General features: G+C 38.8%; 3 protein-coding genes across 5 annotated transcripts; all 3 read left to right on the top strand.

Annotated features, from left to right (window-relative positions):
• Positions 1-950: 950 nt before the first annotated feature.
• On the top strand, positions 951-50,849 carry PPARD (peroxisome proliferator activated receptor delta). 3 transcript variants are annotated; one of them, XM_063297599.1, is made up of 8 exons: positions 951-1,034; positions 10,393-10,465; positions 33,438-33,677; positions 37,741-37,892; positions 39,573-39,711; positions 41,475-41,677; positions 45,550-46,000; positions 46,766-50,849. In XM_063297599.1, exons 3-8 carry the CDS (start codon positions 33,542-33,544, stop codon positions 47,011-47,013), a joined length of 1,329 nt encoding a protein of 442 aa, XP_063153669.1. In that variant the 5' UTR covers positions 951-1,034; positions 10,393-10,465; positions 33,438-33,541; the 3' UTR covers positions 47,014-50,849. The 3 variants fall into 3 exon arrangements, with proteins under 3 accessions (XP_063153669.1, XP_063153670.1, XP_063153668.1); XM_063297600.1 differs by lacking the exon at positions 951-1,034 and having other exon boundaries at positions 9,392-10,465; positions 33,438-33,613; XM_063297598.1 differs by lacking the exons at positions 951-1,034; positions 33,438-33,677; positions 37,741-37,892; ... (2 more) ...; positions 45,550-46,000; positions 46,766-50,849 and adding an exon at positions 21,653-24,736 and having other exon boundaries at positions 9,392-10,465.
• Positions 50,850-57,796: 6,947 nt separating this feature from the next.
• On the top strand, positions 57,797-78,696 carry LOC134493219 (probable E3 ubiquitin-protein ligase makorin-1). The gene is made up of 8 exons (XM_063297597.1): positions 57,797-57,947; positions 65,686-65,805; positions 67,732-68,054; positions 68,765-68,868; positions 70,637-70,842; positions 71,878-71,988; positions 77,173-77,317; positions 77,776-78,696. The coding sequence occupies exons 1-8, from the start codon at positions 57,871-57,873 to the stop codon at positions 77,929-77,931; spliced, it is 1,242 nt and encodes a 413-aa protein (XP_063153667.1). The 5' UTR covers positions 57,797-57,870; the 3' UTR covers positions 77,932-78,696.
• Positions 78,697-82,034: 3,338 nt separating this feature from the next.
• Positions 82,035-95,421, top strand: FANCE (FA complementation group E). The gene is made up of 11 exons (XM_063297596.1): positions 82,035-82,081; positions 84,020-84,253; positions 85,673-86,339; positions 88,112-88,156; positions 88,237-88,296; positions 88,488-88,631; positions 89,959-90,082; positions 92,092-92,167; positions 94,430-94,496; positions 94,834-94,959; positions 95,312-95,421. The coding sequence occupies exons 2-11, from the start codon at positions 84,030-84,032 to the stop codon at positions 95,414-95,416; spliced, it is 1,638 nt and encodes a 545-aa protein (XP_063153666.1). The 5' UTR covers positions 82,035-82,081; positions 84,020-84,029; the 3' UTR covers positions 95,417-95,421.
• Positions 95,422-121,896: the final 26,475 nt, after the last annotated feature.

The raw sequence follows: 121,896 nt of genomic DNA, 5'->3' as shown, positions 1-121,896 counted from the left end.
CAGTCATCTCTCTCAGCCCTAGGAAGGAGGCAATGGCAAACCACTTCCGAAAAACCATGCCAAGAGCTGCCAGGGACTTATCCAGGCAGTTACCAGGAGTCAACAATGATTCAAAGGCACAATAAAATAAAATAAAATAAAAATTGGATTACTATTAGTTCCAGCTAATGCATGGGAGCTGTCAATTAAAACATCTACAGGGGACCAGGGTGATGGAGGCTAAATTAAACCATAGTTTCAAAATAATTAAAAACACACACATTCACACAGCACAAGAAAAGTTTTTTCAGGAACAGCTGAAATTATCATTGGTACACGATGCTATTTGTTCATCTCTTAAATATAACGAGGTTTTTTTCTCTGAAATTCTAAATCTGGGTTTGGCTTTATCTTCCCAAATTCCTGCTGATGGGAATTGTAGTCAATTACATTTAGAGGACTTCAGTTTCGGGGTGCCAGTTATAAATTACGGTCTCTGCCCTGTGAGCAGCTGCAGATCTTGAAATGCCTACTTAAATTCCGAGATGCTTTTGCACTACTTTTAAAACAGCTGGCTCGTTGGCTACTGCGTGCTTCATCTGTCAGCACCAATTGTGCAGAACGGATTATGCTTCAGTAAAGAGCCTAGCGTCCCCTAACCCCGGTTGAGCAACCTCTCCGCCCTCAGACAGCCCTGTGACACGCACGCACAGGCTCAACAACGCGGCTCCGGTGAAAGAAGAACCCTCGACCCCGGAGGACCACCAGGGGGGGCCCAGAGCTGACTTGGTTGCGGGCAAGAGAAACAACGCGTCCTCGTAGGGGGCGGGAATAGGCTTGGGCTGTCGTCGTGGCGATATGCTAATACCGCCCTCAGGCTGCTGGCGAACCAATGGGGAGGAAGTGCGCGGTAGCGTCAGGCTCAGCATGCGTGACGTAGGGCGGAGTGAACCGCTGTTGCTGCTGTTGTCGGCCAGTGGGGCGGGGGAGGGTGTGAACGACAAAAGTTCTGCGGAGCGTGTGACCCAGGAGCGTGGGCGCCTCGCCGCCGGCAGGTGAGGTGCAGGTTCAGCTGGGCAGACGCGGCGTGAAGAGAGCCGCGGAGGAGGCGGTGCGCTCGGCCGCTCGGATTCGGCGTGGTGGGAGGCTGGGGTATCGCCGAGTGGCGTTTGAGGGCGCTTAGAAGGCCCAGAACCTCGTAGAAGTCCGTGGGCGCCGGCTGCGTCTAGCCCTTGCTGAACGGAGCAGCCTCTGTGGGGTCAGGTTTCGGGTCTGCTCTGGGGCACCGGGCACCCCTCCCTTCAGCCTTGAGAGGTCGCTGGCCTGATGCTCGCTGGCCCGTAAAACCGGTAAATGAGCGGCCGCTGTCTCCAGCCGCCTGCCCTCTCGCTCCGGGTGGTGCCGTGGTAAACGCCGGATCCGGGACGACCGCTGAAGGGAGCGAGCGAAGGCAGCGACTGCTCCTGCTTCTCAGGGCAGCGCGGTGGAGAGAAGAGCCGGCAAGGATGCCCTGAGCGTTTGGGCCGGAGAAGGCAGGCGTTCCTTTTTGCGGGGATAGAAAGCTTCCTTTGCTTTGCTGACTTTCGCCGTCTCTTGGCCTGGTGGTAAAGCGGACGGGACGCGGGCCTGCAGTGTTGCCTACAAAGAGCACCGGTTGACCCAGCCGCGCTGCCCTTTCAAAGGGTTCTGCCATCTAGCTAGGCATGGCAGGGATAAGGGCGGGAATGTAAGCAACCACCTGAGTCCTCGAGGTTCTCTGCGTGCTCCCTCAGGGCGGGACAAGAACAAGGTACTTTGTTGCCTCAGGTAGAAAGGTAGATGGTCCCAAGGTCAGTCGGTTATTTAGGCAGCTGAGGCAGAAACTACCATAAACATCTTCCACTCTCATTGATAATACAACGTGCAGTGCTCATAATAAATAAATAAATAACAAATTGCTGTCTTTTCAAAGCATTCATAATTGACTTTCTAAGGCAGCTGATGATCCCAGCCTTCCTGAAATTCCCAGAGAGAGAAAAGGACGAGTAAGCAGAAATGAGCATCACACTTGCTCTAATCTGGCATCATTGAGCCCAGTCCTTCCCAGTAAGTTGTGCAGAGCAAAGAGTATGAATGATATGCCACCTCTGCCCATATGGTTTTAGCACTTCAGGGAGGTAAGGCATGATTTTGACAGTCCACCCTCAAATTTGGAAGTGATTGGGCTGGGGGAAGAGTAGGAAACAAAAAGGTAAGGTGTAGATTTGCCTTTCTGCTTTCCCCATCTGACTCCATAAGAGAGAACACATGTTCAATTTTTAAAATGGATGCCATAATCTTCATATATATAGTCATATATATAATTACAACTAAAGTCAATTTTTTTTAAAGTTGTCCTACATCAAATTGGAAGGAACTGTTTGCTGACAAACATTCAGCTAGCAGCTATGGAGAAAACCCAAAGCACAACAGCTTTCAAAATCTGAAAATACATAATTGTGGATAACTGAAATGTTTTATTTTGTTTTAATCCTGATACAGTATTAATATTAATTAATGCCTCATATCTCAATGATGCTATAGAATTGAACTTTGAAGGATCTTTGTTATTACTTCTCCTTGCCCAAGTTCTGAAGATCAATGCACCATGTAAAAGTCTAATAAATATAATACATTTCTGATTATTAGTATCAGTTCTAAAGAATTCTTTTTTGATTTTATTGAAAATATATTTTAAAAGAATACTTGTTATTACACTTCGCAGTTTTTAAGTTGAGAATTATGATAAAGTTATCTTTGTGATTTTTTTTTAATGTCAAGTACAGTTGTTAAAAAAGTGATTAAGATTGTTAATAGCTGCTTTCTGAAGTTTTTTGTTAGTACAGGAAGATCATTTGGTCATGTCTTGACATCAGGTATTTCTAAATGTTGTTGAACTTCTAGGATTGTGTGAATTATCTAGGTATGGATGAAAGAAATCACTACAGTGGCTCTAGTGATGGGCATGTGTTTTCACCCATATGAAATGCATCTTCTTGTCATCTTCATCAAGAGAGTGCATTTATAGCTGTTGTTTTTGCTTGTGTATTTCTGTCCCAATTGGTTTGTGGTTGAAGTAGGTAAAACTGCAATTCCATAAACAATTATATGAGAGCAAGTCCCAATGAATGGAGCAGGCTCACCTCTGTGAAGATAGGCACAGAAAGCAATTATCTCAGACATGTTCCCAGCTGCCACTGCTGCTTAGCATTGCAATAGTTACATCTGAAATAATTGGAAGTTAGATCTGAAAACTATAGTTAGTTTTCCCTGTATAAAGGTTACTAACATAAGAATAATGAGAGATCTCTGGAAAAGATGGGTGTGGGTCAGGCTGGAAACAAAGAGATGCCAGATATAATTTGCTGGTTTATTGAAACTGTCAATGTTCATATGTACATCAGGACATCTGGAGGGCACTAGGTTGAAGAAAACTGGTATTGGAGCAAAATTTGCAAAGGAAGGAATATATTAAGTAAACACTTAGACATTGTGGTAGTGCTTCCTACTTCTTTTTCTTGGTTTATATATAAACCTCTTGTTTCCTTTCGATGCTAGCAGGGAAAACGGATATAACACAAATGGTCAAGTGCCAACCTAAAGAATAATGGGGTTCTAATAGTGTATGGGTTTTTTGGGGGGGTGCTTAGTAGGAATCTGGACTTGAAACTAAACAGAGTTGGGCTGGCTAGTTCTTGGATGAAAGATTACCAAGGAATAACAGGGCTGTTAGCCACATTGGACAGTAAAAAAAACAAAATGGAAGAAAGCAGTGGCAAACTACTTCCATAGAGTTGCTAAGAAAAATGCATCTTTGTGCCCATGTGGCCATCAGAACTAGAGCTTAACTTGAGGACATACTTATTTTCTGTTTTCTTGGAGTGCATTCCAGTGCTTGAAGTACCACCATAACAATCAAAAGCAATTACACTATTCTCTCACAACTATCCAGAATATCTGAATATCCAAAAATAAAATATGTAAGAATCAGTTGAGCAAGAGTGAGTTAGAGGACAAAGCTAAAGGGTCCTAACTTCTTTCCCAATAACAGCTGCAAGAAATAATTTCAGGAACTTTCCTCTGACTAAAAACCCAATGCTTCACTTTATTTATGTATTCAGATATTGATCAACAGGAATAAACTTGCAGTTTGTGTGCACAGGTGAATGTTCATCTTGTGTGTGACAATATGCAAAATAAAGTAGACCAATTTCAGGTCTATTTAAAATGTAGTTCATCTTAAATGCAAGAGATGCTGATATAAAAATATAAATAAGTTTTGGGTGAGATGGGAAACATTTGTCCTGTCAATTACCTAAATAAAATGTTATAATAATGCAGGGTAAAACTTGTTTCTCATGGGTTCCAAGCCTGAAATTTAACCCACATCATTTTTTCCAGTCTAGTAAATGACAAGCATCTGAAGATAAAGGTTTTTTCCTCTCTTGAATTTTGTCAGCATCTTAAGAGGTAGCATTGCCTACTAATTTCTAGATTACTTAGTTCAAATGAAAGCAGTTGCACAAGAATAAAGAGGATTATGAAGTTATAGAATGTAGGAAGTGACCATGGAAGCTCACTGGATGACTTTGGATCAGTATTTCTGTTTCAGCCCAATGTACCTCACAAGACTGTAGTTGCAGGGGGTAAAATAGGTCTTATACTGCACTTAGATGTAAGTGCATACCAAATAAAAACATTCCAAAAAACATATCCCAATTTTTAAAAAACGTAAATTCCAAATGTTTTCCCTAACCTATATGTGCAGTGTGTCTCATCTCTTTGCAGCTTCATCCACCTTCAGATATTAAAGTTACCCATCCCTTTAATGGATTGTTGACAAAATTTAGTTAAGAATGTTTAGGAATCACTGAACTATTCTTAGGAATGTCTCCAGAGCTTGCCATCAGGGAGATTGTACTCTCCTTTGAAAGCACTGTACAGCTCACAAGCTTTAGGAGACTAGACCAAGTGTTAATTATACTTGCTAATGTAGGAAAAAAAAATTTTTTTTTGCCCCTGTTGTGTTTCTGGTTACATTTGAAAAGGCTAGTTTGATCTGAAAAGCTCTGTATAACCTGGAACTAGAACAGCTTAAGGGAGACTGTATACTCTTGTTTAATATCAGTGTTTGTGAGCGTAAGTTGTTTAAATTTCAGCACTTAGTAGTAAAGGATGTAGTCTTGTTGGAGTGTGAGGTTTTTTTTTTAATCAGTAGTGGGGGAATGCCCATATTAAAATTTCCCCCTGTATATCTTAGTGCAGCCCAATAATAGTTTTCAACTAGCATGGTCTACTTAAATCTCTCTCTTATATTCCATCTTAATAGTATTACCAGCTATTAACCTGGGGAGCGTTTTACTTTTCCTCCCTTGTAGCTTTTTGTCTTACTCTCCATCACAATTTTCCATTTTGCTTATCTTGACTGAAAAAATGTCAAGAGAAACAGAATACTTACTTAAATATTCTGACATTTTTCTTGACTCTAATAAAGATATTTTTGTACTATAGCTTTTGGGTGATTTCCCCCCCCCCCCGATGAATAGGAATGGTTGGTGGCCTTATCTGGGCTGTTGTCTTATATCTGTTTAAAGGGTAGTAATACAACACACACACACACACACGTATTTCTTGTTGGTATTTATTTTTTCTAGTATAAATATATATAGGCCTTTTGTTATAGATGCCAATGATTTACCAATATCACCACTTTTCTGTCCTATTATATCAGGATTTTAGCAGGTTTCAAGTTATACTGGAAGTTCAAACTATGTGTCACTTTAAACGTTTCTCCCCCACCCCATCCTAAAGTGCAGAGTCTGGAAAGACGTGTGTCAATGTTTGTAAAGATGATTAATGTAAAGTCCTCCCATTTATTGGCTAGGAGCCAGTATGTTGTTGTTTTTAAGCAGTGTTAACTCGAAAGATCCATGTGACAAAGTGCTGAATATTGAGTTCTATGGAGCTGTGCAGTGATCTACATTCAGAAGGCAAACTGTGATTTGCAGTGTCCATGGGCCTGATGTATCATTTGTTGTGAACACCTTAAAGAAGCTGTACCTTTCTCTGGGCTTGGCTGGCCGCCCTTCACAGCTAATGCACCATCCTGGGAAAATACACATTTGGTTTTTTCTGATAGTACTACATATACCCTGAATAGATTTTGTCCATTAAATTCAGATCTTCGTGCAGCCCTGATGTTCAGCACAATAGAAACCATGACAGTTTGGCTAATCACACATTTGTAGCCCTGGGATATAGTCATAGGTTTTTCAGAATAGACTATTAGCTAATTTTGTCTCTGAGAACCCAGGAAATAACAGATTTGCTTGATTGAGTGTAGGTGGCCAGTGTGTAATTTACGTTAAATTAAAAGTTACTATATATTTGTACCTGAAGGTGCTTTATTCAGAGGTGGAGTAAATGTGGGAGGTTGAAATTATTCAATCTTGAGAGAAGTTGGAAGCTTCACAGTAATATGCTCCCTGTATGTTTTAACCCGTTTTGAGGGTGTGGGTGGGCAGAATAAAAAACACCCCTATTTATCTCCTCCAAACAATTATTTAATTATTCTACTACTGTTACAAAATGGAAAAAAATATTCAAGCTGTCATTAGTAACTAAGTAAGTCACACTAGGTTCACACATTGAGGTAATGTATAAGGTAATTTGTTTACTTTATAAACTATTGTTTTAATTCTTGACTTACGGCTTAATATTTGTTAAACCATTATGGCTTACTTTGAAATGTAGCAACTGTAACATTGCTACTGTAGTACTGGCTACAGTACTTGTATGCAAACAGAAGACACTGTGTATTGGGTTGGGTGACTGAATCAATCAGGCTGCATTTACCTGAGAGGAAGCCCATTTAAATTAAAAATCATTTTTGAATAAACATGTATAGGTTATCACAATCAGAGTTGCAATTCTGCATAATCTCACCTTGAAGTAAATTCTACTTTGTTCAGTATAAACTATATATGTTTAAGATTGCTCTGTAAATTTCACCCTTGGATTACCACATTAAAATACATCTTTTTACAGATCTTGAAATAAGATAGCTTATGCAAAGAAGGCAGGGATCTAAATAATTGTATGAAAGAGGAAATACGAAAATACTTTTCTGCAGATAATAAAGATTGTGGAGTCCTTGGTGCTCTCTGAGCCTTGTTGTTTTCTTGCAGATGTTTCATTGCCAGACTAGGCAACATCTTCAGTGCGAAGAGGGAGTGGGCCTTGCTCTCTGTTTATATATCGTGGTTTGTCTAGCTTGTGTTGGTGGAGGTGGTGTTCTCTCCTTGGGAGTTCCTTGATTGGGCTGTTGTTTGCTGCTTGGTTGATTGACTGGGTTAATAGTTCCTTGATTAAGGTATAATGTACTGTTTGGTTGTTCATCTGGTGTCAGTCCTAGAGTTATGCAAAGATTAACTCTAGGATTAACACCAGATGAACTATCAAACAGTACATTATACTGTAATCAAGGAACTATTAACCCAGTCAATCAACCAAGCAGCAAACAACAGCCCAATCAAAGAACTCCCAAGGAGAGAACAACACCCCTACCAACACAAGCTGGGCAAACTACGGTATATAAACAGAGAGCAAGGCCCACTCCCTTCTTGCACTGAAGATGTTGACTAGTCTGGCCATGAAACATCTGCAAGAAAACAACAAGGCTCAGAGCACCAAGGACTCCACAGTTCAACTCTGAGCTACAAATATTCACTTCGATTGATACAAAGATTGCTACACCAATTATGTTGGCTTTTTTCACATGCTTGGTAATGGTATAGGAACCCCTCTCTTAAGAGGATAGTTTCTTCTGAATAAGTTACATATGTAAGAATACAAAGCTGGTATCTACATTTATAAGGAAAGAATAACTCTAATATTTTTCTCTCCAGTTTAAGTAAGCAAATATAGCTTGCTTTTAAGTATGAAAAAACCTCAGTAACCAATGGACAGAACTAAAGTTTCCAGCCTAATACAAACATTAAAATCCAATTAAATTTGTAGCAAATATTTCTTTCATTCAGCAGCCCAATAAATCAAGTTTCGGACAGAGTTACACAAATATGTTTTACTGCTCTTCTACATGATTGCAAGGAAAAGGTTTATTGCATTGCCCAGAGTGGTATGCTTCACAGATGTGTATTTGACACTGGCAGAATCCTCTCCCTTTTATGTGCTGTGATTCTAGGATATGGGCAGGCTGATATGAATAAAAATGCTTCTTCAGGTATTATGTTGCAAGCTATTTGAAGCTTTAAAGCCTAAAGCACATGAAATACAGAAACATGTGGGCAACCAAGTACAGCTGGTGTAATATAAGATTGCATGATATCACTTCTATGCCCTCAGCAGTATAGGAACAGGTATATTCTCTACCAGCTGAAATTTCCAAATCAGTTTCTAGGATAATTTCAAATATATTGCATTATAATAATCCATTTAAGCATTGTTGGTACATAGATAGCTAAAACAAGATCTGCCTTCAGATAGGATTACAGCTGCCATACTAGTCTAAATTGGTAAGCAGAATTACTGGCTGCTACCTGAGCTTCCCATTAATGCAGAATCCAGGACAACTGCCAAGCTGTATATTTGGTCCTTCAGGGAGACTCTAAGATTAGTTATGAGCCTTCATATACAATAACCGATTTCTTTACCCACAGTACTTCAGTTTTGTGTAATTAAATCTGAATAACTTATTCTTCCTTATCTTTTTGTAAACTGCTGTCAGACTATAAGCGTTTCACAGATGGAGAAGAATGTTTTCCAATTGAAGTTTGATTTATATATTTTATCTCTGATTGTGAAACTATTTTTATTTTATTTAACTCTTATTTATTTCCTTCAGGAGCTCAGGGCAGTGTACAAAGCATTTCCTCCTTCCTTCGTGGCTGAAAGTAGACTAGAACCTGGGTCTCCCCATTGCCAGTCCAACATTTTGATCACTGCACCATACTGGCTCTTGGATTTATGTAATTGTTTTTAATGTAGTTGTGGTTTTAATTAAGTTTTTGAAAACTGTTTTTCATTTTGTACTTTTTTGTTAGCAAATTGGATTTTGTTTCTAGATAAGTAGGAGAGAAATGTGCAATAAATGTGTACACATCTGTTGTTTTCCCCCAACAAACTATTTAGAATATACTTCATTGCAAAATTCTAGTGGGTGGAGACAACATTTCCTTGAAAGCAAAAAAAGAGGGGTTCATCAGAATTTATGAGGTACCAGGTATAAAAGACATATTGAGTACTATCATCTTTAATTGTGTATCATTAACAGGAAAACTTTAATTAACAGGTGTTAATATTCACTATGGTAAGAAAAAGATTAATTTTTAAATAACATTTCCAACCTTAATTTTGGAAGTAAGTTGACTTTCTAACTGTTCTAGCAGTAAACCTTACAAATATTTGTAACTTGTTCTAAGGAAATATGACAAGTCCCTTCATTGTGTAGGATGCAAAAATTTTTACTTAAGTTTCCTCCATCTTAGGCCTGTTTCAGATGATATATTTGGAGAACATACAAACCTAGGCACCACAGTGTTGTAACTTTGTGTATTATACAGATATTGAAGTTGCGAGAATAGTATAGTTCAAGGCTTCTTGTACACGTGAAAGACTTGTTTGGTACCATTTATAAATTATTCTGCACAAATCAGTTACTAAGTATTTTAAAAGCTGGTTTTTAAAAATAGATGTCTTATTGCATAGACTGGAGCTGCAATCCCATGAACAGTTACCTGAGAATAAATTAGAGCTAACCAAGTAAATTTGAACAGGATTGATGACTGAAGGGTAAGAAAACTTCATAAGGTCGTAGTTATAGAACTATTAAGGATACCATGATGGTTTTTACATTTTCTACCAATCTTTTCAGTAAGGAGTCAACATCACTCAAAAGTAGAGATGTAATAAGGATTCTGTTAGTACTTTGCAGAGAGATGTTTGTTGCAGCAAATCTTGTGGCATCTTAAAAATTGGAATAAGCTCTGGCTGATTAAATCTAGTTTATCAAATTAAGCTGATACATAAGGTTCCTTTTAACACTGTTTCAGCTATGAATCTGAGTCCTGTATGAGTCCTGTACCTTTAAAAGGGCTTCGGCACTGCACTTAGGTTTTATGAAGCATCCCAGCATTCTTGTCCCACAATAAGTAAGCAGTTATGCAGTATGAATTTGATTTCATTTGCAACAGTGGAATATGCTGCAATGCAATCGAATAAAAATCCTTACCCTACAAATGTGTACTGGGAAACGCTCACTGAATACAGTAGCGTTTATGTCCTAGTAAGTGTATTTAAGATTGCAACAGCCGACTTGTTCTAGTTTTCCTAGTAACTGTTATGCATAGAGTGAAAATCTGTTTTGCTCTTTTGCAGTTTCCTTCCACTTGGGATATTCCATATGCTGATATGGTGATTTCAGAGTGGCTCTCATTACAGGTGAACAGAGGTAATAATCCCTTATTAAAGAATATAATTTACAGCAGTTTTTAAATTTCAGTTTGGAGCTTATGTGTATTTGCATATTGCAGAATAGATGGTTATTTTGAACATCCAAAGCAGTACGTGCAGATATTAATCTTGTAAAAGCCTGAGATACTAGCACTGGATATGCATTTAAAGTTTAATTGTGAATATTCTGATGGGTCAGTGAATGTGAATTTTTCTTTTCAATCTCAGAGCAGTGAATATCTGGAGTAGGAGTGTAACTTGAGTTCTTGGTAATATGCTAAAATCACTATTGATTTTTGGTGCTTCATCTCTGTTGCTTGGATCTTATTTCTGCAGGACTTCTTGTTTAAAAATAAGAATGATTAGGAGTCAAATGAGGTTTGTTAAGACTGTATGTCATGAACTTGATAGCATTTCATAGAAGACTAAATTAGCCCCTGAAATTATTCTGGGCTATAATCTTATAAATATAATGTGGTAAATACTATGCTGCAAGCAAACATTGAAATGTAATTTGCAAGTCTTGTTATAAGCTGTTCTTGAAAGACTTAAGTGACTGATACACAAAATCTTCACCATTAGATTGGCTGAGGTTATAATTTCTTCACAGAAAAATGAAAATATGTACTTCCCCGTCTTTATGAAATGTGTCAATGTATACTACTTCACTCCTGTTGTGTAATCTTTTTAAAAAGGACAGAGCAGAATATTGTAATGCTTTACCTATGTTGTCAGTTAATATAATATGAATGAATTGGTCAGTTAATTTAATATGGTCAGTGTAGCACATTCCTACACAACTAATTTCAGCAACTTAAAAGCAAAAGTGTAAAAATTAGTATCTGGGTAAAAGAGGCAGGTACTGTGTCCCCGAGAATTTTGTGCAGTGTTGTCTTAGTAATGCTGGTCTGGCAGGTTTTTTGGCCTGCTGACAGCATTAGTGCTGGTCAGTATAATTCTGTGGCATAGGAGGATTTGTTAGTTTGAATCAGTGTATGCGAAAGCAAATAGATATCCCAGTTAGCTGCATTAATAAGTCTGTTTTTATATATGGATTTCTGGTGATCAGCTACATGATATGTGGCTTGTTGACACAAATGCAGTTATATAATGTCCTTTTGTCATGATTTGAATTATTACTTTTATATAGGAAATCTCTTTGAAGCTAGAATTTTAAAAAGCAAATTATCCTGGACATCTATTCATAGTTATTTGTACTCTTTGCTAGTTATAAGGGTAATCTATTATTGTTTGCAACTAAATCACCATCATTGAATTGGAAACATAAGTGGATTTTGCTCTGTACTTGAACATGAGATTAAATTAATATATTACATTTGTTTCAAGAGTGTCAGGCTTGGATCAAATAGCCTTCCAACGTGAAATGTTCTTATATAATATTTTCATCTATGTGTTCTGAATAGTTATATACTGTATAAGATGCTTCAATAATGATATTGTGAAATTTGAGAGACTGCTAAAATCCGCTCCTATCTCTGTGCATACAGAAACATATTACCTTAAAAAAAATTAAAATCATGTTAAAGCAATCTCTAAGGTTTTAGAATTAAAATATACTATTTAAAGAGCTAGAGTCTGCTAGAACTGGTAGTACAATTGCCCTGTTGCATAATTAATACTTGTAGTGTTTTAAAGGTTTGGTTCCACTAGGCTTTGTTTTTACATTTGTAGGAAAATAAGTTAGTTGTCTCTGTGTGTTAACCAGAAGAAATCAAGCCCTGTAGTGGTGTCCTAGTCCTATCAATACTTTGGAAATTAAAAAGCATTCAAAATTCTATAATACATTTTTGGCAAATTATATTTAAGCACTTGATAATGGTTTGCTCTTAAAGGTAATTTTCTGGCATTCTTCTAATGTCAATGTAATATTATCAGTAGTGACATATAATATGGTAAGAAACATGAAAGATGATGCAAGTAATGTACTATCTGGTTCCTCTTATAGACTTCAGTTTAATGGAATACTGAAAACCAATATAACATTCCAAACTCTGCAGGAACATTTTTCCTACAGTGCAAAGGCAAAACATGCTTGAACTACTTGAGATGGCATCTACAAGTTTGTTTTAAAACAATTATTACCCATATCTATTTCTCTAAGCTATTTGAGGAAAGTCATTGGATAAAGAAATGTACAGAAGAATGTATGTATCACATCTAACAATTATTTTGTTAATGGCCACTGCCAGGATAGAAGTTAACACTGACCTTGCAACATTTTATTTTACAACTAATCTCACTGTTGTCCTGTCACAAAAAAGAGCAAAAAGGAACCAAATTGGATATGTATTTAAATTCCTGTATCAAGGGTAATATACCACACATCTACAGCATATTGTCAAAAAACGTATGTTACAATCAGTGTATTAGTTTTAGGACTACAAGATTCTTTTTCTTCTGATACAACAGATTAAACCTGCAATTTTTCTGGAAATTGTATCTACAACTATTTTCTAAAGGAGGGTCTCTTTAGGTAGGATCTGTGTATGCTGAAAGCAAAATTTTTCAGAGCTTAAGAAATGCGACACCTCTTCCCAACTGATGTTTTTGATGTCAACTGTTTTATTCAAAAGGAAGGAAGGAACACATCATTCAGTTCTTTGTTTGCTATCCTAATTCTAATCCTATTCTTTACTTTTATCTCTGGAATATTTTTCAAATGCCTAACAAAAAAATCTGCATGTTAAATACCCTTTTTCTTGTGAGAAAAGTTACTAATCATAGACCCATAGACCCGGAAAACACCATTTAGGCATTGAATCCAACTCTCTGTTCAATGCAGGAATCCAGATTGAAGCAATTGTGACAGATGGCTGTGCAGCCTTTGTTTGCATCCAGTGATGAGAAGCCCACTTCCTCTCTGCTCATTTGGCGCCATTGTCAAACAGCTCTTACTGTTTCCCCTCCTTGGGAGGGAGGTGGGGGGTGATAAAGTTTGATAAATAAATAAAATAAAATAAACAAATAAAAGACATTTTCCTAATGGTCAACAGGAATATCCTTTCCTGTAATGTAAAACTATTATACCATGTCCTGCACTCTGGATCCTAAAGAACAAGTCTTGGTGTTATTCTAGGTGAGATCTTATCTTGAAGATTGTTTTCAGATTCAATTTTCTCTTTTCTTCCTGTAGTACATGTATTAGTGTTTATAATGCTACAATTTTTTTTCTTTGAAAGTCTGCATGTCTTCCATGGAAGTCTGCAAGATGTATTCAGTTGTAGAACATTACCAAAACATCTAATATACTGATTGCATTTTGGGCAGAAAGGACAGGATAAAAATATTACAAATGTTTGGCTTCATTCACTCTTACTATAATACACCACTATAAGTATACATAGTAAACTCCAACATTAATTACAATTTTATATTTAGCATATAATCATCATCTTGTTTGTAGTTACTGAGATACACACTTCAGTAAACAGTGAGTCCTTTGTACTGGCAAAAGAGCGTACTGGGATAAATGACTAAGCAATTATCATTTTAATTTCAGATGGACAAATAGTATTATATGTCTATAGAAACACTGCCTTACAATCTTTTCTAGTTGGTTGGAAAATGGAATAAAATATTTATTTAGTAAACAAATCTATTTTAACATTGTATTTATAGACAATCTCATGGCAAAGGACTAATGCACACATCTTTTGATGACTGCTTCTCCCCATCACCCAACTTGGACATTGCTTTCTAATTCCATAGTGTTAACTGCTTTGTGTATATGTGTGTGTGCGTATGTATGCATGAATAGATAGATAGACCTGATTATGTTAAAGGTAAACTCTCTTTCAAGTTATGCTTGCTTTCTGGTAATTTTCATGGACATACCATATAGTTTTCTTTGCCTATAATTGTGGAATTCCCAAGCAATCTTCTGTCCAGGTGATAACTAGGACACTGTGTGCTTAGCTTCTGAAATCACTTAAGGTTGGTAGGTGCTGCTATCTGCTTATTACATATATTTTAAACTATGTCTAGAAAAGGACCTATCACAGTCTCCCTTTTATTTGTAGTCTTCCTTTGACGCCTTTAATCATGCATACTGAAGAAAGCAGGATGTATGGATTGGTGGTTTTTGTTTTTGTGTGTAATTAAGTGATGTGAGAGAGACAGATTAAAAATGTCTTTATCTAAATTCATTGTATATTTATGTATTGCCAGATCTTATACTTGACAGATTTAGATCTTAGTTTTCCTCCAGAAGCTCAAGGCAACATGCATTGCATTCCCTCTTCCAGTCTTCCCCAAACAAAAAAGAGGTAGGTTGAGCTAAGAGATAGTGACTAGCCGGAAGTCATATAGTAAATTTCTGCCAGAGTTGGATTTAAACCTGGGTCTTCCCAATCTAAGTTCAGTATCCTTTCCAGTACACTACATTGCTCCTTCCATTGAACTTTAAGCATAGTTTTTCATGGTGCAGTATTTATTTATTTTATTTATTTATCTAATTTATCCCCGCCCATCTCCTCCCGTCGGAGGCCTCTGGGCGGTTTACAACAAATGATTAAAACCATCAGAATAATAAAATACAATAAAAATACTATAAATAGAAATAAAGAATAAAGAATAAAAATCCAAGCGATGAAAGATCTAAAACAGTCCAAGTGTGGGAGAAGTGGTCTATAACAACCATCCCCATGTAACTCTATTCCCCTCTCCACCCCAAGCGAGGTGGCAGAACCAGGTCTTCAGACTCCGCCAAAAGGCCAGGAGCGATGTGGCCAATCTCACCTCCGGGGGCAGCATGTTCCACAGGGCGGGAGCTACTGCGGAGAAGGCCCGCTTCCTGGACCCCTCCAGATGAAATTCTTTTACAGACGGGGTCCGTAGCATGCCCTCTCTGCACGATCGGGTGGGACGGGTTGATGTAATGGGGAAGAGGCGGTCCCTGAGGTAACCTGGTCCCATGCCATGTAGGGCTTTAAAGGTAATAGCCAACACCTTGAATTGGACCCGGAAGCAAACTGGTATCCAATGCAGCTCGCGCAGCAGTGGTGTTACATGTGCCCTTCTGGGGGCACCAAAACAGCTCGCACAGCTGCATTCTGGACCAGCTGAAGCTTCCGGATACTTTTCAAGGGAAGCCCCATGTAGAGCACATTGCAATAGTCTATCTGAGAGATAACAAGGGCATGAGTGACTGTTCGAAGGGCCTCCTGGTCCAGGAAGGGGCGTAACTGGTGCACAGCATGTAGCTGCACAAAGGCTCTCCTGGCCATGGCTGCCACCTGCTCTTCGAGCAGGAGCCGTGAGTCCAGGAGGACCCCCAAGTTACGCACCGGGTCTGTCTGGGGTAGTGCAACCCCATCCAGAACCAGAGATGTTAATGTCCCGGATACAGAAGAACCATTAACCCACAGCCACTCAGTCTTACCAGGGTTCAGTTGAAGCCTGTTGTTCCCCATCCAGGTCCCCACAGCCCCCAGACACTCGGAGAGGGTGGTCACGGCATCACTTATTTCACCTGGGATGGAGATATACAATTGAGTATCATCAGCATACTGATGATACCTCATCCCATGGTAACGAATGATCTCACCCAGCAGTTTCATGTAGATGTTAAAAAGGAGAGGGGAGAGTACTGATTCCTATGGCACCCCACAAAGAAGGGGCCGCGGGGCCGATCTCTCCTCCCCTATCAACACCCACTGGGATCGGCCCTGGAGGAAGGAGGTGAACCAGCATAAGACTACGCCGCCCACCCCCAACTCCCTGAGCCTCCCGAAAAGGATACCATGGTCGATGGTATCAAAAGCCACTGAGAGATCAAGGAGAGCGAGGATGGATGCACTGCCTCCATCCCGCTCCCACCAGAGATCATCCATAAGTGCGACCAATGCCATTTCCGTCCCATAACCAGGCCTGAAACCTGACTGAAAGGGGTCTATTACAGGGTATGTGAATTGTTCACTATTTTGTTGACTCATCTTTGTTTGTTTTTGTACACTGAAAATGTTATTTTGGTTGCTAGACAGGATGGTGCTGATACGATTGGTGAAGGAGGTAAGAAATAATTGATTTGATCATTTAGTAGTAATTTGTAGAAGGGCAAAAGGTGTGATGGAATGTGTCTCTGAGGAGGTGCAATGGAGGTTGCAGGAGAGGAAGGAGAGGGTGCATTCCAGGGGGAGAAATGGTCTTACAGTTTGAAGGATCTTGGGCAGCCGTCCAAGAAGCTGAGACAGGGCTCACCCTAGATTGCCTGGAGTATTTCTCCCTAGCACCTTTTGGCTTTGCTCAGTTTGGCAAGATTCTGTACATGGTAGAAACAATAAAGAACTAGAGCTTAATTCCTGGCTCAGCATTGTTTCTTCGCCTCAACCTTGACAAAAGGCTTGCTAAAGATTTACTGGTGGAAGAGATGTGCTTTAAAAAAGAAGATGGAGCAAAGCAAGGAATAGCTACTGTAACAGTACAGACTGAGATACAGTGGATAAAGAAGGTGAGATTATTATAGGGATGGACAAAATTGTGCTGGTTTAGTGTTAGGTTGCTGTCTCCCAATTCAAATATCCTGAATGTTATAACAGCCATCTTTGACTTGTACTGGATATGTGTACTAATAAGCCTTTTACCATGAATATTTAGTTGGAAGAACTGGGGGAAGTAAATGTTTCAGTTTTTAGGCTATCCATACAACCTTAGGCAACACTTGGGGGACAGGGAAGAAAAATTGCATTAGTCTACCAGGCCTTTCATCTCTTGAACCAGGTGCCCTTTTTCTCATCCTTCCAAGTTAACCTTATTCCATTGAAAAAAAAACCTGGAAAATTGGTAAGACTGCTTCTGAGTGATCTCTCCAACTTTTTTTTTAATCGTATGGCATAGCAGTTAGATGTTCATGCTGCTTTTTCTTGCTGGAAAATCCTTGTGAGGTCCAGCAGCCAGATGTATAGACTATTTAGCCGTCATGTTGCCCAGGGTGCACCACAAGGAGGCTAGTCTACATTGCACTCTCCAACTGAAAAGCTGATAGTAATGAAAGTAATGGTCAACAGAAATGGTGGGAAACCATGGACTGATACTTTTTGAACATGGACTAAGTGCTATTTAAAGACTTACCATAATTCTGTCTCAGCAGGTGGTAGAATCTGGCTGACTGTGGGCTCATCCCCACAATTTACTTATCCTGGCTTAGAGATGGTTCACTTACTGGTTGTTCAGGACCTTTCCTCAAAGTGGAGTCTCCATCTCATTGCCAGCTTGCTGCTGAGGCAGGCTGAAGCCAAATCAAGGTGATCCAGCAGGAAAATTGTGTTTTCTGCTAGAAAAAGCAGTAAAACATTCTATGCCACATAGAGAGAACCTGACAAATATCAGAAAACTGCAGGGTGCCCTCTACACATTTTCATTCCACATTTTCCACTGTGGGTGTTGAGAAGAATGTGTGCCACTCATATGCCTTCCAAATTCCTTTGGTGCTCTGCCTTCATTCAGAGGCTGGCCCCAGGTTGGCCCTGGCCTTTCTCACTACTGGTGAGGTAGAGAATACATGTGAAAATCAGTGAAAATAATGGCAAGAGCAGCAGTAGCAGCAGGTTTGGCTTTGGGATAGGCAGGGAGAAGGATGGACAAACACCACTTTGGAGAACTGTAGTTGCAATAGCATGACATAGGCATCAGCTGATGTGGCCAATGCCCACTCTTCTGCAATAGCATTGGATTGGACTCTTATGCTTTTCCCTTTCTGGGGAAGCATCAGGTGCTGCAGGGGAGGGCATAACATGGTGCCAAGAGAGTAAGTGCTAGCTAGGCTGCAGGGAGGGAGAAGGATACTCAGGAGCCTATCACTTTAGGGGTAGAAAGGCTTTGGAAGCAAGATTTCCCAGCCCCAGTGAATCCCCTTCTATGTCCAGAAGATGTAGAGATAAGAAAGCAAAGTCAAAGATTGGCTCTTCTGGCTGGGAAAAAGCAGTGTGCACTATCCTCTCCTGCCGTAAATACTGTTTCTTCCTAGTCCAGATGAACCAGTTACTGTAAAGAAAATAACATTTTCTATGCAGGAAGCAATTTTATTAGCTTTGCTGGAGAATTGTGGTAGAAGTACCAATGTTGGGGTAGAAATATGGAAAGTGAAATATTTTCTTCTTGTCACAGGGATAGGAGGAAAGCAAATCCATAAGGATGTATGGATAAGCACCTTAATCTGGTTTTGGAAGCTAAAGAAGGTCAAAGCTAGTTAGGACATGGATGGAAGAATAAAACAACTTGGAAGAAAGCAATAGAAAATCACTTGTATTTTGTTATGTAGATCTGTCCATAGTCTCATCTGAAAAAAAAAACTCTTATTACCTAGATGATAATGAAGGGAAGCATCCAATGGAGTTTTTTGGGGTGGTCAAAAGTCTTGCATATTTGCTTCTATAAGAAGAAAGTGTAGATCCCTTGAGAGCCCACTGTGATTGATTTGCACAGCACTTTACAGGAAGTATCACTCATAGGACTGGCGATTTAAGTGTTGTGTTCAGGTTGATAGCTGAAATGTTGGCCTCTGATTCTCCAATTATAATAGATATTTTCTGAGTGGCATAGCCTAAATAGAGATAAGATCTCTGGAATGGTGAGACTTAATGCATCTATGTTTGACTCTTGCTTTTCCTGGCTAATAAAAGTGATTTGGAATTTTTTAACGTGTAGTTAGATTGGCTCTTTCTCCTTTAGGCAGGTTGAACTTTAAAATATATACAGGTAGTATACAGGTAGTCCTCGAGTTACGACAGTAATTGGGACCAGAATTTCCACCACTAACTGATGGAATCATAAAGTGCAATGTCACGTGATTGCATCGCTTAGTGACAGCAATCCTGGCACTCCCCATTGCCATCATTAACCAAATCCCACTGGTTGTTAGGTGAGGACCCACCCCAATCCAAGCCACTCCCAGTTTGGTCCCTCCCAGCCCTGAGCCTTGGTAAGGTAAGGAACTGCCTCCTCTTCAACTCCCCCTACCCTCTTCCCTTTGGCTGCCTTGCACTCTGCTACCTCTGCTGCCCTTGCCACCCTGTGCTCTGCTCACCCTGCTGGCCTGACAGCCCTGCTGCTCTCAGCTGACCTTTGCCATCTTCCTCCCGCTGCTGACGAGGCAGCTGTTGGCCATGCCAGCCCTTCTTCCCAAGGCTACTCTCACCATTCTCCAAATCGCACCACTCCAGGCCTCATGAGAAGGCCTTGCCCGCCATCCTCCAAATTGAGTGTGCTGTTCTCCCAGTGCTTCAAAAAGCCTTCAGAATGCTTCTGAGGCTTTCTGAAGCATTGCAAGAACAGCACATGCAATTTGGAGAATGGCAGGTGCTATTTGGAGAATGGTGCAGGTGGCCTTGGGAAGAAGGCCTGATGCAATCAGCAGCTGCCTCACAGAGGGCCAGGCCAGGGGTAGCTTGTCAGCAGCCGGAGGAATACAACAAAGGTCAGTTGGGTGCGGCAGGGCCTGTGGAGCACAGGGTGGTGGGGATGGATGGGGCTTTGCTCTCTGGTGCTGGGGTGGCCGGCCACAGTGCAGGGCTTGAGGCTGCACTCTGCAGCAGTGGCACTGGGGCTGAAGTAGAAGCCCAGAGTGTGGGCAGCCAGCTGAGACTGCTGAAGGCCCAGGGCCTCTACTTCACTCTTAGTGCTGCTGCCGCTGCCAAGGAGTGCCACTGTGCAGGGTGACCAGAAGGTCAGAGATGCAGGGGAGACAGATGGGTGGGAGAGTTGAAGCACACCCTGCAGTTGTAAGTGTGGGCAGGTTGCCAAGCACCCAAATTTTGATCACATGACTGTGGGGGCACTAAAATGGCTGTAACTTCAGGGACTGGGCGTAAGTACCATTCATTCAGCCCTGTTGTAATTTCAAATGGTCACTGAACAAATGGTTGTAACTCGAGGACTACCTGTAAAGCCTTTTAATATGCTAGCAATTTTCGGTGAATGCAGACAAAATTGCTACTGTGTAAAGCTGAATTGTTAATATAGCTAATAATTTTCTTCTGTGAGTTTTAGATAAATCAAGATGCTGAGGTATGATGGGAATTGTGCAGTCTTCAGGCTGCAAGTACTTAAAAATTAATAGGTAGAAATCTGAAAATAGAACTGACTCCTTGCGTGAAGAAGTAAACATTTCATGCACTAATAAACAAATCAATATTTTCATGCAGTAATAAAAAAGAAATATACTTGCTGATTGTGTTGGTGTTACAATCTTGTGGATTTAGCATTTCTTTAAAATGGTTTTTATTAAAAAGAATTATATGGACAGTGTTAATATATAATATTCATGTTAACATTTCTGTAAGTCAATACAATGCTTATGTAAACTCAGTTGTTGCCAAAATGTAGACTTTTTATATCGATTACTGTTTTATCAGAAATAGTATATCCAATAGTTTATTTTCAAGTTATCAGACTAGCATCAATGAAAAGAAGGATCATAACAAGATTTTTGTCTCCCAGTGAATTGCCCTGATTCTGCTGCCATATATACCAACTTGTGACCTCTACTGTAGTTAATGAAAGTTATTGTCACTAAAATGCAAAAGCATCCACAATTCAGTGTTAGCAGCACATGATATCCACTTAATTTGACAGACGTTTACTTGCTGATTCTGGAAAATACTAACTGCAGTTGTATTAGAACTTGAAATTGATTGGCCTCTTCCTAATGCAAGATGGTCTCACCATTATGATTTCTTGTCTCAAGATCTTCTAAATTAGATATGAATAATAATATGCTTGAGTGAAAAAAGCTTGTATTTCTTTGTGTTGGAGATCTTACCCCCAAATAAGAGTCTCACCTGATAAAATTGACTACAAAATGTAAAACAACCTTTCAGGAAACAAACTTAATTTTGTCCTTACACTTCCATTTTGTCTCTTAGCTTCCATCTTGCCTGTTCATAGTTGCTGAGCTTGAAAGTTCTGGCAAAAAAGGAGTAGAATGTTTGGCTGTCACCCTGTCCTAAAATGAAAAAGGGAATACCATATTCTGAGTGCTATAAGAAATAGAATACTGTTGTCCTGTAGTATCAAATTCCTGTCATCTGCAGTAAAATGGAAGTATTAGTGAGAAATTAATCCTATGATTTAAAAGCAGCAGGAGCACCTAAAAATACTTCCTCAAGTAAGTACTCCATACCCAGGCAATAGAGGCTTTGGAGATTCTTTTTGTGTTTTTCTCTCTCAGATGCTTTCGAAGATGTTGTCTTTGCTGCTGTTCCTGTGGAATGGATGGATGTTTGTTTCTGCTACCCAGAATGAGTCTACCATCCCTGTGAAACTGTGGGCTTGTTTTCCAAAAGGAGGAGTATCTGAAATAAAGTTGATATGCCGCATGCATGGACTATATGCCAACAGTTCCAACCCTGGAGTGTTCCAGAGCTTGTACATATTCCATGCTGCCTCAGACTCAGTCAGCTGCCATTGGAGAGACTTGGCTAATTGTACTGTCAAGGCCAGTGGAGAAATTGGACATTTTTGTTATGACATGCAAGCGGACAGTCCAAGTTTTCATATTCCTGTTTCATGCCGACCTTTGCCAACACATTTGGACTCTCACACAACTGGAAATAGTGTAACCCAGGACAATTCATGTGACATTGCCCTAATATCTGCTGCTTTATGGAAATTTGGTGCACCATTGCATCTGAGAACTGTTGTTGGAACCCAACATAATGAATTTCTTAAAAATAATTTGCAGCTATCCTTAATTTCACCTTCTGGAAAAAAAATCACCCAACTGATTGTTAATTGGGAATCACATGAGTGGGAATTAAAGGGGACAGACTTAATTAGACAGGGACCCCCAGATTGGGTGGTTCCAATTAAAGGAACACACTGTGATCAAAGAACATCCTCTATTAAGTTTAAATTCTATGGACATATTTCCATAACTGAAAAAATTAGTGAACAAGGTTTGTATCAGGTAGAACTGGGCTTTCAAAACAAAACAATTTTTCAATTTAACCCACTGATCACAGACCTTCTCTCACTCCACCGTATGAGAAATCCTATTATTGGATCTCATGTATTGAAATTAGATCAGCCTGAGCAAATTGTTAGGAACCCACAGACCTCCCTAAAGGAGGTACAGATTCATTTTGAAGGTTTGAATGTATCACAGAAAGTGCCCCAGTGTTCTCCCTTTCTTGATATTAGCCACAGAGGTTGGATGGAATGGGTTAAAATGTGGGAAGGAGTACACCATGGAGAACGAATGAAAAGGGAATTGTTAGATTGGCTTGGCCCCGTGGGGGCAGGAGTTTCTTTCATAGATGCAGCCAACATAGAAGTATTAGCTAATAAACTTTCATATTCCACAAAACAAATAGGGAAACTTACTGCCCCGTTAACTAAATCTTTCTTACAACTCACAAAACAACCACAAGCTATCAGTAAAGTGCTTCCACTCTGGGAAGAAATTTTAGAAAATGATAGCATTCTGATAGTCTCTGGGATTCAGTCTCTCCAAAATAATGTTTCATTGGCTTTAGCATGTGAACAGGCCCAGGTAATCACACAAAATGTAATCATGGGTATGATTCGAGAAGCTAAGGCAGGAAGAATTCCCATGGAGGTAAGCAATTTAATTAGACCAGAACTCTCACCAGGTGAAATTGCTTTAGAAGCTTGGTGGAGACTGCTAAACGCATCCTATGACTCAACTCAAAACATACTGCGGTTATTCTTAATAACTGTAGAAGCCACACAAATTATTCCTATCTATCCTATAGTGCCCCTGGGATTCCAGATTGACAGAGACTTGGTCATGTATTCCAGAGACTCTAATAAATGGGCACACTTGAGGGATGGTCAGTGGCAAACAGTTAATGTGCAGGGCTGTATAAAAAGAGAGAATTTAGGCTTTGTATGTGAGGATAACAGCTTAGAAGAACACCATGAATGTTTTTCTCCTCAGCTTGTAAATAACTCTCATTGTTCTTTTGATGTAGTTCAAGAAGAAATGTCTACTGTTGTGTATACTGGCAAGGGATGTATTTGTGTTAGAACTCCATGTGAGTTTATAATCATTAATAGTCTAGTCATCCAACCTATGCTGCCATATATTAATCGTTGCTTTTGTAATATTAGCATGATTGTAGGATGTGATTTCCAATTTCGTGTACCTGTTTGGACTGTGCAACATATGAAAGCTTATCCCTCTTTATATAAAGAAATATCTCCTATTTCACTTGGTCTTGGCCTTTCTACTCTTAAAAATCTGCTTTCTCACCCCTCTCTCAAACAAGAATTACTGAAACTCAGAGAGATGGGTGAAAATGCTGCTCTGGAGATTCACCACAACAACCAGGAAATTGCCCAGGTTGTAGCAAAAGTCACATCAGCTGGAGACCATGCCTGGTGGGAGGTGCTTCTGGGATGGTCACCAAGTTCAAATGGAGTACTAAATATTGCTCTACACCCTATTGTGATGATCTTAATCTTTCAAGTAGCACTGGTGATTTGCTTGTTGATATTGGTTGGATGGATGAAATGGCAAGCAAGTAGACTGTTTTATCTACAGAATCACATATTTTCTACCAAAGCAGAGGTTTGATGGAAATATTTACCAAGGGCATCTCCCATAAAAAGGGAGACATTGCTGTGTCATGTTCTTTTGATGACCATACTTACGTTCCTAGCTTTAGTTTGTTTATACATACTAAATGTTCAATTGCTAAATGTCTACCAATTATAGACAAGAATACTTGTTTGCAAGGATTGTGTGCTATCTTTTGATGATAAGGAAAAGTGAGTATCTTAACCTAGAGTGCCTGAATCTCTTGGATGCACAAAACCAAAAACCCGTTGTGTCCCAATGCAGTCGGGATTGCTATTTGCTGCTTTTTAATTGATAAAATCACTTGTGTGTGTGTGTGTGTAAATTTCTGTGACTGTTTTATTGCTAAACACCAATTCAATATTTAATATTCTTTTCTGAAAATAGATGGGGCATCTCCACTCTTCTGTTTGTCATGGAAAACCATGATACCCTTCTTGGTAGAGAGAGGGTTTTGCTGCCTGAAAACACCAAAACCCTGTATTCCATTTCTTTCTACTTCAGATGGTGCCCTAACACAGTCTGAAAAAATTGACTTAATCCTACCATTGACAGTCCTTCTTATGTATATATGTTATCTCTCCATGGACATTAATGACAGCTTTTAGCTCAATGCAGCTCATTCACTTTTAATATCTTCCTTCCTTCAGAGATATTTTGGCTGTGATTTTATCTATTACTGCCTTTAATAAAATACTTTTTTGTCCCACAGTGTCTACTCTGTTTTTAATTCAAGGGAATGCAGGAATACTATTGAATACTCATAAGTGATCAATATTTTGACCCTGATGATTAAAATTGATCAGCATTTTGCTCCTTTTGATTCATGACCAGGCACAATAAGAGAGGTAATGAACCCTTCAGCTTTCTTCGAGATTCACAACCTCACCATATTTTTGTGTTCCTATAAAGCTTTTGTCTAATGTTTTGAGGGTGGTAAGCAAACCTAAGGGGAAATCACTGCAATACTGATATTAATTCTTACTGGCTTTATGCCCAGATAAAGATTGGCTGACCTGGACAGTTATTTGGTTGCCCTGGCTAACTGTCCTCCTTGTTCATGATACTGTGATTAAGTTTAGTTCTAATGATTTTTTTAAATAAATGCATTCAAACTTGGTGTTTTAAAGTATTGGGTGTCTTAAAAACTTAAGATGAAAAACAGGTTTACAAATTTTTGATTAAAATAAAAACACTGTGTGGGTGTATGTCTAAGGCTATGATGGAATGGTTAGTAAAGGTACAGCTGAATTTTTCAGATAGTCATGCCAACAAAAATATGTGCATGTATTTCAGTATCTCACTGTTGAAATGGTAATCTAGTGATCATCTGGACACACTCTGGGCCTTCTCTGAATATATATCATATGATATATTTTAACAGTATAAATCCAGGTTGTATCATTAAATGCAGAAGTCCTAAAAAAGCAAAAGTGACCAGTTTTCTCTTCTGAAGAAAAAAAATCATTTTCAGATAAATGGCTTCTGTGTTATCTTACTTTATGCGTGTCTTGTCCCCACCTTCCATACTTGCTAAGACTGATTTATCCAGTAATTATCTATTCACTGTAGGGGCTTTCATTCTTTCACATAGTGCAGATTTGCATGTGATAAAGAAGCTTTGTTCTTAGCATGTAAGTTGAAATTCCATAACAGTGGCCAGTGTTTGGTGAATGTAATTGGTACCATTTATCAGTAACATGCTTCTTCCATTAAGATGTTGTTTTGTGATCTGATGTCCTTGGGAAGTTTTCCAGAGATTCTGGCTATCTCTAGCAGTAATGCATACATAGCAGCATTTCTTGTTTTGCAAGTCTGTTCAGCCAATGTATGGGTTGTCTGCCAATTAGATGTATTCTGTCATTGGATATGATCTAGGACAGCACTAAGACCATAGTGGCAACTGCTATCTTTATGAATAGGAAAATAATGTACTTTGTGGAAATTTTTTTCTCCTTTTTAGAAACCCAATTATGCAAAGCAGATACCTGTTGTTAACTTCTTTTAAAGTGAGTTCTGGGAATAGGTTGCTTATGTAAACACCATAGGTACAATGTACTACTTTACTTCTATTGGGATGAGTGAAAATGGGAATATATGTCCTAGAATTGTGCTTGTTCTCTGGAGCTTTAGAAACCTGACTCACTCCATGTGAGGATTTTGCCCTAGTTTGAAAGCAGTGTCAAACCCCTGTGATCTCACAACACTGATAGTGTTAAGAGCAAAACCTACTTAGTTCTGGTTCAGAGACAATATGTATGTATGTATGTTACTGTTTTGATTGCTTGATACATGCTGTATAAATTAATATTTTATTCTGAAGAGCTTTGAAACATGAACACCTCCCTCACCCCATCTCTTGAAGTCAAAACAATTATGACAATGTTTTTCTTCCACTACATGTTCTATAGAGCTTTAGTTGACTTACAAGGAAGTTACATTACAAAGAATTTGTGGATGCTTTACAGCCCCACTGACTCCATTCTGGGAAGCAGATAGTATTCTTGTCAAGTTCTCACTTGTTCATTTTTTCTGGGCTGTTGTATGCCCAGGAGGAGTTGCAAGGATCTGCAAAGAATTTACAAAAAATGCATCAATCCTGGCTGCATTCTCCCATTCCTGTCATTGCAGCAATACTATTAGAGCTGCTGCAAAATTGTTAATACGCTGTCCTTTCAGTTTTCCAATTCACAGTAAAATTTCCACAGAAATAGAAGGAATAGCACCTTTGCAGCTGGGTAGATTCCCTTGTATCAACCCAGTTTTTTTTCCCTGGAATTAAGAGGGCTAGGCAAATGCAAGCAACATGTACTAAAATGTATATGTGGGACAGAGTTTCTAATAATTTAGAATAGTGAGGATGAAGATTTCTGTTACTTCAGAAGTTGTGTAGCTCAGAATCAGGGCATTGACTGAAAATCTCTCTCTCTCTCTCTCTCTCTCTCTCTCTGCATTGTTAAGTCACTTGGAGAGAGCACTAATTAGTTCATGGTTTTGTCTATTCTCAACATTTCAAAGTTGATTTCAAACTACTTTTGAGGGATCAGGGAGCAAAAACAGTTTTGACACACCTGCTGCACTTTCAGGCTTTCATTCAGCTTTGTGTACCACGTAATGTCTTCTTTGACTTGTTTTTACGGTCTTTTGCAGCTGAACTAGACAACCTGAACATACATGTACTCACAAATAAAACTTTTGGGAATAATGTATCATACCATAATACAGTAGCTAAGCTTTTGAACTGTGAGACAGTATGTCCTTGGATGTAATCTAATGTGAAATGTAGGAATTCCTTTATCCTTCTGTTGCCTTCCATCTACATAAAGGCAGGGAAATGTTCTAGTCCTGAAGACTGCATAGGTTGCTGAGTTGGAAGTGAAATAAGTGCATGCATCTTTCTTAATACAATGCATTGCACATTGCGCATTGCACATGGTCATCACATCCATATGTCCCCTTCATCTTACAAATCTTGACAAAGGTTATTAGAAGGAAGGGAAAAGCCATAAGAATTCTCTCTCTCTACACACACACACACACACACAGTGTCTCTGTTTTTCTTCTCCATTAAATCAAGAATTTTGAGTCGGATTGCTTAATGGAGGGCAAGCCTAGACTCTGTGTCACCATTAATCTAAAGAGGGTTGCTAGGAGGAAGAAGAAAGCCATAAGGTTTTGTCTTTTCTCCTAGCTATTTTGTATACCCATTGCTGATTTTTTCCTGCAGCATAGAAATCATAATGTTGGCCTATTGTACAGAGCTGTAAGGAATCCTTAGATTGTGTATATGAAATGATTTGACTGCTTGATACATGCTGTATAAATTTTAAAAATTATGTGCAATAAAAATGAGATACATGAAAAACATGTTCTATCCACTGGATTAAATTCAGTAACAAAAGTATATTTTGGGGGGAAAGGAGAAGAAAAAAAAGATCCAGAATAGTGCAGGTCCCTGAACAGAAATATTTAATTAACAAATTACATTTTCTTAATGAGAAAGTTTCTGTTCAGGATTAGAGTGGCTAGAGGCAAGTGGACCTCCAGCCCCATGAAATACTATTTTTAAGATATTCACTGTCATCCTATTCATGTTTTTCCTTCTGGGTTCTTTGTGCCAGATCACTGTTCAGTTTTTTGAATTTCAGTGTTCACATTGTTCCTTATATCATCATTTATATGTTTTAGTGAACCAGGTTTCAGCCATAATTGTGGAAATCCACTGTGGTGGGCTATCTTCTCTGCTGGTCTTTAACAGACTACAGTTACTATAAATGCTGCTATAAATGATGATAGGAGGAACTTCTACTCAGCTGAAGAACAGCAATAGTCTGTGTGTCATAATGATGTCTATAACTCTATACAATAGAGATGAGCAGTCTGTACTCCTGATGATGCTGAACTCTATCTGTTGTTCTCCGTGGTGAATTCAAATTGTTCAACAATACGATACTGAATTTTTTAAAAAACACTTCTTGCTAAGGCAAGAAAGATGCACAATACCTTCCCTTTGACCAGTGGCTGCTGAACAAAGTTAAGCATTTATTGTACATACTCAGAGGTTTTTTTAAAGGTACACAGCTTATTGTTTATTTTTTTTAATAGCTGGATTCTAAAAAATTAGAGTGAGCTTCTTCATAAATGTTTTCATTTTTATTCTATGTTTATCAAATATTAAATATATATTATAATATAATATATAAATTTTCTAAATAAAATAAAATAAAGGTACTAGGCTAGAAATTGTAAGACTGTGAGTTCTAATCCTACCTTGGCAAGCCACTTCTGAAAATCTTGCCAAGAAAACTACAGGGACTAGTCCAGAAAGTTACTAGGAGTCAACACTGATTCAAAGGCATAAAAACAAACAAACAAACAAACATGTTCATTTTTGCTTCATCTGTTTTAGTTATTCAAGAAAATACACTATGCACTATAGATAGGGCAGCTGGATATGTACAATATATAGCCAAGGGATTCTTAAAAATTCAGCACTTCAGCTTACAGTATTCAGATGTTGTTTATCCTGGCTGGTACAGCTATTGAAAGTAGACCAAACACACGGGGGCAATTATTTAAGATAAGTACACCTGCAGTTTATTTTATTTTTTGCAATTGGCACATGAGATAATCATCCTGTTTAATATTATGTGTTCCTTTCTGCTTTAGTTTTTATATTTGTCAGAGATATTTAATGTGGGAGAGATGGGAAACTAAAAACCAGATAGTTGAAAGAGAATGTTCTCAGCTTTATTGCTCTTAAATTACATCTTGTTCTCTAATCATAATGTTGCTGCTATAGATAAAGTTTTCAAAAGCTTGAATGAGTTTCCCTGGAGCATTTTAACTATTGCCATCCCAATATTGTTAGCTGACAGTAGCAGAAACCTTCCCTAGCCTGCTGATTTTTTAAGTCAATTTTTTTTTTTAATTTCATGTCATATCTTTGGAGCCAACCACCAAAATGCCTTAAAGAACAATGTTCCTTTGTGTCTGTGCTGTTCTTTGCTTCAGTTGCTTTTTTTATTATTTACAATGGTTAACAGCCGCTTTCTTATGTGTTGTGTTAGCTTTACTTAAATTGATGGCTGGTCTTGCAGTTATCTGCTGAAATGGATAAAGCTTTTAAATGAGTGTTAATTTCACAGGAACAAACCCCTGTGCCATCTTGGGAAGTGAGAAGTGTTACCCCCACTCCCACAAAAGTTATATGATTATGGAATTCTGTGTTCCTTTGTGACAATAGTTACATGGATGCTGTATCCTGTTCCTGGTTAGAGGTAATTAATTTAGAAAATGTGAAATAGATACTGTAGATGTGGCCTGATAATTTCAGTAGGACCTTTCTTAGATTTAAATATAAGTCTGGCATATTTTACAACTTTGCCTTTATAATGGGATCATGTTTTAGGCACTGGGTCATACATGTAGTAGCATTGTGCTGTTTAGATTAATAGATTTCCCAAGCCTAATGTGGCCTGTTGAGTTGACTTAAAAAATCTAACGACCTGTGATCAGTTCTACAGTGGCAGTGATGCCCCCTTTCTTAGTAAAGGTTCACTAGTTGTCACTTGGACACCTGTCATGTTTTCTAAAGTTGCAGTGAGTGATTTTGAAGATTGGTCTGTTGTATAGACTGTGTTAGAGCTTCAGAATGGGATTGATTGTGTGCTGCTAGAATAGATTGCAGTTAGCAAGCTTCAATTTTATTTTGTGCTTGCTCAAAGGAATAGATTACTCATTGTAGAAGCTTTTTAAGGAATGTCCCAGAATCATATCAAGCTGTAGACATACAGTATGTAAATTCTTTCTGAAATATAAGCTTTAGTGCTTTGATAGAGTTTAAAGATGAAAATGGTCTAACAGGAGATTGAGTAATTATTGTACAGTACTGGTATTTTGGTATGTGTTTTTCTAAGCCTAGTTTCATCTCAACCCACCCAAACTTGCACTAAATGCTCTTCCTGAAGGTCTTGCATTCATTTAATGTAGGGTTTTTTTTTAAATCAAGCAATTGTTTCTAAACCATGATGAATAGTTTCTCTTTTATATGTGATATTTCTTGCAGTGCAAGTTTGTGGGAGAAAGCCAAAGATAACACTGTATGTGAATGGAGCCTTAGTAACCATTATGAGGCACCAAAGACAGCTCTGAATTTTTTTCTTTCTCTTTTTCCATTATAAAAGAAAATTAAGATAATTATCTAAGCCAAAAACTGCAGTGATAACTTTTTTGATCTCTAAAATAGATAATTCATAAAGCTGAAGAAAGAGAAATAGTAAGCTGGTATTTACATATCGTTTGTTCAGACAAAGTTATTTACATATCATTTGTTCAGATAAAAGCATTCATATATAGGTGTATGGAGTTAGATTCCTTAAGAGTTTTCTGTATGGTCCCAGTCTTGTTTGGACAGAGGGATTGTGTTAAACTAGGTGCTAAACTATGATTTGTATTAAACTTTTTAAAAAAAAAATTCCAGATATCTTAGTTTGTTTTTATTTCTTTTGCAACCAGAAGAAATTGGTGGAATACAAGAATGAAACAAAAATAATTCAGAATTCCAAATTCATATATAACAAGCCATTATTAAATAAGCCAGGAGTTTGGGGGATGAGATCACTTACAACATTAAAACAAAACCAAACAAAACTCACATCATGATTCAGCATTATGTACGAAATCTATTAGAAGTGTGCTCTTTTGGTATGCATTTGTAGCTTTTCTTTACCATATGATAGTTTCTCGTGCTACCATAATTTAGTTTGTTTATTTATTTAATAAAATAGGAGGAGGAAGGAGTATTAAGTATGTTCGTTGCCTTGAGTTATTTATAAAAAATAATTAAGGCGGGATAAAAATAAAATAAATAAATAATAAATAGTGGCTCTTACAGTCCTTACACTGTATGTTGTACATGACTCCTATTTTTTTCTTCTTGGGCTACTGGGTCTTTTGGTTTACTTAAGATGTTTTGGAGGGCTTTAGTTAGTTGGGTGCTACGGTGATGCTGTGTGGTTGTAATAGTCTGTTGGTTGTTTCTGAGATGTTTTTGATGTGTGGTAGTGTTATCCTCTTCATAGCTTGAGTTGGTTGTGCTGTAGAGGGTTGAGTGATCAGGCATTTTCTGATAAAGTTGCGTGGGTATCCATTTTGTTGGAAGATGTTTGGTGGTCTGTTTCCCTTTTCTGGCATTCTGGGCTGCTGCAGTGCACTTGTCTGAATAATGTTCTTATACAGCTCCTCTTATGGGAGGTAATGGAGCACTTGGTTACTATGGTTTGTTTTTCAATAGACAAAAGGTTTTTCGATAGATAAAAGGTTGTTTTTTCAATATTGTGAGGATAGACAATTTGATAGACAAACAACCTTATTGGAAAAAAAAAGGACTATAGCAGTCACTATGTAGGACACAGGCAGAAGACTAGCAGAGCACACCCATGAATACCAGCTAGCAGTCAGAAGACCCGATGAAAACTCCTTAATCTCACAACACATGGTCAGACTCACCTATAGTTTCAAATGAGAAACTGTGAGCATCCTAAACCAAGTCAAATCCAAAAATGCTAGGGAATTCCTGGAAGCTTCACATTCAGATAAATCAGCCGTCAATTGACACACAGAAATAAACCATATTTACACATAGTTCAAAAACGACAAAAAGCTAAGAAGGAAACAAAAAGACCAGAACACATCCTCTCCAGCAGCCAATACCCAGATAAGCAAGGATTAACACCAGGCAAACAATCAAGCAGAAAACAATACCCTAATCAAGGAACTCCCAAGAAGAAAATCCTAACCTGCCGACATTGGTAGGGCAAGCCACTGTATATAAACAGGGATTAAACCTCACACTCACTTGCACTGATGATGTTACCTAGTTGGGTAATGAAACGTTTGCAAGCAAACAATGAGAAAGCACCAAGAACTCCACAGTAGCAAGTATCTGTAGTTGTTGAGGTTGGAAATAATACCACTATGACAATTAGAATATTTGCTAGCCACATGTGTGATTATCTCTTTTAGATTGTATTTGTGGTCTGTGCTCGAGATTTATTCACATATTCTCCCTACCATCTATAGAAAGTTAAGATTAGTGGCAGATGCTAGCCTCCCCTTTAGTTTCTATTTATGGGGCATGTTTTTGTCAATGAGCGCAGTGCTGCACTGACAGTTTAAAAGTGTCTTACATAGTTTTCTGTTTTTCTTTTTTTATCAAATCAGTGTGGTCCACAGTCCTTTGAGTCTTCTTTGAGTTTGCCTTTTCTTTGTCTTAGTATTTGACATAGTTCAAAATGGGCCAGGTGGCATATTTGGGATTTTGAGAGTATATTTACAGGGGCTTTCACAAAATGGGTATAATTGAGAAATTTGCTTGTTTAGAAACAAGCAAATTTTAAATTTGAATTTGAATTATGAATTTGCTTTTGTCCTGATGGGCATAGTGATAAAAACACATATAAACATGTATCTCTAGATCCCTAGAAAGCTGTCTTTCACTCCAGCTTATCTTTGTTTTCTGGGCCCATATACATGCTTTCAAACAAACACCGTACCACAGATAGCTATCATATTTATTTTTAAAGAATCTATGGAACCTATTAAATCCCAGAGACTGGTAGAATAATCTTAGAGAATTTCCCCTTCCTTTTTTTTGTTTAATTTAAAGAATCTTTATAAAAATAGTTCGATAAAAGAATACATGGGATCATTAGTATCTATGGGCACAAGGTTTTCTACTTCTGATAGAATATGTTTGCCCAATTTGCATTGAGGATGGAGTTTATACTTTTTCATGCACAAATTATGCAAATTCCTATATACCTAGGGTAATTGGCCATGAAGTGCTAGCACAATTCTTTTTGTTTTTTATTTCTAACACCTTTCTGTGTTTTTCTTCTCCTTCCTGAAGGCTAGCAGGAACAACCTGATAAGGGCCCATTTCCAGACAGACGTGAATGATGCCAGAACTATGACAGGGGCTGCAGTCTTGGCACTGAAGGGAGGTGATCAGTTATGGAACAGTCAAAAGAGGAAGTACCTGAAGTCAGGGAAGAAGAGGAGGAAAAGGAAGAGACAGCGATGGCAGTAAGTGGAACCTCAGAGCCAAATGAAGGTCTAGGTAATTCGGCACCTTCTGTCAGGTATACAGGTAGGTTGGAGAAAGATATTAATGCCTTAGAGACACTTAAAGGAGCAATTGACTTATATGTTGAATACTTTTTTCCAATAATTTGTTCTTGGTGGGATGACATTTTCCTTATGATTGTAACAAATTTATTACAGACTGATCCTGCCTTTATATATTGATTCCCAGCTCTCAGATATGTCAAGAAACCTTCCTTTATTTTTGTCCTTAATGTTCCTATTAGGTTTTAATTCTGTCTTACTGAGTTTGGGCTTTTATATCAGTCTTCTTTCCTGTCCCTCTCTTCTTCCTTCTGCAGATTCAAAATTGGTTTATTTTTCTTAATTTACATAGTTTCTCATAACAAAAGTTATTTGGGTGGCTCACAAAACAGATATTTATTTATTTATTTATTTATTTGTTTATTTATTTAATCACATTTGTGTAGCTGCTCATCTCACATAGTGACTCTGGATGGCTTACATAGTAACAAGCAAAAACATAAAATTGTTAAAACAACCAATTTAAATTACAATCAAAACAAGATAAAAACAAAAAACGAAATGGCAGGAAAACATACAGAGGGTGCACTCCATTAATTCTCATATAATCATCTAACAGGCTCCACTCTACCATGGGATCCCCAAGCTAGTTGACAAAGTCATGTTTTAAGGACTTCCTGAAGGCCAGCAAGGTTGGGGCCAATCAAGTGATGTTCCATAGGGCGGGGGCTACGGCAGAAAAGGCTTTCTTCCTAGGTCCCACCCGACAACATTCCCTAGCCGACAGGGCCCGCAGCATGCCTCTCCTGCCGGACCTGATGGGACAGGTTGATGTATACTGTTAAAGATCAGCATAAGGTAATATAAACCATGAAATTAAAACACTTATAACAAGAAGTCTGGAATAATTTTATTTTAAAAATCTAGCTTTATAAAAAATTTTTAACATGCTAAAAATATGGTACAAGCTATTTCTTGACTGGGTTACCATTGCCAAAAACGCCTTTCACTAGCACTACTGGCTCCACTTCATGTGATATTTTTCTTAGATGTCTTACTAACATCTGTAAGTAGACACTTGTGAAAACACAATTTACCATCTTTCCAATAAACCATCTATTCCCCTGTAAAAATACTATATACACAGGAAGGTACTTCATTCCTCATAATGGTTGCACTCTGTAATCATTCTTCTTCAGTCTCTTACATCAACTTCTTGCTTTTTTTGGGGGTTGCTATTATTCTAGTAATTAATTAATATTTGTTAAACCTATCTGCAGAGGATGGCTGAAAGTTGGGGTCTGGAGGAGGCTCAGCCCTTATTCCCTTTGGCTTTGTTTTTCTTCTGCCCAGGTACCTGGGGCAGCTTCTGGTTATGGGATATGTAGTACCATTCACTACTACCACCCATCCTTCTGCAGGAAGAAAATGCTTTGACTAGGCTCATCCTCCTTAATCCTGGAAGTGAGAGGGAAGGCATTCTCACAGCTGAGCAAATTTGCCCATAAACTGGGCATAATAAAACTGATGAATATGGTAATAATAAGAATAGGAATAGTGGTAATTACAGTAGAGAAGATTCCTGAGAATACCGTGGATAGCCAAGAAAACAAAGAAATAGATACCATGGATAATGAAGAAAAGAAACCCTCATTCTCTCTTGCAACACTGACTGAAATCTTTCTAGCTTGATCACAGCTCACAAGCCATCTTAAAAAATAGACAGACAGATCAAGTCTGCTAACTAAATCAGTACAAATTAGTGGCATACATACCTTGTCATTTACCATTCATAGTCAAAAAGCAGTTGTTCTTATCCAATTGAAAGAATACTGCATGAAGTTCATGTTAATTGTTTGCACGTACTTAAAAAAAATTCTGCTGAGTTTACTATTCTGCTACATTAATACATACCAGTTCACATAAGGATATGAACATATATGGGTCAAAGACATATATAACACCAAGCTTTCAACAAAAGTTGAAAAGAATATGATAGAATAAATGTGATTTGGAAAAAAGTAAATTATTATTTTAGGCTCATTTCTGCCAGCCTTTGTTGCAAACCAATGTTCTAATTGCTGGACACAACGATGGGAATTTTTGCCTATGAAATAGTTGCTTTCAGGTTTTGCATCATAGTTTTTGCCAGATAGTAGAGTTTATAGAGAAATTTGCATTCAGATTAAATCGACTTATTTTATTATTTTTTTATGGGGGGGAGTGTCAACTAATTCAATAAGAGTCAAGAGGATAAAATATTTAATAGTTCTATTACAGAATAAAATTGATTTGGCCTGACCAAAAGGAAGATAATGAGCATTTCTAATGCCCAATCAGAAAGGAGACATTTGGCTTAGTTGCCATGGAAAAAACTTGCATCTGAATAGGTATTGTGAATTTACATAATTGTATCTTGATAAATACTGGATTTAACAAACTTTTCTGTGCAGTAACACTACTGAATTTTCTAAAGTGGAGTTATAGATATAGTATTTATTTGAAACATTTATATAGTTGTCCATCTTGTACCAAACTCTGGGTGGCTCGCAACCAAAAAATAAAACAACATCTGCAATAAAAAATATTAAAACTAAAAAACCTGGCACCACAGCTACACTTTCTCATGCAGCCCACAAGTTCATCTCACCAATCTCATCCTATCCTAGCACTTTGGGGGAAAAGCCAAGTCTTGAGTTCTTTTTGGAAGGTTCAAAGGGTGGGGGCCTACAAAACATCAGGGAGAAGGGTGTTCCATAGGGCAGGGGCTGCCATGGAAAAGACATGCTTCCTAGGACCCATAAGATGGCAACATTTAAGGGAAGGGACTAGGAGTGTGCCCACCCTATCCAATCTGGTAGGACAGGCAGATGTCCTTAGGGAGTGGTGGTCCTGCATATAACCTGGTCTCATGCCATATAGGGCTTTAAAGGTAAAGCCAGCACCTTGAATTGCACTTGGAAGGAAACTGTGAGCCAATGCAGCTCACGCAACAGTAGTGTAATATGGGCAAACCTAGGGGCACCCATCAGTGCATGCGCCATCACATTCTGGACCAGTTGTAACTTCTGGATGGTCTTCAAGGGCAGTACCATGCACAGCGCATTGCAGTAATCCAAACGGGAAATGACCAAGGCATGAGTGACCATGAGCAAGGCCTCCTGGTCCAGGAAAGGGCACAATTGGCACACAAGATGAATCTGTGCAAAGGCTCCCCTAGCCACGGCTGCAACCTGCGCCTTGAACAGGAACCATGAGTCTAGGAGGACCCCCAAATTGCACACCAGCTCAGTCAGGGGAAATGCCACTCTGTCCAGAGTCAAAGATGACATATCACCTGTGCCTGGGGGGCCAAAGCCACTCCGTCTTGCCAGGGTTGACTCGAAGCCAGTTTTTCCCCATCCATACCCTTACAGCCTCCAGGCAAGACGGAATTAGTCTTCATGCCTTTCCTATCCTAAACTTTAACAGAAAAGAAAAGAAAAATGGCAGGTTCTAAATAATACTTTAAACAATGAATTATGTAGGTAACTGAGTTTGTATCAGTTATACCAATGATACAAGATCAGTGCTATGGGCAGGCGTGAATATGCATGGGCAGGTGGGTGGGTGCTTCAGAGAGACATGAGGGTGGGGGGGTGGCTGCTATGGGTGGGCACAATTGCAGGTGGATGGGTACTGTGGGCATGTGGGTGGGCGCTATGAGAGGTGAGGGAGTACGAGATCCCCCTGCCACCTGGGGACTCTTGTGAGAAAAAGCGGCAGGAGCAACTTGAGACCTCCTGATGGCTTCCCCGTTGACTTTGCTTGTGGGAAGCTGGCAAATGGTGAAGGTTGCAAATGGTGATCATGTGACCGCAGGATGCTGCAACTGTCATAAGTGCAAGCCAGTTGCCAAGTGCCCCAATTGCAATCATGTGATCGTGGGGATGCTGCAACGGCTGCAAGCTGCTTGTTGTTTTTCAGAATCTGGCAATTACAAATGCAAGGTAGGGAAGCAATGCAAAAAGGCAAGTACTTTGTGCCTGATAGTACCTTATTGTGAAATTGCAGTGTAATACATTTTCCATTTTGTTTCCTGTCAGATCTTTCCCAGAGTTCTTCTCCTTCTCTGTTGGACCAACTCCAGATGGGCTGTGATGAGGCAAATTCAGGAAGTCTAAATGTGGAGTGCAGGGTCTGTGGTGACAAGGCATCAGGGTTTCATTATGGAGTACATGCATGTGAAGGCTGTAAGGTAAGGACAGCACAGAGATTAGGTACATCCTTAAAGTTATGAGAGGTAGACTATTCAGTGAAGGAATAGTAGAAGGAGAACAGATTTTTTTCTTATACTTGAGGTTCAAATGTATCTCTGTGACCATTAGAACAGAGGTTTAAAATAAGACTTATTCTGGCAGAGCAGAACAAAGCTTTGCTCTGCAAACCAGATGGGACATGTTAATGATATTGTCTTTGAATATGCAAGTGGTAGTTTATCCAAGATAATACAAGCTAAAGTTACGGCTTCTATGGAATTTGCCATTGAGATACACAGTATTTTGCGTAGCAAATACATTCTCCAGCTGTGCATCTTTTGTTCCTTTCATATACTTCCAGATTTGATTTTTATTGCACAGTTGCCTTGTCTTATCCATGCATATTTTAAGAGATCCCGTCAATCTTATCCTCAATTTGTAAGCCTCCATTTTGGCTAGAAACCAGGAGTCTGTGAGTTCTAGTCCCGCCTTAGGCATGAAAGCCGGCTGGGTGACCTTGGGCCAGTCCCTCTCTCTCAGCCTGAACTCACCTCACAGGGTTGTTGTTGTGGGGAAAATAGGAGGAGGAAGGAGTATTAGGTATGTTCGCTGCCTTGAGTTATTTATAAAAATAATAAAGGTGGGATATAAAATAAATAATTTTTCTCTGCTAAGAGGGGAAAAATGGAACTAGAAGTTGTGGAAGCCCCTTTTTGCTGCTGCTGTTTTTCAGTGGATCTCTCCTTCTCTCTCAGAACATAGATTTCTTTTAGAAGCTAGACCTGGCTGAAATGCTGCAGGGCACCTATGAACAAATTTTGCTGCTCATTGTGCCCAGGGCAAATGCTAATATTATCTCAGTGATGCCAAAAAAGGTGAGACAGCAAGGATGTTGAGAAGTTGGGATTTGTTGATTAAAGTCCACCTGGTGGTCACTTGTGAAACTGCATGCCTGCTTCTTTGTATTGTACAGTACATTAAACAAATAAATTTAAGGCTCCCTCCCCCACACTCCAGATCATTATTTTCTGTATGCATCTATTCACTTTAGAAGCCTTCTTTGTGATCTGTGTTTGAGGCATCTACTTATTGCTGAAATGATTGTCTTAAGATCTAAGATGATAGTAAACCTGGCACTTCTGAAAGGACATCTATCTATCTATCTATCTATCTATCTATCTATCTATCTATCTATCTATCTATCTATCTATCTATCTATCTATCTATCAGATTTTTATCACCGCCCATCTCCCCCCCCCAAAGGAGGGACTCTGGGCGGTACACAATAAAAACGTTAAAATTCAAAACAATTATAAATACAAAATACAATAAGAATAAAAATATGATAAAATCTAGATGGCTGAAAGTTCTCTATCAGTCCGTGAGTATAAGGGCCATTCCAGGATTGTTCTAGGGTGCTAGCCATCCCCAGGAATGGCTATTCCTCTTCCCGCTCCAGGCCTGCTGGCAAAACCAGGTTTTTAATTTTTTACGGAAGTCCAGGAGCAAGGGGGCCTGTCTCACCTCCAGGGGAAGGATGTTCCAGAGGGCAGGAGCTACTGCAGAGAAGGCCCGCTTCCAAGACCCAGCCAAATGGAGTTCTTTTACAGAACTTAATTACATTATCAGAATGAAACATCTTGTTTGTTTCCAACATTTGTCTTATTGCATACTAACAGGGCTTCTTTCGTCGAACGATCCGTATGAAGCTGGAGTATGAGAAATGTGAGCGGAACTGTAAAATTCAGAAGAAGAACAGAAACAAGTGCCAGTACTGCCGCTTTCAGAAATGCCTTTCTTTAGGCATGTCACACAATGGTGAGATCCCCCTCGTCTTGCTCTGGTTAGGGATGAAGCATATAGTTATAATTGGATCAGTGGAATTTATATATTTACTATAAGATACACATACACACACACACATATACATGCTGTGTGTGTGTGTGTGTGTGTGTATCAAGGGCTAGAAATATGAGGAATGCCTCACTTGGTACATCTTCTACTTTGAAAAAGAGATGTATTTAAAGCATTTATACCCTGCATACTGTTTTAAAATACTTAAAAATTTACAGTAGCTAATAAGTCAGTATCAAACAAAATGAGTAATAAAAGCTGCACCAAAAACATTAGAGCATAAAATAAAAATAGGGCCTGTACTTCTCAAAATATTAATTTCTGAAGAACTAAAGTCCATTTGCATTTCCAGAAGAAAAATAAAATTGGTTTCTGTATGAGATGTACATAAAATTATTCTAAATAATTTATTTGTATCACTTGGGTTCTTTTCTTAAAGCATATTGAGAGTATTCAGTGTGTCTCCATGTTTTGATGCCTGTGTTGCATAAAGAAATAAAAACTAAATAAAAAGGTCCTAGGGTTTTATATGAAGGCACACAGTGATTTTAATGCAGCCTTGCTGCAACTAAACAAAATTTGTATGGTCAGTGTTCAGTTGGACAGCTGTATGGGAATTCAGGGTATGCTGGCTCATGTTCAAGGAAAATATGACAAATTCTAAATTTAAAAAAACTAAAACTGAAACAAATCAACAGTAATAGCATATTGATAAAAGCAGTCCAAGCAACAGCTGAAGTCATCAAAGTCTTGCTAATATCCAAGAAAAGATTTAAAGGACAAGAAAAACACGAATGGGACTTTTCTGCTCCTTAAATTGAAACCTTAGGTGGCACTGCAGTAAAAGCTCTGGTTTTGACTCTGAAATAGTTAATATCCTACAATCACCTAGAAGATGTCCAAACTATTGATACTGAATTGAAGACACATGAACCAACATTTGATCATCTGACCCCCACTGGCATATAGGCTGACAGAAGGAAAAGTGATTCATTTGCTTTGGAGCAGTAGATGGTAGTTTTCCTCCTAAGCTTGCCTGTGTGTAGCAATATGTCTGAACTGCTGTGCCATAAACTTGAAAATGCCTACTAATTCAGCCTTTCAGTCAGCACAAAAGCACCCAACCAGAAGAATGGAAAGTTTCTTTCCACCAAAAAGACATGCCTTTGCTTGCCTGGAGAAGCCTGCTGACATAGGATATGCTACCTTGCACTCCTCATCAGCATTATACTTGGGGAGGTAATTATCGTGAACTGTGTCACCCTGCATGTGTTTACTTCTTTGTAGAATGCCCTTAGAAAGATATTACTGTATTTTTGGATTAAAATGAATCCATTTAAAATGAAGCTTTGTATGGGAGCCGGTGTAGGCGTAGTAACTTGAACAGTAGATTAGAACCAGATGCCCTAAGTTCAAATCCCCCAATGTTCATTTGTGACCTTGAGCTAATCACTATCTCTCAGCCTAATTTACCTCTCACAGCTGTTAGGGTGATAAAATAAGGGAAGAACATTGTGTATATTTTCCTGAACTCTTTGAAGAGAAGGTGGAATATAAAATGATTAAAAACAGATTTATATTTTTCTTTTTCTATAATGTTATGTTACAAACAAAAAATACTTTTAAAATATGATTAAATATTAATAAAAGTAATTATTCGCAACTTTTTTAGCTCAAGACTTTAGCTCAAGGCTATTAAACCCTCCTGCTTTGTTTTGCCTCTTCAGCTATTCGTTTTGGCCGCATGCCAGAAGCTGAAAAAAGGAAGTTAGTGGCAGGACTGACAGCTACTGAAATCAGCTGCCAGAACCAGCAGGTGGCTGATCTGAAAGTCTTTTCCAAGCACATCTACAATGCCTACCTGAAAAATTTCAACATGACCAAAAAGAAAGCACGAGGCATCTTAACTGGAAAAGCGAGTAGCACCCCAGTGAGTACCTCAGTTCCAGAGGTTTACATAGTGTACTAAGCAAGCCTTTCATTGTAGTTCAAGAGATTCAGTGCTGAACTGCCAAACAGACTTGCTTGCACTGACGGTCTTGAATCAGGAATTTAGTCTTGCTCATAAACAAACGCTGGTATGGTCAGGTATCAACTGAATTACATCACTGGAGCTTTTCAAAGTCATAAAGTCAAGTATTTTCCATTATACTTGGATTACTTTATAGATTTTACTTTGCATGGGATTCATTTCTGAATACAGGAAAAAGGTAATCCTTTATTTCCAATGAATAAATGTTTTCCATGGAAAGACATTCTTTTCTCAAAATAAATTAATGAATTACACCCATAGTTTAAAAAAGAGATTAAAACCATTATTATTTAAAAGATTTAGGCGAGATTTGTTTACTATATTTATAGATAGATGGCAGTAATTAAATGCATTGCTAGCAATTTACATTCCAGTAAAAAAAAGATATATATTAAAACTGCAGTTAAAACTTTCATCAGTACAAACAACCAACAAAAATAACCAAAATACAGCCATGATACCAACCCTAATTTAGTAGAAGCCACATTCAGTTTCCACAAAGAAACTTCACAGCCTTATGAAATATTCCAAGATACATGCTAATCAGACCTCTGGTGGCCGAGCACCACAGAAAAGCACTTCTGAGGACCCACTCCTTTTACCTTTGCCTGTGGGGAATCCTAAACATTCCCACCCAGGATGACTGTACAGGATAGACTGGTTCTACATGAAGAAGACAGCCCTGAATATACCTGAAAGCCAGATTTTCTTAAATTAAATCCAAAAGCCAGAAATATCAGATACCTGAAAGCCAGATTTTCTTAATTTAAACAGAAATTAAATCTTAGTATCATTATGCATATATAATTCCATATCTTCACATAGGAGAGAACAATGTGAAAAAATGAAGAGTAATGATATATTTCAGCCTAGTCTGACCAAGGTTACACTTACCTGAAGAATCTTGTTCCCAGTTTGAGTTTGTCCTTTAATTCTGCTTTATCATTATTGTCCCTAGTGAATTCAGTGGATGGTGGTCCCTTTTACCAGATTACTACAATATGCCAGCTGCAGCTTGCTCAAAACAGAGATAACTTTTTATGCTCTGGTGTTCTTTAGAAGTTACCTTAAGCTAGTCTGGAAATTGTAGTTGATTTACAATTAATTTAACTGAGCTGTAAAAGTCTGGATGACCACTAGATGAAGCAAAAATTTAATGCTTTGATGTCTCTTTGGTGCCATCTATTAGTCATTTGGATTTTTGTAGTCCAGATATAATAACCTTAAATTGCTAAAATGCTTGTCCTGCTTCTGGGAAGATGGACATACAAACAGTACTGCATGTCATGATTTTTATTTTCTAAGAAAGTTAAAGGGTTCAAAAGCATTCTTGGAAATAAAGATTATGTTGGAACTTTATTTTGCAATATGTTAACTTTTTTTATTCATTAAAAATGTTTTAAAAAATCAGATGACACAGGGATCCTGGTGGGCACTAAGGAAAGTGGGCACACTGTTGCCTCCAGAACCCCCTAAAATTAGGGGGCCCTATATACCTTCTTTGGGTTGGAGTTTCCTTCAATTCATAATTCCTTAGGCGTTGTTTCCTACCTTCCATTTCCTATATGGAAATCCATCTCTGGGCATATGTTTCTTGGGCTGCTGCAGCATTGTTGAAGAGCTAAGGTGGAAAGTGTACATTTTGGGAGGCATTACTCAAAATTGGTGGGTTTCTTGTCAAAATTTTAGGTTCTAGAAGGTTCCCTATTTAGTCTCACAGAGAAAGCCCAGAAATATGCATATTCACAGACGACTAGCAAAGGCCAGTGAGATAGCTGCTTCACTGGGTTTCACTAGATATTGTTTACCATTGTAGAGCAACCTGAAGTGAGCACTTTAAGGCTTCAGTTAAAACAAAGTTCCCCTTCAAGATTTTAAGTGGCCTTTTCGTTTATAAGTATTTCAGCTTCAGCTCTTGTAGGAAGATAGGGCTACCATTTTTCTCCCAGGCTTTAGTAGTGTCTCCAGATTTAAATAAAGCGAATGAAAGACTGTTTAATAACATTTAGCTGCTATTTTTCTGAATTCTGCATGGTATAATCCGCTTCTGTTTCAGATGACTGGAGATACTGTGGCACCAGCCTCAATGTCAATATTGTCATTTTAGTTTTTTTGTTTGTTTGTGATACACATTAAGTGTAACTTGAACAGTATTTCCATGAGTATCAACTCAGCCAACAATCTTTCTCTTCAATTGTGAATTTCATTATGACGGAATCCAAGTCTAGCTTTCCAGAGTGACTGTAATGTTAACATGGAATTGGGGAATAAGATTTAGTAGCCTGATTTACAAGAAAAGTTAAGCAGTATTGCAGTTTAACTTAACATGTCATCTGGAACTCAGACCATGGATCAGATTGTGGCTAAGGTGGAATGCCTTTACCACAGTCTGTAACTATGGCTTACTTTTAGCAGCTTACTGTAACTGTGTTCCAATATGTCGTTTGAATCTAGACTAATTGGTGGCTTGTGATAAGCAGTAATTACTCTTCCAGAGAAAAAAGGCAAGATGTAGGAGTGGTTGTAAAACAGAGTTGTTCCTACAACAGTATCTATGTTATTCCAAGCCTTTCCCCACACCCCTGTGATATAAATATTTTAAAATATTAGGAATAGAGGTAACCTTTCCCCACCATGTGGTTGTGAATCCAATCAGACCAAAATGCATCTGAAGTTTTTGTTGCTGCAGTTAATCTTTTTTTTAAGTGTTGCTTAGACAGTCACTGAAAAGTTAGCTGAGACATGGGCTGTGAAGGAGAGGAACAATAAACTTTTGCCAGGAGCAGCTTACTGTTTTGCCAGGGCACAGTCCATGGTAAATACTAAGCACTGTTTATTATGTCATATAATCTTGGCCATTGAATAGCCTGGGGCTAGGGCTAACATTCATCATTTATATTTGGTGATCTACCTAGTAAGGCAGAAATTGACGTGACTTAAAAGTGTCTTTGTAGCCGGTATGAAATGGCATGTTATATCAGTATATATGACACCCCAAATCACTCACCAGGAAAGCATCCCTTTTTACAAATAGTAACTAAACCTTATTTTTATCTCAAAGGGAGATTTTGTAAGCTCCCTGTCGAACAATGCCTCTGTCCTTGTGGTGTTGGTCAAGTGGAGGACATTATCCATTATATCCTCCACTGCCCCATTTACAACGAGATCAGGGCCAAATTATTAATGGCAGATGAACTCAAGGGCTCTGACCTTGAAAAACTGGTTTATCTTCTTGCAGACGTGTTCCCAACTGTTAGCAACCAAGTTGCTACTTTCGCTCTGTTCTCATTTAAACTCAGGAAGAAATATTTAAGTTCTTTGTTGTAGCTTTGGCTCTATCTTGTAACCTTTTTATATTTAATGCTTTTTTATTATTTTATTTTATAATTTCATTATTTTATTGTTTTATTGTTACTATATTTTATTGTATTTTATTACATTCTTATGTTATGACCTGTGGTTACAACAATAAACTTTATTTAAAACCTTATATTTGAGTTTTACTATAGTTATTGTATGGATGATTAAGGAACATTGGTAGAGAACTATTTCAGGAACAAATGGCAAAAAGAAAACATAAAATGGCAGTAGTATATCTTGAATTCACAATATTGTTGGTGAAATGTTTATGTGCATTGTATTCTGTTGATTTGCACAAAAGAGGGAGGCTTTAAATTATCATTAGCATAAACAATAAGCATTGTCTCTCTGTACCTCTGTGGCTACGTTTCTCATTACCAAATCCTAACTTTGTATGTTGTTCTTCATAGCCTTTTGTGATTCATGACATGGATACCCTATGGCAAGCTGAAAAGGGTCTGGTGTGGAAACAACTGATAAATGGGATGCCACCATACAAAGAGATTGGTGTTCATGTTTTTTACCGCTGCCAGTGTACATCAGTGGAAACCGTGCGGGAGCTCACTGAATTTGCCAAGAGCATTCCTAGCTTCATCAGCCTTTACCTTAATGATCAAGTAACTCTCTTGAAATATGGGGTACATGAAGCCATCTTTGCCATGCTTGCCTCTATCATGAATAAGGATGGACTCCTGGTGGCCAATGGGAATGGTTTTGTGACACGTGAGTTCTTGCGCAGCTTGCGCAAGCCCTTCAGTGAAATCATGGAGCCCAAATTTGAGTTTGCTGTGAAGTTCAATGCCCTGGAGCTAGATGACACTGACTTGTCTCTGTTTGTAGCTGCCATCATCCTGTGTGGAGGTGAGAGATTAGAAAAACATTGAGCAGATGGGAGAGGTAATTCATTTTTAGCAAGAGATCACATTCTGAAACTTCGTTGATGAGAAAAAAAATAGTAATACAGAACGGACAGCTAGACTGTGGGGAATTAATAATGGTCTGTGGGAAGAGCATTTAAAACCAGTTCTATCATCCATCACAAACAGTGCATGGATTAAATTCAAAGCACTTGATAAATCACTCCCCTGTCAGTTTATGTCACAATGTTTGGTAACAGTTTTACAGTGTATAGTTTTAATTACATAAGAAATCTATTGGTTACCTTTCAAAACTTTCCTGCTGTTAATATATTAATAAAATGAGAGTAATCTATGTGTGGATATAAAATCAGTTTAATATCAGTGATATTGAAATTAACAGCATAATAGTATGAGCAAAAAATAATATCAGACAATTTCATTTAATACTAAATTTATTTATTTATTTGTTAGATTTCCTCCAGAACTTCAAGGCATCATACATAGCACTTCCTCCTCAAGTTTTTCCCCACAATAATATCCCTGCAAAATTGGCTGAGCTGGCCCCAAATAGCCTCATATCAGTTAATGTTCCTCTATGAAAGAAACTCTCCAGATGTAAAAGCATGATACTGAGGAGCAGGCTAGCCTGACATTTATTTCTTAAGAAGTATTCCCAAGAAAATATGTAGAAATTATGAAAAAAAATTATAAATATTCACAAAGTCAAATGTTTTATAAATAATTTGGTGTATTTCTTTTCTTGTAGACCGCCCTGGCTTAATGAATGTTAAACAAGTAGAGAAGATACAAGACAATATTCTCCAAGCTCTTGAGTTCCACCTACAAGCTAATCATCCACATACTCAATACCTCTTTCCTAAGTTGCTGCAAAAAATGGCTGACTTGAGACAGTTAGTGACTGAGAATGCACAGCTGGTGCAGAAGATCAAAAAGACAGAGACAGAGACTTCTCTGCACCCTCTCTTGCAGGAAATCTACAAGGACATGTACTGAGGAGCTTATATTTATCAGAGATAGGTGAAAGCCATGGAATCCAGCAAATGCTTGTACATTAGCAAAGAAATCCCTGCGTCTTCCATTCCTTCTACTGGAATTGCATTGCCAGATGATTGCTGTATGCTGTACATAGGGGCTTACAGTAGAAATCATGGAATTTACCATATGGTATAGACCAGAGGGCTTCCGTTAACATACACTAAATGAAACTTAATTCATTGCTACAGTTCAGCTCTTGGAGCAGCTGATGTATTTACACACACCCTACAAATGTGCTTGAATTGTTCTAGTGGATAACGTGAATTGTGCCCAGATTATTAAAGCAAGCAGTACCTTAAATGACAGGTACAGAAATAGCACTTACATCATAATCCTGTTACATAATATTTTTATATTGCACTCTGAAATTTTGGCTGGCCCTAAGTATAAATTATAGAATGTTACAAAGAAACTATGTGGGTGTATAAATTTCCCAAAGAAACATCCAAGTGTTTCATGAGGAGCATGAATACTCCTTGTGGAGACTCTTTCATTGGAAAGGCCTTTCCTCTTCAACCTCAGTGCACAAAAATGGACATGTCTTCTGGCTGAAAGGCCTGTCCTCCACATGGGTTTCTACATGCTTTTACTCATTCTACACTGCAGTGTGTTGAAGCTCTTTATGAACATGTATAGTGCTTGCTTATTTACTGTAGAGAAGTGGGCTTTCCTCTCCCACTGTGTTCAGGTGCTCACCCAGTAATGAGCTGGATCTGAAAAAGGGTGAGGATGGGACTTTCTCTTAGATGATAGCTGCCAAGTGTACATTTGTGTCCATTTCAGCTAAGGTGGCTTTAATGTTCTCTAAATTTTGAGAAAAATCATCTGTTTCTGTTTTGGGGAGGGGAAAATACAGTATAAGGTGGATTTTAAAAGGCAGCAGATAGATTCCTGTGCAATCAGGGTGATTTAAGGATGTAAATGGAGGCAGGAGTAATTTATTTTGTCATTTTTAATGCAGCTTCTTATCCCTGTCCTTTCCAAGAGGAGGAATCCTAATATGTGGATTGCACCTGTGTTTCTCCCACAAGCACAAATGCATCATATGCTTTCCATAATCAATTAGGAAGAATCGTTTTATGTTAAAAAGTTTTCTATGTTCAGAAACATTTTAACCATTCTTTCTGAACAGGTCCTTGTCAGAGAGTCAAAACAATTTATTTAATATTTCCCTAGGATGTGGACTGGGTTACAATACATTTTTGGCTCCTTTTTCTTTCATGATGGGTCCTGCCTCATGCCATAGGTGTGCCAGACAGCTTTTGCTAATATAAATTATCAGCATAGATTTTCTTTAATATAGAAGAATCTCGTGTGTGAGGACTTTACTGTCATACTGATGTGCCATAATATGGAGTCATTATGCCTACACCAGGTTGATGTAATGTGGGGTTTGTTAGGCTTCTTTCCTTGGTAACTTCCAATGTATTGAAATAGATCAGCACAATGGTTGAATTTGGCCTTAAAAACATTGTCATGTAATTGTGGTAATGTTTTTCTTGCTACATTGTCAAGTGGATTGCTTGCTTTCAGAGAAGAAGAGGAGAAACTACTATAAAAACAACCGTGAATAGCAAAAATAATATATCGACACACGTATATGGCAACAGAATTTCAGATGTTGCAAATGTTGCTTAACCTTGCTGGTTGTGTTTCAGCTCAAATCCTGTAGATTTTCTGCTTGTTCTGCATAGTACTTTTTCATTCTAAATTTGGGTATAGAAATTGTCAAAGAGCTTTCAGTCTTAATTCATGACATTAATAGGTAAGAACATTTTCAAATGGGCTCTTTTTAAAGTACCACTCATGTTTTTGGAAACAAAGCAGTGTTTAGCAATAGCTTTATGTGGAGGAGGCCTCTGATTCACAGCAAGGGGTTAAAGGAATCATGTAGCAAGTGATAAGAAAGCTTCCACCTAATTTAGAGCAAGTATGCCATTTAGAGTAAGTATGGTACATTTGTCAAAAACCAGTTTGGTCTTGTGCAAATTAGCTTGCTGTGCTCTCCTTTATGCCCTTAGCTCTCTGAGAGGAAAATACTAAACTACTGGTCTTTCTTTCTGAGGCACAAATAGCAGAAGGAAAAGATATGACTTAGGCAACATGTACTCTTGCTTTAGCAGAATACCTTTTTTAGGCTAGAACAGGCTGCAAACTGTCCCTGCATCAGGCTACCATTCGGGGATGGGGCCTAACTTGGGAATAAGCATGTGCTTTAAATGAAGAAATCCCAGATTCTGTTTCCAGGTGGTATTGGGAAAGAGATGTATTTGATATCCTGGAAAACTACTGCCAGCAATCACTATAAACCAGTATTTCTCAACCTCTTTAAGAGTGTGGACTTAAAGTGGACTCTCAGAATTCCTCAGCCAGCCATCCACACATCTTAAAGTTGCAGAGGTTGAGAAACACTGCTATAAACAGTACTGAGATACAATTAGAGATAAGGCAGCTTCCTATCTTCCTACACTAGTTATACTGTTTAGCTGTCCTAGCCAATTAATATTCTATTATTATGACTCATAAGAGTCATATAATTTGGTAGATCCAGAGCCTGAGTATCTTTTAAAATAAGCAAATGCTTATTTAAAAATTATTTTCAAGCAAAAATAATTGGATGGAAATTTGAATAGGGCAGCCACGTTGCTCAAGTTTTATTATAATCTGGCTAATTTACTACCAACTTTTTAAAAGAGAACCAGAATGAACTTTGCAAGCTATAGATACTCTTGCAGTTAAACCACAAATTTCAGATAGACTCATGTTTAACAACTTGCCTGATAGACACATCTAGTCAGGATTTCCAAATAAGTTGTTGAAGCTAGTGAAAAATGGATCAGTAATTTTCTCCCCTTCTTGATGTTTGTGGTTGCAAGAAGTATCTTCCTTGTTAGAAATCCATTTTTTAAATATTGATCCTTCCTCTGGAACCCCCATAAAAATCCTGACAACCAGACATGTAAGAGACATGCAAAAAAAATATTTTGCTGGTGGTAAAGCTTTATGCTATTAAAGGGGCTGTGTACATGTCTATGCAGAAATAAATTCTTTGGGGATAGTTTTGCAGCCATAGTATTCCTCTTACCTCTTCTGCATCAAAAAATTGTTTTTTTCCATGAGTTCCAATCTCACACTGCCAATACTATAGCTGCAAATCCTGTGCTTTATTTTTCTACAGTCAGGCCCATAATAGTTAAGGAATTTTTGTGATCTTCATGCATAGGATAGTTCCATTAGCAGTTCTGACATGATAGCTACCATGTGTAACTAGCTGGAATGTTGTTTTTCTTGATAACTTAGGGGAAGTGAGGTACTTGTTCCTTCTTCCAACTCTGCACAGATACACAGTACTTGATTTTGCTGTGCCTCTATTTCCAGAATGAATATAAGTGGGAAATTCTACCTCTACCTTGCAGGAGTGGTGTCAAGTTAGTGGAATGTGTTTTATTATGAGAATTCATGTTGCAGGAGCCACAGGTGGGCAAATCACTGAAAATAATGGCTTGTGATTTTTATATCTCAGCATCTGCCTTAGACCTTCATTCTTAGTCACGATTACTGAAGGCTTCTTTGCCCAGCATCTTGCTGTTCCCCAGAAGATGCTGGACAAATATTTGCAGCACCAGTAGAGTCTGCACTCTTTTTTTTTTTTTGCTGAGGGTGTGATGTCAGAATAATGTAGCAATCCTCAAATTGAAATGTATATTTTTGCTAGAAGTTTAAATTTCAGGTGTTTTTAATAACAAATAGTGACTGACGTTAAAAAAAAATAGAAATAAATATTTAAGAAACTATTACAATGTAGCTCTTCTTTCACCTACTTTAAGTTCCCTGAGGACCTAGCTTTATTTTTCTGTTACACAAAAACACTGAACAATACCTTTCAGTCACAATGTATTATGCAATTTTTTTGAGTAATGATAATTTTTTAACTAAAATCTTTCTAGGACAAAAGGTATTTCTGGTCCTTAGGTTCTACGGTTTGTTTTACTCTGGATGTGATAATGGAGAATCTTTTTAAAAATTACTGTATTAAAACTGTACATCACATTGGGCAAAAGATCTCAAGTATTTTAGTATCACATGCTAGAAGCATACTGAAACACAAAAGCAAATTTAAGATGTTATTTTGGAAGTACAAGTGATTAACCAATTTTGTCTCTACCACTAATTTAGACTTTCAGATATAAAATTGATCACATATATTTATATTTTCCTATATGCAGATGTCATGAAATACCATTACTGTAGTTTCAGAATCTTGTTTATACACAAAGATCAGTTGTTCATATAAAGCAGCCTTCAGTAACCTGCAAGAGGCTGTCAGTGTGACCTGCTCTTAATCCAGACAACAACAAAGTAGGTTATACTTCTGAGAAAAGATATGTAGGATTTCACTGCATGATTCTACATAGGTGTGCAGGTTGTTCCATGTTGAAGGCTTTTAAAAAATAGGGCTTCATGCATTCAGTACACTATTACAGTATATACAGTAATACAGTAAAATACTTCTGTTGTTTTCATTTTAGTAAGACTAACTTGGCAGTTTATTATCTCACTGGTTAATGGAGCCTAACTGTTTAATCCACTTGTAGCTTAAGCAGTTGTTAGAGGTTGCCTCATGAGGTCCATCGCTGCCAGTGCTTGAAAACTTTTGTCACATAAGTTAAATTAATTTTTAAGAAGTTCCAGGACTCCTGTGTTGTTTAACTATGCTCATTTTGTAAAGAGAAAATGAACCTTGATATTTATTCAGGATTCACGCCTACAGTGCTTGTGTGTAATGGTTGCCTATCCCAAACACTCAGACTCACAAGAGGTTGCTTAAATGAAATATGATTTATTAGGGAAATTATGGCAGATACAGAGAAAGCTGAGAATGACTAAAAGTGCGCCAAATACAAACTAAAAACCCTCGGCTCCAAACGTAATCCCTCCCCCCTACCAGCCATAGCAACCACCCCCCTCCCAGGTGCTGGTAACCATTTTCCACACATCCTGGGAAAGCAACCTTGAACACATGAGATAACCCAAACACATTCCAACCCAGAGGCCAACAGATAACTCCCTGACGAGGAATCCTCCTCTCTCCCGAGATCAAACACGTATCAGGCAAATGACATGCGAAACGTTACGATGTATCAAGCACATTGAAACGGTGAACATGACATTGTGGCTGTTTCACATAATACCAAAAAGGCATTCATAATGTTGCTTCTGCATCTTCCCACATTGTATAATCTGACATTTAATGTTGATCTATTTGTATGAACCATGAATTGGAAATATGCATTGGTTCCATGGAAGATGTTCACAAGTTCTGAAAGAAACATGAGACATGTTTAGAGAAGCATGGGGAGAAAAAAGCAAGTGGACAGAGGCAATATTTTAGCCTACTGGTGAGCAGAGCAACCCATAATCCTGTTAAAATAAATTTTCATGCATATAATCCAAGCACATACTGCCTCAGTAGGGGATATAATTGTATCTGAATGAGAAATTTATTGGTAAACTGCATGGTTACTTTCCCACATTCCCACTCTCGATTTCATTATGAATGATTGAAAATAGTGCCTATAAAGTCTCTGAAAAATAATGCTAATAAGAGGAGGTAATGACATGACCAAATATTTCTATCTATTTCCATGTGTATTAACCTATTGGTGCAAATGCCTTTCATTATTTTTCAGTAGGCTGAGGAACAACAAGTAGTATGTGTAGTCTACTTTCTTTTTGCTCAGTTTAAGGACCAGCCTGATTGTCATCCAATGGGATAACTCAATCTGATTGACTGCCAATTTTTTCATTCTTCTGTTGGTTGGCTGGAGAAAGAACTGACTGGTTGATGCTGTTCCCTGTTTGTTCTCACCAGAGTCAGCAGAAGTGAAGGCCATCTGCAAGACTGGTTTGCAAATGCTCTGAAGTAATTTGAGAGTGGAAACAGTGCCAGGTGGAAATTCCTAATTATCCAGGATGTGTTCTCCTTTTGAAGATTATTGTTTTAATAATGAACCATTGAAGATATAAATAGTAATTACAGAAATGAATAAACACTACTGACTAGTTGCTGAAAATGGCATTTCTATAAGTTCTTACCTAGACAATGTCCTTGTGTTTATAAAGATATGATATTGAAAGCATTTCATAGATCTTGCTTCAGCAATCTTAACAACAGCTGAATAAAATCAGTATTATTCCCATAGCACAGACAGAGGTTGGAAGGATGCAGTTTGTGACCAGTTAGAGATGTGAATCTAAGTGACAAATATGCTATGAACTAACTCACACTCTCCCAGTTATATATGCATGCTTCTCCAAAATTAACATGCTTATCTTCTAGAGTTTCCAGGCATGTTCATAGCACGATAATGTATGAAGTATTCTGAGTACAAAAAAGTGCCTTAAGAATGCTATCTGTTATGATATGCAAGCTTTGAACAGGAGGTTTCTAATTCATGTTCTTAGCTGTGCCACAAGTATGCTGATAACTTTACATCACAAAGATAATTATAGATGAGGGTTCATATATTTTGAATCCTAGTGATTTGACTATTTTAAGTGTATGATTGCTGTGCTTTACCCTACCATCTTTTTAACGGTTTAACATCCTAAGTTCATTTATTTCTGGCAAGAAAGCACTGAATCCTTGTAATGTTTGATTATTTATAAATGTGCAAGCAGATGTATAATGGGAAGAGATTCCTAAAACAGCATCACTGCAGAATATACCTATAGGGAATGTTCTACATTTAGTTTCAAGTATTCATGCAAACTGCCTTTCTCCAAAAACATTCACTTCTTGCCAATCAAATCAGGCAAAACCAGAGAAACAGTTATTCATGCCAAACAAAATGACTTTGGGAAAACCTAAGGCAATTCTTCATTATTTCATACTCAATACCTTTAACATACTTTGGGTGGTTTTGAAAAACTGAAACATTGAAAATACAAAATATTGCTACTGCAGAATTACATAAATGAGAATAAAATTTCACATCCATAGTAAGGCAATCTCTTAACTGGAATCAATTTAAATGGCATGAAAAATGTGTCCAACATTTCAAGGTGCACCTGCTTGTAAGGGAGCCTGTGGTGTTACCTGATCTTTTTACTCCAGAAGACTCAGCAATTATACTAACGTCTGGAGACGGATTGAAATAATGTCAGAAAAATAGTATTTGTATCTACATTGGAATTTATGTAGACTCTTTAAGTAGTTCATGGTTCATTCAGAAGCTTTGCAGAGGACTTCCACTGTCTTCTAAAAGTTACTTGAAAACAAAAGGTACCATTCCAGAAAGAGATTGAATAAACTGTTTTAAGATGCTTCCAGATTAAAGATCTTTATTTTGCAAGCACCCAATAGAAATCTTCTGGAAGTACAAACCATATTGTCTTACATTTGTAATCTTCCTGTGTTTCCCCATTCTGTTCTCCACTTTCCTCTTTCCCATTCCCACCCTAGAGTTGTAGAGGAAAAGATGGCAATGCTGGATAATATCTCTTGAGTTATAGTGCTAAGGGGCATCTATCTAAAAGCTCTTGTATATTTTAATAAAACAAAATAGATATTTTGGAACATTTCAAAGACTCATTTATTCCAGCCTTTAATGGAAAGTGCTCTGCCAGTGGTATGAAGGCATTATCCTGAGTTGGAAGGCTGTATATGCCATAGAGAATTAGGCAATAAAGTCATAAATTGCAAAAAGGTTTTGAGTCCATCCTCAAATTATACAAAGTATCTGTGTTCAGTTCCATTTTTAATTCAGTTATACTATCAACTCTGACCATTGTGAGTTAAGATTAAAGATCACCACAATTTGTTTGTACTTTTCCTTCCAAGATACATTTTCAGTTATAAAATGAAAGCTTCATATGTCATGAGTACTCATGGCGAGCAGGAGGGGGCCCCTATCCAGGGTGGAAAACACATGCATAGTACTGAGGAATTAAGCAGCCATTCAAAGAGACACAGATCAGACCCGCCTTAACGTTTGGGGTTTACCTGTCTGGGTTTTTCCGACGCTGCTTCAGTTTGTTAGGATTCTGTTTATGTAGCAGTAATAAACACTAGAGAGCTACTCCTCGTCTCAGCATGGTTCCTGACTCTTAGGACATCATAGTTGATTAAAATAAGTCTCAGCCTATTAAGGTTTATGCCATAATTCTTTTTAAGTACCAAAGGAAACATATAAAACAGAGCTTTCCAAACTTCTCACATTGGTGACACACTAACACACTGCAGGTGCGGCTGCGTCACTGGAAGTCGTGGAATCAGCTGTTTTGACCCGATTATGCATACTGCGCATGCGCAGTACCTGTACGATCCCTTGACAGCGCGACACACCTACACATTGCAGCCGACACCCTAACAGGTCACGACACACAGTTTGGAAAGCTCTGATCTAAAATATTGATTTATTTTGTATTTAGCATCATTCTGTTTTATATGTTCAAAACAGTATACTGGGCTTTCTTGGTTCTTCATTTGTCTTCCTTTGCCAACCTTCCTGCTTTGCCAGCCTTCATAGACCTGCTCAACTCTGCTTTTCTTTCTATGAAACTCATGTTTTCAGAATTGAAGATTAGCTGTATTTTCTCTGTGATAGATTTAATCTAGTACTTAAAACACCTAGTTAATTAGAGGCCTTCAAACTGGGCTCAACTTCTAGTGATTACACAGACAAACTGCCTCATTCATCTTATATGTTCTTGTTTCCTTCTATGTTGTCTGCAGATGATGGCATATATCACATTAGATGTATTAGATAAATGCACAAGATTAAAGGTGCTTTCTCACTGTCTCCCTCTAATTGATATATGCCATCATCTGCCAGCAATGCCCTTCTATATTCTATGTAAGACAAATGGTGCAAACTTTGTGCAAAAGAATTAATAAACACAAATTTGACATCAGGACTCAGAACAAAGACAAAGTAATATTATAGCATTTCTACCTCCTAGGACACTGTTTCAGACCTTAAAGTTACCATTCTGGAAAAATGAGACTTTTAACAGCACCTTTGAGTGAGAGGTCACTGAACTTAAATACATCAAAAAGTTTCAGACAATCTCAAAAGGTCTCAACAAAATGAGGTTTTAACACATTACAACTGTTAACTGAGAAGGTACTTGTAATCTATCACACTTGTAACCTATATCTGCATAACCAACCTGTCTTCCCCTCCCTCTCTCCACCGCATTTCACCCCAATTTAAATCCTCTATCAGTCTAGCCGCTCCGTGCATCTGATGAACTGCTGCTCACAAAAGTTTATGCCTTTTAATAAAATTAGTCACAAAAGATGCTACCAGAATCCTTCTGACTTTTTGATACCATAAACTAACACAGCTCTCCTACAATGTGTGCTATTGTTATCACCATACCTTATTCTTCATTCATTCAATCATTCAATTTGAATGGCTGCCCACCTCAAATTCATGATTCTGGGTAGCTAACAATACTTAAAACAAGATAAAAACCACATAATATAATAAATAACATATATAGCAGCCCAGAAAAACCAACCAAACAACAACACAACCATGATATGGGCTCAACCACACATCCTGGGGCTTGATGACAAAACCAGATTTTCAAGGCCGTACAAAAGACCAGCAGGGTTGGGGTGAGCCTGATCTCTAGGGGAATATGTTCCAGAGGGCAGGTGCCACAACAGAAAAGTCTCTCTTCCAGGGTTCTGCCAGATGACACTCCCTGACAGACAGGATCTGGAGCATGCCTCTCCTGCTGATCTAACAGAACAGGAAGATACAATCATAGAGAGACAGTCCCACAAGCAACTTAGTCGTGAAGGGCTTTAAAGGCAACTACCAGCACCTTGATTGAATTCGGAAGCACAGTGGCAACCAGTGCAGCTCATCAGATCCAGGCTATAGACAGACATTTATGTGTCCGTGTTGAATTGAAATCTTTATGAGGACTAATATGGGTAACAAACACCTACACAACATAATGCCATTAGAAAAGAGACCCTCCAAAGTCTCAAAGACTTTGAAGCGGTGGTGAACTGCAAAACAGTTGGCAGATTCAACTTTTATGGACATTTACAGGTGTTTTGCCTCCATTCTCTGCCGTCTGAGTTTGTATTTGATCATATTGATCAAGCAGCGTGATTAACCATTCTTTGGATAAATAACAGTATGTTTTGGCTTTCTTGTTTGGCCAGACTCTTGTCTGTATGCTCTGCTTCCTCTCAGTACAATCCTGGTTGTATGTATACTAGTAGTCCCTTGGAAGTAACTATTTTTGAAAGAAATCCATTACCAATGTATTTTGTTTTGTCTAATCTGTACATAAAATAGTTACATAACGTTTTTGTTTGGAAACGAACTTGTTTGGGACCTATTTTATTGTAATTTGGTTTTCGGTTGGTAAAAGCTAGCCGTATATAGAACAAACTACTACCCTACTAAACTTCGTTTAAGTCAGGAGGATTTGAGAACATAAGTTCAGGATGGATGAGCCCCATTCTCAAATGCAATGTGTCCCCCATTTGTCCCCTCTGCAAAAACGTCTGGAGCAGCTGCTGAAGCATTTCGCTTCCTCTGTCAGCGAGGAAAGAGAACTACCTCCCCTGCTTGAATCTCTCTTGCACGTTGAAACGGCGCGAAAGAAACCTGTTCAAATAGAGGCAAGTCACTCCATTCGACCGCTTAATAAAAAGCGGGGTGTGTCCACTCTCCTTTCTCCAATGGGCTCTTCTTGCTAAACTCCTCCTCTGTCATAAAGTGCCTCTGGGAAGAGGGACAGGCCAAATAGATTTGGGAGTTTCTGTGTCTGCCTGGAAGTACGATGGAGTCTAGGTGGGCTGTAGGAGGAGGCGCTCGCCAGGCCAGCAAGAGACCCGGATCTAGTAGGACCCCATGCAGGTATGGCGTTTTTGGAGCGAGACCTTGAGCACCGTCTTTCCTCTCGGTTAGATCGCCTGGGGGGTGTCTCGTGCGACGCGCGCTCTGATAGTCGTGCTTGCAATTTTCCTAGTTGCTGTCGTCTAGCTTGGTGGGCACGCTGGCGGACGCGGGACAGGGTGAGGTTTAGGCGCTACTAAGTAGCTGGCTGGAGTACTTAAAGTGATTCAGTAACAGTATTACTGTGTTGGGCCCGGCTGCTGAGTGATTCCTTCCCAGTTGTAAGCCAACTTTCTTGCTTTTGTTTCTGCTTGCATCATTTCCCGCCGAGCGTCGCTCCTGGGGGATGCGCGCGCAATCTGCAGCTCGAGCGGGTTGCTACGATGGCCTGCCGATTCTGCCGCAGAGTCGCGGTGAGAAAGTGAATTTTTTGCTGCTTTCTTACGAACTCTGACTTGGAGTCATTTTCAGGGCGCGGCACTGAATCACGAACGGTAAAGACACGCCTTTGATTCCAGGAAGCACCCGCACAAAAATGGAGGGCCTCTTCCTGTTTTCTTTTTCCTTTCAAGTACAAGGATACAACTAAAGCCGCATTTAGGCTTAGCTAAAATTAGGCGGGAATCGTTCGTTTTTATCCCATGCTTATGGGAGCATAGGTTGGTGGCTGCTGTGTTAGTAACTTTCCAGTGTTAGTGGCCTCTTAGCCTTGGGAGAAATACCAAATAGGCTTGCCAGTTTTTACTCGCCCTGCATTCTGGAATAGCAGAAACAAAGAGCTGAAATTGCACTCAACTGCCAAACAACGCCCACTGCTCCTCCTTGCACTACCACGGATCAACATCCCTGCTGATCGGTAAATTTAGTTTCTAGGAAAAGGTAACCTCTTAAAAGGAAAGTATGTGCCCCTCTGCTGACAATAAAGTTGCTCTTATGAAACCATCCGTACCTTATGTGATGATTTCAGTTACAACTGCTTACCTTCAATACATACTGTTTTTAACATTAACTACAAACAAAATAATTGTCTACAGAATAGCTTTCCCCAATCTAGGCTGTCTCTAAAGGTGCTGGAGTTCAGCTCCCATAATTCCTAGCCAGAGTGGCGGGGGGGGGGACCACTACTCTTACTCATGTCAGGTATTGTAGTGAAATAATTGATTACTGCATGGTGACCATGTCTAGATTAAAGGTCTGCAATTTGGCTTTTGGTATCTTTGTGTGATGATCACCATATCCAGCATCTTTGCATAAAGAGCACCATTGTCATGAAATGTTTGGTATCCCCGTGTAAGTAACAGGATTTTATTTCCCTCCACTTTTTAAAAAAAAATTTCTTGCCTACATCACTGTTTCTTTCATTGCTCCTCTCCTGCACTATTTTTCTATGACAATACAGTAGCCAAGTTTGGGAGAGCCTTTTCAGCTTCACAGATCAAGTGGAAACATAGTTTTCCTCTGCTCTTGTTAATTTAATTTCTCAGCCTTTGACCCTGGAGGAACCCTTGAAATACGTTTCAGGCCTCGCGGAACCCCCACACATTCAGGCTCAAATAGAGGCCACAAGTTACAAAATTATTATATTTGTTTCATGTGTAGGCCTGTATATACGTGTTAACAGTGTTCTTAAACTAAAAATAAAGAACGAAACTTACCTCTTTAATGTGAAGTTGCCCAGATTTGAAATAATTTTTTAAAGTAAACTGTGATCTCCCAGGGAACCCCCAGTGACCTCTTACAGAACCCTAGGGATCCATGGAGCCCTGGTTGAAAAACCCTGCATTAGAAGGTAGAGAAGAGGTGGGGAACAATGAAGGCAATGGTCATGTAATAGGTTAAAGATCAGGAATAGTTTGATCCAGATGCTGCTTGCAAGCCATTGTTCCAGTTGGTTGAGACGCGTCCCTTCCCCAAAGCCCTGCTCTGAACCCAAAATGGCTCTGTCTACTGTTACTATTCAGCCAATAAAAGGGCATGGAAAAGGAGATTTGTAAACCACTTCGAATGTGTTGCAGAATGCTGGGAAAGCCTTTAGCCCAGGAGAGATCAGAAAAGACACACACCAGGCATTTCTATAAAAATAATTTATTTACAAAAAGCAAAACATATTTAAAGTACTTAGCTCTCATTGAGAGCTACCTAGCTTGGCTACAAAGAAAAAGAGGAAGTAAGAAACAAGTCGGGCAGGTTCCTCCCCCCAGGCGATTTGCATCAAGCAGGTGAAAGGAGACAATCAAATACAACCTCTTCACCCAGCCAAAATGATTAGGCACAATAGCAGTCTTAATCGTTAGTAGGAAAACATCAACACTCCCCTTTTTACACTATAGATTAAGATGCAAACCAATCTTCTCTGACAACTTTATATGTCTTTCCATTCACATTATTTTACCATTATCTCCCCTTTGGTTTAACAGAAAGCTACCATTCTTCCTGTGTTTTTCCAAACCTAGGTTGTTATAATTCCAAGGCTTTTTAATGTGAAATGGCTTTTCATGCAGGCTTCAGAATCAAGCCTTTGTTTTTCTGTTGATGTGAACAGCAGCAAATCATCAACATAAATGCACAGATACATACAGCCTTGTTTGTCCTTCTTCATATATACACAGGGATCTGCTTTTCCTTTTTCAAAACCAAAATTCTGCAGTTTTTCATCTACTTTTTGATTCCAGGATCTAGCAGCTTGTTTTAACCCATAGATTGACTTCTGCAGTTCACAGACTAGATTCTCCCCTTTTTCATAGCCAGGGGGTTGCTGCATGTATAATCTGTGATCTAAATCACCATAGAGAAATGCAGTCTGAATGTCATAGTGGTTAACTGACATTCCTTTTAGTGCAGCAACTTTTAACAGTAATCTAATTGATTCACCTTTAGTAACTGGTGCAAAAGTCTTGTCAAAGTCTAAATCTTTCCTTTGAGTGAACCCTTTTGCAACCAACCTTGCTTTATATTTTTGGATTTTGCCATCAGCATCCCTTTTCAGTTTGAAAACCCACCTACAACCCAGACAGCATTCATTGGGAGGTAGATTTACCAGTTTCCATGTTTTATTTTCTTTCAAGGATGCTAATTCCTGTTGCATGGCAGAATGCCAATTTTGTGCAATCTCAGGTGGTAAAGCATTCACTTGTTCTAAAGACTCAGGTTCTGTGAATATGTGAAAAGCCTTTACTGTTTCAGCCTGAAAACGTGATGGAGGAACGCCTTTATTACTCCTCTGAGATCTGCGAGGTAATACAGGGCTTAAATTGTGACTCCTATCACTTTCCTGAGAAGCATCTGTCTCATCAGACAGATCTTCAGTTTGCTTTTCTGGTTTAATGTCCTCATCAGGCAAAAGATCACCATCAGCAAGTCCTTGCTGTTCTCTTGTGGTGGTCAGATCAACTGGAGAGCTAGAATTTAATCTCCCCCAGTTTTGTTCAGCAAAAGCGCTTTTGCTAATTATTAATTTCTCTCCCATTATGAACCTGTAGCTCCTCTGGCTTTGTTCATAGCCAACAAAGATGGCTTTCTTTGTTGTGGGGCCTCCTTTCCTTCTCTGTTGTTTTGGAATATGAACCCATGCAGTGCTACCAAACACTCTAAGATGGTTTACCTTTGGTTTCACACCATAAAACAAATGGAATGGAGTGTCCTGAATCACAGAGTTATACAATCTGTTTTGTACATAACAAGCAGTCGATAAGGCCTCTGCCCAATAGTTAAAAGATAATTGTGAATCTTTAATCATGCATTCCATCGCATTTTGCAAGGTTCTGCCCTTTCTTTCAGCAACACCATTTTGCTGAGGGGTGTAAGGGTTAGAAAGAATTTGTTCTATCCCTTTTTCCACTAGGAACCTTCTGAATTTGTGAGAAAGGTATTCCTCTCCTCTATCACATTGGAGTGCAGATACAGGCCTAGGGAATTTTCCATTTGCCCATGTCACAAAACTTTTAAATTTCTCAAATGCCTCATCTTTATGTTTTAAGATGTAGATAAATGTGTATCTTGAGAAATCATCAATGATGGTCATTCAATACCTTGCTTGTCCAAGACTTGGAGCAAAAGGACCAATAATGTCAGAGTGTACAATTTCCAAAGGTCTAGTTGCAACTCTGTCACTGTGCTTACTCACAGGAGCTTTTAGTGTTTTGCATTCTTTGCAAACTACACAATCTAAGTATTTGTCACAGGGTTTTATCTTTAGGTCAGCACACAGCTGTGGCATTTGTGCTATATACTTGAAATTAGCATGACCAAATCTCCTGTGCATCAGGTGTACACATTGGTCATGATATGGCATGTTGCCAACTGCAGCCTTGCAGCTTGGCTTCCTTGCATTTTGCACAATGTACAAGGAGTCTTTTAACATACCAGTAGCACACAATTTCCCATTTTTTTGTATCTCACAACCATTTTTCTTAAATGTTATGATATACCCTGTTGCAGCCAATTGTGCCACAGATAAAAGGTTTGATTGTAAATTTGGCACATACAGCACACCTTTTACAGTTTCTCCTAAGCAGGATAAATACAAGTCACCTTGTCCCATAATTTTGGTCACAGACCCATCAGTTTAGACAGTGACACAAAAGATCTTTTACAATTACATAAATGACAACTGGCCCCAGAATCTAACACCCATACATCAGAATTACCCTTTTCAGCAACCTGTGCAATTTGGGTTGTCTGAAGAGCCTTCTTCTGTGTTGCCCTTGTGTTCTTCTTCTCTGTCTTTCTACTCTTGGGTCTCATGGCACAGTCTCTTTGCAAATGTCCAGCTGAACCACAAGTGAAGCATCGCTGGCTGGCTAGCGCTGTGGCCTCAGGTTCTTTTCCCTTCTTTTCCCTCATTTTCTGGTATTGCAGCTTTCCAGAAGAGATGGGGGGGATCTTTCCTCTCTTTTCTCCCATTCAGCGAGTAAGCGCTGTGTAACATACAATGGGGTGAGGTCTGCTTCAGGCATAGCCTCCAGGGTACAAATCAGTGTGTCCCACGTTGCATTCAGTGAGGACAGGAGGATATATGATTTTGTGAGAGGTGTAAATTCCATTCCTCTCTCCTGCAACTCAACAAACAGCTGCTGAATATAATGCAGGTGCTCAGGAAGGCTATCTCCTTCTGCAAGGTAGGCTCTGTACAGCTTTTTCGTCAGGGTAACTTTACTCCCTGCTGTTGCCTTTACATACAAGTCTCTCAAAGCGTCCCAGAGTTGCTTTGCAGACTGCATGCCTCGCACGTGGACTAGCTGATTGTCCTCAACTCCCAGGATAATGGTGGCTCTAGCCCGCTCATCCTGTCTCAGCCATTCAGCACTGGGATTTTGGGGGTTTTGTTCACCAATTGGCAGCCAAAGATTCTCTCTGCGAAGATACATCTCCATCTTCAGGGCCCAATTCAAATAGTTGGTCTCTGATAGGTGCTCCAGAGGCATCGCTGAGGGCTGGGAGGTAGCCATGGCTTCTTCCTTCTTTTGCAAGTCACCTCAGCTGGCTTCTTTGTTCTGTAGACCAGCAGTTGCTGGAAAATCTCCAGGTGGCTCCAAAGAAAATCTTCACAGGTCTTTGCTACCTGCCTTAAAATTGTGCATGAGGTGTGGAGCTGATCTCTCTGGGTTTTACTGGGCTGTTTACTGGGCACATAACCTGTTGGAGAATGCTGGGAAAGCCTTTAGCCCAGGAGAGATCAGAAAAGTCACACACCAGGCATTTCTATAAAAATAATTTATTTACAGAAAGCAAAACAAAAGCAAAACATATTTAAAGGACTTAGCTCTCATTGAGAGCTACCTAGCTTGGCTACATGTCGGCACAGAGAAAAAGAGGAAGTAAGAAACAAGTCCGGGCAGGTTCCTCCCCCCAGGCGATTTGCATCAAGCACGTGAAAGGAGACAATCAAATACAACCTCTTCACCCAGCCAAAATGATTAGGTACAATAGCAGTCTTAATCGTTAGTAGGAAAACATCAACGGAATGTTGTATAGACAAAAAGGTGGAATATAAATTTAATAACTAAATAGTATAAATTGAGAGCAATTAGGAAGATTTTTTGTCTAGCAAGGATAAAAAATGCATCTCGGATAGTTTCAGAGGTGACTCAGGCTGGTGGAATGGGAGTTTGAAATTGACTTAATTGCATGGTGGCCATGTCTAGAATAAAACAGTATTGACAATGGGATTAGGGCCCAAAGCTGTGCAGATGAAATCCTCAGGCTTCCTAGACTTCTCCTTTAGTTACCCATTTTTCCAGGTCTTCCCCCATTCAAATAATGTCAAGAAGTGGTGCATTTTCTTCCTACCTCTGATCCTCTACCAGAATGTCAGTGCTTGGAATCAAAGAATTGGAAGGAACCTGATTCTGCCATTTGGTTCATCTAATCCAGCCCTTCGTTCAGTGCAGGAAACAAGACATCCCTGGCAAATGTTTACCCAAGGTTTGAAGACATCACAGCCAAAGGAATCTCACATCTCACATCTCACTCAGTAAACAGTTTCACTGTTGAACTGCTCCTGCTGTTATTCAAGCATTCAAACAGAATCTGGCTTCCTGTAATTTAACACCATTCAGATGACAGAAAATAATTTGTGGATTTCTTGTGTGTGACACCCCTTTAGGTACTTGAATAGTGTTGCTCTTTATTTATAATTAAGCCTCTGGATGGGGTACAACAAAACCCTCAAACATATGTACATAATAAAAATAATAAAAACCTAGTACAACAACAGTGTTAATTATATATCCTAAGGCCAAATACTTTTTGGAACATCGTTGCTTTAGCCTGTCATTTCCATGGTTGTGTTGAGCTCTTAGTTTATCTGAGTATTAAAATGTATTTTTGATGCAGAAATTCTGGTTTTGAACCAGCCAATCCATGTATCATTTTTTAAAAGTATTACCTCCCTTTCATCATGGTTAACTAATTTTCTTTCAACTCACACTGAAGACCTAGAGTGAGCTGCTTTGCTCTATTAAATATAAATAGAGCAATCTCCTCTGAATTAATGCCTTTGTGAAATCATCTCTTAGCAATCAAAAGATGAGAACAGCTCTTCCTGCATAAGATTGATATTGCTGGCTATTCCTGTTATAATATATACCCCTTTCCTGGAACTATGAGCTTGAAAATGGCATGTTCCCATTTCATTTTTAAAATTCCAAATGTTGTAATGAAAGATGCTTCATAGGTCTACATCTGTGTAATGGATGTGCCTATTAAACTTTCTAGTCTCTCATATCATTCCATTTTTTTTCTGTTTTGCATTTTCTGTTTTCATTTAGCAAACCATTAACGATGATGAGAAAGGGTGTTTCTGGTAAGAATTGCAGATGACCCAAAATGGAATAAAGGGCCTTCTTAGACTTCATAATAGAAAATAGAGGGAAACAAGACTGAGGTGTGACCTGCAGCAAACTGGAAATTTGATGGCTATCTTCTCTACTTCTTAGTGAATGGGCCATATGTGAAGGATGCAAATGCATGCCTGGCTTAGGTAGAGTAAGAATTGATACCTGCCAGAGGTCTGGTCTAAAGGGGTGGCAAGGGGATAGGGATAATTTTCCATTAAACTGACATTACTAAATGCCACTCTTTATATAAAAGATTGTCCATCCTTGTGGGGCCTGATAAGTTCAAACTTAACCTAAGATGGAAATGCATGTAAGTTTAATACTGGTTGTACTATTTTTATTGAGATATTGTCATCTAGATGGCCCTATTAAGAATAGAATTCTGGTTCCTACTACACATTTCATTATTATTTTGCTTCTAGGAACTTTGCCCGTGGAGCCTGCAGATGGGGTCAGAACTGCCGATACTCCCATAATAGGAAATCTACCCAGATCTGCAGGTATTTCCAGAATGGATTCTGTGGCTATGGAGACCGTTGCAGGTAAATATTCTTAAAAATATATCATCCCTACATCCCTCATATCTACTAGATATGGAGGATTAGAAGTACAGTTGTGCACAGGGTGGAAAAAGTTTGCTTCAAACCTAGAACAAACCACCAGGTCTGGAAATTCTGCCAAATTCTTCTAGGTCACCCATAATTCACCAGGACTGAAATCTGATTCCTTTGGTTCCTGGTTTTGAACAAATCAAAACCTAGATGGAGAAAGTAGGGCAAGGCTGATGCATGTTACCCCTTTGTCCTTTCCCCATAGTAACTCGCAGCATGGCATATCCCCTAGCCCCCTTGATCTTCCCAGTACCTTCCCTCTGCCTCTTCAGGGGTCATATCTCTCCACCCCACCTTTTCCCTTGAACTTCCTAGAGCGTCACCTTCATTTATGTTCCAGAATACTCTCTCCATTCATTTCAAGCAACAAGAAAACTCAGAAGGCTTGGCCTATATTCCGCATCAGCCGACAGCTGCTTCTAGAATGGTCTTCTGCAGCGTGGTATCTTCTAGATGTTTGGATTACTGCTCCCACCAGGAGTTTCCAAGGAACTATTCTATAGTAATATTCCCCAATCTGGCCCTCAATAAATTCCCAAATATGTCCATTCTAGCTAGGAAATAAAAGATTTGCAAAGCCCTAGTATAATCTGCCTTAATGCCTGGCACATAGGGGACAGAAGGTGTAAGTGTCCATGAAGATATTGGAAATGTGTCTTGGTGCTGGTCTGCACCTAGAGGCAGAGAAAGATGGACTGTGAGAACTGTGATGCAAGTTCTGATGCAGCATCCCTTTTTTGGTTTTGCTCTTAGTGAGCTACTTCAATTTAGGTTTACTTTCCAGGATTTTGCAGTACTCTGTACTGGCTTGAATATTCCTCTGTTGGCTAATCCATGACATATTTAGAATTCTTTAAATGTTGCATAGCAGCAGGAAATTGCTGTCTAAGAAAGGTCTTAAATACTTTAAACTTTACTTTAGGAAATTTTGGGGTCAGGGGAGGAAGGTTTCATATTACTCCATATTGCGTATAGTGGTGTTGAAGGTATAATGGCTTGAAAGTGAAAATAGAAATGTCCAGCTTTCCCACTTAGGCAACACACTATGGGTTAGTAATCAGATTTTCTTCTGGCTTCTTGTATTAGGAGTTACTTGGCTGGATTCACATATCGTGCTAAGCCATGGTTTATTGAGCAAGCTATAGTGGCCTAGTTTGTAAATAATACTGAGCCATAAGCCATGGACACACACATCATATTATGCACAAACCATATCAGGCTTTTGTAGTCCTCTTTCAAAATCCATGTTAATGGTAGATGCTACAGTTTCAAAATGAAATGGTACACAGATAATTCCTGTTCTGATCACCTTGTGAATTACACAAACAAACAGCCTCTTTTAAGGACATTATAGTCTTACACATAGCTTGAGAATATCATTTGTCCCTCGTGCTGAATATCATGATTATCAGAAGGCACAAGTTAGATCCAGATTGTCCAATCCATACATGGAAACAGTATGAATTCACAGAAGGCACTAGGATCCAGTAGAGGTGGAAAGAGAAAGATCAGACAAGCCCCTTTCAAGTTTGTGTCTCTTGCCCCTCTCTCATCTCTCTTGCTGCTTTAGATTTCCTAGCACTCAGGACAACTTTGAGGAAGCACTGAGGTTACTTGGGGAAGGGGCATTAGGAAGGAATGTTTTCTGACCCCCTTCTCTAACAGGATTATAGTAAGCACCACTTGACAACCATTTTATACAGCTATAATGATTTCTCTCTTGTGGGTTATGAAAGTGCAATTGCATTTCCCTGAGGGTATGGGTATGACACTTCTAAAGTGCAAGGACAGATATGTTTGTTATGCTCTCAGTGAGATACTGCTATCACTCCATCTCACTGTTCAATATTTCATTAGCTACCAGCATATCTCAGAAGCCCCAGCCGTGAACAGGTGTGGTATAGCGTTTGTCTCCCATGGACTGGAAGGAAGTGGATTGTCACTGAACCGACGGGGGTCAGAGCCAGCCATCTTGCCAGAGGCTTCAGTCAGGAGCTGCGGAGGGTCTCGGCTTGAGTCTGAGCCAGCAGTCTTGAGCATGGGGCAGCTGCAAACAAACTTTGAAAGCATGAGCATGTCATTTGACGAGGAAGATGAAGACAAGGAAAAAGCCTTCACTCCTTGGGATCCATCAAACTCTGCTCTCAGCAAAGAATTTGTCCCTAGGGAGACCACTGCAGGTAGGTTTCCAGCAGAACTAATGGAATGAGGTTGTGTGTGTTTTATATTTTATTGGAGCATTCATAAAACACATGGAACTTCTACCACCTGAAGCATAGCACCCATGAGATGTTGCATTATCTTGGACTCATCATTTCAGGTGGTCTTTTGATTCTTTCTCCATTTTCCAGACCTTTATTATTTGGTAGCTAATGTACACTTTTCTCTGTCAAAGTATCTTTTTGTGCCAGGGCTGTTTTTCATTGTGTTCCATTTGAACCATGAAGGCACTTCATATCCATCCTTTGAGGATCTTCAAACAGCAACCAAGCTTATGGGAGCTACTTTCCTGAGTGGCTCTTGTGTTGCAAGAGTCCATTTAAGTGACCACATAATTGGGTCACTTTTTAACAGTTATTTAACGTGCATGTCTCTTGGCTTAAGTGAAAAGCTCTGTATTTTGCATTAAAATAAAGGGGTAGAGATCCTTTACAACCCACCCAGCTGAATGGCCATTTAGTCTTTCCACCACCATCACTGTTGGCAACTGAAAAAAGTTCTGTCACTGTTTCTTCTGATTTGTCCTTCCTGAGATACATACTGTTATTCTTTTTGAAGTTGGTAAGAATGCTGGGTGTGTGATTTTTGTGATTTAGACACATGTATAATATTATATAGGGTGGGGTGATGGGAAAATGTTTTTCTGGCTAGCTATGTTCCTTCTGCTTAGATTCTAGCTCCCAGGAACAGAAAATTGGTATCACATCCTTGAAATCAGAAAGTGAATCCACCAAGGAGACTGCTTCTGCTTCTCTCCTCTCAGAAGAGTCAAAGGTAGGTGGGAGAGATAAATAACAGAGAACAGTAGATGCTACCATCTAGAAGCATGCTCTGTTGTTTTAATATCCTAGGACAACAATTTTGTTGTATGCAATTGCATATGGAATATGCAGGCTGTTATATTTGGGGGTTAAATGAAGAGTTGTATTGTTCCCACGTTGAATCAAATTATCCATTCAGTCGTATCTGACCCTTGGTGATTCCATAAGTCAGCTCTCTCCATGATTTCCGATCTTGTACAGCTTCTTTCAGTTGCTTTATATTTTGGCCTCTGTCTGCTTTGATTACATCCAACCAGCGCGTTCTTTGGCGTCCTCGTCTTTTGCCACTGACCTTTCCAAGCATAACGTCTTTCTCCAACGATGTTTATCTCATGACATGACCCAAGTAACTAAGTCTAAGTTTTGTTATTTTTCCTTCTAGTGACATGACCGGTTTTATGCACTTCAACACTTCTTTATTTGTTATCTTTGCAGTCCAAGGGATGTGCAAGAGCCTCCTCCAACACCGTAGTTCAAACAAATCAATTTTCCTTCTATCCAACTTTTTCATCATCCAACTTTCACAGCCATATATAGTTATGGGGAACATGATAGTGCGGACTAGTGTACACTTAGTTGTCAAGCTGACATCCTTGTTTTTCCAAATTTGATTCATACTCATCATTGCTGTGCAACCCAGCATGATTAGGTGTTTAATTTCTTGGCTGCATGTCAGCCATGTACACTAGCCAAGTGTACATGCTGGTCCCAAGCCCGGACAAATGGGGAGGGTTAAGGAAAGACCTGGCAACCTACCTTGTAAAAAATTTTGCCAAGAAAATTCGATGTTCCCATGTACTGAGATCTTAAAGCATCTTTGAGAATTCAGACTAGTGTACACTCTGTTGATGGGGATGATGTCTCCAGAAATCACTGAACTGAACCTTCTTAGCCAGCATGGCCAATGGTTGGAGATGCTAGCAATTGTAATTCAACATCTACAGGGCCCAGCTTTGCTCTATGCACATCCTTGTTTCTCTCCTTCCATCTGCCTTTGCCTGCAAACAGGTTCTACAGGCTGTGAACTAGTTGGGTTAGGCAATCTTTGGAGAGAGAGAGAAATGGAATGGGTAAGGAACAGATGTGAGGAAGGGAGAAAGAGTGGTGAAATAGGAAACAAATAGGTAAATGAAAATCAAATTCCTGGGAGGCAAATGATGGTGATATAAAGAGAAAAAAACATGAATGTTGCGCAAAATATTTTTTATTTTATTATTTTATATTTCTTTGTGTTAAAATATGTTTATCAAAACAAAGCCTAATTATAGTGGACTTTCCTACCCTTCTATCTTTTGGTTGGAATTTCTGAGAATTGCAACTGAATACATCGAGGGGCAACAGTTTGGGGAAAGAAGTTCACCCAATGAAGGCTACTGTTCTCTTGTGCTTGATACTAAATCCCTGGGCATTTAAATGTTAGCAGCTAAGCATTTATATAAACTCTGCTTAATTTGTTTAGAGTAGCAGACTTTCTCTTCTGTGGGACAGGAAAAGCATACCAAGAGCTGCCAGTGAGACAAGGATGTGTATGATTGCATGAGTCTTGCCCCAGTCATCCTCCTACCACTCACAATTTTCCTTTTATCTAAAGCTCCAATAAATAGGTTATATAGGAACAAACTTCTAAATTTAAACTTGTGAAAGAGCAATATGCAGAAAGGATCTATCCAAGATCTGTCTTGTTTTATACTACTGTTAAACATTGTGATGATCTTTTTTAGGCAATTGGTAGTTCAGATGCAGCAACAGAAGCTGCAGTGGCACAGAGCAAGGATGTGGTATGTGGCATCTGCATGGACAAAGTCTCTCAGAAAACCTTGCCTGAGGAACGTCTGTTTGGCATTCTTCCCAACTGCACCCATGCCTATTGTGTGGGCTGCATCCGGAAGTGGCGGAAAAGCCGAGACTTTCACAATACAGTGATAAAGTAAGTTTTCCATGGCAATTTAAGGCCTCCTGCCTATATAAATGGAATCTTTATGCGGGTTAATATCCAACCTCTTTCCTGGCCAGTATTTGTGTAGAGAGACTTTGTACCCTCTAAGCTTGTACTTCCATTGTCTATCATGCTCGTGTGAGAAGCTTTTAATTTCCATACACTCTTTTTCCTACTGCACTGAGCTACTTGGAGGAAAAGAGGAATACACAGGAATTTTGAAAGGCCAGTTTTCAAGTGCAGTGTATCATTGCCCTCTACAGTGGCAAAACTAAAAAAACAACCAAGAACCAAGGCCTGGAAAGAAAAGGGTAAGCTTGATTCTGCAAGGCTTTCCTTAGGTTTTATGGGATGCAGTCCCATTTTCAAGAAGAGGAGCAAACCATCATACATAGCATAAGAATGATGTCAGATGTAGATCTATAATGCCCATGACGTGCATTTTCAGGTCAATAGGAAGGAATAGGGACAAAGTCACTCTGTTGGGGGAAATAATGGGAGCATACTCCACCCTGCCTGGATGGTTTGAGTTACATTGAGGGTCTTATGGCAGAAAGGCAGAATATAAACCATAAACAAATGTCCTAGGTCATAAACGTGTGTAATAAACATGCATAATGTTTGTCACACAAATCATTATTCTGAATGCATGGAAATAATGTCTAATACATGCCAGGAAGACTGAAATCTAATGATATGACAAATCAAACATGAGGGCAATACTTAAAAATAATCCTGTCCATTATACCCTCAGCAGGAGCTATAACTGCAATCGATATGACAAACCCTAATTTGTAAATCTATATGGGAGATAATGGACTTTTCATGAATTCTTGAAATTCTCATATTGTTAACCAACATCTGTTGCAATTTGCTTCTGCTTTACTGCTAAGGATATTAATGCAGATCAAAATTCTGAAGACACCTGATCTTGTTTAAAACCTCTGAGGCTTTTAGTACTTAAGGTTGGATCACATTGACAGATGAATTGTCTACTGTGTCTTATACAATGTATTCAACTTCCAGAGGTTGCCCAGAGTGCAGAGTCACTTCAACTTACTTTATTCCCAACAAATACTGGGTTTTTGATACAGAAGAAAAGGAAAAACTGATTGAGACTTTTAAGGCACGGACTAGGTAAGTAGCTGCCTTTCTGGTGAAAGTTATGTGATGATGCTTGAGGGTCAGGGAGTTAGTAGTTGGAGCCTGTGGTTGTGGTTTCAAGTTATTGTTGTTTGCCTTTTTATTTCAGCTGTCCTTACAGCCTTTCTTATGCTGCTTTGATGTTGTGTTAATTTTGTTTGTTGTTAGCCGCCTAGAGTAACTATGGTGAGATGAGCAGCCTCATGCATGCATGTATACATACATACAAATAAGTAGATTGCAGTCCTCCAGGTGAACCCAGAGCAAGAGCTGTGGGAAGACAACCAACAAGGAGGAGCTGAAAGAAATAGTTTATGGTCAAGTGTGTCATTTAAAAAGCCCAAGGAATTGTAACTTGCCTTAAATAAGGATTGGGATGGCATGTTGGCAGAATGCTGGGAAAGCCTTTAGCCCAGGAGAGATCAGAAAAGACACACACCAAGCATTTCTATAAAAATAATTTATTTACAGAAAGCAAAACATATTTAAAGGACTTAGCTCTCATTGAGAGCAAGCCTGGCTTGCTACATGCCGGCACAGAGAAAAAGAGGAAGTGAAACAAGTCCGGGCAGGTTCCTCCCCCCAGGCGATTGCCATCAAGCACCTGAAAGGAGACAATCAAATACAACCTCTTCACCCGGCCAAAATGATTAGGTACAATAGCAGTCTTAATCGATAGTAGGAAAACATCAACATGGCATTCCTCAAGTTTCCCTAAAATGATGGCCCCGCCCCCAAGATGGCGATGAAGCCGTAGCCTCCGTAATGGGCTCTTCCATTCATACCTTTTAAATCATAAGTATTACCACGGTCAACGTGGGAAAACGAAAAGTGACAGAACGCCGTCTGCAACACAACTGCCAGCCAAGCCATTAAAACAGCAGAAGCTTGATAGATTTATTACAAGCAAGCAAGTCTCCCCTGTAAGTAACATTTCCCCGCTTTATCTAACAGACAGATGCAACCCGCTTGAGTGGGATTTGCAGGCTGAGATCGAAAGCTAGCAACTTTTAGACCTTTCCTCGTCACTGATAGAGAATGCTTCCTCTCCACAGGCAGTTGCTGTTAGCTCAGCCACTGAATGATTTATACAGGAGGGAGACATGGATTCTAACCCTAAATCCCTGAAAGAACAAAATGCACTGGACTTTATAACTAGGCATAGCCTACTCACTGCACAGACTGTTTTTCAATTTTTGACTTGCTGACTACGATTAAGGATAAAGTTGACTCCCTAAAAGAATCCTTCATGAAATTTACTGAGGGTCAGCCTAACCATATTATTTACCCTACCAAATTAAATGACTGCTTTACATGCAGCCAACAGAGGAAAGGAAGAATTTACCTCCAAATCCATACCTTTGAGAGGGAGTGCCAGCGTGGGGAAGGAAAAGATAAGCAGCTCCACAGAGAAAGGAGTGAACAATGAAAAGTATTCATTGAGAAAATGTCTTTTACAAACTAATAAGATAACTTTGTAAATCTTAAACAACATAACAAACAGAGGCAGATGGGTATCAAAAAAAAAAGCGATTATTCAGTCCCGAAGTCAGCTTTTACGCTGTGAAAGGAAATCTGTGGACTTAAAAAAGGTAGAATGGCTTCCATCCAGAGGCAATTATAGTCCTGCTGGCATTTGGACAGTCTGTGGTACCCAGCATGCTCTTCAAAATGAAACCTTTTTTGAGTACATTTTCAATCTTTGCAGTTCGTGTTTTTCACTTTGAAGAAGTTAGATCACTTGTGGCTCAGCGCAGCCAAGAGGGTACTGGCGCTTTAAAATACGATAGTAAAACTCTCCCAGACAATTTCAAGGACTTTTCAGCAGCAGAGCCTCTGCCAAAGAAATGTTCAAACAACTAGCCCATCCTACAACTACACAGCTGGCAAACGATTCACTTGAAGAAAGCCTGATCAACTCCTTCAGTGCTCTGTCAGACTCAAGGCAGGCCGATATACTTCAGAGATTAGATGTTCTGAGAGAAGCCTTAATGACAACTTGTCAAGCAGCCAAGCCATTAATAAATTTTGCCCTACGAAATATTCAGGACGATAAGGACAATTTTAAGCAACAACGTGAAGGTAATCCTGAAAAAGAGCAATCTCTTGGCACTCCCACAACTGCTATAAAAAATCAAGAGTTACAAAATTCAAAGGCAGCGTCTGACTTGGTGGATCTCTCTGCTTTTAATTCATGTCCTAATAGCCCTCTGAATGTATTAGAAACTTCAAAATCAAAAATTCTTGTAGTTGCACAGGCTCATGCGACTGGGCCTCCTCATCTCCACCTCTCCAACAGTAGTACCTAAGTCTATACCCTCATTGAGGCAAATGGCCTTGGATTTTTTGCTTGACCTGTATTCTGCCACTCTGTTGATTATCAATGTCCCAAGCTGTTAGTTATAATGACTCCTGTCTACACCCTTTGTAACACATTTCACATATTGTTTATTTGGTTTTGTTGTTTATTCGTTTAGTCGCTTCCGACTCTTCGTGACTTCATGGACCAGCCCACGCCAGAGCTTCCTGTCGGTCGTCAACACCCCCAGCTCCCCCAGGGACCAGTCCGTCACCTCTAGAATATCATCCATCCATCTTGCCCTTGGTCGGCCCCTCTTCCTTTTGCCTTCCACTCTCCCTAGCATCAGCATCTTCTCCAGGGTGTCCCGTCTTCTCATTATGTGGCCAAAGTATTTCAGTTTTGCCTTTAATATCATTCCCTCAAGTGAGCAGTCTGGCTTTATTTCCTGGAGGATGGACTGGTTGGATCTTCTTGCAGTCCAAGGCACTCTCAGAATTTTCCTCCAACACCACAGTTCAAAAGCATCGATCTTCCTTCGCTCAGCCTTCCTTATGGTCCAGCTCTCGCAGCCATATGTTACTACAGGGAACACCATTGCTTTAACTATGCGGGCCTTTGTTGTCAGTGTGATGTCTCTGCTCTTAACTATTTTATCGAGATTTGTCATTGCTGCTCTTCCAAGGATTAAGCGTCTTCTGATTTCCTGACTGCAGTCAGCATCTGCAGTAATCTTTGCACCTAGGAATACAAAGTCTTTCACTGCTTCTACATTTTCTCCCTCTATTTGCCAGTTATCAATCAAGCTGGTTGCCATAATCTTGGTTTTTTTGAGGTTTAGCTGCAAACCAGCTTTTGCACTTTCTTCTTTCACCTTCATCATAAGGCTCCTCAGTTCCTCTTCACTTTCAGCCATCAAAGTGGTATCATCTGCATATCTGAGATTGTTAATGTTTCTTCCAGAGATTTTAACTCCAGCCTTGGATTCCTCAAGGCCAGCTTGTCGCATGATGTGTTCTGCATACAAGTTGAATAGGTAGGGTGAGAGTATACAGCCCTGCCGTACTCCTTTCCCAATCTTAAACCAGTCCGTTGTTCCGTGGTCTGTTCTTACTGTTGCTACTTGGTCGTTATACAGATTCTTCAGGAGGCAGACAAGATGACTTGGTATCCCCATACCACTAAGAACTTGCCACAATTTGTTATGGTCCACACAGTCAAAGGCTTTAGAATAGTCAATAAAACAGAAATAGATGTTTTTTCTGAAACTCCCTGGCTTTTTCCATTATCCAGCGGATATTGGCAATTTGGTCTCTAGTTCCTCTGCCTTTTCTAAACCCAGCTTGTACGTCTGGCAATTTGGTAGCCTGATGCTATTCTGTGCCTGGAAGTAGATGATAATAGATGTGGATTTTGAGTTGGGGCTGACAGAGGCAGCAAGAGTTTTAGTACCATTGGATCCAGGATGCCCACAGGGATTGGTGAAGTCACTGTGCTTTCTTTGTGGAATGTCGTTCTGTTACCCAGGTGTGCAGAGAAACAATCGTGTTCTGATTGCAAAGTGGATTATTAGCATCTGCTCTGGACTTGGAATCTGTGATATTACTTCTATGCAGATATCAGGTCAACGCTGCCATTCTTTGACATTGCACACAGAGAATACATTTTATAGAACTCATTGGGGTTGCATACAATTCACCTAAAGCAATATTGTCTTAGAGTCTAATATTCATCTTACTATATCTCTCTCTCTTCCTTTTTATTGTATACTATTTTACCTTATCTTTTATTCTTATTTTACCCTATCTTACTATATTTTATCTATTTTATCTCATTCTAGCCTATTTTATCCCATTATATTGTATCTTATTTTGTCTTACTGTATTTTACTGCAGTTGATGTTTTGATATGGTCAAATAGACTAATTAATAAAGTATAATCAATCAATCAACCCTAAAATGATGACTACCATAGAGGAGGCTTCATGTATGTGCATGCATGTAATGTTCCTGTCACTGTTAAAGGATACCCTATGGCAGTGACTCCAATTCTGCCTGTGTATTTTCCTGAGAACCAGTTTGGTCTAGTGATTAAAGTGCTGGACTAGGAGCAGGGAAATCTGAGTTTTATCCTTGCCCTAGTCACAAAAGGCAGTTGGATGACCTCAGGCCAGCCACTCCCTCTCAGCCCTTGGAAGAAGGCAATGGCTAACCATTTCTGAAAATGCCTAGAAAACTGCAGGGACTTGTCCATGTATTTTCCAGGAATCAGGTCTGGCTCAAAGGTGAAAACAAACCAATAACCTACTTTGCCACACAAAATTTATTTAACAACCTAGGACAAAGTTGTTCAGCTTCTAAAGTCTGTGATGTAATTGTTAAGTTGCTGGACTAGAATTGTGGAGACCCAGGATCAAATCCAGACTCAGCTGTGGAACCTCATTAGGTAACTTTGGGTCAATCACTATCACTTAGACTACTGTACCCCACAGGGTTGGTACGTGTATAAAATGGTAGGAGGAAGTGCTATGTAGAGCTTCTGAAGGAAAAGCAGGATATGAATAGATGTGTCATGCCTATATTTTCAATATTCCCAGCTAGCACACATTTGTAGGCAACCGGTGGAGGGAAGTAGAATTACAAATTTAATTCAGATTCCTGATCTCTTTGGCTTTCAACCTTTTGTTTGAATAATTGGGAAGAAGTTACTGATTAAAGGATTATTTTGTAATTACATTAAGAGGGTAACTCAATATTTAGCTGACATTAAGTTGCGGTATACCATTTTTGTACACCTGTCTACAAATTAAAAAAAACCTTTTTATTAATCGAGTGAGATGCCTGCTGCTCGTGTTCTAATAATTACTTTGCTTCTTCTAGCAAAATACATTGCAAATTCTTTGTCCGAGGCAATGGTCACTGTCCCTTTAAATCAGAATGCATCTACCGGCATGAACTTCCTGGTGGCCAGGTTCCCACTGCAAGGCTGAGACAGAGAACTGACCGGCGGAGGCGGCGACCCTTTGTAAGTAAAACTACTTCCTTATGCTTGAGATAAGGTGAATCATTTCAGCTGTTCACTGAACAAGATACCCATTTCAGAGCTGACTCCAGACAGTTCTGCTATGCCTCCCTCAGTCTGGTACTCTCTTATAATTCTCAGCCATGCTGGCTGGGAATTCTGGAAATTTCAAGGGCGTCATGTTGGACAGGGATGCAGCATGGAAGTACGTTATTTTGAGTTCCATAATGTTGCAACCAGTCTTGGACCAGCCTTTGTCATCCTATTTATAACAGTTTGTTTTCCTAAAAATTGCAGATAAAGTTAGTGCTACTTACTGGATAAACTTCATTGCCTTAACAGGTCTGCTAAAACCTGCCAGTGCTTTCAATCCAAATCCATTTTCTGGCAGACTGGTGGAGTGATTTTATGTCAATGTGTTATTTATTTATTTTTTTTCTGGCATGTTTCCCATATCACAGGTCTATAATCCATCTCCATCTGAGAGCTCTGAAGAGGATGATGATGATGATGATTTGTGCCTTGTCCAATGGGCTCTTACCTTTGCGCTGTTGCACAGAGATACAGACTTCGACTTTTCAGACTTTCTCTGGGATTCAAGTGATTCTTCTGACTAGATGATGATGTCCTCTTCAGAGGCCATGTGTACAGTGTCAAGTGTCCTTGGAGGATGGGTGAGGGATGAAAGGTGTCTTTATTGTAATAAGCTTAATGGCTTTTAGTTTTCTGTCAGATGTATTACAGTATTTTGACTGGAACCCATAAGCTGGGAGAACACAATGCAAGGACTCATTCTATATTGGGGAAGGCCTTCTAATCCACCAGGCAAGATATTGCTATCACCACTGTCAGCACATAATGTACATCTCACCAATTGCACTGCTGTGGCCCTATCCCTTCCTTGCCTTAATTGTTGCGTTTTCTGCATTCCCTCCCACCCTTACAGCTGATCACATATTGGATTTCCCAGTATGGCATCTATAACAACCTCTCAACAGAGCCTTTTGGGAGGATGCTGGGATCTTCCGCTACTGTGTGTATTCTGGAGAAGTTGAGTGATTACCTGTGCTCATGCTGCTGCTTATTTGTTTCCTCAGGAAAGCTGGTTGGCTGAGCAGTGCTATTTACAGTAGGCAGCACCTGCAACTCGCTGTTGTATAGCAGTGCTGCTGGGTGTCTATATAGTAGGCCTAATTTGGGGGGGGTATTGGGGGGGAAGTATAAGTCTTGAAATTTTAGTATTGGTGCAGTGATCAATTAGCAGTGGAGGCTTAGAACACTGTTGTTTAAACCCTTATGAGATGGGATCAGTAAGCCCCCATACATATTTTTTAATTCCAGAAATATCTGAAGAACATGAAATAAAAAGATAACCATGCAAACATTGTTCTTCCTAGTGATTTTTTATATCACATCAAATGCGGTCTACATCAAACACCTGTATTCAAGAAATACAAACAAAATATTCTGTCTTTTAATGTCCCCATTTTTTACTGTATTTTGTCTTTTTCCTCTTTTAATACTGAAATACACTGTGTTGAAGAGACTGACAAAAAGATAATATTAAACAGCTCTAAGGAGTAGAGCTTGGGCAAGCTCTGCAAATGATTTGGAAGAAGTGTACTACTCTGCTATTCATTAAAGTAGCCTGAGTTATGTTTTGGCTTCCATAGGGACTTGAAAAAATGTAGTTGCTTTAAGGATCTGATTCCTTAAAGTTAAGTAAAGTAACTCTTCAAGTAGCAGCATCAGGCTCATAATGAAAAGGAGAGAGGTTCCTGTGCTTGCATTAGGTCCAAAGCAGTTCTTCCAAGTCATTTTTGAAGCAAAGCTAGCACAATTTATTATGCCTGCCCCCCCGCCCCAAAGATTTGAGTGTGAAAATGCATTACTCAAGTAATATTCCCAAACATGCAGATTTCTGATTAAGGGGACTCCTATGGTCATTCTTACAAGCTATAGTATAGAAAAATCTTCACTAACAAAATACTCTTATCACTCATCTTTCCCTCTTAGAGTTTTTGGGCAGCTTCAAAGATTGTTCTCTAATTTAATTTCTTAAATTGGGGTTAGTATATTTCTTCCATTAGATATGCTTAATAGGTACTGCTGCTTTTAATCTTTCCTTAGACCAATATGGCTTTAAATTATATTCTTCTGAAATGGGATTTCCAGCCCTCAGTCTAGATTTTCACTATCCACAATTCCCAGCAGTATTATTAAATTTGCTCACTACTGACCTATAGTGCTTGATAGACTGCCCTCAAGGGATGCTGATGATGGAACAAAAATTTCCTTTATCCATATTGAGCTGCTTACTGCTTCAGTTTCGAAGGCAAAAAGGCTGTTTTGAAGCATACTGGTGCAGATGACGTCTTCAGATCTTAGGCCAAAAACATTGTTTCCTGGGATCACACTCTGACACTGCAGGGCAGCCATGCAATCAAATGAAGTACAGTACTCATCTCTGCATTCCATTGCAAATGTCACTTTTTTGACTGGTTAAAGAAGGATGCAAAGCACATAGCATGAAATTATGAAGCCATTGTATAGCTTGTTTGAGTATAATTAATGCTGGCCTTACAAATTAAAATTGTTTTATAATCAAAACTTCACAAAACTGTACTAAAATATGACTTCATCATTTGTGCAATAGACCACTATGGCTATGTGATATGTGAACCCAGCCATTCTAGTTTTGTCAGCCATACTGTTCATTGCTTAAACCCATCTCTGTTTTAAACTGTTACACAAGCAATATTATAAGACAAATCTTAATAACCAAATGGTTTACATAAAGGACTTCTGCACAAGTGGAAGGGTAAGGTTGCTTCTATTTCCTCACTTCACTTCTTCCTTTCCTTTCTGTCTGCCTCCCATTCTCAATGTCTTTGCAAAGTAAGGATGGCAAAATTAGTATTAGAAAAAGATCCTTATTTGCAGAATGTTATAATTGAATGCTTCAACTCCAAGTAATAGTGATTCAAATTCCAGAAATAATGCAAAAGCCTGAATAAAAAATACATATAACAAGACCTTTTAAAGCAGGCCATCTTAATTTTATTAGTTTAATAATAACAGTAGCCCGTTAGTAATAAGACAACCTGATGCACAAATGATATACTACAGTATTCAGTACTTACATTGACCATGTTTTTAAGCAGTCAAATGGAACAAAGGCCATGATTAGTGAGCATGTGCAAACAAGGACTGGAGTGCAAAACTGGAACAATCCCAGTGAAACCAGAATGTATGGTAAGCCGTGCGTACACATCTGTTTACATACACATTGCAGCTAAACATACGCACTGAAGCTAAAACAGTATTTTAAAACTGATTTTTTACAGTGTCAATTTTAAAAACCTGAGAAATGTTTTAAAACGAAATCTCTGCATGTATGACCCATTCTAACTCATTTCTAGCCAAAAGCTATTACAATTACAAAATACTGAAGAATTACAGGCATGCATATATTTTGTTTTTCAAAAGTCACAACTTTTAGATATGTGGACTTCAACTCCCAGAATTCCCCAGCCAGCATGTCCACGTTGCAGTTTCCACTGAAAAACATTGCTAACAACAAACTTTAGGGATCGTTGGGAGGGAACAGATACTTTGTTCATGATTGGTTTTCCACTTGGATATGAAGAATTTTATGCCCACATCATTTCGAAGATTTCGGTTTCAAAGTTCTCAACGCTCAAGCACGCCCTTTCTCTTTCATTTGCTCTAGAGCAGTGTTTCTCAACCTTAGCAACTTGAAGAGATACGGACTTCAACTCCCAGAATTCCCTACCCAGGAATTCCTTTTTAAAAAACTAGTCTCCCGATTTCCAATGGTTTCCTCTCGCGGAAGGCTCAAGTCCGGAGGTGGCTTTTACAGTACGGGAAGGAAGGCGCCCCTCCCATTTCAGGGCTCAATTCCACGCTGATCCTGCATGTTGGAGGCCTCTCAGATGCTTATTATGTTCAACTCCAAGGATCAGACGTCCTTCCTAGTTGATAGCCACGCCGTGCGTAAAACTTCCAAGGTAAAATTCAGACATGAGCTGCGAAAAGGAAGAGAGGCAGCACTTCTGTTTCTCAGTGAAAGCCCAACTCTGTGATTGAGTGATATCAGCAACTTTCCGCTTCCATCTCGGGGAAAACTAAGGTTGGAGTCGGAGTCTAGGGCTAAACGAAAGCAATAACATCTTGGATTCCCTTAACTAGTAGAATAGAATAGAAATAGAACAGAAGAATAGAAAGAATAGAATAGAACAATGCTTTAATTGCCGGTTTTATTGTACGACGTCCAGGGACCAGAGTCACTTCCTGCGGGATGGGCGGCTATACAATATAAATTTGACAAATAAATAAATTATGACCACATGCCACATGCCTTCGGAAAGGACAGTCCTGTTCCTCAGATACTGACTGATCTGGGAGGGTACACTGGGGAGAACTGAGGTTCACCTGCCAGCTCCTCAAAGGAGAAATAAAATAAACTACTTTATGTTAATGAGATATAATTAAATGGAAGAAAGCGACTGTTTCAGCAGCGGTAACAGAAAATGCGGAGCGGATCGGTCTTCATTGGTACTTTCTCAGACGGGTTTGGGAGAAGTGACGTATCAGGAACTCGGAAGTCTCTTCTCTGTATAAATTGGGGTGTACTCTACATTTTCCTATCTCTGAGGGCGCTGCCTCCCGTCAATCGTATTGCGGCAACTGGAGCGCGGGAAGGAAGAAGACAAGGGCTGAGGCGGTTGTGAGGCTGGGAGCGAGGTAACGGTGTGGCTGAGGTGGGTGAGGCGGCTCGGCAAATAAACGTTGCTGCTGCTGCTGCGGATAATGATAATAGTAGCCATCCTTTGACATATGGCCCGTGATAACGTTTTGCTTTTAAAATTTATTTTTCAATGCTTTTTAATTAATGTAGGGAAAACAGGAAATTACGGTTGACAGAGCAACATCGTATTAAAATGTTTACAGCTGGCTTCCTACTGTGATTCCACTCCACCCCCAATGTAAAAGTTTACTATGTGTAAAAGTAGAGAAATCCCACCCTCCCCCACAAGAGGGGAGGTGGAAGTCAAATACTGTAAAACCTTGAACGTGGGGATATGGCCTAATGTAACCTCTCTCTCTCTCTCTCTGAAAGCTTAAGGGAAGGAGGATTGTGAAAAACAATGTTTCTCCACCTTGACAACTTTAAGAGGTGTGGACTTCAACTCCCAGAATTCCCCAGCTGGCATGTCCACACCTCTTAAAGTTGCCAAGGTTGAGAAACTCTGGTGTAAACTATTCTGATAGATTTTATTTCTCTCAGGTGAACATTGCTTATTTCAAGCCAATGATGTCAGAACAGTAATAAGATTAGAAACTAAATGTAACAACATAAATATGCTAACATAATAAATAACATCCATAGCACAATCTGCATCCAGAAAAGACTAAGGCAGCTTCGGAAGCCCTGCTGAAACATCCAGGTGTTTATGGCTTTACAAAAGATGAGCAGAATTGAGGCCAGACTGATATAGGGAATATTGCTCCAGAGAACTGGGAGTGGCTGAGAAAGTCCAACCGTAGTATTCTTGGAGATGACCCTCTGCCCTGTAAGGGTTGGGACCAGAGGGAGCCTTTTCTTCCTGATCCCAAAAGTTGGGCAGAAACCACAGGGAGAAGGTAGTCCTGCAGATTTAACCTTTGGGGCAGAATAAACACACTTAATGTGAGTGTAATTCCCAGGATACTTTTTATCTTGCATGGAATTCCTATATACGTATCTAGAAAATATTTTTAAAACCTCAGTACATTTTGAATTATACTGTTATGCATTTGACTAGTACTAAATTCTAGAGATCTTCACAGTGTAAATTCTCCTTCCTGGGCCCTTTTGGAATATTCACATATAACACTGTTTCAGTTCAAAATATGATAGCTTTGCTGTATCTCATGTTACTATTGTATCAATTTTAAAACTGGTATGTTATTTCTGGAAAAACACATTTGATGCCATGGCATAATCCAAATCTCCAAACAGGGTTTTATAGAAGAACTAGATGGATGGTGGGATTTTTACATTGAATCAACAAGTGGATGATAACAATGAGTTTTTATCATTTTCTATCTTAAAAAATAAATGCCATTTGTTAGTTGCCACCATTTACATTTACAACATTTATTGGCATCTCAATTTGGACCAGCATGTTTTTGGCCTTGGAGGCATCTAAGTAATTTTATGGCCTCAATTACTTGTGACTTATGAATCAGTTGCTTATAGACAGTTAATTATGGATGATTACAATGAAATATGGTCATCTTTTATTGAAACTATTATGTAAAATTCCATACATATACATATACACATACATGCATAAGAAGCCCTTATATATACAGTTTATAGTTATTGCAGTTTTCCTCTTCTTGTTACATTTTTTTCTATTTTTGCTCTCTGTTCTGTTTTATTAAATAAATAAAAAGGTGATCCTACAGATATCCAAGTTCTGAGCCATACATTTTAAAACAAAATAAATGTGTAAAATTATATTCACTATCCTCAAGAACTGCTGTCAAAAGAGTTTTTTATCCAAAGTTTTATACACACACGCACATAATTATATGTATATGTTATAATTATATACACATATATTTATGTGTATCTGTGTGTGTGTATATGCATGTGTGTGTGTACGTATATACATATTTGAATTTGATCAACAGGTCTGTCGATATGGATAGCCCTGTGGTTTCTTTGCTACAGCGATTTGATCATTCTTCTCGACTTCTTCTCTGCACACTGATGTCTGGACATTGGGGGGCCATGGCTGCCTTCAGAACTCTTCAACGTTCACACTCTTTGGAAAAAGGAAGACAACATTTCAGTTGGCAGATCTTCACTGAGAAACTGTGTTCTCAAGAGCCAGTGCTTGAAGAGCCCAACAAGACTCTTACCATGTGAGTTAGCCACGTTTCTCATTAGAAAAATGAATCAAGAGCCCTAGAAAGAAACGTAATTCTTCTTTAAGAACAAGTGTGGATGAAGATTAGTATAGCAGTTCTATATCCCTTCCCATTCTTGTCTTTCTCCCTTTCTAAAGGAAAGAAGTTGTTTTATAATGTGGAATCCTAGAAAGATCAGGGTCCTACATTACTTATGTTAAAAGCTTTCATGGATAGAAGAGATGCCATGTTTCAAAGGATTACCTGAACATGAGCAAATGAGGCATAGTACCTTCTCTCTTTCTCTCTTTTCCTCATGTGCTTTTTTAGGTTTTAAAATGCATTTGGTGATTATTTTCGTTTCATATGTCAGAGTTATTTTGAGATTGTGATTGTGTGAAGTTATTTTTACTGACAATATAGTGGGCTCTGAGGACTGTTCTACACCAAATACAATTATTTCAAAATATGTTTTCTTATTTATTTTAATAGGCAATTTAGATTGTAGAAATGGTAAAGCAAGTCCTCTGTCTGTCAAAATCAAATGTAGGCTTGGTCTGTATGATTTATGCATCTACAAGGCATTTAACCAGTTCAGCAATAGATAACTTGTGGCACTTCAGATATTGCTGAATTATAACTTCCAGCACCCCCAGCCAATATGGCCAATGATGAAGGATGTCAGGAGTTGTAGTTTAATAGCAACATCTGGAGTGCAGTAGGGTGTCTCTACCTGTCAACAGCATAACATGGTGGAAAATGACTGTTCAACACAGGTATTATGACAGTAGTCCTATGTTTCCAAGGTTGGTGACAAGACCTAACAGTTGCTTAAAGCCTAGTTTCTCAACAGAGCCTCATTAGACAGATATATTGAAAGGAAAAGGGGTCAGGTTACAGAATCTTGGAGACTGGATATGTGTACTTTAGCACCTTATTTATCAATAACTATGTTAAGGCAGAGCCTGTCTGATTCCTCTGATCTTCTTTCTAACTGTTTCTTGGTGCAGGGGGGATGTTGCTCCATGTATGCCTGATGATAAAGAATATATTTATGACCTTCAACATTTTGCAAATCTCCACTCCCATTCCTAGATTCAGAGATAATTCCATTATAGCTGGTATAGTGGTTAAAGTTTTGGGCTGGAATCTTCACTCCATCTTGAAACTTATTAGGCATCTTACTACATAATCTATCATCCCCAACCTGTACCTCACAGGATAGATGTTAGGAGGATGAAATGAGAGGATATTTGATGTGCATTGCCTTGAGCTTCTAGAGGAAATAAGGGCTTTCTGTATAATAATAAAGTAAAAAGATTGCCTGTAGTGTTCTGTACAGTGAATTGCACTATGTTACATAATGAATATTTTAGTCTTATAATAATTGAAGAAATGTATTTTTGCTTTCCATCTTCTATATAATCATTTCAGGAAACCAGTATTGATGCTGCTTCCAGTGTTATGCCAAAGAAATCTCTTTTCCCTGTTGCTTATAGTACAATCTACAGTGCCAAAGGACTGCCTCAGCTGTCTACTTCAGGCATCTAGAAAAGATCCCAATCCAGATTTATGGGTGCAGAGATTAAGGGATTTACTACAAATGGGGTTGAAAGAGAGGAACTTTTTGACACCAGTCTTACTATCCAATGCATGCCAACAACAACTGAAAGGTCTGTGCCAGAAGATTACAGCCCATGGTAGCAGCAATCCTAATTTAGAAAGAAAACTAAACTGGTTTGTTAAACTGGACGATCCTTGCTTGGTGCCAGCTGGAAATACTTTTCACTCTGTATCCCAGATTAGGAAAAAGAGAAAAGCATCTGAAGAATCTCTGAATCTTGAAGAGGAGAACCAGAGGAAGAGGTCCCAACTGGAACTTAAATTGGATACAGAACTTTCTCAACCACAGTCTGAACTGCAAGATGTTGAAACAGCAAGCACTAAGAAAGAACTCATGCTGGACATTTTTGGAAATGAAGATGTTCACTGCCTAAGCAGCTTCAATCAATCTTCTTCCAAAGAAGATGAAGCAGAAAAGAAAATTATCAGCCAAAGTTCCAAGCATGGCACTGTAACAGAAGTTCCCGATCATATCAAAGTATGTAAACTCTTCTAGATTCTTATACTCCTTTGCTTTATTGATGAATCAAGAGTACAAATACGTAGAACTGGGGCTTCATTTCCAGTGAGGCTTTGCATTAATCTTTTCTGTTAATGACAACCCTGAGCAAGCCATATATCTTTAAGGAAGTGATAAGAAGCAAAAATGTCCTTTTTGCTTTAGTTTATGAAAATAGACAGGAGGATTAAAACGTATTTCATATTTTTAGGTGAGCAAACACTTTAGATATTTCTAAGTATGATAAATATGAACATCTATGGCTTGCCCCAAATTGCTTACAAGACCACCTTTTCCTGTACAGTCTACCCTATGCTCTTAGATCAAAAATATATATTTTTAGATCTTGTTACAGAAACATTAAAATCAACAAAATTGAATTAAAATCATAACTAACTATGCTTTTTCCATGGAGGGCTTAGATACATTTGCTGTTGAAAATGTGGCTGACCCCTTCACTGCAGTTCAGGAGTGGACTGACTTAAACAGGCCTTTCAGGGTTTTTAAGCTACTGGTTTTTAATGGTTTGTTTTGTTTTATTCTGTATGTATAGTATGTTTATAAGTTGCCTAGAGCAAAAAATAAAATAAAAATGTCAAAAAGTATTAAAAGCTGGAAGGATGTAAAATTCCATGACATAACAGGACAAAATACAGTAAATAATGTGTCTTAAGTTTATGTTGACACACAGTAGAAGGATTGTGAGGAGCTGTATTTGATGAACAAAAGTAGTCCAAAGAAGTTAGGATCCACATTAGGAATATTTTAAAAAAAAGTCAGAGAAAAACCTTTTTCGGTTTGAATTGGCAAAATTCAATCGCACACAAGCAAACAGAAATTAGACTGACTAGTCAAAGTAGGGAAAGAAAAAAGAGACTATAGTTGTTTATAGACTTAGGATATATTGCTTATAATTTATATAGAGATTTGTTATTATAATATCTTAATTCTTCAGTAATTACTAGTTTCTTAACAACAGCTTATTCTGCTTTTTCATGTTTACAATCACTAAATGCACCTCTTGTGGATCCTGACAACTGACATAATAAACAAGCTTAAAAAGTTGAAAACAGAACCAGAAGAATGAACAGAATGTGCTGCATAGTATTATATACATTTGGAGTTTCTCAGATGTCTAGGTTTTCAGGTATTCCATCTCAAATAGATGGGTTTTTCGCCAAAAAGTTGTAGGCTTTGCTTCATTAATAGGAAGTGCCAGAACAAAACGGAACATGGACATTTTGATATGTCATTTAGATGTAGGATAGGAAGATGAAAACATGGGAGGAAAAAAACAAATGTGAAGGAAATTGTCTTGCTTTCTTCCATGGGTCTGAAATAAAACTTTTAGCCGAGCTTCACTTAGGTCTTGACACAATTACTCCTTCATCCCTATTACATTTGCACATTGGTGGTAGCCATCCAAATGTGAAATAGATTCTGTGATGTTTGCAGGAATCTGATATATTTGTACAGATGTACAGTTTGAACCAGGAGTTCTTTCCTCTTTTTCAACTGCTTGCTTCTTATCCTAAAACTTCAGTAGAATATATTAAATCAGCATTACTTTTTAAACTTTTAAACTTGCATTAATAAAAACACCTTATTTTACAGTACTCTGAGGATGTAAATCCTCAGAGTACTGTAAAATAAGTACTTGATACTCTGGTATCAAGAGTGATTTTTAAAATGAGTACTTGATACTCTGGTATCAAGAGTGATTTATCTGATATTTTTTTTCTGTATTTTAGAACCATATATCAACACTTAAAGAATTGCTAGAGATGCAGTTTGATGTAAGTATTTGTTACTGCATTTTCTCTTCAAACAGATACTCTCTATTCTTTGCAATCTCTATAATTTTTTTTTCTTTCAGTATTCTGATGGGACTGCCCCTCCTGAACTACAGATTCTGAACGAATGCACTCCAAGTCAGGTTAGTAGGGTGAAAAATTGTGCTTTCCTTGAAGGTCCATAAAGGGGCTTCCAAGTAAGAACATTTGGTTAGACTTCAGGACTTCATTGAAACCAAGCGGCTAATCCTGAATCCCATTTGTAATTGATGCAAATATAGGTGATATTTGGCATTGGATTCCTTGAGCAATACCTTTGTCTCCTTTCCTTTAGCTGGAAGACTTATGTTCATTGCTCAAACTCTCAGAATGCCCAGAGAATGCGCTTCTACAGTTCTGCTGCTGGATAGTGGCCCTGTCACCTGAACTTGGCTACAGGAAGGCAGCAATCCTGGCTGGGAAGCTTTTCTTACCTCGGGTACGTATTGAGAATCGGAAACAGGTAAAGAAGAAAACTCTTTCCTTTGGCTAAAACATCAGTAATGCAGTTTATGTTTCTGTCTGGCATTTTCATGGTGAAAGCATCCAGAGCTCTTATAGTGAGAGTAACTCCTTGAATGCTCATTTACTTTGCCCTTCTGGCTTAAACAGTGATTATATACTTTGGCATGTTAGTGTTCATGTATTTGGATCTCATCCTAAATAGTCCTGATAAAAATTATTTGAAAATTCTGAATGAAAGCCAAAACAGACATTACATGGGATAAGTAAGAGTCTTCCCACTTAAAGAGATACTGTGGAAATAGGGAATAGAGAAATCTGGTGGTGGAAGAATAGGGAGAATTTAGAGCGAAGGAGAGGGAAAGATACAGTATTTTTAATCCAAATAGTTTTCAGTCCAAAATTATTTCCACCTGCTTCTTTGCATACATGGGAAAAGATATATGTATCAGTAGCTTCTAAAGCTGAGCAAAGAAAGGAATCTTAATTTTGAGTGGAAATTTTTTAAAGAAGAAAAATATGGAACAGTCCTTCCAGTGTTCCCTCCCTTTACAGCTGACTCCATCTATTTAGCTGCTTCTCAGTTAAGAAACAAAGAAAAATATCAGGAGAATATTATGTGCATCTCCTGTGTAATGTCTAGCCTAGTAATGCATCCCTTAGATGGTCATGTGCTCTCTGCATACCTACTTCTCATTACAAATATACATTTAAATTTTAAATTAGATGGAGGCATTCTCTCTGTATGTTGCTACAGGGCTATTTTTTTTTTGCTCTGCATATTATATGTTAGAGGACTACTGCTTAAAAATTAAATATACAAGTTTGCCAATTTGTCCATAAGTGATAACACTAAACTATCAATTCAAGAACATGTACATAATTTAATTAGCGTCAATTCTAAATACATTTACAAGATAACTTCTTTGTCCTTAATACACAACAGTCTAACAGGCAGCTATGTGTATGAAGACATTTATTGCATGCCAATATCTCCGTCTCACTTTCCCACTGCAGGGGAATGCCTTTGTAGGGATCATCTCTGGTAAAGTCATTCCCACATCAAGCAAAACAATCTGAAGTGTTTGTTCTTCCTTTCAGCGTCTCTTATTTCTTATGTTGATACTTTGGGCTAAGGCATGGTTTGTGAAATAAGCCATGGTGGCTTAGTTAGCATATAGCACTAAATTATAAGCATATAGCACTCAATCACTAACTAAATTGTAGCTTAGTACAGTATGTAAACCTAGCCAGTGTTTATTATCTAGGCAGTATGTATTTTCTCTCTGCTTCGTTATCTGTAGGTTCTTTTGCTGACTGAGCCAGCTTCCTGGCCTCTCACAACTGCCCTGATGATGTTCTGCTCCAAATATGCTCGCCCAGTCTGTTGCACCTTAATTGCTTCTATTGTGCAAGTTCCAGGGCAAGGTGAGCTTATAACTCTTCTTTAAATAAGTACTAGTTGGTTTTGCCTGAGGCTCAGTTTATAGTGAGAAATAAATTAAGTGTTTACGTGCTGAAGGACTAGAGTCAGAATGGAGACTCACTTGGATGAGTTTTGCAACATTCAGAAATATAAAATGTGAGATTATAAAGAGGGGGATACTGGCCAGGTGAGGATGGAGCTTGCCCTGTGGGGCTCCTGCAGCTGTATTGAGTGTAAGTTGTAAAAGGACAACCGAAAGCAAGTATGTAGTAAGCAGGGAGATTGAAATGTCTTCCTTCAGACTGTCTAAATTGAAATTTTCCTGAAGGACTTGAGGCTGCCTGAAAGTCCAAGTCAGACACATCTCTGGTAGGATATTTTTATAATCTGGGGTCTGATTTTGCACTTTTGCAACCAAATGGGCAGGAAGGAGAAAAGCGATGACAACCATAGAAATGCTTACTATAGAAACATCCTAGTAAAAGAGTAGAATGAATAGAAACAGGTAATTTCATAATAAATAGAGCAATGTTGTGTGAAAAATAAAAAAAATAGTGCACAGTTCAAAACAGGAATGATGAATGACAAAAGAATAAAATGGGATAATTAACAAAGCAAATAATTACAAAGCAATTTAAATGTTTTAGGCTCTCACAATTCCTCTTTTTACATCTAGTTCCAAAGCTTTGTAGTAGATTAACTGTTGTGACATTTAATATAAGAGGACCGGGCCTTTTGGCTGTAAAATAAAATTTGATTTGATTTGATTTGATTTGATTAATATACGAGGAAATAATCAGTCTGGGTAGGGAAATCAACTTGAGTATCCTCCTAATTCATCAGAAAAAAAAGAAAAAATGAAGAAAGAGGCAGGGAAAGCACTTGATAGTTTAGCAAGACTTGCTAATGTTGAAAATAAGCAGTAAGCAAAATAAGCAAAAGATATACCAGGTGTAAGATAATTTGTTTCATTTAAGATAGCTGCACAGTGTGTGAGAGAAAACTGTATTTTCCACAAACAAACTCTTCATATGGATAAAGGTGATATCCAATCTGTATATCATTTTGGAAAGGAGGCTGAAATTTTCCATCCCCTGTATATATCCAGACTTCCCAGGAAACAGTCAAAATACCCTTTAGTGGGTTTGTGTTTGCCTAGTTTTTACCAACTTGCTTTGCGTGAGTACTTTTCTCAAAACAAAACTGTATTATGAGTTCTTCAGCTACAGTTCTTGTCTTGTCTGTCCCAAGGGCGAGGTTCTCTCACTGATAACACCCTGGCAGCAAAAAATAATACCATTTATTTACCAGGGCCTATGATTTTGTCTTCTGTTGTGGCTTCTCTGTTGTGGCTCCTTGGTTGTGTGCTTAATGTAGGGATTTTTCAAGCCTCGCACAAACAGACCAGCTGGGATAGCGATGCACTGCAATATTTTGTTGAATAAATTAAAACTTAAAAAAAAATCCTTCATCCATAAGATTGACCTAAATCAGTTTTCAGTCTTGGAAACTTCTGCTATTGTTTAAAGCATTGGGCAAATTAAAATGGCAAAATATTTATTGTACTCCCTGTCATATCCTTTGGAATGCTCTTAGGCAATTTCCAGATACTTATATCATCTTGTAAAGTCATTCACCTATTATTGTGTCAATACAAGAATAATGAATTCAGGCTTTATGTTGCATCAGTAGTGGCTGGATTAAGATGCTAGCGGGGAAATGGCAACCAGTAGGACCGAGTTGGTCTTGCCTGATCCTGGAAACTAAGCATGATTGACCCTGGCTAGTACTTAGATGGGAGATAGCTGGTAATTCCAGAGCTATTGGCAAGACTGGGAAGTTGAAAAAAATCCTAGATGAACGCAGTGGAAAACCATTTCCATAATGTTAGCCAAACAACTATAGCTGCAGTCATTAGGAAACAAGCTTGACTCAAGGGCATTTTTACATTTTTGTGATTCTTGAATGACATAAAGTAGACTTCTGAAATATTCTGTTTTGGTTTTTGCAGGCCTTGAACAATTGAGATTGGTATGCAAGCTAATTGAGGAGTGTTTGGAACCAGAATGTGTGAGGCTAGTGTTCAGGTAAATGGAAAAGCAAATGTAGTATTGAAATCATAATCAGACTCCGTTGTTTCCAATCTCAGACAGAGAACACCCTGGCTATTGTCTGAGGCTCCAGAATGTTCAGTTGCTACCATGTGACACAGGAGATTGCAGTGAAAAGTTTGTTATGGTTTTATATGAATACAAATTGCAGACTGGTAATACAATCCTATACATATCTACAAATCCTATGATTTCTGTGAAGTTTAATCCTAGGTAATTAATAGAGTTTACTTCCATGTACAGTACATGTGGAACTGCAGAGTAAATATAGGTTTGCCTTTATAAAATACTAATCTGATGTACGTCTTTTATTAAACTTTTCCTTACTCTCAATTATGTATAGGTCAGTACTCTCACCAATGAAGGCATTTCTATATTTTATTTATTTATTCAATTTATAAGCCACCTAACTGCAAAACAACTCAAGGTGACATACAACATTTTAAAAAACATTATTAAAAACAGTCAGAAAAGAACTAGTAATACAAATGAAAAAATAGGATACCATGTTAGGGAAATACAAAACAGCTGAAATATCAGAAATCACCCTGGCCTAAGGTCTACTGGAAAAGCTAAGTTTTAAAAGCTTTCCTAAAAGACAGCAGGGTCAGGGCTAAGTGGACTTGGGGGCAATGCTGTTCCAGACAGCAGGAATGGCAGTGGAGAAGGCATCCCTCTGAAGTCCTATAGGATGACACTGTTTTGTTGATGGACTGCACCCTGCCAGATCATATTGAATGGGCAGAAATAATTGGAGAGAGGCAAACCTATAAATACATAGGCCCTAAGGCTTTATAACTGACAACCAACACCTTGAATGGCACTTGGAAACCAACTGGTAACCAGTGCAGTTTATGGAGTAAAGATGTCACATGGGTGAACTGAGGTGTGCCCATAAATGCTTGTGCCACTGCATTCTGAATGAGTTGTAGCTTCTGAATTGTCTTCAATGATAGCCCCATGAACTGTGCACTGAAATGAGAGGTAACAAAGGTGTGAGTGACCATGAGAAGGGTCTCTTAATCCAGGAAATGGCACAGGAGATAGATGTGTGCAAAGGTCTTTCTAGCCATGAGTCTGCAAGAGCTCCCAAATTATGTATCTGTACAGTCTGTGAAGTGCAACTCTATTTAGAACTAAAGCTGGAAAATCACTGAGAACAGAGGATCCTTGAATCTACAGCCGCCTAGTCTTACTGGGGCTGAGCGTAAGCCTGTTCTTGCCCATCCAGATCTTAACAGCCTCCAGGCATTGAGGCAGAGCCACAACAGCATCACTTGGTTGACTAAGGGTCAGGATGTACAACTGGGTATCATCCACCTGACTCCATGCCGTTGGCTGTTCTGACTTTACCCTGCAGCCTCATAGAGATATTAAATAAGAGTGAGCAAAACATTGAACCCTGAGGAATACTGAGGGATGTGGGTTTGATCTCTCACCTTCTGTCAACAATGACTGGAACCAACCATGGAGAAAGGAGAAGAATAACTGCAGACGGATACCATAATTGAAGGAACTGAAAGCCACTGAGAGATCAAGAAGGATCAGGAGAGCTGTGCCACCCATCCTGGTTCTACCAGAAGGCATCCACAAGAATAAACAATACTGCTTCAGTATTCAAATACTCAGTATTTGCATATTCCAAAAATACTATTAAATGTTGTCAATCTTTAACAAAAACATCTTCCCCTGTCCCTTTCTTATTTCTACTTACTATTTATTATCTACTTATTAACTTGTTATGTTGTCTTTAAGTTAAAAAAAGTAGTTGATTAACCAAATGAGTTTTAAATAGACATCAATTTGCACATGATTAAATTGGTATTTTAAGAAAATTGCTTACTTGTAGATTGTGCAAATATCCCATAGATAATGCTTCCCATCTGTAGTCAAAGTTAAAATGCATTTTGAATTAATTTAAAAGGTTTTTAATAATTTAAAGTTTACAGTTCTAATGTGTCTTCTGTAGCCAGTTTTACATGTGAACTAGAATCAGTTTGTGTTAACAAGAATCCATGGTTAAATGTGACTTCCAGATTAATTTCCTTATTTGTGTAAATTGGGGAGCACCTACATGATACTCAAGGGTATTACAGCATCTTACACCAATCCAACTAATGTTGTTATAAGCCACTTTTGATAATTAACATAGTCATATGTCTTGGTGACTGGCAGAACATCTATCTTTAATTATGTCTTCCATTCTTTTGATTTCCCCATTTCTGTTTTACTTTGCAGTCATATTATAAAAGTGCCATGGACAGAAGACCTTCTCACAGTTGTGCATTCTTTGCTGGAAAGACAGGTGATTGTATGCCTTTAAGTCTTCTTAAATTTAAGGAATTGAATAAATTGTATCTGTGGGATAGCTAAAGATTATCCTCTCAAATCTAGTATGCCGTAGTTCTCTGACAAATATCAAATATCTCAAGTCCACCATGTAAATATATACAGTAATGCAAAGCCAACTAAGGTCTGGGTTAGTTTAGCATCCAAGGAACCTTCCATGGGTCAAAATTTTACTGGTGTGGTGAGAATTTGACCATATATGTTGGTCTAATATTTTCAAAGCAACTGGAACATACTTTAGGACAGTTAATACTGTTTCCCCCCCCTCAACTTCTATCATCTTCTCTTTTCAGGTAGAATTGTCTAGTGAGCTCTTCAATGTGTTGGTCCTTAACCTTTGTCAGATGGCTCAAACATTTGAAACTTCAGTACATTATGCAAAGCTGGTTCTGACTCTGTTGACCAAATATCAAAATGATGTGAGTAATTACCCCCAAAATATGGAAGAGAGATGGAACATGACCATTCTGGTCATCCATTTCACTGGTGTAGTGAATCTGTTTTAGTAACTTGGCATATATAGTGGTGCTTGTTTAATTTACTATATAACATTAGTTTTGATCTCTCTTGAGAAAGAGGCCCTAATTATCATCAGTAGTGCAGAACTGCAACTCCTCTGGGAATGTGATTTTTAACATAAAAAAGCTTGGCTACTTCTGCTGTTAGGGAACTGGAATGCAGGAAAATGGCAGAACTAACCTGACAAAGGTAATTAAAGATTTGTGATCTGCACTAGCATGAATTAGCCTGTATTTTGTTTCTCCTTTCTAGATCATGCTGGGCCACCAGCACCAGTTATCATGTGCTCTGGACCTTAACAAAACCATCTTAAAGAAATCTCTTCAGGCTGCATTAAAGAGAGTGACTTCCAGATGAAAAATGTAAGGAGGCTTTTTTTCCCCCTCCTGAAGAGGCTATGGAATCAATTACGGCTTAAGACTTTTGGAACAACTCTGATTATTTCTTTTGACCAATTCACTTAATGTAACTCAGTAAGTTAAAGTCTGAGTATGTTCAAGGTTCAAACTAGATATGTGCATTGTCTTGGATTGGTATAATTAGCAATTTCATATATACATTTTTTATTTTTTTAAATGTAGCCAATGAGAACATATGGCCAGTGAATTCCTCAGCTTCTTTGTCATTCCATTGCTATAGTTGATGATCTACCTGCCTCATGGGTGACTCTAAGGCATCACTAAGATTGCCTCCAGGAGAAGCAAATAGTGTTGAAAGATCAAGAAAGGACTGGACAGCATCTGGTGCATAAAAGAAGGGAAAGCTGAGGAACACAAGAGTTTCAAACTGTCTGCAATTGAGTGCTTTTTGTTCACTAAACATTCCCTTTATTCCCATAAATGTTTCACTTCCATTATATACCACTCTTATACTTAACAACCAATCTTCAACTCCACATTCACACGAAACCTCTATAACTCAATCCTACTAACCTTATATGCTTGCTTTAACTCAACAGACATACAATAAACTTACTTTCTCATATTCAGCTTTTCTTATAAATGAGAATATGGCAATGTACTGGGATTAAGGCAGTGGTAACTGGTCTGAAAATTCACATGAAATATATTTTAGAAAAGCATGCTAACTACATGTAGTGAACCTTAGGTTATTTAAAAATATGGCTTGAGATGTTTCCCAAACATTCTCTGCAACTTACGTGTAAACAACCCACAAAGACCCATGATGATGATGTACCGCATCAAATCCTCATTTAGTTTCCTTTCCCATCCAGCTTTTCCTCTCCTGGTCCAGCATCCAGATGGCTAGAGAAAACTCCTCTCGTGAGATTAGGTGCCTCATTTCTCGCAAGAGTTGAATTCATCGTCTGTTTTCTGGTGGCTAAAAAAACCCAAGATGAAGTAATTGTTCTCCATGCCCCCCTAGCAATGTGGCAGCATTTGTGTTTCATGCTTAACTAGGCTTCCTCTCTGAGCTGTAGCAGAGGGACAGAGTAGGTCTTGTAGGAAGTAGGCAGGTTGGTCTCTTAATGGGGGCCTTGACTGGGGCCAAGGGTGACTTTGTCCTTGTGGTTTTGGGAAATGGAATCCTTTAGAGAGACCGAAGTGTCGAGCCATTGTTGGCTCAGTGAGAAAGAGACGAAGTGTATCTTATTCTCTTCACCCACACCAGCTCATGAAGTTTATTGTAATTTTCCTTAACCTGCTACTCTTTTGCTACATCATACTACAACTTGGAGAAGTGGCTTCGGGGGTTCGGGGTGGGTAGCAGTATGTTGTGCTGGTTCTCTTCCTTCCTCCAAGACTTGTTCCAGGCAGCATTGCTAAAGGAGGGAGAAGTTGAGCCCTTGGCTCCTGCTTTGTGGGGTACTGCAAGGCTTGGTACTCTCCTGTGTAATAGGAGAGGTCATGCAACAGTTTGGGTGGACTATCATCAAGATGGGGGTGATACTCAGCTTTATATCTCTATCCTGGGTTGTCTGAGTGATGCTGTGGAGGTCCTGTCTCAGTGTCTGGAGGCTGTGGGAACAACAGGCTTCAACTCACCCCTAGAAAGATTGAGTGGCTCTGGGTTTTAGGACTCCCAGAGGGTCTGGGAACCTTCCATCTCTAGCTTTGGATGGGGTTGCACTCCTTGAGGGTCCTGCTGGTCTTGCAGCTCCTGCTTGAAGAACAGGTGGGAGCCATGGCCAGAAGGGCCTTTGCACAGCTATGTGTTGTACGCCAGTTGTGCCTGTTCCTGGACTGGGAGGCCCTGCTCACTCATGCCTTTGTCACCTCCCAATTTTGCTACTGCAGTGCACTCTAAATGGGGACATGAACAGTTATAGGTGCCTGTCATTGGTACTGTACATATGACACCTCTCCTCTGCCACCTGCATGGATTGCCAGTATACTTCAGGGATTGATTCAAGGTGTTGGAGACTGGAGTTGCAGATTGGTTTCAGAAATTAGGACCGCAAAAAGACACATTTTTTGGTACTGTCAGGCTTGTCATCATTCTGATCCAACTCTGTGCATAGCCTACGTCCCTCACCCAATTAAATATCCTGAATATATGTAATGAACATCTTGTTGCTAACTAAATCATCTTCAGATTTTTAGTATTCTGAATTGTTTGAATAGTTCAGACATTCCCATTTAAAAATGAATGTAGTAAGTAATTTCCTTACCCAGATTTATGAAACACATGGGATGGGTGTGGTGAAGCACAATGCAAATTCCACTAAATGCTCTAAGAAGCCAAATTAGATATGGTTACTACATCTGCTATATAATTAATATACAAAATGAGTATTGCTATAGCTGCTTAATGTATGTATGACATTTTCTTCTTGCTCACTACCTCTGACCTGAGTCAGCTCCACAACCTAAATTCTCAGTCTCTGTGTTAGTAGATCAACAGCACTGTGATGAGACCAGAGCAGTTGACATAGAGATTTTGAAGAAACTTGGTAAAACCCAAAAGCTTAAGGCACCAGGCTAGAAACTGGGAGACTGTGAGTTCTAGTCCTGCCTTAGGTGCAAAGCCAACTGGATGACCTTGGGCCAGTCACTCTCAGCCCTAAGAAGCAGGCAATGGCAAACCACCTCCGAAAACGTTGCCAAGGAAACTGCAGGGAGTTGTCCAGGCAGTCACCAGGAGTAAACACTGACTCAAAGGCACCAAAAAAAAAAAAAAAAAATCAAGGTGAGAACATTGGGATTTACATACAGTGCCTGAAAAGGATGAAGATGTTTAGGGAGTATTTGAACATGTAACTATTGCAGTAAAATAACCTTGCTAAAGAGCAAGTCCTATTGAATAGAGTGGGACTTCATTTGAAGAAAGCATGCCCTGTAACAAATTAATTCTTTGCAAGTTTACTCAGATGTATTACTAATTCAGACTATGCCTACAATTGATAACATCTGTATTATAATGAATATATAGATGTGTGTCTTTCCAACTGTTACTTAAGGACAAAGTAGCTTTCTATGAACAGCAGTAAGTATAAAACCTGTGCTACCAGAATTATCTGGGTCATGTTGACTTTCATGTGCATATGGTAGAAACATGATTAAAAGACTGATACCTATTATGATTTAGTGCAGGCTTTTCATAGAAGTGCCTTCTAGATAATAACTTGGTGCAGTCTGCAGGAGCAGTTTTAAGCCTCTTTTCTATTCCCAGGCCAATATGGGTATTTCTGCTACTTGCTCTGATTAGAATGTGAGGATTAGTTCAGGTTAGGAGAGCTTGTGATTTATATATATCATTATTACCTACAGAAAAGAAGTACGTTGCTTTCCTAGTCTCAGAATCTCTGAATGGGTCCCTCAAATCTTGGGTCCTAGTTTAAGCAAAGCTGGCAATTGTGATGATGATGAGAGTAGGGTGGCCAAAGGTGATAAGGTCAAGTTCACTATCATGTTTCAAACAAAAAAAGTAAACAGATTCACACCTATCAAGATTCTGCTGTTTATACTGAGGATTGTTATAATCTTTGTTGAGGGGAGTATAAGTGATCAGTATCTAACTGATACTGGAGAAGTACATTGTATTGTATATTGAACAAGTACAGATAGTCCTCAGATTACGACCACTCATTCAGCGACTGTTCAAAGTTACGACGGTGCTGAACGAGGGGGACTTACAACCGATCCTCAGAGTTCTGGCTGTTCCAGTGTCCCCATGGTCACAATCCGGATGCTCGGTGTCCAGCTCATGATTCTGATGTTGCAGCAAGCCATGGTCGCATGATTATTTATTTATTTATCACATTTTGTCACTGCCCATCTCCCCCCAAAAGGAGGGACTTATGATTTCTGACATTCCCTGTTGGCTTCCCACAAGCAAAATAAATGTGGAAGCTGGCAGGAAGTCAGAAGTTGCTCATGCTCTTGCTGCTTTTTCGCCTGCCCACGCTCCATGGTGCCTGTCTGCAGTACCCGCCTGTGCTCTGTAGTGCCTGCCCATGGTGCCCCCTGGCAGCACCCAGGCACCTGCCCGTGCTCCGTAGTTCCCTGTGACATCTGTGCACTCACCCATGCTCTGTAGTGCCTGCCCATGGCACCCCCTGCAGCACCTGTGCACTCACCCTCCTGCCTGTTTGCCTGGGATTCCCACCACTTCCCATTTAATGACCTGAATGGTCTTGGGTTTATGACAGCAACCAGGATTGCTGGGATTGCAGTCACTAAGTGGTGTAGTCACGTGACATTGTGCTTAATGACTGCATCACTTAGCGATGGAAATTCTGGTCCCAGTTGCCGCTGTAACCCAAGGACTATATGTAATGAATAGAGCAATGTGAGTTTTGAGATGCCTCCCCAGTAGCAATTGCTTAGTGTTGATAACATAGAGCATACAGTTGTATCAATATTTGTGTCACTTTCTACTTATTGCAAAGTTATATTCAGTATATAAATTTCTATTTGCTTTGTGTGGCTGTCACAGAGGTTAATGTGAAAATGGCAGACAATTAATTTATAACATTCACTTGGCTATCAATTTTCTAGTTTCAGTTTTTGCTCAAGCAAAAATGGCAAAATATATGTGCCTTGTATATTAAGAGCACTATGCGGAAGCCTTAGTGCCTGTACTAATTCTGAAAAGAGAAGAGGATGACCAGCAGCAAGGTGGATAAACTCAGTTACAGTAACAGTGCACTGTTGGAAGAGCTGAAGGACCAGGTTAGGGACAGATCATCATGGAGAAAATCTATCTATGTGGTTGCTAAAGTTGACAACAACTTGATGGCACATAATCAATATGTGTTTTTAAAATTGTGTTTTTGAGCTTTCCTTTCCTGAATCCCTTGATAATTTTTGCCTCTCTAATACAACCCCCCGACATCTCTTACTCTTGTTATACAGGTAGTCCTTGTTTAGCAACTACCTCAGTTAGCAACTGTTTGCAAATACAACAGTAATAAACAGTAGTAAGTGGTAGTTTAAAAAATCATTTTCTGACCAAATTTCTGTGCCTGACAACTCACACTGGAGTGAGAGTAATGAGACAGCAACTAGCAATCTTTGCAGCATCTTTCTCTCTCTTAGTTATGTGGTTCGCTTAGTGACCATATTGCTTAGCGACCATTTTGCCAGAACCAATTGTGGTTGCTAATTTGGACTACCTCGTATTTTCTGCATCCTACCAGTTTCCCAGTGCCCTTGAAGGAATCAAACCAGAAGAATTTATATATAATTGGGGAAGAATCAGAATTTGAGGGCCCAGACAATGATAAAACTGGATGTTTCAATTCTAACTTGCAGCAGCTGCCACAGCTGCATCAGATCTTATCCATTTTATGTTGATTTGGTTGTTATAATATTTAGTTGAAAGACCATCTTGTGCATTGACATTCCTTAAATAAGTATAAAGTTAAAAAGGCTCTGTTACTTTGTTAACGGAAAATGGGCTTTTCCCCTTTTTTATAGGCCTTAGTCCAGACAAAAATGAGTCATGAACAAAAAAGTAACACCAGATAATAAAGAATTAAAAAAAAATGCAAGGAGGCATTATCTGTATATTTTCTCATTAAATTCCAGCAACACAACATCACTACATTTAAAAAAAGTAAAATGTTATTTGTAATTTTGCCTTACAAATGCTACTTAAATTGAAGCCCAATCTAGATACATTTATTTATTTAATTTTTATCCCACCTTTATTATTTTTTTATAAATAGCTCAAAGCGGGGAACATACCTAATACTCCTTCCTCCTCCTATTTCCCCCCCAACAACAACCCTGTGAGGCAAGTTGGGCTGAGAGAGAGGGACTGGCCCAAGGTCACCCAGCCGGCTTTCATGCGTAAGGCGGGACTAGAACTCTCAGTCTCCTGGTTTCTAGCCCAGCACCTTAACCACTAGACCAAACTGGCATTTCTTGTATTTATGTTTAAATACAAAATTTTCCCAGTCTTATAGAAAGGTTGTAGTGATGAGATCTTAACAGTAAAAAAAAGTGCCTGGATGAAGGATGAAGAGCTTTCCCTTTATCTGCCAGCTGCCTTATCCCTGCATCCTTTTTCAAGTAGTTTTCACTTCTCCAAATACATTTCTGGTACCAATCAAAGTGAATATTTGTAGCTCAGGGTTGAACTGTGGAATCCTTGGTGCTCTCTGAGCCTTGTTGTTTTCTTGCAGATGTTTCATTGCCAGACTAGGCAACGTCTTCAGTGCGAACAGGGGGAGGGCCTGTTTATATACAGTGGCTTGCCCTGCTTGTGTTGGTGGGGGTGGTGTTCTCTCCTTGAGAGTTCTTTGACTGGGCTGTTGTTTGCTGCTTGGTTGATTGACTGAGTTAATAGTTCCTTGATTAGGATGTATTGTGCTATTTGGATCCGGTGTGTGGATGACACTTTCCTCATAATACAAAAAAAACAACTGGAAGAAACTCATGAAACTATCAACAACATGTTTCATGGAATAAAATTCACAAGGGAGGAAGAAAACAACAGACTACCATTCCTGGACATCCCCATCAGGAGAGGAAATGATGGCAAGTTAGAAACACAAGTCTACAGGAAAGCTACCCACACCAACCTAGTGCTCCATTACCAAATTAACAATCCAACCTTCCACAAGAGCAGCTGTGTAAGGACATTATTCAGAAGAGCACTTACACACTGCAGCAACCCAGAACACCAGAAAAAGGGGAAAAGATCATCTGTAAAGCATCTTCCAGCAAAATGGATACCCACTCAACTTTATCAGAAAGTGCCTCGCCACCCAACCCACTACAACCCAGCCAACAGAAGCGATGAAAAGGATAACACTGCCATTCATCAGAAACATCTCAGAAACCACCAACAGACTGTTACAACCACATGGCATCACCGTAGCACATAAACCAACTAAAACTCTTCAAAACATATTAAGTAACCCAAAAGACTGATATTCTAGAGGTGACGGACTTGTCCCTGGGGGAGCTGGGGGTGTTGATGACCAATAGGAACCTCTGGCGTGGGGTGGTCCATGAAGTCATGAAGAGTCAGAAGCGACTGAATGAATAAACAACAACAACCCAAAAGAGCCAATAGCCCAAGAAGAAAAGAATAGGAGTGATTTACAACATACAGTGCAAAGACTTTAACAACCACTATGTAGGACAGACAGGCTGAAGACTAACAGAGCGCATCCACAAACACCAACTAGCAGTCAGAAGAGATGATGAGAACTCCTTAATCTCATAGCACATGGACAGACTCAACCATAGTTTCAACTGGGAGACTGTGAGCATCCTAAACCAAGCCAAATCCAGAAACGCCAGAGAATTCCTGGAAACCTGGCACTCAGACAAAGCAGCCATCAACAGACACACAGAGGTAAACAACATTTACATACCATTCAAAAGAGACAATAGAAAAGCCAAAAGACCAGTACACTCCCTTGCCAGCAATCAACACCCAGATATGCAAAAATCAACACTAGGATTAACATCAGATGAACAATTAAACAGCACAATACACCCTAATCAAGGAACTATTAACTCAGTCAATCAACCAAGCAGCAAACAGCAGCCCAATCAAAGAACTCCCAAGGAGAGAACAACACCCCCACCAACACAAGCAGGGCAAGCCACTGTATATAAGCTGAGAGCAAGGCCCACTCCCTCTTTGCACTGAAGATGTTGCCTAGTCTGGCAATGAAATGTCTGCAAGAAAACAACAAGGCTCAGAGAGCACCAAGAACTCTACATTTCTGGTATCAGAGCTCAGCTAAGGAGACAAGTGTGACTGAAAGGCCCCCTGTGCAAGCACTGAGTCATGTCTGACCCTTTGATGTTTTCTTGGCAGACTATATCGGGGTGGTTTGCCATTGTCTTCCCCAGTTGTCACCTTCCTCAGCAAGCTGGGTACTCATTTTACCGCCCTTGGAAGGATGGAAGGCTGAGTTGGCTACCCAAGAATCCAGCTTCCGCTGGGATCAAACTCGGGTTGCGGGGAGAGTTTTGGTTGCAATACTGCCGTCTACCACTCTGCACCACACGAGGCTATGACAAGGAGACAAGTACATAAATAAAGATTTTCACTTCTCACTTATATACTTCATTTGATTCCTTCTATTTGGCCTTAGCTCACATTTCTTTATACAGAGACATTGCTGTAATTAAAGGGACACTGTTTCAGAAAAAAATAACTTAGCTTGAAACAACTACAGCTTTAATTGTACAGTAATGTATTACATATAATAGCCCATGTCTCTTCCCAAGCTCAAATTTTGCTCATACAAGGAAGAACACTTGCATAAACATGAATTCTGGTCTTTAACAGTAATTTAAATACATATTACGTGCTAAAATTTACATCTATGAAGAGATTAAAGCATCCATAGAATGGATAAAATTTGGAGCCTTAAAAAAAAGGAGCAAAAGAACCTCAACCTATATGATTCATTCACAGTGTAGTTGTGTTTATCTGTATGCAGTCTAGTTCATTCCAGATGTTTATTCTTTCTTGGCTGGTGTTTCTTTTGCTTTTTATACTTACAAAACATACTTATAAGGCTTAAGCTAGGTTTTGTGTCTCTTACCTCAAAATAGTTGTAAAACAGACCACTAATTCTTGTCAATAGTAGAAGCACAAAGAAGAGATTCATGACCCATATAAAGAATTGGAGCTCAGTTGTCTGTATCTAAGTGGTTGCAAGATTGTGTATTCTCACAGAGCAGCACCTGATTGTGAACTGGTGCACCTATTTCAGATAGTGGCACTACAGGACCTTAGCCTATTAGCTCTTAAAATGGTAACACTGAGAAACTAAAGAAATATTTAGGAGAGGTCCTAATTCTAAAATTAATGAAATTCTCACCACTGGAATCCAGGAGTACAAAGTTAATAGAAGTGAGGGATAAGTAAGTTCATTTTGCTTTTGGACCCCCAAAAGGTGAAATGTGATTAAAAGATGATGCTTGCATACTCCACAGATCCTGAAGAAGAAAGCACACCAATTGACTCCCGGGAATGTTGACAGATATTTGATCTTAATGGAAGTGTTCTGTTGACATCTACACTTGATGTGGGCTTCTTCAGTATGGAATATATCGTATCCATTTCTTTGTGCAAACTGTTGGCAGTGTTGCTTTCATGAATCTGAACGTTGATAAGAAAAGAAACACACTTTTAAAAAATTAATCTCTTATTTGACCACATTCCAGTTTAAACACTGTATAACGAGATATGTATATGCATTGTATTTATGTTATGGATTTGTAACTTAACATGTGCATATGCTCTGGTGTAGCCAAACTGACATGTTTTTAAAGATGGGTTAGTTGAAGTGCTGTCAAATCCTGAGTCTTGCTGGGCCATGACAGAAATTAAAGTGGGAGCAACTTTTTGCCTCCCCTTCCCATTATTCTATAAAATTACATTCCATAATTAAAAATGAGAGCAATTATTTTTTTCTTTTCTAAACCTGAAGGAATTCAGTGTGCTTCTCTAAATCCAAGTAAACAAAACACAGGTGCTATTTTCACTGGTCTCTGTGGAAACAGGTTGAGTGAGAATGTGTACGTTATTCAGGAATTTGCAGAAAAGACAATTTACAAGCATTCTAACAGCAATGAATTAAATATATTTCCTGTAGTCCATATTAAATGCTGAGTAATGAAACATAGGCTTGTATGATACCGTTTTTCAGGAATTTTGAAACAACAGTCAGTAAAGTTCAGTGCCTAGTTTGCAGCTTAATGCTAGGCAATGAAAATTGTTCAGATTTCAGTAATTATGACACATACATAACTAATGGATTTGTTTTTGTTTTCGTGAAAGAAGCTACAGCTCTAGTCCAAACACAAGTCCCAGAATCTCTGCACACCTGTTTACAAAAGTCTGTGTTGAGTAGGATGGTAGCAAAGGAAAACATATCTGTGCCTGTAAAAATGGATAGTACTCGTACAATGAATTTTCTTCAGGGGAGAAACTGTTTTATGTTTTATTTTGTGATAAAAAATTACCCTAACTTGTGAAAGGGGTATCTTACCTGTAATGTTATTACTCTACAGTTTGGGTTATCACCAAAATTCAGGTCATCTGCTGCTATTAAGAAGAGAGTCTCATTTTAGTATATAAATGTTCCTGCGTTTGGGCCAATTCACATGTTAAGGTTTTAGCTGACCTTCTAAACACCATGTATACAGCTAAAAATAAAATGGAAAGCATATCTATTTAATGGATACATTTGTCAGATATCCATGATGGTTTGTAACTTCTGATTGAATATACATTTATCGGCAAACTTTGGTTTGCAGTTTGCTGAAGGTGAGACACACAAATGTTTGGTGCAGACTCTGTATATCATCTTTTTTCTGCACTGGATATCTCAAGTTTGAACATCATCGTGGTAACTGTGAGGAATATAAAAGTAACTGACCTTGATGCTCACAGTAAATTGATATTCAGCATTAATAAAGAGGATGTTAATAGACCATATTTATGTATCGCAAGATAATTTAAAACAAGCATCCACCTCTCCACCATACTGATGATGATGGTGTCATATGTTTCACATCCATATGAATTTCTGGATGCATATCCACATCTGGTCTGTATATGAAGATCCTAATCCAAAAGAAAATCAGCCTATGGAAGTATGGGGTTCTCCCTACCTGCATCTGTATTGTAGTATACTACAGAAACTGGATTAAAGATAGGAGTATTATTAACTGAAAAAAATGGTTCTCTCTTACATTGCTAAGTGTAGGATGTGTGAAAGAATTAATGGAGAGGAACAAGAAACATACATTTTCTCTTTTAACTTTCCATTCGGGATATGGAATTTATGGTCATCCTGATGTTGCTGACCTACGATACCCAGCAGATCAATACCCAACATAGTTAATATTGTAGGATGTGGATGGGGACTTCCAGTGGAGGAGAATGGTGGAGTGACCGGTCCTACCAAATTCTGGGGTTAGGACTGACAATGTGTTCATCTGGGGGCTCAGGCAGGACCTTAGAGCCCCAAAGTATTCTCTGGGAAAGGAGAATTCAAGGAATTATTCCCTGTGCCCTCTGGACAGCTGCTCCTTGCTGGAGGATCATGAAACTGTGTTCCAGTGACTGAACGGTGAGTGATCAGCTGAGAGGCAGGCTTGCCATCTCTTTCCAGCCGTGCTGAAGCTGAAAAACAAACATTAACTCCAACCACCCCACTTCTAAAATCACATTTTTGCTTTTGAAATATTGAATTTAAAAAGGCTTTCTCCAGTACAGAAATATTGATTCTGTTGGTTGATCTTTCATTATTCTTGGGACTTCTTTTTTGTATGTTTTAACTGCTTTAAAGGATTAAAGTTTGAGGAAGGAAGCTGAAAATTGAACTGCTTTACTAAAATTCTTTTTAAGGGAATAAATGTGAGTATTTTCTATTTTTAATTTTTTTTTTTAAGTAAAAGATTTTGTTGGATTTGGGACTCGTCTTTTTTTAGTTGCTGTGGTAAAGTATTTGCTGTGGTCATTTTTTCAAGCTGGGCTTGGTTACTTTCTTTAAACACTGATAAAGAAAGACTTTCAATTTCAACTTGTGGCTTTGTAACTGGATACTTTGTAGTTGGAAACTTTCTCCCCCCATACTGGAGTCATCTTTTATTATAAATACTACTGTTGGTCACTAGAGGGAGCCAAAGTATTAAATTTTAAAGCATTGAACTTTTAAATCTTGTATACGTATGTGTATGTATATGTATGTAAATAAAGAGGGGGGAGGAATAGAAATCATGGCCACTAGAAGAGTACAGAGATGAGCCTCTGGCGAATTTAAGGGACTAAAGAGCATGTTTGAGGAGTTCATGGCTAAATGTACACAGTCTGTTGCCCAATCTTTTGAGGTTCTTGAGAAAAAGGTGGATACAAGATTCACTGACTTTGAAAAGAAGATTGGAGCAGAAATTAGAGAAAATGGAAGGGGATTTGAAACAAGTAACTAGCAGAGCTGATGTACTGGAAAGTGAAAGAGAGAAAGAACTTGGTAGAATTGCACTGCTTGAATTAAGGGATAAACAATTTTGCTTAAGGCTCAAGGGCATTCCTGAAGACAAGGAGGAGAGTCTTAAAGATAAGATTTCACAAACTCTGGCAGCCTTAATTGAATGGGAGGATGACAAAATGATGGAAGAAATAGAAAGTCTTTCGCATTAACTCGAGGTATGCAACTATAAATAACAAGCCGAGAGATGTTCTGGTCCAGTTTGCTAGGAGGAAAACAAGAGAATTGGTCCTATAAGGTCACTCTGACTCTAAACTTAATATTGACAAAGTGGATATAATTGTGCTGAAAGAAATTCCTGTGAGAATTTTAAGAAAGAGAAAAGAATATATTTTCTTAACTGATGTTCTGAAAAAGAATGGAATTCCTTTTCATTGGGAAAAATTGGAAGGGGTAAATTTTACTTACCAGCAACAAAGGTTTAGACTAACTTCAATCCCTAAAGCCAAAGTTTTCCTTGTCAAGCATGGAACTTAGTTGGAGCAGGATGCAATTGAAAAGGTTGAATCTGGAACTAAACAAATGGATTCCACAATACAAGATGAAGAGATGGGTGCTACATCCAAAGGCTTTGGTGGGTTGTTTCCATAAAAATAACCTTGAACTGTCTTACATGGAATATAAATGGGGCAAATCCCCTCAAAAAATAAGAAAAATTACTCATTATTTGAAAAAATTGAAACATGGTGTGTTATGCCTACAAGAAACTCATATAAGGAAAAAAGATACAAAATATTTGATAAATAAAAATTTAGGACAAGAATTTATTTCAGCAGGTTTGAAGAAGATTAATTGCTTTGTATTATATGTTAAACCACATTTGAAACCACGTTTATTATTAGGTGATGAGCATGGTATTTGTGTAGCAGTTGAAGTGGAATTTTATGGACCTAAATCTATTATTGTGGGAGTATATGTACCAACTGAAGATAAAAGCAAAATTTTTACACAACTTTTGAATGAATTGTCATCTTTTTCATATCAAAGTTGGTGTTTAATGGGGGACTGGAATGGAGTTATTTCCTCATTGATTGATAGAACATCTGAGAAACAAAATTAAGCAAGGGAAATTATCCATAAGATCAAAAAAGGATTTTGGTAACTTGGCATTGGTGGACTCTTGGAGATAGAAAAATGGACTGGTGAAGGATTATACTTTTTATTTTGAGAGACACAAATCTTTTTCAAGATTGATAAGATATGGATTTCAAGGAACTTGGTGAATAAAGTTCCTAAAGTGGATATTTTACCAAAGACTTTCTCTGATCATAATCCTGTAAGTATGATAATAAAGAAAACATTTAGGGCATATAGATGGAGACTGAATGAATGAATTTTACAAAAAAGAAAAGTTTGTGGAGGATTGTAAGAGGAAATTAAATGATTTTTTTGATATTGGATAATGAAATAGATCTAAAAACTGTTTGAGATACTAGTAAAGCAGTTATGAGGGGCTATTTTATCTATCATAGCCGTAGTCTTAAGAAGAAATCTCAACAAAAGTTACAGACAGGTTTGGATCAGATTAAGCTGAAGGAAACTGAGCTACAGAAAAAAATGACATAACAATATTGTGTACCAACTTAAGTTACTACAGTGGATATAAAACGTCTACATACCCCTGTCAAAATGCCAGGTATTTGAGATGTAAAAAAATCAGACCAAGATAAATCACTTCAGAATTTTTTTCCACCTTTAGTATAACATACAAGCTGTGCAATTCAATTGAAAAACAAACAAATCTTTTAGGGGGAAAAATAAAAATAAAGGGGTGTGTAGACTTTTTATATCCACTGTACATCAGCAATTGTCCATGTTGACTGTGAAAGAATCTACACACCTCAAAAGGCAAGCATCGTTGTAAATGATGAGTTAACCAATCTGTGTCATATACAAAAAGGGATAATACAAGGATGTCCTTTGTCACCGTTGCTCTTTATTTTAGTGTTGGAAGTTTTTAATAGAGATATTAGAAGAGATGAACAAATAAAGGGATCAAAGATTAAAAAAGAGGTCTTTAAACTGAGGGCTTTAGCTGATGATTTAGTTTTGATACTGCAAAACCCTCTGGACACTGTGGAACATCTGATGAAGAAATTGAGAGAGTTTGGGTCATTGGAAGGACTTAAAGTAAATAAACAAAAACAAAGAGGCTGACCAAAAATATGACTTTGTCCAATCAAGAATTGTTGATGGGTAAGACTGGTTTTAAGATTGAAAAAAAGGTTAGATACTTGGGGGTGATTTTATCAACTAAGAATAGTATGTTGTTTCAGAATAATTATGTTAAAATTTGGAATGATGTGAAAAAAGATCTGTAAGATGAGAAAAATTACAATTGTCTCTTATATGGGGAGAATATCTGTGATTAAGATGAAAGTTTTGCTTAGGATGTTGTTTCTTTTTCAGACTATACCAATTTTGTCAACAAATTTACCATTTAAACAATGGCAGAAGGATATCTCTAAGTTCATTTGCAAGGCAAGGAACCAAGAATTAAATATAAATTGTTACAAGATGCCAAAGAATGAGGAGGTTTGGGTTTACCTGATTTAAAATTGTATTTTGATGCCTGTTGTTTGCTTTGGATGAAGGAATGGATAACTTTGAAGAACAGGAAGTTACTGCAACTTGAAGGACATGAATTGAGATTTGGGTGGCATGCCTATTTGTGGTATGATAAAATTAAAGTTAATAAAGATTTTAAAAATCAGTTTGTTAGGAGTGTCATAATGAGGGTTTGGAACAAATATAAAGCAAGACTGTCTCCTAATGTACCATTGTGGTTGTCACCTCATGAAGCATTTGTTAGAAGAGAAAATGTGGGAGGAACAAGTTGGTTAGATTATAAAGATCTGTTAAATTTTGAAGAGGGTGAACCGAAGCTTAAAACCAGGGAACTGTTAGAGTTGAAAGGTTTTACATGTCATTGGTTTACATATCTACAATTGTTAGAACGTTTTAAAGTGGATAAAAAGAATTTCAGATTTGTTAATGAAACAACTCAATTTGAAATGGAACTCTGTATAAATGATGAACATGTTATTACAAAGATGTATAAAGTGTTACAGATGAATTTAGAAGATGAACAAGTTAAAGAATGTATGATTAAATGGGCTAAGAATTTTGGATACAATATTATGTTGGAGCAGTGGGAGAACATGTGGAATAGAGGTCTGAAATTGAACTATAACCTAAAAGAGAATTTTTATAAAATGATGTATTGTTGGTATTTAACTCCTGATAAGTTGTCAAAAATGTATAATGGAGTAACGAATGTTTGTTGGAAATGTTCTCTTGCTGAAGGAAATTTTTATCATCTTTGGTGGACTTGTGAAAAGGCCAAAAAATTTGGGGACCAAATATGTGCCAATATTAAAAAGATCCTTAAAGTGGACTTACAAAAAAAACGGGAACTGTTTCTCCTGGGTCTGATGGAGAAGCAGCTTGAGAAACAGCATGGGACTTTGCTTTTATGTATGATTACAGCAGCAAGACGTTTATACACACAGAGATGGAAAGATCTACAAATACCTACAGTGGAGGACTGGATTATTAAATCGATGGAGCTGGCCCAAATGGCCAAGTTAACAGCGCTGATAAGAGAAAATACTTACGTTTCTGAATTTGTTTCTAGTTTGCAACCACTTTTAGACTACTTGCTTGTGTCAGAAAAATGAAATTTTGATTTTGGGTTTTAATGATTAAATGGTTTGATCTGATAGAAATAATGTTATTAAGGTTTAACTAATGGTGAGAGATTATATTTGTAAATGCATTCATATCTGTACTGGAGAAGGTTGGAAGTCACTTTCTGTTTCTGTTCTCTCTCTGTTTTGCACTTTTATAGTTTTGTTCTTTTTTCTTTAGTCCTGTAGTCTATCTGTTCTTTATTCTATATTTTGTATTTTAATTATATTCTGAACACTAATAAAGTTATTTTAAAAAAATGTTGGAGGATGTGGATGTTATAGTTCGGCAACATCTGGAAGAGGCTACAGCTTCATCTTCTTTGCTGCCAAGGATGCACCTGGCCCAAGTTTTTTCTGCACTCCATCTCTTCTGCTGAAGCCAAGGAGCATCCAGCACAAAGAAAAGCGCTATGGCAAGATTCCCGCTGGAAAATTGAGCATAGGAAGTGCTCAGAGAGGCATCGCACCCTTCCAGGGTCAAACCCTTTCCATCGTTTCAAGGTTGAAGAAATTTATTTTCATGTTAAATGAATCCAAAACCATATGAAATCAAGGGACACTACTTGAGATATTTTCTTCTCACTGCTTTATGTGATGAAAGATATGCTTTGTACATACACTGCAGGTCATGGGATCTTGGCAGCCAATTTGGTTCTCTCTGTTCTACTAATATGAGACAATGTAATGTCTGTGGGCACTAATGTATCCATGGATGCTCTCCTGGTACTTAAAAAAGTTCCCTATCTCATCTGACTGTTCTGTAAGGATTCTTTTACCTAAAATAGAGAAAATAGCATAGTGCAAAGAAAAAATGACAGACTCTAATACTATCTTTATTTTCAAATTAGTCTGGGATTTATTTATTTGAAAACCTTCCAGAAGGTCTATATTTCCATGTCAGTAAAATAAAATAATTCTAGCTGAGAGGTCAGTGGGACATAGTAAGGTTATGGAAAGGTGCAAAAGGCCATGATTTCTATTGTCCCACCTCTTAGTCAATCTACACTGCACACTCCCTCCCTCTTTTTAATAGATGGAATAATGTAGCAGTCAGTTGATGCACAATGACATCTCTTGGACAGAAACCCCAGTCTTTGCTATTTCAGCCCCACAAAGGCTTTTGTCTATTTACAAATAACAATAGTGTTTAAACAGTGTAAAATGAATATGAAACCTCAAAGGTTGTCCAAATAATTTCATCCTGGAATGCAATTCTGATAGTTTCTTAATGTCATATTAAGCTACATTCATATTCATTAATATTCTGATGAGATGCTGTAAAACATGCATGAGAATTTGAGCTGTATGAAGACAAAAGAAGTTCCAAACATACCTCTCCTCTTTCTCTTGATGAGCACCATGACAACTAATGTGAAGGCAGCAAAAACTGTCACACCAACAGCAATGGAAACCAGAACCCAGACAACTTGGTAAACTCTGAAATAATCACAGTTACATTAATTAAATCGAGTTAATGGTCAATCTGGCAGGCTACCTTTGCACCTGAAGCACATAACTACATTCTGCTTGGCTTTCAGGGGGAAACAGAAGAATGAAAATGGCTTGGACATGGTGGCGCACTAGTGAAAGAAAGACAAAGACCCCTACAGACAACTATGTACCACAAATCAGAAGACTTCCAAGCCATAAAAAAGAAGGCTGGAAATGCCCTGAGATATTTTTAACAATCTGTTAGTGGAAGTGGCAAGATCTACAAATGTATCTTTGCTTGGATAATTGGTTGAAAGTAACTGCGGTATCTCAAAGAGTGAAGAGATAAGTAGATCCTGCAGCAAGCACAATTTCTTAATATTTCCAAATTGCAATTTAAATGGTTGGTACCTTTGTTCATCTTCACTGGTTGCTGTCGCAATATCTTTTTTTGGCTGTTCTGAAAATGAAATTATACCAAAAAAGAAACTGAGGTGTTTGGCTTTATCATTGCTGCTCTTTATAGATATGTTTGGATCTAGTTCTTTTCACTATGTACTTCCATCTCCTCAAAATCATTAAGTGGTACAGTATGTTTAAAATTTGAAAGCAATGAAAAACCATGAACCTCCATTCAGCTCTTTGGAATGATCTGTATTAGGGCTGTGCACACTTTGAAATTGGAGTGCATTGGACTTTATGTAAAAACAGCACCTCTCTTCTACTCATTAAAGCAGCCTGTTTTTTTCAGAGTTCTAGGTAAGCCTGAAGAAAAGAAGCTGCTGCTTTAAGGAGTGAACATATAACAAAGTTCTTAAAACAGTTTTTTAGGTATGCATGGAAGCCTGAAAAAGATGGTCTGTTTTAATGAACAGCAATAAGAGAATCTGTGGCTGTGCTCACACCAGCTCCAAAGCATTTTTTCCAACTACATGCATGCACAAGCCTACTGTCTTAATTGAAAGGACACGGTGTTATCATTTCAGTCATGCAATTGATATTTTGTGTATTGTTTTTATGGTGATAGTGGTGGTATGTTCTGCTATAGAGGAATCAGTGGAGCTGCCACAGGTCATACCACTTCAGATTGTAGGTGGGAGTTTGGCATGCCTGAATGCTTCCACAGGCAATTAATTTTAAAAAAAAGAGGTTTACACCCTCCCCAACATCTATCCCTTTTTCTAAAACACATCTTTTTTGCCCAAGAAAGTCTTAACATGAGCACAAATGTTCGTAGACTAAAGTAGACAATGTATATTTTAAAGGTACGTGTTGCTTCATCCTGAGTTGCCTCAGAAGCTTCCTTGCATGTGAAGGCACCTCCCCCTTGCAATTATCTGTTAGTGCTCACCTTTTTGAACAATCACCCTGATTTTTCTTAAAGGGATAATATTGGGGCCATCAAGAATCCCAAACCAATATATCCCAGTATCTTCTGACTGAAGAGCTGACATGAAGACATAAATACATCCATTTCCTGAATCATTTAGGATGACACGTTGATTTGGTTTTGTAGTGAGATACTTCCACCCTGACCCGGAGAAGCTTATAGGCTTTTCAAGACTGCATTCTTTCAGCAGTTCCCCTTTGCACCAGACTTTCTCTGCATGTGCATATTGCTGGGAACAGAAAGCCTCCACACTGAGAGATTCCCCTTGTACCTTGATCACCTCTTGGGTCTTCATTCCCATTATGGTAGAAGTAAATAGTATCCTAGGTGTTGGAGGTGATGAAGTTTTACTAGGCAAGAAAAAACCTAGGAAAAGAGCAGTTAAAAAAAGGTAATTTTGGTCTTTCAGATGAAGCTGCTTATTATGTCTTATTTACTATGGCAGTGAGTGTGCAAAGCATCAAAATAGGTGCTTTGCAACACAGTAATGAGAATGAAACATCTGAATCATTAAAGCAACTGACTTTTGTGAGGCTCACACAGCTCTTTAAACACTGTCTCCACATGTGTGTGCAGGTATAGCTGCTTTTGCGATGAAGAAAACAAGAATACTTAGGATTCTCAGTTCAGTAGCATCTCATTAATAGATCTTAGTTGGTTCAGTAAGTCAGTCAAGGACTTAAGAAAAGCCAGTAACGGGGGTTTGGCTAGGTTTGACCCTACTCAAATGGTGTGAGTCTGATTGATACCCTTCCCTTTTCTGGCCACTGAGCAGCAGTAAATCTTGGCCAAATGGATCAGTGGAGGCAGTTACTGTCAAGAGTTCCTCCAGTAAGTGAGCATGATAAAGAAATGGCAGTCATCCTGTTAGACTGCCTTGTGTATTTGCAAAGAAGCTGGAACATGATTAAAGGGAGATAGGAAACAGTGTGGCTATCTCAGGCAATTCAAGGAGACTTTCAACATAACAGGCTAGCCAAAGTGAGCAGCCTGTACAAATTGGTAGTTATGAATAATGAACATATGTTAAAACAAGAAGATAGAAAGCTTTTCTCAAGGGTTATCTGCAAACATCTTGAAGAAATGTGCTTTTTTGCCATCTCTTCTAGTTCATTTCCAGGAAATGCCTGCTTTCCTTTCTCCCATTCTCTGGGTAGGTAGGCACATTTTCTAATAAGGATAGAACTTCCCATCTTGTTTTATTTTTTAAGGAAATTGGCACTTTGCCTTCAAACTTGCCAATTTCCTATTTTTAAAAAAATTAAATATTTATGATTTGCATTGTGGCAGGGAATCCAGCAGACATCAAGGGTGGCACTTCTGGAAACATTGGGGTCTTAGGTACTATGTTGATGATTTTTAAAACTTAAAATCTGGATCTGCCAATATTTGGCCAGTTCCTCCATTCTCCTACTTCTTGATTTCTGTTGGTGGTCTTTTTCATGGCCTGCTTCTTTAGTTATTCTTGATGGGCCTATCAAGATCACCAACATAACTGACTGAATCATCATTTCTTTCCCCAGAACTGATGGGGAGAGAGTGCTCAAACAATTTCTCATCCTCTGAAAATTATGATTCCCAGGATTCTGAGAAGAAAACAACTAAATATTTGATGTTTCACAGGAGAAAAGAGAAAGATGATATTTGATTATTTCTAAACCCTGAACAGGGGTATCGGTATTGGCTTTTTCAGTGTGTAGCATCAGGGGCATTCAAGTGGTCAAAAAGTGTCAAGATGATGACCATTCAATGAAACTGTGCCCCTTTTTTAAATGTGTGCTGTGCACATGACACATGTAAAAAAAGTGGAACTTCAATTGAAAATCAATCTTGATTTTTTTTTCAATCCCCTTTCTCTTGTGGATGAAAATGATATGGGGTATTAAACTGTTGATGAAAATGATATGAGGTAATGCAGGTTAGGTTTGTGCATTGCAACAAAATAATGATATTCTGGTTCAGACAAAAATGGAAAATGGGATACAACAACACAACAACAATTCATGTTCCTTCTGGGGCAAAACAAACGTGGTGGAGGAAAGGGCAGGAAGACAGACTATCTTCCTGATCTATGGATATATTTTAAGTCTAAAAATATGCCAGTATGCCTGAGGCTCAAAGTGCATCAAGGCATGTATCAAATATAAGACTGTCCACCACAAATTCCCATATATGACAGACTCCACTCATATGGTTTCTCAGCCTCTGCACACCAGAGAAAATATGGTACCAGCATCAATGTCAGATCTCTATATTTTGAAAGTCCTTTTATCTGGAAAATGGTTAACCCCAATTATCCACCAATGCTCACCATGAACCACCACTTTGATTGTGTTTACAGAAACCATCTTCATACCGGTGAGAATTCCAAACCAGTATCTCCCTGAATCTTCAGTCTGGAGATTCTTCATGAGTAAAGAAATGCAACCATTTACTATACCTTCTAGTATGACCTTTTGGTTTGGTTCAGTAGTCAGATGTTGCCATCCTGGTTTTGTGAGGATTATAGAGTTTTTGAATTGGCATTCTTTGTATTGTTCTTCTTTGCACCAAACAGTCTTTCCTTGCAAATATTGATAGGCACAGAATGTTCTTATCCTGAGGGATGTTCCTTGAGTTAGTACCACCTCTTTTGGACTCTTTCCTGTGTTTTGCAAACTTGCAGTAGAAGGACTTGGGAATAAGTAAGATTTACAGGATGCAAAAAGGCCTGGAACAAGAACAGTATGGATATAATTGACAGATAAATAATCTAACTTAGTACTGAGATCAATCAACTTTGGGCAACAGGATTTAGCCCTGGGAGGCACAAAACTTTCTCTATCCCCAACAGGATTGAATGTAAGTATATTTAGAATTCCCTGGGACAGGCTGGCCACTCCCAGAATGAGGCCTTGAAGGAAGAAAAAATTGCATCCCATCTATACCTCTTTTGTGCATTTTTTGCAGGTGATAGTACTTACCTGTCACATCTTTTGAGATGGCCTGAAACCTTTTGATGTTTGTGAGTTCAGCAGTCACTTGCTCAGTTGTGGTGTTAAAGTTTCTTGGTTACTTTAATACCACAACTGAGTGACAGATTGCTGAACACCAAAAGGTTTCAGAATATCTCAAAAAACCTCAACAAACACATTGGGTTTTTAATGCATTACAAGTGTTAATTCAGAAGGTATTTGTAATCTGTCTCACATGTAACCTGCGTGTACACAACCAACCTGCCTTTCCCTCCCCCCCCCGCACCTCATCCCAATTTAAATCCCACATCAGCTTTGCCACTCAATGCATCTGATGAACTGTTGCCTTTTAATAAAATGTGTCAGTCTGAAAAGGTGCTACCAGACCCTTCCTGATTTTTGACTATTGCCTAGTCATTGTTGGCCATCTATTAATAGCACTCAGCTAATCTTCTTAACAAAAGGGTGTCTGTTCTTAAGAAAAGAGAATTTGCTGATAGCAATAAATCTTTCTCCAGTATGAAAGTAGATCTGGCTAAACAGATTTGGACCTCTTAGAATAGTGGTGCAAAGTGTGTGGCATCCCTTTTGTGACCTCAAGACTCCTGGAGTCGATGGGGCCCCCAAATGCCCCCACTTTGTACTTTTGAGTGGGTTTAAAAGGTGAAATGGGTGTGTTAAGCCTATAGATGCTTAAGGCAGCAATCTCATCACTTAAAACTTCTGAAATTCCCTCCCCAAATCATCCCTAGCCCTTCACATGCTGCATGGACTCAGGAGTAGCCCTTAAAGCCAACAGAAGTTGCTTATCCATCTTATCACATTTTCCCCCAACTGGGTGTCCACAAGATAAGTTGCTGATGTGAAACTTTGGCTATTGTAGTCCAACACTCCTAGAGTGCACCAGGTAGGAGAGGCTATCTTCAATAGCTCTGCTTTTACACTCAGAAGACCAGCAATTTGTAAGGAATCTCAGTAGCAATCCATAATCTTATTAGTGAAGAGTAATAGTGAAATCTATACACTATCCATGTATTAAATATTACTGAAGCCTGAGAAGAAATATGTAGAATTGTTCTGTAAATGGTAAAGTGTATTTTCCCATCCTTTCTGGGGGGGAAAAAAAGGAATAAAACGTTCATTTGCATCAATTATTAGAAAATGGATAAGCAGAGCCTCACAATATCATTTAACTCAATAACATATTAGTGAGTTCTATACTGACCAAGAAAAGCATTCAGTGTCATACCTGTAAGCATTAACAGTAACAGGAGACCTGGGAAACCTTCCATCTTGTAGCTGAACAGAGCAGAGAAGGGTGTGGGTAAATGTGCCCTTGCAGGAAGGAAACAAATTCCCTTTGTCATTGTCTGTCACTTACTGTTGGTTTGGAGCTGTGGGCAGATGCTCTGGAAATGTCAATATTTTAATGTTGGTAAGTTGTCTAACTCAGATTGCACTCGGATGCATCTTCACAGACAAGACACCAAGATGAATAACAACTGATAACATGAATTCTGCTAGAAGCAGATGTTCTGGCATGCTCTGAGTATGCAGAGGTCATGTATGTGTGCATATGTATGCATGCATGATTTTTGAATAGTGGAGTAGTGGTGAAAGAGTTCATTTTGAGATACTCTTTCAACAAAGGTTGTATGCAAATAATGGTGATGTGCCCTAAGTTCCTTGGGCTGCATTATATTAGAGGACTGAGCACCATTTTTCAGGGACTGCTCTTGACCTTTGAGTAGCTCGCTCATTCATTCATTCATTCATTCATTCATTCTATATGGCTCCCCATCTCAAAGATATAACTCTGGGCTGCTAAAAGGAATAAAAACATTATAAAAAGCAATAAATAGCAAATAGAGAAGCCAAGATGAAACCAACCAGCACAGTCAACATAACCAAGTTACAGGTTCAGCCACATAACCCGGATTCCAGGCTTGACAACAAACCCAGGTTTTTAAGGCCTTACAGAAAGCCAGTAGTGTCAGGGTGAATCTAATCTCTGGTGGAATGATGTTCCAGAGGGCAGGTGCCACAACAGAAAAAGCTCTCCTCTGGGACCTACCAGATGGCACTCCCTGACAGACAGGACTGGAACACGCCTCCCCTGCTGGACTTCACAGGATGGGTAGGTACAACTGGGGAGAGATGGTTCTGCAAGTAACCTGGCCCCATGCCATGTTGGGGGCTATGCTCCAGAAAATATTAAGGTGATGGTTAGTTTTTACATTTAATTAAATGGAGTTAATATAATTCCTGCTTCCATCACATTCAGATGTACAGTCTGGTAACCAATTTCAGATGTCTCTGGGGTTGCATACAAGGCCTTTGGAGGCTTCTGAATGCTCTTCTGGGACCTCCGATTCTGCATCTCTGTATTAGAGGAAGATGCTTTTGCTATTTGTCGTCTTAGGCATCCGATTCCAAATGTACTTTATCCCAATACTCATTGTACGTTGCCTATACTTGTGCACTCAAAAATATTACAGGGAGGGTACCATAAAGGTTGTTTGAGACTGTGTTGTCTGATGGAACTTCTTTCTTCTATCACTTCACTAATTTATGAAGCCAGCTCATAGAGAATAAATAGTGGATATTACTGATATCCAAAAATTCCTGTCAGTGACTGTGGATGTACATGCACATATATGATGTGGGTGAAGTGACCATTAGACGGCAACAAAAATACATTTTTGGCTAGTATAAGGCCAGATCAGAATCCAGACTTAGCATTCATAACAAACTTTAACACACATTATCCAGATGGTTTTCCTTCTGTTATTTTGCTGTTTCAGGAGTAAAACGACTCAGCAGTCAGTTATCAGAGGAATAAAATTGGTTTTGTTCCTGGGCTGCCAATGAATATGAGTCATAAATTAGCAATGACACTTCAGACAGCAGGGGAAGCCTAAACCACAACCAAGGGAAGAAAGGGGGTTGCCCTATTTTTATAGCAAGCCTATTGTGCAACCAGGAAACTGGCCTTGGGCACTGGAAATGAGATTGGACTCCCATGTGCTCAGGCAGAAGCTTCAGTTAATTATATCCCACCAGCAGTTTCTTAGCAGCCAGTATGAACCAGGAAGGGGTTCCTACCACACAATCACAATAACCTTCCCTAGCTATCAGGGACATTTTGTTCTAGGGTAAGTTATTGGCCCCTGATAAATCACCACGCAAAGTTGGCATTTGGAGGACTCCTTATTAACATATGGGCTGATAGAGTGAGTCTTCTACAGAGATCATCACCCTCTACAGGTTTCCTGGAACAGCCATTTCTAGCTGCTGATTATTGGGGGCCAGCGTGATGGGAGTTGTAGTCCAATAAGTTAGCTTTAGGATGTAAACTTTTGATGATAACAGTGAATGCCACCCACATTTTCCTAGGAGCAAGCCTCACTGAACATAATGGCACTTACTTCTGAATAAGGAGGATTAGGATTGCTAGGTAAATGGGGGTAAATACACATACTGTAGCTAATAATGAACCTGAAGCTGTCAGGCAATCATCTTTCAAACTACCATTACTGAGATGTATAATTTGAGATGTATAATCTTTTAGTGAGATCTCAGAATTTCTCATTTATGCTAGACTGGTTGGAATAAAAGGAAGATGTGTCTCTTTCTCCTCTGTGGATCTGCTGTCCAGCTGAGTGGCACACCTGGAGGCTTGCTCTCAGATCAAGGAAGGCAGGACAGTTGCAGACTGCATGAGCAAGAAGACAGAGAGGAACCCAGACTGCCTGTTCTATTGCTAAGAGCTGACAACCCTAGCTTTCAGACCTTCTTCAAATATGATGTGTATTAATCACACACAGCCTTTGCATATGTGTATGCCACTTGGGCCCCATCTAATTTAACTATTAGAACACACCATTGCTTCACTCAAATTGCATGTGTCTGACACAATGCATGAATTAAAAGCATTTGTATGAGATGAGATGATAGAGATAGAGGTAGAGATATATGTTTTCTAATGGTTTCCTGATGCTCTTTTCTAGGACTGTCATCTCTATTTATTTGTGGTGAAATTCCTAAGACTTTAATAGCTCCAGTTACAGGAGCTAATAATTAAAGTTGTGGGAGTAATGTGATAGGAAGAGAAAGGCAATTCAATGCACAAGGCAGGACTTTTCCTCATGTCTTGATAACTGCAGCATGAAGACTCCCTGCCAACCATCTTCAAAGATCATGTCCACATGTTGCTGCCTTTGTCTCATCCCCAATCCATCGTGGAACCAGCCTAAAACCTTTAGCTGTTCCAAGTTTACCATAATGTCTTCCCCCTTCCTCCAGCATAAGTCCTGCCATTCAGCCTATGATATCTCACTGATAATGTGGTGATGACTCAGTCAGGGGGTCATTGTGGCTTCTTCAAGCTGTTGAAGGTGTGTCTGTTCCTCTCCAGTAACTGGACACTTTCCACCATGGTCATTTTAGCTTGGGCTGTAGGAGACAGCGGGACGTCTGACTTCTGCTGAGGTGGCTGCTTGAGAAATGACTGACTGGTGTTTTGGAAAACACTGATGGGCTCTCTTTATGCATACTCTCATGCTTTTTTGAAAGCACCCTAGATCTGTGTTTAAAAATTGATGCTGGGGCTCCCTGGTGAGAATGCAAATCCAGTCATTTTAAACAGGAAAGAGAGCCTGGTTCTGCTTACTGTGTGTTGCTGTTCCTGTCACTATGTCATGTTCCCCGTTTCAATGTTCTGTTAACATCGTAACGTTTCACATGTCAAACCGTTTTTCCGTGTATACCCGGCTTGCTCATTGCTGGTATTTTCCATTCGGGCGCTCTGCTTTGTTTTGGACCTTTGGAATGTATGTTTGGGTTTGCAATCCTATTCAAGGTTACTTTCCCAGGTGCGTGTAACGGTTGCTAGCACCTGGGAGGGGGTGCGTGCTGACGGGTGCTTGGGGCGG

Source organism: Candoia aspera, chromosome 3 (assembly GCF_035149785.1).
Source record: "Candoia aspera isolate rCanAsp1 chromosome 3, rCanAsp1.hap2, whole genome shotgun sequence".
NCBI lineage: Eukaryota > Metazoa > Chordata > Lepidosauria > Squamata > Boidae > Candoia > Candoia aspera.
Note: the sequence above shows the minus strand (reverse complement) of the source record. Positions and strands in the feature narration are given on the sequence as shown.

Bases quoted from the DNA above. Each gene is read 5' to 3' on its own strand.
- PPARD (XM_063297598.1), top strand. From the start codon at position 21,653: ATGCTTTCGAAGATGTTGTCTTTGCTGCTGTTCCTGTGGAATGGATGG.
- LOC134493219 (XM_063297597.1), top strand. From the start codon at position 57,871: ATGGAGTCTAGGTGGGCTGTAGGAGGAGGCGCTCGCCAGGCCAGCAAG. The intron at 68,869-70,636 runs GTAGGTGGGAGA...GATCTTTTTTAG, and splicing joins TCCTCTCAGAAGAGTCAAAG to GCAATTGGTAGTTCAGATGC. The intron at 71,989-77,172 runs GTAAGTAGCTGC...TGCTTCTTCTAG, and splicing joins ACTTTTAAGGCACGGACTAG to CAAAATACATTGCAAATTCT.
- FANCE (XM_063297596.1), top strand. From the start codon at position 84,030: ATGGATAGCCCTGTGGTTTCTTTGCTACAGCGATTTGATCATTCTTCT. The intron at 88,297-88,487 runs GTTAGTAGGGTG...CCTTTCCTTTAG, and splicing joins ACGAATGCACTCCAAGTCAG to CTGGAAGACTTATGTTCATT. The intron at 94,497-94,833 runs GTGATTGTATGC...TTCTCTTTTCAG, and splicing joins ATTCTTTGCTGGAAAGACAG to GTAGAATTGTCTAGTGAGCT.